The following is a 117,458-nucleotide window of genomic DNA, read 5'->3' as shown; positions in this document are numbered from 1 at the left end:
AGTAAAAAAAATCAGACATTTGACACTTCATACAGGAAAAGGCCTTAGTCTTCTTTTGTGAGTTCATTTACTGAAACACTTTCTGGGTATTTAATGAGTCTGAGCGATTACATACATAAACATTTAATTTTCCAAGCTACCCTAAGAGGTAGAGGCTATTATCTCGATTCTACAGATAACTTAGAAATAGAATGGGCCCATCTGTACTAAATGAGGGAGGGAGGCAAATTTGAACCCAGCCCTCATTCTAATTATTATCCCTTTTTGCCTCTCATATGGGACTGAGAATAAGGAAATACTAATTGTGCTTTAGACCCTGATTGAAATTCTCTACAGTTCCATGCTAAATAACGCAGGTATATAGAAACAGCAGACACAATCCCAGTTTTATAATCTTTTAAGGATTTTTTTTAGTTAAAAGCATCTAATGAACTAACATCTTCCCCATAAACTTCCTGGATCTTTTTTGCATCCCAACCTTCCCAAGCACTCTTATCTACTGTCAGTTTAACTTAAATAAGAGATTTCTCCGCTACCTATGAGGAGGTGAGCATGCTCACAGTGGAGGTGAGCAGAGAATCCACAATGCTCAAGAACAGCAGTTTAGCCACAAGAAATGATTAAAACAAAAATTGGAGAGTGGTGGGACAGGTGAAGTGCTGTTTCCAGAGATTAGGGTAGCCCTAGAAGGCTCTTTCCTGAAATTTATTCATTCAACAAATTATTTACTGAGCACCTAAGTGCCAGACACTAGAGAACAAGAAAGACAACCCTGCTTTTTTGAAGTAAACATTCTAGAAGTAGTTTGGGATTGTGGATGCAATACTAACATAATAGCAGCTACGATTTATATAACTCCAATCCTCAGAGGGTACAAAGAAGACATTTGTTATAAATACCCTATAACTCAAAACTAGGCAGAGGCAGTCACATTACAGAAAATCTTGGAATCAGAATCTGCAATCAAATGTGGCAATATAAAAAAGGAGTATTAAAACTATTATTGGGGCCAGAACCGGTTTGGCTCAGTGGATAGAGCGTCAGCCTGCGGACTCAGGGGTCCCGGGTTCGATTCCGGTCAAGGGCATGTACCTTGGTTGCGGGTACATCCCCAGTGGGGGGCGTGCAGGAGGCAGCTGATCGGTGTTTCTCTCTCATTGATGTTTCTGGCTCTCTGTCACTCTCCCCTCCTCTCTGTAAAAAATCAATAAAATATATTTAAAAAATAAAAAATAAAAAAAAATAAAACTATTATTGGGAACAATGTAAAGAGGAGTTAAGAACTAGTTAGAGATGCAACAAAGATTTTGTTTAGTTAGAGGCTCTACTGAAGGTCTTAGTTATAAAAAAAAAAAAAAAAATCCTGCTGAGCCCCGAACAGACAAAAAATACTATTTAGAACCACTTCCTTCTAAGTTGGAGAAGGGGCAGATATTATTTAAGGGTCACGATATTAACAAATTCTTTGTGCTGTTTAACAAAGTAGATGGCTGTTTTTAATCCACTGCACTCTTTTGTTAGCTACTGAATGGGTTAAAGTGGACCTGAATGAGGGTGTTTGTTGAGGTTGGGAAAGATGAATTCTTTTTTTTAAATTTTGAGAGTACCTTTTTAAAGCTAGGGACAGTGAAATAAGGCAGGGCTTAGGACAGAAGCAACAACAAGAGAAAACCTAGGGTGGGGCTGCTTTGGCCCACGGGGAAAGTCAGAGAAAAGGAAGCCTTGGAGACAGGTTCAGGGGGTTAACCTGGGAAGAGCCACCAATAGCCATTGCTAGAGGGTAGAAGACCCATGCCTATGGGGGAAGAAGATAGAGAAGGGAAAGGCATGGGTGTGCTACTGGGAGGAAGAGTGCAATTGGAAAGAATTCTTGAAGGAAATACTTTTTGAAAATTTGGAGTTTTGGGGACTAATCCCAGAGAAAAGTGTGTGTGTGTTGAGAGAGGGAGGGAGGGAGAAAGGGGGGGGGGGGGAGAGAGAATGCCAAACTCTTGCTCTTTATTTTATTTTAATGTTTTTATTGATTTTAGAGAGAAAGGAAGGGAGAGGGAGAGATAGAAACATCGATTAAAGAGACACCAATTGGCTGCCTCCTGCACATCCCCCGCTGGAGATCGAGCCCACAACCCAGGCATGTGCCCTGACCAGGAATCAAACTGAACCTTTTGGTTCATGGGTCAGTGCTCAGCACTGAGCCACACAAGCTGGGCCAAACTCTTGCTTTTTCTATAGTCATCCTCATCTCAGTGTATGACAACTCCATCCTTCCAGTTGCTCAGGCCAAACAAGTGGCAGTCATCCTTGACTTCTTTTTCTTCTAACCTTATAAGCAGACACTACTGGCTCCAACTTTAAGATATGTAACTTCTCATTATCTTTAGCACTTCCAACCGGTTCAAGCCACTCTTTTCTCTTAACCTTAATTATTGTGAGCCTCTTTACCCTTGATTCCTACAATCCATTTTGAACAGAAGCCCAAATGAACATTTTAAAAAAATTTTTTCCAAATGAACACTTTAAAACCTAAGCTAGAGCATGTCACTTCTCTGCACAAAATGTTTCAGTGGTGCCCTATTTCACTATCTCTATAATGGCTTACAAGGCCCTACAATATCTAGCCTTTTATTTCCCCTCTAACCACATATTCTACTCCTCTCCTCTCCTCACTTATTTTCATACTGGCCTCCTTGCTCTACTACCTCGGAACCTTTGCATTTGTTTCCTGGAATGCTCTTACCCCAACTATTTCCATGGCTTGCTCTCTCACCTTTCAGATCTTTGCTGAATTGTAATTTCATGAGACCTTCCTCTCTAGCCATCTTATTTCCAATTTCAACATTCTACTTACCTGCACACACACTCTGTCTCTCTCTGTCCCTCCTTCCCTGCTTTGCATTCTCCAAAGTACTTATTATTGAACTGTTTTACTTGTCTCCCTACAGCTAGAATATAAGTTCTACAAGGACAGGATGCTTTCTTTTTTTTTTTTTTACTGCCATATTCCCATCAGTAATCAGTACACAGTATTTGGTAGGTACTATTTTCTAGGGAAGGAATAAATGAAAGGCAAGGAAGTATCTGAAACTGCTTTTCAGAAAAGTTGTCTCTAGTATAGCAGGTCCTCAATTAACTTCCTTGTGTTCAACATCGTTTTGTTGTAACTTTGAGCAAAGCACTTCCCACCAGGGCCACTGTGTGTGGAGTTTGCACATTCTTCCCATGTCTGTGTGGGTTTTCTCCAGGTACTCCCACAGCCCAAAAACGTGAAGTTAGTTTTGTCTAAATTATCTGACTGAATATGGGTGTGTGATGAGCCCTGATGGTGTCCTGTCCATGGTGGGTTGAAAAATCATTACCTTACTTGTTTTTATTATTCTTTCTTAAATGAATGTATAGTTCACATTTATTTCAGTGTTTAATATTAGGTTTTGGGTCTTTATTTACAAGTTTGGTGATTTTTTTTCTCACCAGAAATATGCTATAGGAACTTAACTCTTGTTTGTCAATTAGCCTATAGTGAAATTGGTTTTCTTTTCCATCATTTCACTTAATGTGTTTCTAAGAATCTATCAATGACATTAAATTAGGACTTACTATGTTAAATTTTTTTTGGAATGCTTTTACTTCCTTTTAGAGAGAAGGGGGAGAGAAACATGGATCAATTGCCTCACCCACACACCTCAACCAGGGATCGAACCCGCAACCTTTTGGTGTACAGGATGACACTCCAACTGAGTCACCTGGCCAGTACTATATTCAAGTTTAACTTTTCATTATCTGTTGGTTTTGAGTATTATGTGAAATGGTATTTGTCTCCCTACACTGAGATTCCACAGTGCAAAAAGGTAGCATAAGTAGGACATGTGACAATCCATACACCAAATTAATTCAGAAGTAGACCCAAGAGCTAATAAATACAGGGTGGGGCAAAAGTAGGTTTATAGTTGTATGTGAAAGTTTACTCTTCTATTATTATTACTAGAGGCCTGTTGCACGAAGAGATTCGTGCAATAGGCCTTCCCTTCTCCTGGCTGCCGGCACAGGTTTTCCTCTGGCACCCGGGACCCAGACCTTCGCTCCGGCCAGAGCCGCCTTCACTCTTCCGTCTTTGCTGCTCGGCTCGCCTTCAGTCTTCCCTCCACCGCTTGGAGCCTACGTATGCAAATTAACTGCCATCTTTGTTGGTTAATTTGCATATCATGCTGATTAGCCCATGGGAGGCGTAGCGAAGGTATGGTCAATTACCATGTTTGTCTATTATTAGATAGCATTGTATTCTTTTCCATCTTAACAACTGTAGACCTACTTTTGCCCCACTTTGTATAAGTTTCTGATGGAATCCACAGAAGTCATAGAAAAGGCTTCAGACTTTCAAAAGTTGAATGATAGAGATCAGGCCAATTTATTTAGGTCTCAAAAGTGTGAGAAGAGTAGGGGGAGGGGGGTTAGAGAGCAGCCAAAGACTTGTATGCATGCATATTAGCATAACCAATGGACACAGACACTGAGGTGGTGGGGGCTTGCCTGGAATGGGGAGTGGTCAATTGGGGGAGAAGGAGCCATATGTAAAACTTTAGACAATAATTTAAAAAAAAAAATGTGAGCTCTGGTGTAGCTTGGTTGGTTAGAGCGTCATCTTGTACACCAAAAGATGGAAGGTTCAATTCCTGGTCAGGGCACATACCCAGGTTTTTGGTTCAATTCCCCAGTTGGGGCGCATGCAGGAGGCAACCGATTGATGTTTCTCTCTTACATGGATGTTTCTCTCTTAAACCAAAAGTAAAAAAAAATGTTTAAAGTGAGGAAAACTTATAAGCCTAGCTCTGCATCAGTTAGCTTAACAAACCCTGTAATTGGGGATACAATTGTACACAACCTTTATATTGATTTGTTTCCATCTATTCCCAAGGATGGTACAGTAGATATTAACTCTCTTAACAAAGGCAAATCACTATTTTTCTATTCTTTCATTCAAACCTGACCAGAATTCCTAAAATGACAGCGACTTCCACAAAAATTTCAGATGTACACAGTAAACAAAACTCTTATTTTTAAAAATGGAATAAATGAACAGAACTCAAATGATTTTTCAGAAACATATATAATTCTGTCCAATTTATTTTTTCCTTTTAGAGCTTTTAAACTATACTGCTAACTCTGTGTTCTAATTCTGGAGTACTTTAGCATAAAAATACTTTCCCTTTAAATGTGTAACGAACAAGATTTACCTGTGTGTACAGTTTTATTATATCCCAGGAAAAGAGTATTCACTATCAATTTTTCCAGGTACCACCAAGAATGCTGTTATTTTTCCTTTCAAATGCACTCCTTATCTATACCATTTCATATTTTTCAAAACCATGTATAAAATTATGAATCATGTTGATAGTGTTTGCTAGATAAGGAGTACATATTGCTACCATCTGTTAGAGCTATGTATTTTTTGTGTAGCAGTTACTCTCCCAGGTATCCACACAATATTAAATGAGGGTTTCCTACATCATACTTTATACTCTCCGGTTCATTGTGATGACCAAATCTTAGGCCTTTCCAATGGACTCAATTCCCATAGGATCTTGTGTAGTAAGAATGTACATACTACTGCCCTGACCGGTTTGGCTCAGTGGATGGAGCGTCGGCCTGCGGACTCAAGGGTCCCGGGTTCGATTCCGGTCAAGGGCATGTGCCTTGGTTGCGGGCACATCCCCAGTTGGGGATGTGCAGGAGGCAGCTGATCGATGTTTCTCTCTCATCGATGTTTCAAACTCTCTATCCCTCTCCCTTCCTCTCTGTAAAAAATCAATAAAATATATTTAAAAAAAAAAAAAAAGAATGTACATACTACTATCGAAAGTAAAACAAAACTACAGCAAGAGCAATAAAATGACAGTTAAAGACTAGCTTGAAGACTCAGTATGCAAAAATAACAATGAGTGTTTTATAATTAACATTTATTGATGGGATGGATAAATACAGATTGAGAAACATACTTGACAGCAATATATCAAACTGATAGCCAGACTATAAAATGTATACAACATCCTTTTTTTAAATTTAAAAAACAATTTTTAAATTTTTTTACAAAGAGCCCTTACTGTAATGGTCACTTACATCCTATCATTCACATAACAACAGTAGAGATACCAGGGGTAGCATCCAGAAGTGAGATGCCCCAAGGAAGAAAGAGGCAACAGCAGAATAATATGCTGAGAAAGGATTCTTAAGAGCAATACAAAGAAAACAGACAAAAATATCACCACAAAATTGTACCTGAGTGACATAGATTGGTAAAGTGTTTTACTTTTCTTTTTCCTTCTTTGCTCTTTGGTCTGGTAAGAAAACGGACAATTTTAGGTGTGTGGAGTTCAGGTGGGAAAAAGGTCAGTTTCAAATCCAGAAACCTAAGTTAACGCTAAATTAGGCTGCTGCATTCTTTTCTTTGAGTGCTTAACCCAGCCAGCATCTCCATCTTGTAATCAATTTCAAAGTGATTAACCACTAATCAGTTAGGTCCTCAGCTTTCAAATGAAGACTTCCTGATAACCTGATGAATACATATTTGCTCTGGCTTCAATTAGCATGCTGTCAAGCATCCCTCTCCACACTTAACATGACAAAAAACTCAAGATCTTTTTCTTCTTTTCATTCAACCATGAATACACACACTCATAAAGGGGGGAGAGTAGATACTACTTTTTAGTAAACATTCTTTTTCTTTTCCTCCCTTTTCCAATGCCAAGTTTATATTAAATACTTTAGAAACATTAAAATGGAAAGGTCTCCCATTAAAAAATAATTATCATCCTAGACCATTCTATCAGGCAGGATTACAGTACCATGCTTGTTTAAAACTCACATCCAGAAGTATAAAAAGATAAAATAAAACTTGACAGGGTGATACCACATAACATTTCTTAAACCATCAGGAGCAAATACTCAGTTAAAAGCTGTGTTAACAAGCAGCAACATGAGAAATTTGGGGAGGTATCAAAATCACTGAAAGTTTAAATGGAACTGCAGAGGGCTTATTTCTCAACATGTGAAGGGTTGCATAGACTGCTTAAATTCTCCCAAACCCAAGAGAATAGTATTTGTATTCTAACTTCAAGATGGTCTAGAATCTCCCTTTTCCTAGCATTAGTATCAAAATAATTCATCAACAAAAGAATAATCCTTTTAAAAAAGTAATAATTTCCCAAGTTCCTACATTTCTGTGGGGAACACAGATGTTTAAAATCCAACCATACTGGGATAAGATCCCCCTCTAGTTGCCTTTGTCCAAGAAGCAAGGTATGAGGGGTATGCCATTTCCAATATGGGAATTAGATAGCAGAGGCTTAAGGAAATTCAGCACTAAAGTTACCATGATTTTATTTCTGTATCCTAATCCAATGCTGTTTCTAACTGGAAATTTTATTTCTATTTTCACAGGTGAAGCCAGTAATACAGAACTATAAAAAAGAATGCATTAAATCAAAACACTAAAATCATTTTTAAAAAAGAAAAAGAAGCAAGCTGAGGGTCTCAGATATGGAAACACATTGATTCATGAGTGAAAAGACTAAACTAATTCCTAAGTGTTTTCTAAACCCAAAAAGCATAACTGATACTTCAGAAGACCAATTTAGCTTTAGATAAATGCTTCATTAAGAGTTCAGCTAAGAGCAACACAGGTATTAACAGCCTTAAGGACAATCCACAGGTATTAGTTTTTGCCAACATGAGATTCAATCAAAGTTTAGGAATGAGATTTACAGAACTTGAGGCTCCAGGCCTGCTTACCACCACTTATCCTTGATAATTTAGGTTAAAAGGGGGTTGGGGGAAACCATGTTTACTGGACTAACTTTGGATGTAAAAATCCCATTTCTCACCCTTTGAAAGTGTGAGGGGAGAGAAGAAACCACACAACCCTTTGAAGCCTAAGTTTGTGAGAATTTGGACAATATGCATGCTACTTGACAGGCACACTGCTAATCCAAAGACAATGCAACAGCTTCATGCACAGCCCATAAGCTGGTTCATGACATATACACAGATCTAAAAGCAGACATGGTAGGTATCCTAAAACAGTATCAGGAGGCATTAATATAGAAAAGTCTCTAAACTGATCTATACCAGCAATGATCTAGTAGTGCATAGGCCAGACTACATAGCATAAAGCAGCTCTTAGGCTCTAGTAAGCACTTTTTTCTAGTTCACTCCTGACAAAGTTCTAAGGAACTAAGTAGATTGCCATAGGGAATTGCTAATGAAGCCAAGCGGATATGTATGTCCCTGTGGTGAAGGAGTACATGTGATTAGAAAATATGCAACATTTGATGAGAAAAATCAAAAGCTGGAAAAGACATTTTCATAATTAAATCAGTGATCAATTCCACAAAGATACAGAAGCAAACTAAATAACCTTCTTGGAAGGTTGGGAAGGAAAGCAGACACCACACATCTATCAATTAGCACAACACACACTGTATCAAGGAGAAAGAGGAAAATGTCATCTATAAAAGTGAAGTGACATTCCACGTAAAAAATACTAGTTTATAGATTGGCAGAGAGCTCATTTTACACAGCAATGGCAGGCACTCTAGACAGTTCAAATATGACAAGATGCTGGATACTAATGCACCTTCAGTTAAGTCTACTGTACAAATAAATTCCTTCCTATATTAGGCCAGTGCACCGTCAATTCCAACTGCTTCAGTATTCTCCCCAATCTGTTCCTGGCAAGCAGCAGCACATGTACAACTCCTGTCTCCCTATGACTTCTAATAAAAACATTTCAATTTGTCCATAAGGAATATTTGGTATGAAGAAAGCTCCATTAAAAACAAGACAAATTCAAATTGTATCCTTTTTTCACAGAGAAAAATAAAAATAAAAATGCCATGAAGACCAAAGAATATCACATCAAATGATCTGTAGCTGGGTGGCATTTTCAGTTAGACAACTTGGTTTATTAGAATTCTTCTAGTCTCTTAAAAGATTTCTTTCCTCAACAAAAATGTTCACTCCTAAAATATGGGAGAATCAAGCACCCATAAGAACAGACACCTGGTCCATTTTTTAAAGGATTCTTAGAAGTCTGAAGAACTTCTGCCTAGCATCTAAAGTCACCAAGAATTGACAATCTACACGTAACAGTATATGTGGGCTAGGCTTGCTCACTCTCATGGCACCAGTACTGTTAATTCACAAGCTCCAATTTCTGAAGACATATAGGCTACAAAAAAATGAGGATGCAGCGGTTCCCCTTCAGCTATACAGATAAAAAGCAAGTCTCACATTTATAATATAATTTAAAATACAATGTCCTAACAATTCCCAAATCACAATTTCACTGTTTTCAGGATCCTCTAGCTCCATGGCTTTTCCCAGAACTATTCTCAAACATGGTCTGGGCTTTCACAGGCAGGATGTATAGCACATACCCCTTCCCATCAGAGACCCTGAGACTGCTCTCACTTAAACACTTTCCCAAAGGCCCAACTTGAAAAAAGACACACCCAATTCTGTACAGCAGAAGCCAGCTTTGCTCTCCAAACCTTCTTCCTCAACCCCGTCTTTGTTCTGAATCAAAAGAAAAGGGGGTTAAAAGGAAGTTTTTATAATGGAATCCAAAATCAGGCCATTGGCTGCACTTGCCCAAACTTGAATTTAGAAGGCTACCACTCAATGACAACATAAAGAAAGGGGTTAAATATCATGTCAAATACATGCCTCTTCCTTTATGTTCTAAAGGCCACACCGTATTCTCTCTAGTAGACTATTGGGAAGTGAAAATGGTGAGGGATAGGGAGGGAAAATAGAAAACATGATATTTAAACACACACACTTAAAAACATACATACCCACACTTGCATACACACTTATACGTCTCAACACTTCAAGTGGCCAAAGTCTATCTCAGAACTCATGGCCAAAAAAAGCCTACCCTCCCAACCCCCCTTCACACCCTCCACCCTCCAATCCCACCCCCAGGATTCATTGCTATGTATTCCATACACACAGCAAAATCCCTATCCCTTTCCCAATTATATATAAAAAAAGAAAAACTAAACAGATAACTTACTTTCTTTAAATTATTTTTTTAAAGTCTCTTAAAAGATTTTGACGTTTAAATACTTCCTCTCTTCTGACATATTAAACACCAAAAAGATCCACAACTGTTTGATATAACAAACCCTCCATATTTCAGTCCTGGCAAGAAGAGGGAAGATATCAACTCTAATTAACCTAATTAAGAGGTGGAGAGGCCAAGAATAGAGAAAGTATTATTCTTTCACAGCTTCAACATATTCTCACTTTTCTAATACCAATAAAAACTATAAAATAGTTACATTTCTGAGGCAGCAGATATAATAACCAAGGCCCTCTACCATCCTCCCACTTATGTCTCAATATTAATTTATTCCCTAGTCCAAGAAGGGAGACATATTTCATTAGGGAAGTAATTTTCTTAGTTCAGAATCAGTAGTTTTAAAAAAAACCAAAAACAAAAAAATGCATTTTTAAAGTTTTTCTTCTCTTCTTTTTCACTTAGGAAGGGGTGGAAGTGGTGGAGGAGGTTCTGAAGGTAGAGGTGGTAGTCGGGGCTTGTCCGTATTGCCGGATCTGGAGGACATTCCACCAGCCCGTGGATTCAGATATTCACCATAAGAATGAACAAATTCAAATGGAGGCGGAGGAGTGGGCTGAACACCCTGGGCACTGAGAAGGGAATGAAGCATATTCACAGTATCTTGATAGTCTATTGTCTGGGTTGTGTTGTGACCATTGGCCCCAGCAGGGCCTTTATCCAGTTTCATATGAGGAACTCGAGTTTTACAGCTAGGCTGTGAAAAATGAAGGCCACTTGTGTCTGAGCTATGCCCAGGCAACTGGGCCATTGCAGGAAGAGGAGGGAAGGAGAAATTTATGGAAGAGGATTTAGTACTCTTGGCAATCTTGGCTGGATGATCAAACACTGCCCCTCCAATCTCTTCAGGGGGACCCCTTTTACGAGCAGAACTGGAAGAGGAGAAAGAACTAGACAAGCTATAGGCTTTGTGTGCTAAGGAGCTTGCCTGGCTACTATGTTTAGGATCACCTGGCCGTTTGTTCCCAGTACCAGCTGGAAGCTGTGAGTGAGAGTGCTTGTGTGAGTGGTGATTATGATGATGATGATGATTAGATGGATGAGTCTTGTGCTTTTCTTTGTGCTCTCGGCTTTTTGTGATACTATCATCCACCGAATTGTGCTTGTCAGATGCTGCATGGACTTTAATGCGCATTTTTATCTCCTCTGGTTTCGAAGAGGCAGCTTTATCTCCACTTGCCACTGGAATTCTCATTTTGAGAGCTGTTTTATCAGCCTTTTCCAAAAAAGGCCGCTCAGGATTTTCTGAGCCCTCTATGGGCATTTTCAGAATGACTGAAGAATGGCTATCATGTTGAGACAGGAGATTCTGAGCAGCATATGCATACTGTGACTTCACATTGGCCTCCATGTTCTCCAGTTGCCTCTTCTGGGCAGCCAACTCTTCTGCATGCTTTGCACGGTATTCTTTCAGTGATACTTTAGCTGATGGCACACTCTTACTGTTCTGCTTCTGGGAAATAAATGCATTTGAACTATCCTGTTGCAAGGAATGATCAGCTCCTATAAGTGCTACATTCTCACTAGTCCGATGACCCTGAGCAGGTTCTAGTTTAAAAGAAGGTTGGGAGGACAGCCAACGCTCGCCCTGCAATATATCCACACTGCTTATGTTGCTGGATGACTCTTCAGTGGTTGGAAGGGAAGGCACTGAACTTGTGGTAGAAGAAGTTGACATGCTCATTAAACCTGCAATAGTTGTGTCTGAAGAGCTTTGGGAAATCATATTGAGGATTGTCTGCTCTGAAGTGTTTGCCTCTGCTCCTCGGTCTGCTGCTTTTGTTTTCGTGGCAGCCGGGCATGCCTAGAATGAAGCAAATGATATCTCTTCACTTCAGGTAATTTATTATATGGAAAAAAACACTGCAATGAATAGACTGTGCTTGCTTTGACATTGAAGCTTTTTATAACCCATAAGCAGGAGACTACTGTAACATGAAATTGATAATTATTACCATCAGGAGACATAAGATTTTAAAAACCTTCAATCAGGAGTCATGCAAACAGGATCTCAAAGAGATATCTGCACTCCTATGTTCATTGAAACATTATTTGCAGTAACCAAGATATAAAAGCAACCCAAGTGTCCATCTATGATGAATGGATTAAAAAAATGTGGTATATGAACTATTATTTAGTATTTAAAAAAGAGGAGAAAGATTTTGGGAAGTTAGCAAAGTAGGAAGCACCAGGAATCTGTCTCCCCTCCTAAACATCTGCACTAGCAGAATCTGTCTGATGGTACTATTTTGGAACTCTAGAGTTTTTTGAAGGCTTGCAACTTCCAGGGTAAGCCTTGAATAGTAAATTGGGGTTAATTTCCATCAATTTCATTTCTCAGCACAGTAGAACCAGCCATTGCTCACCCCCAGCCATGTAGCAAGCAGCTGTGCACCCATTTCTGGAGTAGTTTCACAAACCTTGGGAAGCCAGGGTGAGCAAAAATGACTCTATCCTCTAAATACTGGGCATCTGTGCTATGATCAATGAATGCTGCTTCAGATCACGGAAGTACACGCCAAGAGACAGGCAGTCGTTGTTGCACCTCCCCCGTCTGAAACAACTTCGAGGGGATTTAAAAGACCAACACCGTTCTTCCCCTATCACTTTTCTGTTTTTCCCCTTATAGGAGCCAGACATTAAAGAGTAGCACATTCAAAAACAACTCCATATACAGGTAAAATTAGAAAATGACCATATATATCCAGGGAAAGGCTCTGAAAAGACTAAGTTTATACTCCAGGCTGATATTCAGCAAGAATCAACCTCTCCCCAAAAAACAATGGACAAAACAATACAAAATCAACCACTTCACCCAAAAGAATGAACAAAACAATAATAAAAACAGCAAACCATGGAGGACGGAGAAAATCTGATTTCTAGAGTTACCACATTATTAGATTCAAATGTCCAATGTTCAACAACAATAAAAAGTCACAAGGCATATTAAAAAACAGGAAAGTATGGCCCATTCAAAGGAAAACACTTAATCAACAGAAACTATCCCTGAAAAAGACCCGATGGCAGATCTACTAGACCAGTGGTTCTCAACCTGTGGGCCGCGACCCCTTTGGCGGTTGAACGATCCTTTCACAGGGGTCGCCTAAGACCTTCCTGCATATCAGATATTTACATTACGATTCATAACAGTAGCAACATTACAGTTATGAAGTAGCAACGAAAATAATTTTATGGTTGGGTCACATGAGGAACTGTATTTAAAGGGCCAGAAGGTTGAGAACCACTATACTAGACAAAGACTTTAAAATCACTCCCTTAACATGTTAAGCGCCCAGTCACCGGTGACTGACACTATACTTTCCATCTGGAAGACAAAACAGGCTGGGCACTTAATGTGTTAAAGATATTCAAGGTACTAAAGGAAGATGTGGAGAAAAAGTCAAGATAACAGTGTGTGAACAAAATGAAAATATCAATGATCAATAGAGATAGAAAACCTAAAAAGGAAACAGAGCCTAAAAACCTGTGATACGCCCTAGCTGGTTTGGCTCAGTGTATAGAGCATCGGCCTGCGGACTGAAGGGTCCCAGGTTCGATTCCGGTCAAGGTCATGTACCTTGGTTGCGGGCACATCCCCAGTGGGGGGTAAGGGGGGTGCAGAAGGCAGCTGATCTGATTGATGCTTCTCTCTCATCAATGTTTCTAACTCTCTATCCCTCTCCCTTCCTCTCTGTAAAAAATCACTAAAATATATTTTTTTAAAAAGAAATCTGAATCTTGAAGAGATGTCTGTACTCACAGTTAAAAAAGAAAAAACACAAAAAAACAAAAAACCTGTGATACACCATTAAGTGGACCAACAAATGCATTGTGGCAGTTTCAGAAGAAGAAAAGAGAAAGTGGCACAGAAAATAACTGAAGAAACAGTAGTTGAAAACTCCCCAAATTTAATGAAAGATATGCCATAAACATCCAAGAAGCTCAACAAACTTCAACTAAGAACTCACAGAGACTCACATTGAGACACATTATAAATCAAATTTTCAAAGGCCAAAGACAAAGAATCCTGAAAGCAGCAAGAGAATAGCAAATCATCCCACACAAGATCACAAGATTTCTCATCAGATACTTTGGATGCCAGAGAGTTGGTACATTCCAGGTGCTAAAAGAAAAAAAAACTGTCAACCAAATATCCAGCAAAAATGTCTTTCAAAAAAGTGAGGGAGAAATTAATACATTTCCAGATAAACAAAACTGAGTAAGTTCATGACCATTACACTGGCTCTACATGATATGCTCAAGGGAGTCCTCCAAGATGAAACGAAAGGAGACTAGATGGTAACTTGAAGCTATATGTAGGAAAAAATATCTATGGGCAATTATAAAAGCTAGTATTTTTAAATGGTTTGTAACTGCGCCTTTTGTTTTCTACTTGATTTTAAGAGGCTAGCAAATGTTAAGACAAAAACAATTATTAGTATAAAACTTAGTTATAATGAGCCTAACATTTAAAATAATTATTAGCTTATGTTTGGGGGCACAAATGTATAAAGATATAATTTTGTCATGTCAACAACTAAAAGAGGTAGGAATGCAACTGTAAAGAAGAAAAGTTTGGCCCTAGTGGGTTTGTCTCAGTGGATAGAGCATTGGCCTGAGGACAGAAGGGTCCCGGGTTAGAGTCCAGTCAAGGGCATATACCTTGGTTGCAGGCTAAATCCCCGATCCTGGTCGGGTCTCATGTAGGAGGCAACCAATCAATATGTCTCTCCCACATCAATGTTTCTCTCTCTCTCTGTCTCTCCCCCTCTCTAAAAAAAACCAATGGAAAAATATCCTCGGGTGAGGATTAACAAAGAGAGAGAGAGAGAGAGAGAGAGAGAGAGAGAGAAGTTTATATGTTACTGAAGTTAAACTAGCATGAATTCAAATTAGAGAGTTGTAACTTCAGGATGTTAAATGTAATCCCCATGATAACCATAAAAAAATAGCTGTAGAATACACAAAAAAGGAAATAAGAAATTTTTTAATTTTACTATTAAAAAATCAACTAAGTAACAAAATAAACTGATGAATGGAGTGGAACCAGAGACATGGAAGCATGGAACAGAGTGTGGAATGTCGAAGGGAAAGGGAGGAAGGTGGGTGGGTGGGAGGTAATCAACCAAAGAACTTGTATACATATATGCATAACCCACAGACACAGACAATAGGGTGGTGAAGGCCTGGGGCAGGGGACGGGGCAGGGTGGAAGGAGTCAATGGGGGAAAAAGGGAGACATATGTAATACTTTCAACAATAAAGAATTATTTTTTAAAAATCAACTAAACACAAGACAGTAATGCAGAAAATGAGGGACAAAGAGCAATAAGGCATACAAAAAACAAATAGCACATATATATACACACACATATACATACATACATATATATAGCCTATATAATAAAAGCCTAATATGCAAATCTAATGGCAGAACAACTGGTTACTATGACACGCACTAACCACCAGGGGGCAGATGCTCAATGCAGGAGCTGCCCCCTGGTAATCAGTGAACTCCCACAGGGGGAGTGCTGCTCAGCCACAAGCCAGGCTCACAGCTGGTGAGTGCAAAGGCGGTGGCGGGAGCCTCTCCTGCCTCTGCTGCAGCGATAAGGAGCAGCGAGCCGAGTGGTAAGGAGCAGCGAGTAGGTGGGCGGTAAGGAGTGAGGGGTCCTGCACTGCGAGAGGGATGTCCGACTGCTGGTTTAGGCCTGATCCCTGTGGGGAACGGGCCTAAGCCAGCAGTTGGACCTTCCCCAAGGGCTCCCGGACTGTGTGAGGGCACAGGCCAGGCTGAGGAACACCCCCCTACACAGTGCACAAATTTCGTGCACCGAGCCTCAAGTATACATATAAAAGGCTAAGTGACTGACTGTCTGTCCGTCTGACCATCCAACCGATCAACTGGCCAGTACATACAACACACACTGGCAATTTAAAAATAAACGTTGAGCCCCAGCTAGTTTGGCTCAGTGGATAGAGTGTTGGTCTGCGAACTGAAAGGTTCCAGGTTTGATTCTGGTCAAGGGCACAAGCCTGGATTGAGGGCTCGATCACCTGGCGCTGAGATCCAAAGACCCAGACAAAGATAGTACCAAAAAAATAAAATTATAGAACTGAACAAATTACAAAATTATAAAAATGAACAAATGTGACTATATCAAGCTAAAAAGCTTTTGTTCACCAAAGAAACCATTAACAAAATGAAAAGACCATCTAAGCCAGTCAGAGAAAGACAAGTACCACATGATCTCACTTATATGTGGAAGCTAATGAACAAAATAAACTGAACAAAACAGATTCAGAGATATTGAAACATGCAACAGACTGATGTATTTCAGAAAGGGGGGGAGAAAATGGCAAGAGACTAAACATGCATAGTCAAGGACAAACATTAGTAGGGGGAAGGCCTTGGGAGAGGTTGGAAGTGGGGTGGAGGGGGTCTATGGGGGGGATATCTGTAATATTTTGAACAAAAAAGTTAAAAAAAGAAAAAGTAAAGACCATCTACTGAATGAGAAAAGATACTTACAAAAAGATATATTTAATAAGAGTTTAATATCCAAAACATATAAAGAACTCATACAATTAAATATCAAAAAAACATAAACAATCCAATTTAAAAATGTGCAGAGGACCTGAATAGACATTTCTATAAAGAAAGAATAGATATACACATGGTCAAAAGACATATGAAAAGATGCTCAATATTGCTAAGTTTTACAGAAATGCAAATAAAAACCACGAGATATTACCTCATGCCTGTCAGAATGGCTATTATCAAAAAGTCAACAAACAAGTGTTGGCAAGGATGTGGGAAAAGGGATTCCTCCTGCACTGTTGGTGGGAGTGTAAACTGATGCAGTCACTATGAAAAATAGTATAGAGGTTCCTCAAAAAATTAAAAATAGAACTACCATATGATCCAGCAATTCCACTTCTGGGTATATAACCAAAAGAATCAAAAGCAGGGTCTTAAAGAGATATTTGTACACCCATATTGACAGCAGCATTATTCAAGATAGGTAAAACTTAGAAGAAACCCAAGTGTCCATTGATGGAAGAATGGTTAAACAAAATATAGTACATACATACATACAATGGAATATTATTCAGCCTTTAAAACAAATAAGATTCTACAATATGCTATAATATGGATGAAGCTTGAGGACATTATGCTAGTTAAAATAAACCAGTCATTAAAACACAAATACTGTATGATTCCACTTCTATGAGGTACTTAACAGTAATCAAAATCATAAACACAAGAAGTGTAATAGTCATTACTAGATGCTATGGTCAGAGGAAATGAATTAATGTTGAATGGGTATAGAGTTTCAGCTTTGCAAGATGAAAAGAATTATGAAGATAGATAGTAATGGTGGTTGCACAATAATATGAACATATTTAATACCACTAAACTGTAACCTTAAAAATGGTTAAGATGGTAAATATTCTTATTTGTATTTTACCATAACTTAAAAAAAAAGGAAATCCTGCCATTTGCAACAACATAGATGAAGCTTCAGAACCTTAGGCTAAGTAAAATAAGCCAGACACAGCCCTAGTCAGTTTGGCTCAGTGGATAGAGCATTGGCCTGCGGAGTGAGGGGTCCTGGGTTTGATTCCGGTCAAGGGCACATGCCTGGATTGTGGGCTCAATCTCCAGTGTGGGGCGTGCAGAAGGCACCCAATGAATGATTCTCTCTCATCATTGATGTTTCTCTCTCTCGCTCTCCCTTCTCTCTTCCTCTCTGCAAACAATTTAAAAAATTGTTTTAGCCGAAACCGGTTTGGCTCAGTGGATAGAGCGTCGGCCTGCGGACTGAAGGGTCCCAGGTTCGATTCCGGTCAAGGGCATGTACCTGGGTTGCGGGCACATCCCCAGTGGGAGATGTGCAGGAGGCAGCTGATCGATGTTTCTCTCTCATCGATGTTTCTAGCTCTCTATCTCTCTTCCTTCCTCTCTGTAAAAAATCAATAAAATATATTTTTTAAAAAAAATTGTTTTAAAAGCCAGACACAGAAAGACAAATACTGCATGATCTCACTTATTAAGGAACCTAAAATAGTCAACCTTACAGATGCAGAGTAGAATAGTGAATGCCAGGGTCTGGTGGGAGGGGGAAAAAAGGAAATATTAGTCAAAGGGTACAAAGTTTCAGTTATATAAGATGAGTAAATCCTAGACACCTATACTATACAGCATAGTGCCTATAATTAACAATACAGTATTGTATACTTAATCACTTCTTGGCATTTTGGCTAAGATCAAATGTAGTATTGTACCCTTAAAATTTACTTAAGTGTTCTATCACCAAAAGAAAAAAGTCACAGCAATCTATACAAATGCTACAAGGAAATAAGAGAAATGAGGTTGTGCATATCTAAAATTAATCCTTGAACATCTATGCCTTATGACTGTTTGCGATTGCAGGTAGTCCAAAATCAAATTCTACAAATCCTGATGAGGTTTTATATTAAACTAGTGGCCCAGTGCGCGAAATTCGTGCAGTGGGGGTGGTGGTGGTGTGTGTCCCTCAGCCTGGCCTGAACCCTCTCTACCCTGGGACCCCTTGGGGGCAGTTGGACATCCCTTTCGCAATCCGGGACCGCTGGCTCCTAACCGTTCACCTGCCTGCCTGCCTTATCGCCCCTAACCACTCTACCTGCTGGCCTGCTCACCCCCAACTGCCTCCCGTGCCGGCCTGCTCGCCCCCAACTGCCCACCCCCCCGCTGGCCTGATCGCCCCCAACTGCCCTCCCCTCCTGGGCTAATCGCCCCTAACCGCCTCTGCCTCGGCCCCGTCACCATGGCTTTGTCTGGAAGAACATCCAGAAGGTCTCCCAGTCTAATTAGCATATTACCCTTTTACTAGTATAGAAAGATTAAAAGATGACCTACATGCTCTCAAGTTTCCCTTAAACCCTAGGCAAACTCATTTTCTACAACTTATTCAACTCAAAAGAAAATTAAGCTTATCAGTCTGGATTTCTAAGAAATGCAGGGAATGTTTTATATGGGGGTTTTTTGTTTTGTTTTGTTTTGTGTGTGTGTGTGTGTTTAAACTATTTTTATTGAATTTTAGAGAGAGAGGAAGGAAGAGGAAGAGAGAAAGAGAAACACCAATGTAAGAGTGATACATCAATCTGCTACTTCCTGCACATCCCCTACCAGAGATTGAGCTGGCAACCTGGGCATATGCTGACTAGTAATCAAATCAACAACCTTTGGGTGCACGGGACAAGACCAACCAACTGAGTCACACCAGCCAGTTCAGGAATGTGTTTTGTTTGTTTGTTTTTTAAATTTGTTTTTATTGATTTCAGAGAGAGGAAGGAAGAGGGAAAAAGAAATAGAAACATCAATGATGAGAGAGAATTTTTGATCAGCTGCCTCCTGCATGCCCCACACTGGAGATCAAATCACAACCCGGGCATGTGCCCTGACTAGGAATCAAACCATGACCTCCTGATTCATAGGTCAATGCTCAACCACTGAGCCATGTTGGCTGGACTCAGGAATGTTTTTAAAATAAACTTTCTGACACTGGATAAAAAGAGGAATTATTTCATTATTCATAAGTAAGACTTTGAAAAATATCTGAAAGACAACTTCAGACCTTAATCTATATAAAAACAAAATTCTAAAATCCATTTCAAAAGCAGGTAATATAAAGACAAAATTATGGTATCAGCTCTAACCCTGTAGCTTTGTATCTTTCCTCTACCAGAAGCCAAAACTCTATGACTCAAAGAAGCCATGTTTTTCCCCTTAACAGTCTCCACACAGAAAATACTCAACCAACGTTGCTGACCAAATGACTGTATCACAAGAGTTGTAAAACACAAAACAAATTCTGCTATCACCTACAGCCATTGCCTCTGGGCCTGTACCCCAAGATATGAAGTTGAAGTTATGATTATAGCATAACTACAAGAAGGGAAATTCCAAAAAAGAAAATAGTTTGTTCTGTTCCATAAGCTGACAACAATAATTCTTACCCTCCAATTCCGAATTCGTTTGAGCCTGTTGGGGGTTTTCTCCAGAATCTGTAGAAATTCATGTGTCAGTTCTACAAATGAAATAGAGCATTTAAGAAAAACTCACAGAGACAAAGTAATGAAACAAGAATAACCTCAACTAACTATTTTCATCTGAATCAAGTCACCTTTGGCCAGATATGTGACAGATCAAGATGAAGTGCTTTTCAAGGACCCTTACTCTAAAACTTACCATCTAAAAGTTCCAAGGTCACAGTGGCGTCAACATACTCCCACCAGTGCTTCCCATCAGTTGAGACTGGGATCTCCCAGTTGGACCACTTGCAAGCCAGATGAATGCAGACACAGGCCACTACAGGAGGTGTGTACTGCAGGCTAAATGTGGTCAAATGCAGGCTGACATCAGAGGAAAGGAAACAAGAGAGTATCATGAGCTCTCAATTCTGAACCCAAAGTTAAACTCTCCATTATTTTTTAAAAAAAACAAAAACAAAAGAAAAAAAAGTAAAAAAAAAAAAAAAAACACCAATGGCAAGCAAGTAGGGTAAGAAATACCCAGTGCTCTGATCCAGCACTAAACATTATTTTCCATTAACCCACCAGCTCAGGTAACATTTATAAATTTTCTGACTACGCATCATTCAATTCATATAACTAATGGACCAAAAACAAAAACAAAAACCTAAAATAAACTGGGTACTCAGTTTTTTAAAACAAGGATCAATTATTCTGAGAATAAGCTCAGAACTTAAGGAAAATAATAAGATTTGTAATATGTATAATTTCTAAATTAAATACCTAAGAAAATATCCTAAAAATTATCTTGTCTCTTGCCAATCATAGGTCTGGTCTATTTAAAGAAATAAATAGACAATCACGCTCTCAAGTGTGAATATGCTCAATTGCTGGTTTATTTTTAAAATTTCTCTTATCTGTCTATTAAAATGAACTTCTTAGCCCTGACAGGCATTAGGAATGTCTTTGGTTTCCATGAACAACCAATAGACTGGAGATAAGAATGAGCAAGTCATTTGATAATACAAGTTATGTATTAATTTTTTCTTTAAAAAGAAAAAGTATTACAATTCTTTACACATATATATGCCCATTTATCTGGGAGTATGGGAAAAACAAAGAGTCTTTTAAAATCCTCCAAATCAGATTTTCAGTCACTATCAATGAATTCCAAGTTTACCAACTTTCAGAACTATGCTCTTGGATATTTTAAAGCTAAGTAAAATGCAGAATTAAGAAGGTTATCAATCAGTAGTATATAATTACATCACCTTAGCAAATTTAAAAAACACCATGGAAATGTATAGCACAACATGAAAATTGCATAAAATTCAACATTAACCAGAGAATTGTTTGACACACTGTAATCAAAGATCCATGCTTGGGTCTTTGGATTCTAGTTTACTAAGTGCCAAACCTGACATCATTCCTTATGCCCTTCAAAAAGTGATAATCCCAACCCAAGTAAAGTTCTAACCCAAAAATATAAAGGAAAAATATTAAAATATAAACCTGTTGGTTGCCATGAAGTAAGAAGTCTGTGCTAAGTCCTTGCTTGCTAAAAAAAAAAAAAAAAAAGTGAGGGGGAGGGAAAAAATTATTAGTTCCATACATTCTCAACAATAAATTAGTAGCATTTAATATTTGCAAGGTAGATAATATAGTGGTAAATGAAGCTGACATGGTTCCTGACCACATGAAGTTTACATTCTACCAAAAACAGATTAGTAATTTTTAATTATAAATAATTGGATTGCTTCCAGACCTAGGAATTCAAGCTTTATTCTTTACACTGAGTATCTGACACTTGTTTAAAATGCAATTTCTGACATCCTCCTTAGAGTTTTGACGCAGTATGTTTGAAGAAGGACCCAAGCATTTTTAACAAGTACCCAGATTCTGATACAACGGTTCACTGAGAAATACTAAACTAGGGGATGAACTACTGTGGAGGCAAGATCAGAATCTAAAAGACCTTGATATGTTTGGGAAAAGTGATTTGTGCTTTAAAATAATAAGTTTAAATTAAGTAACCTGTGATTTAATCCTAACGTAATCAAATAACAAGTTATTTAATATATTACCAAAAGAAAGTTTCTTCTTCCAAAACAAAAAAACTGCTCTGGATGACAAAACAAATTTTAATCTTCCTTAGATTAAATATTAGCATATGTCCATCTTTAAGCCTATCCTTGCTCAACACAAGCCATTTAATGCTTTCGAAATATCAAAAACTCAGGGAAAATTTTTGTAATTTTCAGATAAAACACACAAAAGCAAAATTCAAAATAAGCCAATTATCAGTTTGGTCTACAAAAGGTACTGAAATGCACAATGATACGTTGATATTCTTGATACTAATATTTAAACTGAGTAAGAGAAACTGGGTTCCATGCAATTATCGCTACTAAAATTAAAATAAAAAGGATTGTCAATCAAGGAAATAAGTTCAAATAATTTCTAAATGATCCTCTGGGTGGTCTTAAAGAATGCCTAGGACAATCAACCCTATAATCAAATTAAGAGAGCCCATTCCCAAAACATCCTTAAAATTGCTATTAGTTACTTATGATTTGGTGACTTTTCAAAATCTGCCCCCAGCTTTCACAAGCATCCCTCAAGAGACTAACTCTTTAAATGGAGATCACCTAAACACATTAATTAGCAGCTGTGTTATATATTTGTATACAGCGATTTTAGCCTCTAAATCAGTGGTTCTCAACCTTCTGGCCCTTTAAATACAGTTCCTCATGTTGTGACCCAACCATAAAATTATTTTCGTTGCTACTTCATAACTGTAATGTTGCTACTGTTATGAATTGTAATGTAAATATCTGATATGCAGGATGGTCTTAGGCGACCCCTGTGAAAGGGTTGTTCGACCGCCAAAGGGGTCTCGACCCACAGGTTGAGAACCGCTGCTCTAAACGGTAAAACAATTTTAGAGCACTCTCTCAAGCTGGGTTTCCTTACCTCGAACAAGTTGAGTGCACTTTACCACATGTGTATGTGGGTGATCAATTGTTAGTTCAAAGCCTAAAAAAAAGTTAACTGGTTAAAAAGCTAAAGTACTCAAGACATTTTATACATCTTTTATCTGAGTCATCATTAAAGGCCTCCCTTATTTTCCTATCCCCAAATTATTGTTCAGAGGTTAAGTCCCACAAAACATGCAGCACGCTTCTCTCTAAGACACATTATCTCCAAAGCTGCTTATAATACTTTGAGCTAGAAGATACCACTAACATAGTAAAACTAATGCAATCTCAAGACCCTTGAAAACCAATAACCTCTAAACATGAAACACATTTTAGGTACAACAGAATGTAGTAATATATGGTTGGAAGGAGCAGTTTTAATCAAGTGTTGACTATCTTATAATATTTAACCCTGAGAAAACATTTTAAAATCTATTCTCTTACCTCAATTTTGTTCCTTTTCATCATCTTAATTACAATAGGTACTGATCATTTTATCCAACCCCAATGATCTTTATTAAACTACTTAAGGAGGATCAGTGTTATCTATAAAAATTTTCTGAGTTGATGAGACAAAAAAAATTTTAGATAAAGAAATTCTATTGAGAAATTTACATGATGTAAATTATTCTAAAAGGCTAACTGATTCTTGCAAATTAGATCTTACTGGTTTCCACATTTAAATATTAATAAAAATTGATTCCACCAGAAAAATACCATTGTCCCCTAAAATATGGTCACAATGAAGATAATTTATTTAGCAGAAATTAACTTCAGTGATAAAGTTTGAAGAACTCAGTGTGTATATATGTATGTGTGTGTGTGTGTGTCTAGTGTCCCCCAAAAATGTACACACACTTTAACATCTGATAAGTCATTTAATTTTCATTCTTTTTCAGGTTTAACTCATTTGAAATAATGGGTGAAGTCAGACTAAGTTTTGAACAAAGAAAATTTATCCTAAAGTGCCCCTAGACTTTTTTATAGGGATACATAAAAGGAAGTCTATGGTACAAAACCGGCAACAGTCAATGACCTGAGGACACAGAGATACCAAACGAAACGATTCCTGATTCCATTGCTTTGTGTTATCAGCAGTTCCTGGACCAGAACGGTCATCAAGCACTGACCGAAAAAAATTATTCATTTCTGTAGATTCTTTTAAATTCTGAAAATGAACTGTATGTTAATAAACACTGACTTTATAATCATTCAAAGTACATATACATTTTTGGGGGACACGTGTGTGTGTGTGTGTGTGTGTGTGTGTGTGTGGTGTGTGCAATGAAATCTTTATTTTCCATATTTGCTAATAAACTTTTTAAGGTAGTCTCTCTGATGAAAATAATAATACTAGATTAACAATAGAATATCACCAGCGTTGCCGATGAACTGCTATACAGCAGATCCTCAAGTAACTTTGTTTTGTTCAATGTCATCTATATACATATATATATATATATAAGCACCAAGCAACCGGAACAACTGGAACAACTAGAACGACCGGTCACCGCAGCGGCCAACCAGACCGATCATCACCCCCAACCACCTGCAGCCCGTCCCCCACTCCTGCCCAGCCCCGATCGGCCCCCATTGGGATGGGATGGCCAGACCCTACCCATGAACAAATTCGTGCACCGGGGCTCTATTTTCATTGTAATGGTGATGAGACAAAAAAAAATTGATTCCCAGCTGGGGCCACTGTCTGTGTGGAGTTTGCACATTCTCCCCCTGTCTGCATGGGTTTTCTCCAGGTAATCCAGTTCCCTCCTAAATCCCAAAGATGTGCAGATTACATGAATTGGTGTGTCTAAACTATCCAAGTCTGAGTAAGTGTGGGAGTGAGCACGCCCCGCATGGAAGGGCATCTTGTCAGAGTGGGTTCCTGCCTTGTGCTCTGAGCTGCTGGAATAGTTTTCCAGCCATCCCCAACTCTGAGCTGAAATACTCGGGTTGGAAAATAATTATCTTACTTGTTTTTTATTAATCTTTCTTAAATGTATGCATAGCTCACATTTATTTCAGTGTGTAGTATTAGAAGTGTTTTGGATCTTTATTTACAAGTTTGGTGATGTTTTTGTGACCAGAACTATGCCATAGGAGCTTAACTCTTGTTCATATCAATTAGTCTATTGTGAAATTAGTTTCATTATATATAGTTTCACTAAAGCCAGTTTTAAGAACCTATTGATGAAGTGAGGACTTACTGTAGCTTGAATTCTTCCACCTACACTCTGCCGTTCTAAACTCTGATTTCCAATTTAAAAACAAATGTTACCTAACTATAATGACAGACTATAAAAATCCATGGAAGGAAAAGAGTTCTTTAAATAGTTGCTGCCATTAGTTATCAGAAAATTAAAAACTGCCAAACCTTAAAAAGCAAATCATGAATCCCAGAATGGGGAAGAAAAAAGGACTGCTGACTGCTATTTCAGAGGTCAGTGTGCCTTCATCCTTTCTTCCATATAGGTAAAAGTGAGCTCAATAACCCCTAAATTTGCAAAACCTTTCCAAGAAATTGTCCTCTTGTTTCCTATTTTGCAAATGTTAAAATCATATCATAGTACATGCATATTTCTTTAATGTGTTAAAGGAAAATAAACTTACCTAAAGTCTGCAGAATTATGCTTTCTAATATCACCAGATCTTGAACTTGTTGCAGGTAAGCCTGCAGGTGAGAAGACACATAAGGTACAATATACTAATATAAAGTGTAAACAATTCTAACACCCCTCCCAGAGAAACCAAAGCCACAAAAGGCAGGGGTGGAGTTATGAGATGGAGTAGGAACTGAAATTAATCTTTATCCCTATTCAGTACAGATTCTCCTTTTAAAACAAAAAAGGAGTATACTGAGAGAAAATACTTTATTCATAAATAGCTACAGAAAAAGCACCTGAGATTTGGTTCATTTTCAGACTGACATTTTAGGTTTTATAGTTTATTTGATATAGCTACAAGAAAATTAAAAATACATCATCTTCAACATCATCAGAATACATTTCCAGAGCCTTCCTATAGGCCAGTGGTTCTCAATCTTGGCTGCACATTAGAATCACCTGGGAATCTTTTTAAAATCCTAATTTCTGGGCCTCATCCTCCGGAAATTCTGTTTCTTTGTTATGGGGTGACGCCACAACATTAGTAACAAAGAAACAGAATTTCCGGAGGATGAGGCCCAGAAATCAGGATTTTAAAAAGATTCCCAGGTGATTCTAATGTGCAGCCAAGGTTGAGAACCACTGCATAGGCCAGTGATGGCGAACCTGTGACACGCGAACTCATTTTTTTGGTTGATTTTTCTTTGTTAAATGGCATTTAAATATATAAAATAAATATCAAAAATATAAATCTTTGTTTTACTATGGTTGCAAATATCAAAAAATTTCTATATGTGACACGGCACCAGAGTTAAGTTAGGGTTTTTCAAAATGCTGACATGCTGAGCTCAAAAGGTTCACCATCACTGGCATAGGCAATCTCAAACATTTGACTCTTGTTAAAACTTCCCTTTTGGGAAGTAATGCTAGATTTCTAAAACTTCCTAAGAGAGTTCAAAGAAAAGGGAGCAAACAATAATAATGGAAACTACCTCACTAATGTTTTAATATTGATTATATGCTAAAATGATAATACTTATGATTAAATATATTATATAAAATATATTGAAATTAACTTTACTTTTTTCAATTAAAAATTTTAAATGAAGTTAAAATTTTTTACATTACACATGACTCCCCTTGTATTTCCAGTGGACAGCACTGGTCTAGAACTCTAGGAGAATTAGACTTGAGCCAGGAGTTAAGAGACTTATGTTATAATTAACTTGCCACTTAACTTTATGATCATTATGAAGTCCAATAAGGACTTATAATTATGCTAGTTCTCTTTTCCATACAGTGTAGGAAATATCTTCCCCTAATCACCTCACAAAAATATATAGACTCAGGCCCTGGCCAGTCTAGCTCTGTGGTTAGACTGTCAGCCCATGGACTGAAGGACTGAAGGGTCAAGGGTTTGATTCCAGTCAAGGGCATGTACCTTGGTTGCAGGGTCAATCCCAGGCCTGGTCAGAGCACATGCAGGAGGCAACCAATTGATGTGTCTCTCTCCCTCCTTCCTCCCCCCCATTTTCTCTAAAAATCAATGGGAAAAAATACCCTTGAGTGAGGATTAACAACAAAAAAAAGATTCAGGTGAGAAGTTATGTAAATATACTTCAGAAAAGAAAAAAAAAAAGCAGAGGTTATTATTATTATTGTGTGTGTGTGTGTGTGTGTGTGTGTGTTTTAATAGGTTACTGATTTTTAGAGAGCGAGAAAGGGAGAAGAGAGAAACACTGAAGTGAGAGTGCAACATTGACCAGCCCCCCTCACTTTCATCCCCCCACTGGCGGGGGCGGGTGGGGGGGGGTGTTAGCCTGCAACCCGGCATGTGCCAGGACCAAGAATTGAACCAGCAACCCTTCAGTGCACGGGATGCCCAACCAACTGAGCCACACTAGCCAGGGCTTTCTGTTTTATTTTGTTAAAATAAAATGGTCTTTTTTGGTCATTTCTATAAACCAGTGGTCAGCAAACTGCGGCTTGCGAGCCACATGCGGCTCTTTGGCCCCTTGAGTGTGACTCTTCCACAAAATACTGACTTCTGCGCATGGGCCACGAAGTTTCAATCGCACTGTACATGCGCACCCGCAAATGATATTTTGTGGAAGAGCCACACTCAAGGGGCCAAAGAGCCGCATGTGGCTCACAAGGCGCAGTTTGCCAACCACTGCTCTAGACTAATAAAGACATTTAGTAACTAGTCTCAAACCTAAATAAAAGTTCAGAGCAATAACTCTTTTCAATAAGAACTACTGGTATAGCCCAAAGAGAAAATGAAGGAAGTCAAGACACTGCCATGAAAAACACTTAATTCACATAATTAGGGGCTATTGTCAATACACACACAAAATAAATATCCCCCCTCCAAAATCCCTTTCTCCAATATGAGAAAGGGATTTCTATTTATCTATTTGATAAAGGATGACTCATGCATCCACTGTAAGAGACTTAAATAATCTAGTAGGAGTAATCCATAATTTTTCTGCAAGCACTTAGAAATGTCAGACCTCTCCAATTTTCACGACTCATCACACCCCAGTCACTGACTTATAAAACCAGGAGAGATTTTCCCTTTTTTTAAAAAAATATATTTTATTGATATTTTACAGAGAGGAAGGGAGAAGGATAGAGAGTTAGAAACATCGATCAGTTGCCTCCTGCACACCTCCTACTGGGGATGTGCCCGCAACCAAAGTACATGCCCTTGACCGGAATTGAACCTGGGACCCTTCAGTCCGCAGGCCAATGCTCTATCCACTGAGCCAAACCAGTTAGGGCGATTTTCTCTTTTTTAAGAAAGGCAAGGAAGGATGGAAGAAAAAAAAGCTGTATGTATATGCATAAGATAAAAGTTTAAAAGAATATGCCCTGACTGGGTGGGTCAGCTGGTTGGAGTATCATCCCATATACCAAAAGGTTGTGAGTTCAATTCCCAGTCAGTGCACATACCTAGTTTGGGGTATATAGGGGAGGCAACCAATCGATGTTTCTCTCTCACATTGATGTCTCTCTCTCTCTCTCTCTCTCCCCCTCTCCACACACACACACAAGTCTGAAAGAATATAGTATACCAGAACTGTAATCAGCAGTATCTTCCTAGGACAGCGGTTCTCAACCTGTGGGTCGAGACCCTTGGTGGTTGAATGACCCTTTCACAGGGGTCGCCTAAGACCATCCTGCATATCAGATATTTACATTACGATTCATAACAGTAGCAACATTACAGTTATGAAGTAGCAACGAAAATAATTTTATGGTTGGGTCACAACATGAGGAACTGTATTTAAAGGGCCAGAAGGTTGAGAACCACTGTCCTAGGAGGAGGAGAGGCGATGCTTTAACTTTCACTTTAAATGATTCTTAATTGTTTGGCTTCTCTTATAATGAACATATATAACTTTTTTAATTTCTTAGAACGTTCTCTTAGGAACAACAAGTAATTAAAAAATATATATGTATGTACATATACACAAACACACACACATACACTAGGGGCCCAGTGCACGAATTTGTGCATCTTGAAAGGAACTGTGGGCCGTGAGGCTGCGGTAAGCACAGGGGTGGGTCTCTGCCCATCCTCCACGCCCCTGCCTGGCCCCTCCTGCCATGGCCCCCAGTCCCATGTGCTGGCAGCTCCACTCCCGCTGCCGCTGCTCCCACGCACTGACAGCACTGGCCCCACTTGCACCTGCTGATGGTGTGAAGTGATTGGGGCTGGCACCAGCAGCGGGTGCGAGTGGGGCCAGCGCTGTCAGTGGGTGCGAGCAGCGGCTGCTCCCCCAAATGCCCCTCAGGAGCAGGGGAAAGTGGAGAACCCCTCAGGGGCAATCAGGGCTGGCAGCCGCCATTCGCACCTGCTGACAGCGCCAAGTGATTGGGACCAGCGGTGGGTACAGGCAACGGGTGTGAGCGGTGGCTCCAGTGCCAGGAGCAGGTGCGAGCACCAGGCAGGACCGTGGTGGGTGGGAGCAAAGAATTTTGAATAACCACCAGAGGTTCACTCCGATGAAAGTGACTGGTGCCCTGCCTTGGTCTGGTGCCCCCGCTCACCTGCTCCACTATCCCACCGTGGCCAATACCCACCATGTTCTGCACATGCCCCCTGGTGGTCTGTACACATCATAGTGACTGGCTGTTCTGTTGTTTGGTTGTTCCACTGTTCAGTCTATTTGCATATTAGCCTTTTATTATATAGGATATACATGTATATGATGAAATACTACATTTAAAGCAAGTGGAAAATTGCCCTAGCCGGTTTGGCTCAGTGGATAGAGTGTTGACCTGAGGACTGAAGGGTTCCAGGTTGGGTTCTGGTCAAGAGCATGTACCTCAGTTGCAGGATCCTCCCTGGCCAAGGCCATGGTCAGGGTGCACAGGAGGCAACTAATCAATGTCTCTCTCTCACATCGATATTTCTCTTTCTCTCTGTCTCTCCCCCTTCCACTCTCTCTAAAAATCAATGGAAAAATATCCACGGGTGAGGATTAAAGCAAGTGGAAAATTAATAAAATGGGAAAATATGTGGGATATAGTAAGTCAAAAACACACAACATAGATATATATACAGCTATTTATAGAAAAGAAGCTAGAAATAATAATGGTTCACTTATAGATCTGTGGTCCAAATTATATCTAGGTGATATATTTTCTTTTTTGTCTGCATTTTCTAATTTTACTACAATGAATACAATTAACTTCTGCCATAAAATTCCCATGTTTTTGTTAAGGAAAAAAACAAACACTAACAGGTTCCTTTAAAAGACCTCATTAGGACTTCAATAAATCAAAGTTACAAAACTAAGATATAATAAAAAAAAAATTAAGAAAAACATGTGTAATTAATCTCTTACCTCACTCCTGGTATCAGGAAGTGACTCCTGTGGATGGAGACAAGCATGTGCTACCTTGATGACATGTTCCAATTTTTTTGGCTGCTCCTCTACTTTAGCTGCTAGAAATAAGGCCGCTGGAGCCACAGTCTAGATGGAAAAAAATAAATCATATTTAACATTTGTTTATTTCTAGATCAAGGTACAGATCTAAAAAAGAACTAAGTCTCAAACCAAGTTCTTTGCTTACCACAACTACATCACCTTGTTTATGCTTTTTCCTGTACTTAAAAAAATGTCCTCCCCTCACCTATCCATTAATCCACATCCACTTCTAAAAACTGATCCTGCAACACTCTCATTAAAAGCTACCTATTCAAGAAGCTACTAAATGTAAATAGAGAGCTTTCTATTTAAAATGAGGTTCTTTATTAAGTTTGCATTAAAACAGTTTATATACTTTTTAAAAAGGCGTACACTGAAATGTCCAGAAAAGCCAAGTCCATACAGAAAAAAGAAAATAGATTGGTTACCAGGGGCTAGGAGGAGAAGGGAATGAGAGTGATTGCTAAAGTGTGAGGAGTTTCTTTTTCTGGGGTGATGTAAATGTTCTGGAATTAGATTGTGGTGGTGATGGCACAAAACTGAATTTAACACTACGGTGTCGGGTGAATTTCCCGCCAAAATATAAGATGGCGCGGGCAATTATTTAGGTTTCCCGCGCAAAATCAGGGATTTTTATGATACCTATTACCCCAATGGGTATGAAACGGTTCGCATACGCAGGTAGGTATCTTTGTGAACGGCAAACAAACAAATATTTGGTAATACGCAGTTACAATCGGCCCGAGTTTACACGTTTCCCGCACTCCACCGCAAATCTATATGAACCGAGTTAAGACGGCTCCCTCGGAGTACGCGCAATTCACGCGAGCCGACTTAACTCGTTTCCCGCACTCCAAGTGATACTATAAACCAGTGAATTGTACACTTTAAGAGAATTTTATTGTATGAGAATTATCTCAATTATACCTATACAGACAGTCCTCGGGTTATGTCGGACTTGACGTATGTTGTTTCGTGGTTATGTCGCCATCTCCCATTTATTTATTAAAAAAAAAAGTTCTGTCATTTCCATGTATGTACATATGTGCTTTATGTTTTTATTATTTACCACAAGTAAAGGTCAGGAATTATCTTTCTTTTACATTTTTTTTTACTGTTTCACTTCATTACTGCTGTGTATGTGCTCCATGTGAGTGACGTAGGTGCTTATGTAGGTGGGTTCTGAATTATGGCGAAAATCGCGTGGCGTTATGTTGCGCCATAGGAACGGATCTCGAATGTAACCCAAGAACCTACTGTACTAGTGGCCCGGTGCACAAATTCATGCACGGGTGGGGTCCCTCGGCCTGGCCAGCGAACAGGGCCAATCGGACTGGCCGGCTGTGGGAGTGCACTGACCACCAGGGGGCTGCTCCTGAGTTGAGGATCTGCCCCCTGGTGGTTCATGCGCATCATAGCTACCAGCCGGTCATCCAGTTGTAACGGTTGCTTAGGCTTTTATATAGAGAGAGACTAGAGGCCCGGTGCACGAAATTTGTGCACGGGAGGGGGTGGTGTCCCTCAGCCTGGCCTGCACCCTCTCCAATTTGGGACCCCTCGGGGGATGTCCGACTGCCAGTTTAGGCCCGATCCCACAGGTTGCAGCTGCACCTCGGCACTGTGGGATCGGGCCTAAAACAGCAGTCGGACATCCCTCTCACAATCCGGGACTGCTGGCACCTAACTGCTCACCTGCCTGTCTGCCTGATCGTCCCTACCTTGCCCCCCTGCCGGCCTGATCACCCCTACCTTGCCCCTCTGCGGCCTGATTGCCCCTAACTTGCCCCCCTGCCAGCTGAACTGCCCCTACCTTGCCCCTCTGCCAGCCTGATCACCGCTAACCACCTCTGCCTCGGGCCCCAGCCTAAGCCGCAGTCTAGCCTCCGTCTGCAGGAGGCGACCTGGTGGATCAGGGGAAGGCGCCATCCCCATTACTCTGCTACTGGGGACCTGAGCCTAGGCCATTTGCAGCTGCGCCTCAGCCCTTCGCAGCCACGCCTTGGTCCTTACCAGCCACCCACAGCTATCTGAACCTGGGACCTTCACAGCCTCACACCCGCAGCCCCGCCCGCCTGCCTGATAGCCCCTAACTGCCTCTGCCTCGGCCCCAAGCCTAAGCCACAGTCTGGCCTCCCTCTGTGGGAGGTGACCTGGTGGAACAGGGGAAGACGCCGCTCCCATTACCCCACTGCTGCTGCCACTGCTGGCCTGACCCTGGGCTCTTTGCAGCTGCACCTCGGCCCTTTGCAGCCACCTGTGGCTGCCTGAGCCTGGGACCTACACAGCCGGCCCGGGGCCCACAGATCCCTCCCACCATCATGCCCCAGTGGCCTGGGGCCCACAGACCCTTCTTGCCGCCGCGCCTCAGCGACCCAGGGCCCACAGATCCCTCCAGCCACCACGCCCCAGGGCCCACTGTTCGGTCGTCCATCTGGTCGTGACGGACCCTGGCTCTTCATATATTAGAATATGGGGGGGTTTCATACATAAAAAAATGAATTCAAAGTATAGTAGTATATTCAAGAGGTTATGGAAGGAACTTAAAAGGGGAGAAAAATGCCTTAGCCAGTTTGGTTCAGTGGATAGAGCATCAGCCTGAGGACCAAAGGGTCCCGCGTTCAATTTTAGTCAAGGGCATACAGCTTGGTTGCCCTTGGTCAGGGCGCGTGCAGGAGGCAACCAATCGATGTGTTTCACATCGATGTTTCTCTCTGTCTTTCCTTCTCTCTTCTACTCTGTCTAAAGATCAATGGAAAAATATCCTTGGGTGAGGATTAACCTAAGTTAATTAATAAATTAATAAATAAATAAATAGGGGGGAAATTCACAAGTAGATATCAAACACAGACACTAAGCAATACAAGAGTTCAGAGCAATATGACATACATGTAGCCTGCTGATCTGGAGAACCTCAGAAAGTAGAGCTTCTCTTGAATCTTAAGAATATTTCAATGAATCAAAGATAGCAATGACAAGAGCTAGAATTCACCAGTAATAAAAATTTTATAGAATTGAAATACGTACTTCACTTTAATAAATAGACCTGACATGCATTCTAAAAAAAAAGGTCACCATTATACTCAGGGGATACATTCCAAGACTTCCAATGGATGCCTGAAACTTAGAATAGTAACAAACCTTATATAGACTATGATTTTTCCTTGGATACATACATACCTATGATAAAGTTTAACTTATAAATTAGGCACAATAAGATTAATAACATTAACATAATAAAATAACTGTAACAATATACCAAAATAAAAGTTATGTGAATGTGGTCTGGCTCAGTCCCTTCTTTCCTTCCTCCCTCCCTCCATTTCTTTCTCTTTTATAACTGAGATGGCTACTAGGGCAAGACTGCAAAAGATTTCATTATGTTACTCAGAACAATGTGCAATTTAAAACTTAGCAATTGTTGCCCTGGCTGTTATTTCTCAGTGGTTAATGTCGTCTGAGCACTGAAGGGTTTAAGGTTCGATCCCTGGCACCGATTGAGGCATGTAGGGGAGGCAAACAATCGATGTCTCTCACATCATTGTTCCTCCCCGCCCCCCACTCCCTGCTCCCTCCCACCTCTCCATTCTCTCTAAAATTGAATGGGGAAGGAAAAAATCCTTGGGTGAGGATGACCAAAAAAATTTATCAATTGTTTATTACAGGAATTTTCCACTTAATATTTTCTACCATAGTTGAGCACAAGAACTTAAAACACTGAAAGCAAAAACCTTGATAAAGGGGGACTACTGTGTATTCCTTCTGTTCTGTTATACTTTGATATAACAGATTTTTCCTCCACAATTCAATTCATAGCAACAATTCTCTTCCTTCATATCTGTTTCAGTTGTATATGGAGCTTGCTACATATACATTCCTAGAGTTTAGGGTAAGGACAGAACCAGAGAAAAATGGGCATGAACAAAGGTATGGGGAATCAGGGCATGAAGCACATTTTGAACACTAAAGTGAGTAGGTTAAGTGATACAGATAATGGAATGTGGGACACAAAAGATTTTTTAAAAATTGTTGACATTATTACAGATGTCCCGTTTCCCCCCTACTTTGGCCCCTCCATCTAGCCCCCATCCCACCCCAGGTCTTCACTACACTATTGGCTGTGTCCATGTGCTATGCATATATACATATATGTTCTTTGGTTAATCTCTTTGTCTCTCCCACCCCGAGATCTGTCATTCTGCTCCATGAATCCATGCTTTTAGATCTATTTTTGTCAGTTTATTTTGTTCATTGGATTCCACATATAAGTGAGATCACGTGATATTTGTCTTTCTCTAACTAGCTTGTTTTAAAAAATATATATTTTATTGATTTTTTACAGAGAGGACGAGAGAGGGATAGAGAGTAAGAAACATCAATGAGACAGAAACATCGATCAGCTGCCTCCTGCACACTTCCTACTGGGGATGTGCCCACAACCAAGGTACATGCCCTTAACCAGAATCGAACCTGGGACCTTTCAGTCTGCAGGCCAATGCTCTATCCACTGAGCCAAATTGATTAGGGCTCTAATTGGCTTATTTTACTTAGCATAATAATCTCCAGGTCCATCCTTGCTTGCAAAGGATATGAGTGCCTTCTTTTTTACAGCCATGTAATATTCCATTGTGTAAATGTACCACAGGATTTTTACCCACTAATATAATAACGGGCTGTTTCCAGATTTTAGCTATTGTAAATAATGCTGCTATGAATAGGGGTGCATATATTCTTTCTGACTGGTGTTTCGAGTTTCTTAGGATATATTCCCAGAAGTGGGATCGCTGGGTCAAACAGCAGTTCCATTTTTAATTTTTTGAGGAAACTCCACACTGTTTTCCATAGTAGCTGCACCAGTCTGCATTCCCACCAGCAGTGTACTAGGGTTCCTTTCTCTACATCCTCACCAGCACTTATTGATGGTAGCCATTCTGGCAGGTATGAGGTGATACCTGATTGCAGTTTTAATTTGCATCTTTCTGATTAGTGAAATTGAGCATTTTCTCATATGTCTATTGGCCATCTGCATGTCCTCCCTGCAGACATGTCTATTCAGATCCTTTGCTCATTTTTTAATGCGATTGTCTTCCTGGTGTTGAGTTGTAGTTCTTTGCATATTTTGGAAATTAACCTCTTATCAGATGTATCATCACTGGTTCTCCCAAACAATGGGTTCCCTTTCCATCTTGTTGACGGTTTCTTTTGCTGTGCAGAAGCTTCTTATTTTGATGTAGTTCCATTTGTTTATTTCTTCTCTTGTTTGTCTTGCCCTAGGAGATATATCAGTGAAAATACTGCTACATGAGATGTCCAAAATTTTATTGCCTGTTTTCTAATATTTATATGGTTTCATGACTTAAACATTTCAGTCTTTTATCCATTTTGAGTTTATTCTTGTGTATGATATAAGTTGATCAAGTTTCATTTTTTTTTTGTATGTACCTGTCCAATTTTCCCAACACCATTTATTAAAGAAACGTTCTTTACTCCATAGTATGTTCTTGCCTCCTTTGTCAAATATTAATTGACCATAATGGTATGGATCCATTTCTGGGGTCTCTGTTCCATTGGTCTATATGCCCATTCTTGTGCCAATATCAGGCTGTTTTGATTACCATGGCTTTATAGTACAGTCTGATATCTGATACTGTGATCCCTCCAACTTTGTTCTTCTTTCTCAAGACTGCTGAAGCTATTTGGGGTCCTTTTTAGTTTCATATAAATTTTTGAAATATTTGTTCCAGATCTGTGAAATATGCCAATTGGTATTTGATTTTTTTTTTAAATCCATACCCAAAGATCAGAAAGTGGGGGAGGGAGAGACAGAGACCAGCATTGATGTGAGAGACGCATTAATTGGTTGCCCCCTTTAAGCACCCCGACTGGGGCCAGGGATCAAACCTGTAACCCACGTACATGCCCTTGAGTGGGAATTGAACCCGCTACCCTTTGGTGCCAGGGCCAACGCTCTAACCACTGAACCACATGGGCCAAGGCACCATTGGTATTTTAATGGAGATTACATTGAATCTGTAGATTGCTTTGGGTAGTATGGACATCTCAATTATGTTAATTCTTCCAATCCATGTACAAGGTATATGCTTCCACTTGTTTGTATCTTCCTTTTTTTCCAATGTCCTATAGTTTTTGGATACAGTTCTTTTACCTCCTTAAGTTTATTCCCATGTATCTTATATTTTTGTTATTGCAATGGTAAATTTTTTTTTTTTTTAGTTTATCTGAGAGTTCATTATTGGTGTATAAAAACACCATCAATTTCTGGATGTTATTTTTGTATCCTGCTACTTTGCCAAATTCATTTATTAAATCTGGCAGTTCTTTGGAAGAGTCTTTAGATTTTTCTATGTATATCATATCATCTGGAGTTTGTCCATTTCACACAGGTTGTCCAGTTTGTTGGCATATACAGTAGGTCCTCAGGTTACGTTGGAGATCCATTCGTATGGCGCGACATAACGCGATTTTCGCCATAAGTTGGAACCCACCTACATAAGCACCTATGTCACTCACATGGAGCACATACACAGCAGTAATGAAGTGAAATAGTAAAAAAAAATTTAAGAGAAAGATAAAAATTCCTGACCTTTACTTGTGGTAAAGCCTATCTAATAAAGATGGAATATGTTAATTGACCCTCACACCGTCATAAAGATGGCAGCACCAACAGCCAATAAGGAGGGAATATGCTAATTGACTGCCACACTCTCAGAGATGGCGGCGCCCACAGCCACAAGATGGTGGCACCCAGTCCCCTCAGCCCCACTTGGGCAGCAGGTGCGCAGTCCCCTCAGCCCCCCAGGGCTGGCCCGAGGCACAGGCAAGCCTTGGATGGTGGCTGCCCAGCTGCCCAGGGCCAGCCGAGGCTTGCTCTGCCGGCAGTGGCAGCAGCAAAGGTGTGATGGGGGCATCACCTCCCACCTCTGAGGGCTCCCGGACTGCGAGAGGGCGCAGGCCAGGCTGAGGGACCCCCCCCTCCAGTGCATGTATTTTCATGCACTGGGCCTCTAGTAAATAATAAAAAACGTAAAGCACATACGTACATACGTAGAAATGACGGAACTTTTCTTTTTTTTTTTTTAATAAATAAATGGGAGATGGCGACGTAACCACGAAATGACGTAGGTCAAGTCCGTCATAACCCAAGAACTGTCTGTAGTTGTTCACATTATTTTCTTACAATCCTTTTTATTTCTGTGGTGTCAGTTGTTACTTCACCTCTTTCATTTCTGACTTTATTTATTTGGGTCCTCTTTGTTTCTTGATGAACATGGCTAAAGGTTCAGCAATCTTGTTTATCTTTTCAAAGAACCAGTTCTTGGTTTCATTGATCTGTTGAATTGTTTAAGTCTTTATGTCATTTATTTATGCTATCCTTTATTATTTTCTTCCTTCCTTCTTACTGTGAGCTTTCCTTGTTATTCTCTTTCTAATTCTTTTAGTGGTAGGGTTAGATTGTTTATTTGAACATTTTCTTGTTTCTTGAGATAGGCCTGTAATGCTATGAACTTCCCTCTCAGAAATGCTTTCTGTGACCCATAGATTTGGAGTTGTTGTGTGTTAATTTTCATTTTTTCCCAGGAAGTTTTTTATTGCTTCCTTGATCTCACTGGTAATCCATTCATGTAATAACATGCTACTTTAATGTTTTTTGAGTTTTTTATTGTAGTTGACGTCTAGTTTCATCATTGTGATCCAAGAAGATGGTTGGGTTTTTCAATTCTTCTTGAATTTGTAGGACACAAAAGATGTTTAACAAGAGTGACACTAAAAATTTTAGAAAAATATGCAGAGTTAAATAAATATTTAGAAAGATTAGTGTAGTGGTATATGGAACTAAAAGAAGGAAAGGATAGGATATATTTCAAGTTAATTTTTTTAAAAGAACAATATTGAATAATCCAGGCATTAGAAATGAAATTTAGAGTAGACACTAGTAGTAGAAATACAGGAGAAAAAGAAATACAGATATCACTTGGGAAGCTAATAAAGTTTCACTAAATATGTGTATGTATTTTCATGTAGAGAAAAAAATTCTAATGAGATATACTCTCAAATGTTAACAGGATTATCTCTGAACAGTATGCTATATGAAAATCATTTTCTCTTTTATTCTGTCTTCTTATAATTTTATGATGGTGATATACATTTATAAGGAGAGAAAAATCAGTTAACAATATAAAAATGAAAAGAACTTTAAAACTGATTAGACAGAGTGGAAAAAGGAAAAGGACAACTCAGAGACAACACTTAAGATTTTTAAGCTTCCAAATTTGCCTTTAAGGGGCTAAAAATATATTTGAAAGGAGATAACTAAATATGGTATACAAACAATGTCTAACAAGGCAAGATAATACCTCAGTCAGTAAAAGCCTGCAAAAGTTAAATTTTAATCTAATCACTTATCAAGTTGGCTTACTGAAACATTTCCCCATCAAAGGCAGTTCCCAAAGAAATTTTTTAAAAATATGATTTTAGAAAGGAAGGGAGAGGGAGAGATAGAAACATCAATGAGAACCTAGCTGGCATGGCTCAGTGGCTGAACGTCGATCTATGAACCAAAAGGTCACGAGTTTGATTCCAGGTCAGGTCACTTGCCCAGGTTTTGGACTCAATCCCTAGTGTGGGACTTGCAGGAGGCAATGATTCTCTCTCATCATTGATGTTTCTACCTCTCTCCCTCCTTCTTTCGGAAATCAATACAAATATATATATTTTAAAAAACATCAATGAGAGAGAAACACCGATTGGCTGTCTCCTGACACCTGCTACTGGAGATAAAGCCCGCAACTCTGGGATCCTTTAGTCTGCAGGGTGACGCTCAATCCACTGAGCCACACCGGCAGTCTCAGAGGAATTCTTATAAGATTTTTCTTCATTTTAAAAGAATAATGCCAGCTAATATTTGTTTGCTATGTGCAGACACTTTGTAAATTAAATCATTTAAATTCTATTAACTACTCTATGACATAGGCACTATTATTGACTCCAAATAGATAAGAAAACTGGGGCTTAAGGTAACTTGCCAAAGCAGTACACCAAGGATCCAAATCTAGACATGTCTGACTCCAAAGCCCATTCTCCTAACCTCTAAGAGTCAGCTAATGAGAGTAAAATGTACCTAATTAAATTTGGTAGCTATTAAAATAAAACACATGCACTTTTAAATATTTAAAGACAGCATAGCCCTAGCTGGTTTGGCTCAGTGGATAGAGCGTCAGCCTGGAGACTGAAAGATCCCAGATTCGATTCTGGTCAAGTGCACATGCCTGGGTTGTGGGCAGAATCCCCAGAGGGGAGCATGCAGGAGGCAGCCAATCAGTGAATCTCTTTCATCATTAATGCTTCTATCTCTCTCTTTCCTTTCCTCTCTAAAATCAATAAAAATATATTAAATAAATAAATAAATAAAATACAGCATAAACATGCACATACACAAGTTCCTCATTACTATTTTTATATTCCCTCACTTGAAAACATTTAAAACTGTACTATAGAAAATCAGGTAATGAGGTTGAATTTCTTCTCAAAAAGAGAGTAAATGCTATGCCAAAATTTAAGCAAAAAAATAATAAATCAGTAATATAATCATACTCAGTAAAGATATAAAATTTACTTCAATAAAAAGGCAAGTTCTCTACCTTTATTGGAAATATACTGTATCTTGATCTGAGTGGTGGTTACATATATATATAATAATGCAAAAAGTAATAGAGTTGGATATCAGATCTTTTTGCTTTACTGTATGTTATAGCTCAATAAAAATAAATAAATAAAAAAGACAAGAGTTCTAGGCTCCAAAACACTGTCAATGAAGAAATACAACTATATGAGAAAAGTATTCACAACATATGACATACAGATCTAATGCGTAAAAGTGCTCATATAATGAAAAAAATCAGAATAAAGTGAATTGACAATCAATTTTTAAATTTATTCTTTAATTTCCTGAGAAGAAAAGCCAATAGTCAAAAGCAGCTCAACCTCACTAATTGAAGAAATGTAAATTTTAAAAAAATAATAATTTAGGACTTCCTGTATCTTGTTCAACACTTGAACACTTGAACAAGTAGTTAGAACTTATATTTCCTGAAGTAACAAATATTTGTTGTTAGTAAGGATGTAGAGAAAAGGACCCTCTCCTACAGTGCTGGAAACAATGTATATTGATGTAATCTTTCAGCAGGACAAATTGACTCAACATAACATTTTTAAATGCATGCCCTTTGGCACAGCAATTCCACCTACAGGAATTTATATTAAAACTAGAGGCCCAGAGCACAAAATCGTGCACAGTACAGTCCCCAGGCCTAGCCTGCGATCAGGGCCATCTTCCCTGGCTGCCAGCAGCTGGCCCCGCCCCCAGCCGCCACTCACCCTGGTTCCCTGTTTGCCATCCAGCGATGGGAGCCTGACGGCCGGGGGAGGGACCAAGAGGTCAGCCATTCCTGCCCGCTTGCCAGCCCCACCCCCGCTGCTGGTCACCCTCTGTGTGTGTGGGGCGACCGGCAGGGCGGGGGCCTTGGCCTGGCACCGCCCACATTCCCTGCTACCCTCCCCGGGTCCCTGTTCACCATTGGCGATCGGAGCCTGCCAGCCGGGTAAAGGGAGCAAAAGGTGGTCAGTGTACCTCATAGTGACTGGTTGAGCGGTCATTCTGGCTGTTCTGCCGTTATGGTCGCTGGGCTTTTATTATATAGGATAGTCATATAAATGCATTATTTCTGTACCAGACTATCTTATCTAACGTTATTTGTAATATAATAAATTACAAACCACCCAAATACCCACCAATAGGGAGCTGGTGAAATAAATTATAGCAAAAACACAAAGAAAAGGGTTGGAGGGGTGTCAATCAGGGAAAAAGGAGACATGTAAAACTTTAGACAATAAATAAAATAAAAACACACAAAGAAATGCTATGTGGTCATTTAAAATGAGAAACCAATATGAAAAGATGTCCAATTTACACTGTTAAGTGATAAAGACAAGTTGTGTAAGAGTAGTATAGTAAGAAGTGATTTTTTTTTAATATATTATATTGATTTTTACAGAGAGGAAGTGAGAGGGATAGAGAGTCAGAAACATCGATGAGAGAGAAACATTGATCAGCTGCCTCCTGCACACTCCCCACTGGGGATGTGCCCACAACCAAGGTACATGCCCTTGACCAGAATCGAACCTGGGACCCTTGAGTCCGCAGGCCGACGCTCTATCCGCTGAGCCAAACCGATTAGGGCAGAAGTGATTTTTATAAGACATAAATGTTAGTATATGTACAGAAAAATATCTAGGACACCATATGCCTAAACATCCTATATAATAAAAGGGTAATATGCAAATAAACCGAACAGCAGAACAACCAACCAACCAAAGGGTAATATGCTAATGATATGCTAAGGCTGCTCAACCGCTCGCTATGACATGCACTGACCACCAGGGGGCAGACAGTTGACCACTCGCTATGGTGTGCACTGACCACCAAGGGGCAAATGCTCCAACCAGTAGGTTAGCTTGCTACTGGGGTCTGGCCAATCGGGACTGAGTGAGACAGGCCGGACACACCCTGGAACCCTCCCGAGGTCCCTCCCCAGCTGGCCAACCTCCCACGTCCCTCCCTGGCCCCGATCATGTACTGGTGGGGTTCCTCGGCCTGGCCTGCGCCCTCTCACAATCCGGGACCCCTCGGGGGATGTTGGCGAGCTGGTTTCAGCCCGATCCAGCAGGCCACTCCCCTTGAGAGGGTGCCAGATGCAGGGCTCATGGCTGACGAGCACTGTGGCGCCAGCGCGAGCCTCTACCGATCGGGACTGATTGGGCCTGTGGGTTTCGGCCCAATCCCTGCAGGCCACCCAGAGGGACCCCACCCGTGCACAAATTCGTGCACTGGGCCTCTAGTTTATCAATGGTTACCTCTGTAAGTGGGATTACATTTCTACATTAAACATTTTATATTGTTTTCATTTTTACCATGAGCATTTATTACCTTTGTAATAATTAAAAAAACACACCTGCCCGGCGTAGCTCAGTGGTTGAGCATTGACCTATGAACCAGAAGGTAATGGTTCAATTCCCAGGAAGGGCACATGCCCAGGTTGTGGGCTTGATCTCCAGTATGGGGCATGCTGGAGGCAAACAACCAATGATTCATTACTGATGTTTCTATCTCTCCCTCTCCTTCTCCCTTCCTATCAATAAAAAAATATTTTTTAAAAATGCATGGGAGCTTGATAGGACATGTAACATCAATGCCACAACAATGTATTAAGTCCCCTCAAATTTGAATTTATCACAGCTAAACTCTTCAAATTAGCATACTAAAGGGGAAATATTTTTTTAAAATCTATTTCTTTATTGATTTCAGAGAGGAAGGAAGAGGGAGAGATAGAAACATCGATGAGAGAGAACTGGTTGCCTCCTGCACGCCCCCTACTGAGGATTGAGCCCGCAACTCAGGTATGTGTCCTTGGCCGAAATCAAACCTGGGACCATTCAGTCCGCAAGCTGACGCTCTATCCACTGAGCCAAACAGGCTAAGGCAAGGGGAAATATTTTTGATCTGTTAATTCCAAAATGTGCCCAAAATCTGTTCTCTAGATAATCAACAATCCCAAATTAAAAGTCACTGGATTTGAAAAAGGTCACAACATCACAAAGAATCTCTCTATACCGGATAATTACCATTCATTCATTCAACAAGTTTACCAACGGTTCTTTGGAGGATACACAGAAAAGTGAGTCTCTGTCCTTGCTAAGCTTAATACATAGGAAATAAGGAAAGATAATTTAGTAACAAATTGATTTGAGACTTATTTCACCCTGGTTTTCAAATCTTTACCATGATAGTGCTGAATAGTTTCCTTCTTCACCGCACCCCTAGTGGGGATTCCTGTTGGCACTGAATTGGCACCAAAGACCACTGGTTGACATAATGAAAGCCAGACAAAAAGGTGACATAGTGAATAATTTTATTTATATGAAATGTCCAAAACTGGGAAATCTATTAACATGGAGAGTAGATTAATGGTAGCCTATAGCTAGTGAGATGGGAGAATGGTGGGGTGAGACATAAGGGGCACAGGGTTTCCTTTTGAGGTGATGAAATGTTCGAAAATTGATTGCAGTGATGACTGCCTTCATCTGTGCATATACCAAAAATCATCAAATTGTGTACTGTAAATGGGTGGATTATATGGTATCAGAATATATCTCAATAAATGTTCAAAGCCCTAACTGGTTTGGCTCAGTGGATAGAGCGTCAGCCTGCGGACTCAAGGGTCCCAGGTTCGATTCCGGTCAAGGGCATGTTCCTTGGTTTCGGGAACATCCCCAGTAGGGAGTGTGCAGGAGGCAGCTGATCGATGTTTCTCTCTCATCGATGTTTCTAACTCTCTATCCCTCTCCCTTCCTCTCTGTAAAAAAATCAATAAAATATATTTTAAAAAATAAAAATCATCATTCTCCCCTTTAAAAAAATAAAATAAATGTTAAAAGAAAAAAAACCTTTACCGTAACAAAAGGGAAGAAATGCAGAAAAATTTCAGAACTGGCAAACAGCTATGGACTTCCTCTTCAAATTTTGTTCTTTATCCATTACCTTCTATTCTAGAGCTATCAGATACCCTCATTAAATGCTTCTCTCTCCCACCCTAGCCAATTTTGCTCAGAGGTCAGTGTCGACCCGCAGACTGAGGGGTCTAGGGTTCCATTCCAGTCAAGGGCATGTACCTTGGTTGTAGGCTCGATCCTGGCCCTGGTCAGGGCACATGCGGGAGGCAACCAATCGATGTGTCTCTCTCACATAGATGTTTCTCTCTGTCTTTCCCTCTCTCTTCCACTTTCTCAAAAAAAAAAAAAAAATCAATGGAAAAAATAGCCTTAGGTGAAGATTAACAAAAAGCAGCTTCTCTCTCCCTTAATAAGGGTCTGCTCCTTGCCATCAGAGATAGAGCATAGCTGGAGGTAAGGAGGGTAGGAGTAGTAGAAAGCCAAGCTGATTGGATAATCAACAAAAATTGGGAATACTTTTTTTTTTATATATATATTTTTTTATTGATTTTTACAGAGAGGAAGGAAGAGAGATAGAGAGTTAGAAACATCGATGAGAGAGACATCGATCAGCTGCCTCCTGCACATCTCCCACTGGGGATGTGCCTGCAACCCAGGTACATGCCCTTGACCGGAATCAAACCTGGGACCCTTCAGTCCGCAGGCCAACGCTCTATCCACTGAGCCAAACCGGTTTCGGCAAAAATTGGGAATACTTAATCGGCAAATCCAAAGGGTTTTCTGTGCAATTACTCCCAATACTGATCCCACCAATATCTTACATTACAAGGACAGTATCTAGCTTCACAGAGCCTCTTCCTATGGCATTAGGGAAAAAACTCAAAATTCATCATCCTAAGTCTGAAACACTTTTCCTCAAAACAATCTTAAAAAAGAAAAAGAAATATTTAACTCACAAATCCAAGTGTGTTCATCAAGTGTAGCCCTATTACCTGTGAGTTTATTAAACAAGTATAGTTTTACTTACAGCTGAGATATCACTATGAACTCACTTTCAAGTCACTTATAAATAATGCTAAATAGGGCCATTTCAGGTAGCAAAACTGAAAATAGCACTATTTACAATTCTGTCCAGAAAAGAAAAATTGCTTTATTACTATTATTTTCTTTTTCCTGTCTTAAAAGTCATCCTCAGTCATTACATAATGTACCTCTACCTTCCTCCTCCAACCTGTCATTGACTGGAATTTTATCAAATCTAAATAACTTATATTCATTTGTTTTCCTATGACCATATTATTTATCACTAGAGGCCCAGTACATGAAATTCGTGCACTCGGGGAGCCTGCAGGGAGTGGGCCTAAGCCGTCAGTCAGACATCCTTAGTGCTGCTGCAGAAGCAGGAAAGGCTCCCGCCATCATCAGCCATGAGCCCGGCTTCTTGGGGCCCCGCCCCCGCACCAGTCGCCCCAACCGGCGGGGCGATTAAGGCCCCAGAAGCTGGGCTCACAGCTTCTGGCTGAGTGGCACTCACCCTACTGGAGCACATTAACCACCAGTAGGCAGCTCCTGCATTGAGCGTCTGCCCCCTGGTGGTCAGTGAGCATCATAGCGACTGGTCATTCCACAGTTCAGTCAATTTGCATATTAGCCTTTTATTATATAGGAGGATTTCAAAAATTACAGCCCTGGCCAGGTGGCTCAGTAGGTTGAACATCATCCCATGCACCGAGAGGTCACCAGTTCAATTCCCTATCAGGACACATGTCCTGGTTGTGGGCTCGATCCCAAGTAGGGGGTATATGGGAGCCAGCAGATGGATGTTTCTCTCTCTTTCCCTCTCCCTTCCTCTCTCTCTCTCACATCAATAAAAACATATTTTTTAAAAATTACACTTAAAATTAAGCAGTTTCCCTTTAATTCTATTCTCCCAACCCATATGTTAAGTGTTCAATAACATATTTCTTTACTAAAGATTCCACTTACTCTAAGGATGCACTGAACCTACCAAACAACTAACTAGACCAGTGGTCGGCAAACTGCGGCTCACGAGCCACATGCGGCTCTTTGGCCCCTTTAGTGTGGCTCTTCCACAAAATACCACGTGCGGGTGCACAGGTACAGTGCCAGTGCGATTGAAACTTCGTGGCCCATGTGCAGAAGTAGATATTTTGTGGAAGAGCCACGCTCAAGAGGCTAAAGAGCCGCATGTGGCTCGTGAGCCGCAGTTTGCCGACCACTAAACTAGAAGCTTCAAAGGAAATTTGGAAGGCTGGATTCAGAACAGTAGTATGGCACATAATGAAAGTGACCAACCCTAAATTCTAAACTCCAAATCCCAGTTCAGCAGCAAAGATCAACCACAAAAGAAAAATGAAGTTGGAATTAATCATAAAAGGATTAAACCATATAAAAAATACTTACATATCGATGGAACTGTGTGAAGGACTGAATCATGTAGAATCGATGCATGTATACTATAGCAGTGTTGATAGTCAATTGTGAGCTTTAAATATTCAAGTTAAGGCCCCAAACCAGGCAGGCAGTACAATTCCCAAAAGTACAATCTTTCTATTCTCCCAAAATGACCACGCAAGCTGAGCACAGCAGATATTCCCAAATGAAAATATTTACCTCTCCATCAAATTATTAACTACCAATTGACACTTAGCACACCTTAAACATAACAGTTATTCACTACAAATTTACTGAATAAACAAGCAAGCTTCTTAGCATGTGTGAATCAAGAATGGACATAAACAAAATTACACAAGTCCTAAACCCATCACTTGCCTACTGAAAATCCTGCAATGGTGATTCATTAGCTCAGGACCTCTCCTCACATGATTTACAACACCCTCCCTGACCTGGCCCTAGAGATATGGCTAAACTTTTAAACTTTAGCAATTTTTTCAGTTCTACTTCTCTCTGGCAACCAAGCCTTCTCATAAGGTGATCCCTGGGACCAAAAGTACTGTGGAATGATTTTATATTCAATCACTGACAAAATGTTAAATACCTTATTTCTAAAGACCTCAGAAGACAATGTGGGGTATACAGAATGAGGCCGTCTCATATTGTCAACAACCTTAATAACAACACACATATAAAAAGGAAAGGGCTAGGATGCAACAAAACAGAATTTCAAACAAAATGTTTAACTCAGTACACTGACTGGGTGCTTAAAAACACAATGGATATTGGCAAGAAAGAGAACACCTCTTTTGAAGTGAGCACTTAAAACATAAACGTTCAGCAACACATTTAAGTGGAAGGTGCACGCAAGAACAGTTTTTCACTTTCAGGATGAAAAGAACTTTAAAACTATTTTAGCCTTTTCTGCTACAAAATGAGTATATTTTCTGACCAAATGCTAGAATTGACCTGTTCTTTTCGGGCCCATCCGTGCATGAGGCCCCACCGATGGACCAGGTGGCCATAGCAAGGGTGCACCCTGGTAGCTAGCACCTGCATTTGCACCCTGGTAGCAGGGGTGGTGCTGACCCAGTGCATGTTCACCTTCAAGAGGAAGACACGGCAGATGACCAAGATCATCAAGACGCCTATATCCAAGCCCTGCATCTCTGGATATTGCTTACCACCTGTGCTATTATTCCAGACAAATTCAAGGACAGAAAAACTCAAGAATGCCCTAAGGAAGATTGGGTAACCAAGAAATTACTAAGATTCTGCTACACATGTGAAAATGATGCCAGAATTCCTGAAAAGTTCAGTTCACATGGAGACTCCTACAAGAGTAGAAGAAATTATGTGGCCTTATCAAAGGAGGAGCTGTCAATTTTCAGATTAACAGACTTTGAATTGACACTAAGTTTTCTTACATAGGAGAAAGATGTTCAATATGTCATAAAGTCATTGACAACTGCTAGCTGGTTTCAGATGAATGTCGAAGTTACTGCAACTAAAGAGAAAATATTATGCTATTGAAATTGATCCTGTTCTGCCCAGCCTTCTTGTCTCAGTGGCTGAGCGTTGACCTATGAACCAGGAAGTCAAGGCTCGATTCCCAGGCAAGGCACATGCCAGGGTTTGCAGGCTCAATCTCCAGTGTGGGGCGTGCAGGAGGCATTTGATCAATGATTCTCTCTCATCATTGATGTTTCTCTCTCTCTCTCCCTCTCTCTTCCTCTCTGAAATCAATAAAAATATATTTTTTAAAAAAGAAAGAAAAATTGAGCCTGTTCTTACCATAGAAGAGTAGTACTCTTATGTTTTAGAATGGTAAACTAAATGACATGGTTTGTGGAATAGGTTTCATCAAAACCTAAAGAAACTGACAGAATCTGACGTTATGCTCAAGGAACATGAAAATTTCTCTGATAAGCTCCAACATAGTATACCTGTGTTCATATTTTTGGCTGGTATCAGTATGTACTAGAGATTATCCATCAAGTTGGTGTTTATTATCCAAATGTGATAGTGTCCAACTTCATGGATTTTGATGACAATGGGGTACTCAAAGGATTTAAAGGAGAATCAATTCATGTATTTAACAAACATAATGATGTCTTAAAGAATTCAGAATATTTCAATCAATTAAAAGACAATAGCAATATAATTTGTGTGAGAGACTCTCAGGGACACTTAAGGCAGATACGTAGCCAATGTTGAATACATTCTGAAAAATCGGTATCTAAGTGAACGAGGGGATGCACTTTTAGAAAAGCACATGGACTCTAATGATACTGTTCTAATAAAAGACAAATCATTGGAGGGGGCCAACTCTAACTTACAAAAAGATTCTGTAAATAAGCATTCTTCAAGAAGACCTCTCTCCTCAGGATGAAATTGATGCAAGAACTGTGCATTTGTTCACCTTGCTGAAAGACTTTTATTTATAATATATTCTTGCTTTGCAAGTTTTTCTCTACATTACTGAATTATTTTCAAGCATGTGGAGTCCATCAACTGGAAGCTCCTTTTTCTCACCTCTCTCTACACACTCCTCACCATATTTTTTAACATTTAAAAAAAAATCTTCCTTTTTGTCTGACATCTTAGCAGCCTTGTAGCAGCTGCTCTTTAAGTTTTGCTATGCCACCCAAGGTCAACAATAAAGATACTGGAAAGTCAGCCAAGAAAGACAAAGACCCAATGAACAAATCTGGGGGCAAGGCCAAAATTAGACGTGGTCCAAAGGCAAAGTTCAGGACAAGTTCAATAACCTGGTCTAGTCTGACAAAGCAACATTATAACAAACTGTAACAAAGTTCCCAACTATAATAAGCTTATAAGCCCAACTGTTTCCCTTGAGAGACTGAAGATCCACAGTTCCCTGGCCAGGGCAGCCTTTCAGGAGCTCCTTAGTAAAGGACTTATTAAACTAGTTTCAAAGCACAGAGCTCAAGTAATTTACACCAGAAACACCAAAGGTTGGGATGCCTCAGCTGTTGAAGATGCATGAACAACAGGTCCCACTAGCTGCGTATTTTGAAAAATAAACTATTAAATCAGGGAGAGGGGATATCTTAAAGTTAAAATTTGAAAAATAACTCTCTATTTCCAAAGAGCATTTTGTAGTTAATGTTATCATGATGTTTTTGAGGAGTCTCTTTACACTGGGAAAGTTTGTAGAAGTTTAGAAAGTTTTATGAAATGGTGAAATAATGTGTATGATTTTTAAGTATAGCCATTTTTGTAATTTGTGTGAATTATGCTGATGGTATCTCCATCTACTAAAATTGTGTTATTTTGGTTAATTTGTTTCAGGAAAATTGATAATTACCAAAAAATACTGGTACTTGATGTTTGAAAAAACTGTTGGTATCCACATGTCACTAGTCATGATTAAATGTTTTGAATCAAAGTTTTGATAATAAATATGAAATGAAAAGCCAAAAAATGCTTGGAGGAAAAAAATCACTATATTACCTCATCTTTGAAATATGAGAAAAACAAATACACATCAGCACTGACTATCTTAAAACCCCAACTTTTTTTTTAATCTCTAGAGAATTTTTGTAAGAATTTATTTGAGCCAAACAGGATATGCCGGAAAGTAAGGTCTCAACATGACTCAGAAAAATGCTTTCAAAAACCCAATATTTTTCAACGTTTTTTTAAACCGTTAGATCATTAGGTCTACATCCCTACAAATCTTAACTGGCATCCCCCCTTCCTCTGAAATTCTATGAAACTCTAACAGTCGCTACTATTTGAACTTGAGTGTCAAGTATTGTGTAGGCCATTTAAATTAAATGCAAGAATTATCACTCCATTTTACAGAGAACACCAAGAATTTGACAGCTTTCTTAGAGAGGTAAGTGGGAAGAAGAAACTTTGAACCAAAGCTGGGCATTAATTCTAGGCCACCCTTTATAAGACCCTCAGGTCATGAATTTCTCAAAATTCTCTATACACACTAAATTCAAGACGCAGTCATCAACGCTAAAACCTCCACCAGAGCCTAGGCCCTAGGGCATAGCAGAAAAGCATAATCTCAAAGTCACCAGAACAGGCGATCAGAACACACCGAAAATGGCCTAAGAACGGCCGGTTAAAACATAAAGCCGGGAAGCACACGAATTCCCGGCAAGGTTGGTGGCACCGGTGAGCGAGCGGGAAATTAATTCCGCCTCGGCTCCCTCGCGCGAACACTGAACTTTCAGCCTGCCCCACCGCAGTCTCTCCCACCCGACATCAGCCCCTGCCCACCCTCTCCCCACTTCCGTCCCTCAGAGAGCCTGGGGCCTGGACGCGAGAGCCAGGCGGGACTGATTCCAAGGCCGAAGGCCTAGGCCGCAAGGATACACATAAAGACGTTGCCCCATGTCCTGGAGCAGATTGGCCGCCTGCTGACGATAAGAAAGTTCTTTATCTGGGTCCAGCCCAAAGCGACGGGATGGGCTATTTTCCAGCTGTTCTCGAGTAAAATACCACCGTTTGTTGTTCTTTCTCTCTTCCTCCATAGTGCTCCAACCAGAAGGCAGCGGCGAAGGCTGCAAGCGCTTCCCAGCGTCACTTAAGCGGCGACACACATCCGCTGTGCGGAGGCAACTGCGCCGTGACGAACTTCCGCTAAGAATGGCCGGATAGGTTGTGACACGCTTCCGCCGAGGAGAATAGTTGAAGGGTCTACTTCCTTAATGGATCACGCGACAGCCAGTAACCAAGTAAACAGCCAATAGGCGAGCAGGAAAGACCTCGGGGTGGGGACGCGAGTGCCCGTCATGTGACTCTTGGAGGGAGGGTGAGGTTAAAAAGTTTTCGTTCAAAACCCCGTCCCCTCTCGCGAGAAGTAGGCTGAGCATTCGCGCCTTGCGCGAGAGGGTGAGGCAATGTTTGTGGCGGGATTAGGCGCCCGCCCACGCGCCGCTCCGCGGCTTCTCGGAGAATTTCGTTTGTGGCGGAGGCGGCGATATAAAATGGGGCAGATGGAGAACTTGACAGAGAAAATAGGTGAGACTGACAAAAACTAAAAAAGTGATCATAGTGGCCCTATCGTATATCGTAACGTGAAGCAACTGGAAGCTCTCACATTATTGATAACAATGTAAATTACGCATTTGGGACGCTAAAGCCTTGAATGCATTCTTAGCTTCTCCACAGTGATCCAACTTAAAGGAATAAAACGAATAAAGTCGCTTTCCTTGATTCAACTCCTGTCACTCAACTTATTGGCTTTCATGCAGCACGCAGAACTAGTTTTCACTCAATTACAATAATACTTTGAGTTTTGTTTATTTCTAGATATGGCTGTTCCAGTGCAGTAAGTTTAGTTTAGTTTAGGTCATTCTCAATTATTTCCTTCCATTCCAGGCCCTATCTGCCATATACTGCCTGCAGTAAGCCTTAGCTCTGTTTTACTCCAGAAAAATTGAGATTCAGAAAGATGTAAATTACATCAGGTTATATAACATTCAAAAAAATAATTATTTCAAACTTCCATCATCATAGACTTTTTTCTTTTAATAGAATAAGCACTTTTCCAGTTATGTAGTCATGTATGTTGTTTTTTAAAAGTCAAATTTATTTCTCCCAGATCCCTCTTTCCTATTTCTCTGACCTGTGTTTGGTTCTCCACTTAATCTCTTGGATCAGCGATTTTCAACTGATGTGCTGCAAGAATCTTTAAAATATGCAATACAGGCACTGGCCTCTTTTCCCTTTCAGTGGTTCTCAACCTTCTGGCCCTTAAATACAGTTCCTCATGTTGTGACACAACCATAAAATTATTTTCGTTGCTACTTCGTAACTGTAATGTTGCTACTGTTATGAATCGTAATGTAAATATCTGATATGCAGGATGGTCTTAGGCGACCCCTGTGAAAGGGTCATTTGACCGCCAAAGGGGTCGCGACCCACAGGTTGAGAACCTCTGCTTTAGATTGTCAAATAAGAGAATCACAACAGCCAACACAACAATAGCCGTCTGGTATGAATGAATCAATTATACCTTTTTTGTTAGATTGGCCAAAAATATATAAATATTTTCTGGTGTGCTACAGAATTTTAGTAATTAGTTTGTGCCATGAGGTGAAAAGTTGAAAATCGCTGTGTTAGATTGGTGACTCCATTTTGAATTTGCTATCCTGGTTGAGTATGCTAGTCTTCCAAGAGAAGTTCTGGTATCTGTAAGGCTTCAGGCAATGCACCTGCTAACCAATGGCTTGCTACCCTGCCATACAGAAGAGGAGGACCATGTAAATCAGAGAAAAGAAATATTCCTTGGCTGAAGATCAAATTACTTGAAAGTAGGCAGCAGATAACATAATTGATAAAGGTGACTTTTTGTGTCAGGCCAGAATCCAAATCCCAGCTATTCAATTTTTTTTAAAAAACATCTTAACCATGTTTTAGATTTATTGATTTTAGAGAGAGAGAGGACAGGAAAGAGCGAAAGAGAAACCTTAGTGTATGTGGCCTGACCGGGGATTGAACCCGCAACATTGATATATTTGGATGATGCTCTAACCAACTGAGCTACCTGGCCAGAAAATCATTTTTAAGTGTACATGTCAGTAGTGTCAACTATATTCACATTATTATGTAACTGGTCTCTACAACTTCTTCATTTTGCAAAACTGAAATTCTGTACCCATTGAACAAGTCCTCATTTCCCCCTCTGCCTAGCCCCATTCTACTTGCTGTTCCTATGAGTTTAACTACTTTAGATACATCATAGACATGGAACCATACAGTATTTGTCTGTCCGTGACTAGCTTATAGCATTATACTAATACTAAGTCTTGGTATAATGACCTCAAAATTCCAAGCTACTCTTTTAACCAGCTGTGTGATCTTAAATGTCATCTCTGCATACTGTCAGAACACCTGACACATAGTAGGTATTCGATACATGTTTATGGTCAAAATAATGTTAACCCTCTGGTACGTTGCCCTTAAAGAACAACTGACAAATCTTAAGCCAGAGGAATTTTTTGTTGTTGAATAGGACCCCTTTTTCTGTAAATCATACCTATAAGGCTACTCTTCTTACTCACTAGACTAATCTTGTACAGGATTATACCATATTTCATGGTTTAATCTTATTTTGCTGTGCTTAGGAATGTCATATTTCAGTTGTGTCAAATATTACCATTTACTACAGATAAAACAATTTCTCCCAACATTCTTATAGTCTCCAAATTAAAATATGAAGAGATGGTGTTCTCTTCCAAACTATCCCTAACTCCACATTCAGTAATGTCATGATAGCTTGAAATTGGCCAAGGTGTGTATGTGCTGATAAATTATTAACAGCCAGCTACCCAGAAAAGTAATTGTAAGTATATGTATACGTACATAAAGTTTACTGTAAAAATTACTGATATAAAGGATGGGTAGCACACAATTTATAAAAAATAAAGTATGCAATCTTATTTATAGCCAACTGGTTCTTACAGAATGCTTTCAGTGAGTTTTACCAAACTCTTTGAATCAAGAACCAACCTATGATTGCATTTGACAAATGAGTATAGCTTTGACTATTGGTTGACATTTTCATTTGCATTATTCAATAAGATGAAAGTGAAACAATGAGACTTATGTTGGAACTTATTTATCAGTGACTTGAGCAATGTCTTTGCTGAATTGGATAATAGTTTTGAATACTGGAAGAATATTTCAATTTTTGTGCTATTTATAATGTAATGGCCCCAAACATGATACACTTTTAAACTTAATCTACATAATTAAAGTTTTCTCTACACTTTCTTAACTCTAGTCAGTCAATAAAACAATAAATTAAGTCTTTGTCTGTAGCATTTGCCATTTTCTGTAGTGTTACCTCCCACCATGGCCAATTTCAAGCTACCAATGTGACATCACTGATCATGAAATTGGAAAGAGATGAACACACAATCACATAGTATATTCACCATGCAGAGAAAATAGACAGGGACTTCTGGTTTCCAGTCTGATGTGTAAAGAGCTTGGAAATCATCACTCCTCACAACCAAACAAAAAGGCTGAACTGAAAATCAATAATTCTTCTTAAATGCCGGAAGCCAGTCCATCCTTGCTGCTTGACACAGTCACTGCAGGGAAGAAACATCTGCACAGCATACGTTTCAAGGGACCTGGCATATATGGCATACTGTTTTTAATATGTTTGCTCCCCTTCTTGGCGCTATGTGTTTTAACCAAGGTCACCTCTTCAAGAAAGGTTGTTTCCCCAGGTAGGGATTTTTCCCTGAAGTTAGGGAAGGAATAAAATCCCTTAACTAAGTGCCAGGCTGGTAGTTAATCACTTTAACTAGAACAGTCACGCTTAAGTACATAATCTTTACTCCCTGGAATGGAGATAAGAAACACCCTAACCTTTGGAATAGAAATTGATAGGATTAAAATCATCTGGTATACTGGAGAGCATTATGCTAAGTGAAATAAGCCAGTCAGAGAAAGATAAATACCACATGATCTCACTCATTTTTTGGAATATAGAGAACAACATAGACTGATGAATAGGGACAGATCCAAAGACAGAGAAACAGCAATCAGACTATTAATCCCCAGAGGGAAAGGGGGGTGTAAGGGGAAAAGATCAACCAAAGGACTTGTATGCATGCATATGGGCCAAGCCAATGGACATGGACAACAGGGGGATGAGAGCATGAGTGGGGGGGGGGGGGGGGGGAGGCGGGATGTGGGTTAATGGGGGGGAATGAGGACACATTTGTAATTCCTTAACTAATAAAGAATTTAAAGATTTAAAAAAAAAACTGGTATAAATACAGATGTAACAAGACAATAAAAAACAGAACCTGGCTGAAGAACCTAGCAAGAGAACATGGCAAGAGAACCTAGACAGAACTTGGCTGGAGAACCTGGCTAGAGAACCTGGCTAGGCTGGTGATCAACTGAACGCTGTCTCCGTGTCATTCCTTCTTCACTGACTCCATCCACATCTTTGGGAACCCCTGGACCTGCTGGGGCAGGACCCCAAAACTTAAATGCATCAAAGAATTAAGGTAACAGGACAACCTCTACCACAAAAAGTGGAGAGACAGGCAGAATCAGCAGGCAGAACAGAGAATCATGGCTCACTGGGAGCAAAAAATACTACTGGAACCAGCAACTGGTAGGAATTGACCAATTGCTGATAAGTGAAATTGGACTACATTGAAAGATTTAAAAAAGCTCCCGGGGCTTTGCCTTAAGGAATCCCCCACATTTTTGTGCATTTTACCTCCAGGAACCCCATATGTCTTACTATGAAGATATGAAGATTGGAAAATATTATCCTCATCCTTCTGGCAAGGAAAGGGAAAGTAACCATTTTGAAATACAGAGCTTTTGTTTTGTTTTTTTAATTTATTGATTTTAGGAAGGGAGAGAGAAAGAGAAGCATCAACTTGTTGTTCATTGGTTGATTCTTTTCTCCCCATTGGTTGATTCTTGTATTTTTCATCATCATATACTGTGTTTTTGTCAATCGAATGAATTTTATTATTTCTTCAAGGTTCTTCACATACGTACACCTTAAGAGATATCAAGTAGGCATAACATGTTCTCAAAAAATTAGGGTTGGCACGCAGAAGAATTTTGAGTCAGAGATTTTGCTGGTTTTGGCACACACTCACAAAAAGGTTGCCCACCCCTGGCCTAACCAATGTGGGAGAAGGAAAACAACCAACTCCAGCCTCCTCTAGCTTGTTTCATTTAAGGGAAGAAAAAAGACAAGCATTTGTGAAGGTCACAATCCAGGAACACAAGCTCACTGAAAGACTGAGGCCAATCCTATTAGATTGGAGAACACTTCTCTCCCACCCCACCATTTTACCAACACATCAGTAGGGATCCTCTGTAATAACAGGGCATTACAACTTGGAAGAACTACAAGCTCAGACTATTTAAGAAGGAGTCTCTAGGGCAGGGGTGGACAAACTTTTTGACTCGAGGGCCACAATGGGTTCTTAAACTGGACCGGAGGGCCGGAACAAAAGCATGGATGGAGTGTTTGTGTGAACTAATATAAATTCAAAGTAAACATCATCACATAAAAGGGTATGGTCTTTTTTTTTTTTTTAGTTTTATTCATTTCAAACAGGCCGGATCTGGCCCGTGGGCCGTAGTTTGCCCACGGCTGCCCTAGGGAAAGCCAAAGACAATTTAGCCTCTGGCACCTATTGCTATAGCACACAGAAAACAACCTAATTCCCAGCCAGATAAACATAAAATCTCAGTCCCTTTTACCCAGTATATTATGCCTTTCTACAAAAAAAGTACAAGGCATGTTAAAAGACAAAAAAAAAAAAAAAATACAGTCTAAAGAGGCAAGACAAGCATCAGAACCAAACTCATGTGGCAGAAATTTTGGAATTATCAAACCAGGAATTTAAAATAACCAGGATTAATATGTTAAGGGCTCTAAAGGGAAAAGTGCACATGTACTTTTCAGGAGAAAAGAACAGATGAGTAATGTAAGCAAAAAGGTGAAAACTTAAGAATCAAAAGAAAGTGCTAGAAATCAAAAGCACTAACAGAAATGAAGAATGCCGTTGATGGACTTAGTAGATTGATCACAATCAAGGAAAGAATCATCAGTGAATTTGAAGATATGCCGATAGAAACTTCCCAAGCTGAAAAACAAACAGGAAAAAGGAATAAAAAATTAAAGAAAAACAGAAGAGATCATCCAGATACAATAGCTATAAATAACCTCATAAACAAAGGTAATAATAAAACGTAGTAAGAGAAGTGTTTTTAGTATTTACTACTTTTATATTTGTAATGTAATTTATTCTATTGTAATTTTTAGAATAATGGTTGTTTAAAAAACAGCTCAAAAAATTCCTTGCCTGGCCGGTGTGGCTCAGTGCTTGAGCGTCACAGCCTATGAACCAAGAGGTCACAGTTTGATTCCTGGTCAGGGCACATACCTGCATTGTGGGCTCCATCCCCAGTGGGGAACACACAGGAGGCAGCTGATCAATGATTCTCTCCCATCCTTGATGTTTCTATTTCTCTCTCCCTCTCCTGTCCTCTCTCTGAGATCAATAAAAACATATTTTTAAAAATTCCTGAAAGTTTAGCAAGTGGTTCTCAAAAGTAAATATGAACTAGCACAGCACTGCTTGAAATGAAGGCTCATCTTCAGATTTAAATACTGTTTGCTAAGGTTCCATTATATGCTGAACACTGTGCTGAGGAAATTTGCATACATTATTATCTCATTTAATTCTCATACCTCCATGAAATAGATACCATCTCCATTTCTTTTTAAGTTAAAAAAACACCCAGGGATGATTATATTCAAAGTCAGGCACTTAGAATATAGTGAAACTAAGATTTGAGCCCAGGTCAGTGCTCTTTCTACTCATTGCCTTCTGAAGCTTACAGGATAATAAAACGGGGCAAATAAAAAGGTAACTGGCACTTGATTACTCCATTTTCCTGAAGTTACTTAGCCAACTCCCACTCCAGCTCCACTGTGAACCCATAAATCATGTGCCTCTTTAGACTAAAGGAATGTCAGTCATAATAATTCTTCAGAACATTACCATGGTTACCAGTTTGGTGCTCCAGCCTGGACATTCCAGAAGAGGTCAGGGAAGAGCTAAGATGGCCTTCTTCAACTTGTATCTACTGGGATATCAAAATTCCTTTCAGCACAAGAAAAGGGACACAACTGAAGAAACAAGTAAGGGGAATATAGAGTAGAGGGTTAGAAGGCCCACTTCTTAGCCATTTACTTTTCCTACCTTGGGTTAGAGATTTATCCCCCAACATTAAAAATTACACTAGTTAAAATAATGGAGTAGGCAGAGTATCCATTCAGGTTCCCACTTCTGTCATTTAATATCCTTATTAAGATACCCAATTTGTTCAACCAAATAAATGTATTCATTTGCTCATTTAGCCAACATTTAAGCACTAACTTTGTGCAAGGCTTTATCTTGGTGACGGGTTACAAAGATAGATAGGATAAGGTCTCTGCATAAAGTGGCTGACTAGCAAATGAAGATAAGTATGCAAACAAAAAATTTGCAATATTGTATGAGATTAAATTAAATATGGAATGCTATGTAGACCCAAAAGAGGAAGTATCTGATACATTGGATTTGAAGTGAGAATAGGGGGATACTTTAGAGAAGACCTCATACACAAAATGCTTCCAGAAATGAGTGTTAAAGGATGGTTGGAGTTCAAGTAGACAAGAAGGGAATATAGCACAAAGGAACAGAAACTTGAGAGAGAGCCAAATTAAGTGAGCACTCAAGTCCTTGGGTACAGATAAGTGGTGAAATAAACAGATGCTGGGGAGCAGGCCTTGAAAAGTAGGCAGGGGCCAGATAATTAAGGATGATGTTAGTCATGCTAAGCATTTATATAAAATTGTTGATAGTATTGCAGATGTCTTCTGTTTATCCCCCTCCTCCCAGCCTCTACCCACCCACTCCCAAGTCTTCACCACCCTATTGCCCATGTCCACGGACTATGCATATAAGCATGCTAAGCATTTTAATTTTAGAGGGAGACATAGAAGGATATCTAGTTGGCAGTGAGTACATATTAGATTTGTATTATATCCACAATGCCTAGCAGTGTCTCATACACAATAGAGATTTAATAAATACATATTTGTAGGGTGAACAAATAAATAAATAATATAGAATGACTAACCAAAACAAGTTAGGGGAGACTTTGCAGGAGATGTGACGATTGATTAAGGTCTTAAAAGGTGACTTGTTTGAAAGCACAGAAATGGCAAAGGATTTTCTGAGCCAAATAGAGAGCACATGAAGGAAATTAAATATAGGCAGGTACTAAAGCAAAAGTGATGTTGAGGTGAGGGATGGGGGTTACTGGAAAAGTATAAAGCACAGAGTTAAGATTGTGTAGGATTGACCTTCATTGGGCACTCTCGGTCCTCTTTCTAATTCCATCATAGAAGCTCTGTTTTACATATCCAGCTTCCAGGTAAGACTTGTACAAAGGATCCCACTGATGGGCCCTAGGAATCCCTTAATAGCTCTACACCAGCCCTCCCCACTTGCCCCCAACCATTTGAGTCCCAACATTATTCCATGGGGCTACTGTTGTCTCCAAATAAGCTTTTCATCCTCTCTCTGATAAACACTTGGCTTAACCCACAACTTTCCCCTGTTCCAGGCCAAGAGCAGGCCTCTCCTGCCTGCCCGTACTAGAGGGACTTCTCACCGTGAGATAATTAAGCTTCAAGCCTGGGATTTTCCTACCCAGTTAGCCACTTAAACACTGGTGGACAAGACTCGGTTCCAAAAAGGCCTGGGTCTCATTTCTGATGAATTACTTTGTAAGCTAGTCAGAAAGACTTCACTTTATAAAAACTGGAGTCCCCTGTGGGATGACAGGAAGCTTCCTGATATCATCTGCTTACCCATGTTTTTTCATTCCAATGGCAGACTATCAGAGACAGGAGGCTTGGCTAACCTGTTGGCCTGAAATGTAGAGGGAAGACTGGACACCAAATTTGCCTCCCCTCAGCCCCCACTTGGTTCCCTCACCCCCTTCAATTTTATACCCTCTGGTTATCTCTCAAGATTTGGACAGAGGAGGTCCATTTGCTAAATCTAATTAATCCCTAATTTTGTTGATTCAGGCATTTAATAATAATAATCTATTTAGCATGTACTGTGTTCCAGGCATTGTAGTGAGAACTCTACGTGCATGATTCCATGTAATCCTGTCAACATTCCTGTGAGGTAGATATTACTATTCCTTTTATCAATAAGGAAACAGGCTCAAAGAGGTTAACTTATTTACCCAAGGTCACAGTGATAGAGCCAGAATTTGATTCCAAATTGTCAAATACCTATGCCTGTGCTCATTTTAAAAAATATTTCTATTGATTTCAGAGAGGAAGGAGGAGGAATAGAGAGATAGAAACATCAGTGATAAGAAAATCATTGGTTGGCTGCCTCCTGCAGGTTCCTCCACTGGGGATTGAGCCCACAACCCAGGCATGTGCTCTGACCGAGAATCGAACCGTGATCTTCTGATTCATAGATCAACACTCAACCACTGAACCACACCGGCAGGCCCTGTGCTCATTTTTAAACATTTATGGAGACGACACAAGTCTTTTGCTGTGGGCAGAGCACTGTACAAATGATTGATAGCCTTTCTATGAAAATCTATTAACCTCTAAACCCTGAAGTTCAAATGTCAGGTTGGCTTTACCTAGAGTTACTTATTCTCTGTTCCCCAACAGGTGGCTCCCAAGAATATTAAGAACCACCATTGCCAAAACCGATTTGGCTCAGTGGATATAGCGTCGGCCTGCGGACTGAAGGGTCCCGGGTTCAATTCCGGTCAAGGGCATGTACCTGGGTTGTGGGCACATCCCCAGTGGGAGGTGTGCAGGAGGCAGCTGATCGATGTTTCTCTCTCATCGATGTTTCTGACTCTCTATCTCTCTCCCTTCCTCTCTGTAAAAAATCAATAAAATATATTAAAAAAAAAAAGAACCACCATTCACTGGAGCTGAATGGTAACTTTCAGCCAGAATTGTTGACTTGAGGACTTCTTTATGGAGTCAACACCTGTAACCTTCTCCTAGAGCCCCTGGGCAACTTCCCAAGAGAGTTACAACATTCTACAACCTCACAGTAGTGTTCTACAAGCCCAGAAAAAAGTAACTGGGTTAGTTCCTTCTGACATTTTTTTTTAAAAAAACACACATATGCATATCCACTACAGAATCATTATTATGTGGTCCATCTATTATATGCAGGTACCAAAACAATAATTTGATTTTGTTTTCTATACTTAAAACTCAAACTTTGCTTGAATTATTGGTGGAAATTCAATGCTAGGAGGTCAATCATTTTTTATTTCTTCAAATAAAACTAGGCAGTTTCATTTCCAGGACAAGAATTTAGTGAAATCACTATTTGACAAGGCAACTAGTTACCATGGATCCCATTTTTCCAGGAGGCATCTTGAAGTCAATGTGGCCCATCAGACCCTGGAGTGTGGCTGCCTCCACACTTGCCCCCAACCATTTGATCGATGGATCAATACCCATAAACTCCTAACCACCAAGTAGGAATCCCTGGTATAAACCAGCCACTAGACATCAAGCTAGCATGCTTGGATCAATTAAGTCCTATATAGTGAAAGTTGAATGTAATTACAGTAGAATCTTATCAGACAAATAGTTGATTAGTTAATTTAAAGGAAGATTACATTGTAAATTGGGGATTCAAGAAAAGATACATTCCTTATATATTTTAGTTTCACTTAATATGTATAAATATAGATTCACCAATTTTTTTATACAGTGCCAATTCCTTTTCCTTGAAAATGTGTCTGTTCAGAGAAACATCGGACAGTCAAACCTCAGAGGGAAGGCAGGGGAGGGGAGGAGGGGGTAGAGATCAACCAAAGGGCTTGTTTGCATGCATATGAGCATAACCAATGGACACAGACACAAGGGGGGTGGGGCAATGGGGGGAAAAGGAGACATATGTAATACCTTAATAAAGAACTGAAAAAAAAGAATTTAAAATGGAGAGGAAAATCAATTTTAATATACAGAAGGAACCTATATTTGCCATTATAATTAATGGAAAACACAAGAACCATGATTTTTTTTCTCTATAAGAGATTTACTTGTAATAACCTCATTTAATAAATTGTTCTCTTGTTTTAACAAAAATAATAAATTATTGGCCAAGAAGAAATGTTGAAGGAAAAAAAAGCATTATATAACACATTAAAAATGAAAATTACAGAGATACACTAGCCAACTTCAATAATAATTGTCATTATTAGGGTTTTATGTATGATTAGTGGCTATGGAGATAGTATAATGGTAATGTGTAGCATAAAAAAATATTTGGAGACTAGAGGTCTGTTTGCAGTCAGGAACCAATTTACCCAGCACATTCATATGTAATACTTGATGCTTACTGCTGGTCAAGATTGGCCATATAGGGTGGTGGTTAACAAAATGACCTCAGGGTCAGCATGTTTGAGTTCCAATCCCAATCTCATCTCTTGTGAGCTGATAATCTTGACAAGTTACTTAACTTCTCCATGTCTTTTTGTTTCTTTGTAAAATGAGATAATTAAAGTATCAACCTCATAATACTGTATTAGGTTTAATTGAGATAATGCAGTTAGCAGGTGTCTGGCTGTTTATAGGAGCTCAATAGATAAAAGATGAAAGGATGTCTAACTAGAATGGAACATCTATATTTATAATAATAATAAAGTAAGTGATTCTCTGTCTAAATGTTAAAAAAAAAAAAGAAGAAGAAGAAAATGTGTCTGTTGATGATTTTTCCCCTTAAATGCATCATCTACAATTCCCATTTGGGTTTATTTAAAGTGGATTCAAAAGTGGAGCTGACCAAGTAGCTCCATTGGTTAGAGAATTGACCAGATATGCCAAGGTTGCGGGTTTGATCCCAGTCAGGTACACACAAGAAGCAACCAATGAATACACAAATAAGTGGCACAACAAATTGATGTTTCTCTCTCCCTTCCTCTGTCTAAAATAAAAATTTAGAAAATAAAGAAAGTGGATTTGCAAAGCAAACTTATTTTTTAATGATTTTCTCAAATCTTTTAGTAGTCCCCCTCATGTCTAATCAACAGAAATATCTAAAAGTTATTTACTTTTTTCAAAGTATTAAATATGAAGAATAGTGCTAAAAAAAGGCTTATAATGAAAAATAAGAGTTTCCCGCCCCAGCCTTCTCAGCTCCACTCTTCAGAGATAATCATTTTCAACTATTGTTTCTTTTGTTACTTACCTTCCTACTTCTAAAGAAAAAGTTTACATGCATGTATTGATTTATCCATTTGTGGTTATTATATGTTGCCTTCCTATTTAAGACAGTTGAGAATTTAGCTTTCTTTTTTAAAATATATTTTTATTGATTTCAGAGAGGAAGGGAGAGGGAGAGAGAAAAACATTAATGATGAGAGAGAATCATTAATCTGCTGCCTCCTGCACACCCAAACCGAGGGTCAAGCCCGCAACCCGATCGAGCCCACAACGCAGGCATGTGCCCTGACCCAGAATTGAACCATGATCTCCTGGTTCATAGGCTGACGACGCTCAACCACTAGGTCATACCAGCGGGGCGAGAATTTAGCTTTCTTATACCATACCCTGCTCTTGCCTTTCCCGCCCTAGTTTGTCCAGTATAGTTATGTCAGTCTTAGGTTTGTGGTAGGCAACATTTTAAGAATGACCTGCAATGAAACTCCCCTTGTATAATTCCCTTCCCTTTGAGTTTGGGTGGAATATCTGAGTTTGGATAACACGCTGGTGATTGTTATTGCATATGGAGAAAGGGAGATTATCTGAGAGAGCCTAATTTAATCACACACACCCTTAAAAAACAGAGTGTTTTTCCCAGCTAGCAGCAAAAGAGGAATTCAGAGATTGGAAGCATGAGTAGGATTTGGCACATCATTGCTGGCTTTGAAGATGGAGGGGGCCACATGCCAAGAAAAGTGGGTGGCATTTAGAAGCTGGGAGTAGCCTGGCTGACAGCTAGCAAGGCCTCAGTCCTATAACTCCAAAAACTGATTTCTGCCAACAATCTGAATGAGCCTGAAAATGGACTCTTCTTTAGAACCTCCATTTAAGACCCTACTCCAGCCAACACCTTGGTTTCAGACTTGTGAGACTAACTAAGCACAGAACTCAGTCAAGCCTGCCCAGACTTCCAACTTATAAAACTGTGAGATAATAAATGGATGTTGTTTTAAACCACTAATTTTGTGGTCATTTGTGATACAGCAATAGAACACTTAATACAAGTTTAAATCAATAGTCTTTCAGTCTTGCCGAAACCGGTTTGGCTCAGTGGATAGAGCGTCGACCTGCGGACTGAAAGGTCCCAGGTTCAATTCCGGTCAAGGGCATGTACCTGGGTTGTGGGCACATCCCCAGTAGGAGATGTGCAGGAGGCAGCTGATCGATGTTTCTCTCTCATCGATGTTTCTAAGTCTCTATCTCTCTCCCTTTCTCTCTGTAAAAAATCAATAAAATATATTTTTTAAAAAATAGTCTTTCAGTCTTACAAGTATGTAAAAATTGTTCATTACTAAGCCACATAATGTCAATTTTTTATTTATCCCTAGAATTAAGAATCATTACTATTTTTTCATTTGCTTGGTTCTCCATGTAACTGTTGTTACTTTCCCTCCCAAAAAAATATTTCAATGGCTCTGTCAAATGCCCAGTGATACTTTTTCCAGTCACTCAAAACACAACAGATAATCTATTAATTCTATTTTTTCCCAAACTGCCTCTCTCCCACTCCAGTCTAGACTGTTCACTCTTTAAGCCTGGTGCATAGCTCTTGTTCTGAAGCTTGCTTTTGCCTCTAAGGATTTATTCCCTGTTTCCTAGAACCCATGTTTTTTCTTTTTTGGTTTATTCCCTTTCTTTCCTGGTATATATATCCTCAAATAGCTTTCTAAGAATGTGTAGGACAAGCATGTCAAACTCAAAGGCCAACATGGGCCAAATAAACAAGGTTTAAGTTTATGTGGGCCACAAAAAAACCAACAGCTTCAATTTTCATAGAAACGTAGGTTTATTTCAATAGAGACATGTTGAATACAAAGGGCTAAAATAAATGAGTAATCGTTAACATAAAATAGAAATTTTAATAAAAATATTTTTTCTTGAACATCAATTTACCAGACTCTAGAATAACTGCACAAATTAATAAGCATAATGCAAATAAACCTATTTTTCTTGTTCTCCGAAAGCAAAATATTTCCTGTTGTGCACACCAAACAAGTTAGTACAAGACTAATGACGTGGCAATCAGCTGCTAAAATATTCGCTGCTAGTATTAGTGGAGAGAAATGGTGCACCTGTGTGTAAGGCGCGTAAGGGAAATGAATGCAACACGATTATAGTAATCAGTAATTAGCAAATGTAGTTTGTTATTAATAATTATGTATAACAGGATATTGTAAAAATTAACTTACGAAATTTTTATTAAAACGTTTCTTACATACCGTTATATTGGTTGGGCCGCAAAAATATTCTTTGTGGCCCTAACCAGTTTGGCTCAGTGGATAGAGCATCGGTCTGTGGACTGAAAGGTCCCAGGTTCAATTCCGGTCAAGGGCATGTACCTTGGTTGCGGGCACATCCCCAGCAGGGGGTGTGAGGAGGCAGCTGATGGATGTTTCTCTCTCATCGATGTTTCTAACTCTCTATCCTTCTCCCTTCCTCTCTGTAAAAAATCAATAAAATATATTAAAATATATATATTCTTTGTGGGCTGCATGCAGCCCGAGGGCCATGAGTTTGACATGCTTGGTGTAGGAGGATGTCACATCAAATATTACGAAAAGGAAAGATCAGCCTGCCAGGAGTGAAGAAAGCTTTGGGCAAGTGTGGCCCTGCTAATGTGGAAAACGCCACAGGAACTGGAGCTACAAATAGTGAAGACGATGGTGACATTGATCTCTTTGGATCTGATGAGGAGGAGGAAAGCAAAGAAGTGAAGAAGCTAAGAGAAAAACACCTTGCACAGTATGAATCAAAGAAATGAAAAAAAAAAAAACCCTGCACTTATTGTCAAGTCTTCCATCTTATTAGATGTGAAGCCTTGGGATGATGAGACAGATATGGCAAAATTAGAGGAATGTGTCAGAAGCATTCCAGCAGATAGCTTGGTCTGGGACTCTTCTAAACTGGTTCCAGTGGGTATTGAATTTTAAAAATTCAAATATAGTGTGTAGTAGAAGATGATAAAGTTGGAACAGACATGCTGGAGGAGTGAATCACTGCTTTTGAGGACTATGTGCAGTCCATGGGCATGGCTGCTTTCTAAATCTACCTTGGATCACCGCCCTTAAATAAAAGCTTGAAAGATTTTTTAAAAACAAGAAAAAAATGTGTAGGAGGCATATTTTTGAGTCCAGAATGGTTTTATACTACCCTCACACTTTACTGTCAGTTTTCTGGACATGGAATTCTAGGTTGAAAATCATTTTCTGAGAATTTAGAAGGTCTGTCTTGATTGCCTTCTAGCTTCCAGTTGGATTCTTTTGTGTGACTTATTTCTCTCTGGAAGCGTTTTAAAATATATATTTTTATTGATTTCAGAAAGGAAGGGAGAGGGAAAGGGAGATAGAAACATCAATGATGCGAGAGAAATATTGACCAGTTGCCTTCTGCACTCCCTAAACTGGGGATGGAGCCCGCAATCCAGGCATGTGCCCTGACCAGAATTGAACTGTGACATTTTGGTTCATAGGTCAACACTCAACCCCTGAGTCATGCTGGCTGGGCTCTCTGGAAACTTTGAATTTTCTTTTTGTTTCCTAGTTTTCTGAAGTTTCATAATGATGGAACTTGCTGTAGGTCTTTTTTTATTCATTATGGTGGATAATCCATGAGCTTTCTCAATCTGGAAATTTGTGCGCTTCGTTTCTGAGAAATTTTCTTTTTTTTTTTTTATTAACTTACTAGAGGCACAGTGCACAAAATTCGTGCAGGGGGGGGGGGTTTCCCTCAGCCCAGCCTACACCCTCTCCAATCCAGGACCCCTTGGGGGATTGGGCCTAAACCGGCAGTCAGACAGCCCTCTCACAGTCCTGGACTGCTGGCTCCTAATCCCTCAGGTGTCTGCCTGCCTGGTCGCCCCTCACTGCCCCCCCTGCCAGCCTAATCACCCCCAACTCCCTCCCCTGCCGGCCTGGTCGCCCCTAACTGCCCTCCCCCCCAGCCTAGTTGCTCCTCACTGCTTACTGCTCCCCCTCCAGCCTAATCGCCCCCAACTTCCCCCCCTGCTGGCCTGGTCACCCCCAACTGCACCCCCTGCCAGCCTGGTTTCCCCCCCTGCCGGCCTAGTCGCCCCTCACAGCCCCTCCACCCCCCCCCCCCCCCCGCAGGCCTGGCTGCCCCACGCAGCCTGCTTGTTCAGTTGTTTGGTCGTCCCTCACTAACCCCCCTGCTGGCCTGGTTGTAGGCAGCCATCTTGTGAGGGTGTGATGGTTAATTTGCATATTACCTATTTATTATATAGGATTCTCTATTTTCTCTCTTTTTGGAAATTCCATTTGTCAGCTATAAAACTTCCTGAACTGATCCTTTAACTTATTATTCATCTTTCTTTATATTTTCTTTGTTTTTAAATTTTTACTCTTTGGGAGATTCTTCAAATCTATCTTCCAACCTTCCATATTAATTGTCTATTGCTGTGTAACAAATTACCCTAAAACATAGAGGCTTAAAACAACAAACATTTATTACCTCACAGTCTCTGTGAATCAGGAATCCAGGAACTGCTTAGCAGAAGTACCCGGAGCTCTATCCCTAAGATGAGGAGGAGGAGGAGGAAGAGAAGAAGCCAGCAGAACCTTTAGAAAAGGCAGCTCCCACTGAGGCCACCGCAACCAAAGAGACGAAGGGGTCAAGTTAGTGAATGCCATGCTGCAGCACTGACTCCAGGCCTTCCACCTCAGAGTGCTATGAACCTTTTGCAAACGCCTTTCAGTTACTCTCCAAGGAAGTCTTTCCCTCGATTGTTCTGTGCACTGTAATGTACAAAATAACGTATTTTGATGATCAGGGGTTTTGGCACCTTGACATATACACTGAAAAACATGGGGTTAAATGTCGGTGTATCTCACATAACTCTACCAGTGACTGTGGCTGCTGCTTTCGAAATCTCCTCTGAGATTACCTCTAAGTTTGCCACTTTGAAATAATGTGCTGAATACTCTCAGCAACCAAAAATCATTATCTAGGAGTGTTTCTTGTGAGTGAGCTGATTTATTCTGATTCATTATTTCCCTTTTTAGTAGATTTTATACCCGTTTGGGAAATGAAATAGAAACAAAAACATCTGCCTTTAAAAATGCTGGAATGGGGCCATTCCTAATACAAGAGGTCAGATGATCAGATACTTATTTCTCAAAAACCATCTTGACCTTGAGTATATGAGGTACTAGGCTTCATTTCTGATACATTTTGGTTTCCATTTTTTAAAAAATATATTTTATTTATTTTTTACAGAGAGGAAGGGAGAGGGATAGAGAGCCAGAAACATCAATGAGAGAGAAACATTGATCAGCTGCCTCCTGCACGCCCCCCACTGGGGATGTGCCCGCACCAAGGTACATGCCCTTGACCAGAATCGAACCCAGGACCCTTGAGTCCGCAGGCCGACGCTCTATCCACTGAGGCAAACCAGTTCTGGCTGGTTTCCATTTTTATATTGAGCTCGAGGTTTTCTTTTTAGAGAGTGGAGCTTTGGACCCTCCGACTCAAAGACCTTTTCTAAAAAGAAGAAGCTGCTTTTACTGTTCTTATTATTCGAAAAGCCCTCTTTTGGGGCCTGTGTTCACACTGGCTCTGACTCAGCCTGTTCAGATGCAATATTCTTGCGAGGTGGGGACCTACTTATTACTAAAGTAGCAACCAAGAAGGAAACAGGAATCAAAAGGATAGCACGGTTTAAAAAAAAAAAAAATCAGGAGAGGTTATGTAAATCCCACTTTTTTTAACTGTTTAAATCTTTATTGTTGAAAGTATTACATATGTGTCCTCTTTCCCCCCCCAATAACCTCCTCCAGCCCGGCCCGGTCCCCCGCCCACCTAATTGTCCATGTCCCAGGTTATGTATATATACATACAAGGTCTTTGGCTGATTACCTCCCACCCACCCACCCTCCCCCACCTTCCCTCTGAGATTCTGTACTCCATTCTATGCTTCCTTGTCTCTGAATCCTTCTCTGTTCTTCAGTTTATTTTGTTAATTAAATTCCACATATGAATGAGATCATGTGATACTTATCTTTCTCTGACTGACTTATTTTACTTAGCGTGATAGTCTCCAGGTCCCTCTATGCCAGGGGTGGGCAAACTTTTTGACTCGAGGGCCACAATGGGTTCTTAAACTGGACCGGAGGGCCGGAACAAAAGCATGGATGGAGTGTTTGTGTGAACTAATATAAATTCAAAGTAAACATCATTACATAAAAGGGTATGGTCTTTTTTTTTTTAGTTTTATTCATTTCAAACGGGCTGGATCCGGCCCGCGGGCCGTAGTTTGCCCACGGCTGCTCTATGCTGTCTCAAGTGGTAAGAGATTCTTCTTTTTTATTGCTCCATAATATTCCATGGTATAGATGTACCACAGCTTTTTTATCCACTCATCTGCTGATGGGCACTTGGGCTGTTTTCAGATCTTAGCTATTGTAAATTGTGCTGCTATGAACATAGGGGTGCATACATTTTTTCTGATTGGTGTTTTGGGTTTCTTAGGATATATTCCTAGAAGTGGGATCACTGGGCCAAATGGCAGTTCCATTTTTAATTTTTTGAGGAAACTCCATCCTGTTTTTTATAATGGCTGCACCACTCTGCATTCCCACCAGCATGTACTAGGGTTCCCTTTTCTCCACATCCTCACCAGCACTTGTCATTTGTTGATTTGTTGATGGTAGCCATTCTGATGGTGTGAGGTAATACCTCATTGTCGTTTTAATTTGCATCTCTCTGATGATCAGTGTGAGCATTTTTTCATGTCTCTTGGCAAATTGTATGTCCACTCTGGAGAAGTGTCTATTTAGGTCCTTGGCCCATTTTTTAATTGGATTTTTTGTCTTCCTTTTGTTAAGTTGTATGAGTTCCTTAAATATTTGGGATATTAACCCTTTATCAGATGTATCATTGCCAAATATGTTCTCCCATACAGTGGGCTCCCTTTTCATTTTGTTCATGGTTTCTTTCGCGGTGCAGAAGCTTTTTATTTTGATGTAGTTCCATTTGTTTATTTTCTCCTTAGTTTCCTTTGCCCCAGGAGATGTATCTGTAAACATATTGCTATGAGAGATGTCTGAGATTTTGCTGCCTATGGTTTCTTCTAGGATTTTTATGGTTTCCAGACTTACATTTAAGTCTTTTATTCACTTTGAGTTTATTCTTGTGTATGATGTAAGTTGGTGGTCTAGTTTCATTTTTTTTTTTTTTTTTGGCATGCATTTGTCCTAAAGCCCACATTTCTAACTTCTCAAAAAATTAGAACTGGCCACACTGACCCTAAATTCCCATATGACCACAAACAGGCAGAGCAAAGTAGCAGCTGCCCCCTTAAGTGGAACAGGTTTCTTACTCAGTTTGGTTTACTCATAAACATTATCTGCCTGGCTCTCACAGGAAACTGAGTTTGGGGGTGATGGAGAGTAACTTAGAAAGGCCCACTTTATACAGAATGATTAAGGAGGTAGTCTTTGAGCAACACCCTGAAGAATGAGAATGAGCCAGCCATGTGTAGAGCTGAGGCTAGAGTTTCATCTTTATAAGAACAAATTTCAAAATCTAGAAACAGTTCAAAGCCAAAACTATAGCAAAGCACCTCCAACCTCCCACTTTGATGTACTGCTTTCACTGCATCCCAGCCAGATGCCTGGAACTCATCTCCCACTTGACATGCTATTTCATTGTGCACACCTGAAGTATTTATGCACTCTGCCCATCATCCCATGACCTTAGAACAATATTTCTGATCATACTATCCTTTCCACAAAGACAGACAAGTTGGCTACCTTCTGTGTAAATCCCACTTTTTTTTAACTGTTTAAATCTTTATTGTTGAAAGTATTACATATGTGTCCTCTTTTCCCCCCCTAACGACCCCCTCCAGCCCGGCCTGGTCCCCCGCCCACCTAATTGTCCATGTCCCAGGTTATGGACTCAATTTACATTGAGTAGGTGTGAGTGTATTAACTTTCAACCTGGGAAGCAGTATTTTTAACCATGAGATTCCCTAAGAAGAAAATTATGCTGGCTGGCTTCAAAGTATACCTCATCCAGGCCCTGAAAGTCTGGTGACTACAGCTACCACAGAAGAGCACCCCTAACCAGTAACTAGAACTGGTTGGTTTCAACCATGTCATTGAGCCTTCCACTGAACATTCCATTCAATAGAAATGAGAAACACCACAATGGGAAAGGTCTCATATCTTTCTATTACTTCAGAACTGGGTTGAGAAATTCACAAGGAGGGTGGGGACATGATGGATAAAAGACAGCATTCTATTTGGCTCCTAGCAAGGCCACATCTCTCTTACCCATCTTTCTAACCCCAATTTCTACATTCATAAATTCAAGGAACACACAGTTCCTAATTCTACACTCACCCTTAGTTACACAACCCAAATAATCTTGCAGGATGCTTGCCTTCGGAATGATTCTCTGGCCCCACTCTCTGGCTGATTTCACCTTGTTAATACAATTACTCCAGTGGTTTGATCCTTTTCTGTCCACCAGCGCTAGCACTTCAACCTGTTCTCTGTACTCAAATCAACCACACTCTCACTTGGCCCTACCTAGGGCTTTAACAGCAACCATAAAATGAACCTGTTAATATAGACACTCTTCATTCTTAACATTCTTACTATAATGATATTTTAAGTCATTCATAATTTTTCTTTGAAGATAGGTTTTTTTCTTTGAGTAGGTGTGAGTGTATTAACTTTCAACTCAAAAAAAGCCCACTCAAGCTTTCCTTTATTATAGTCATAATGAAAACTCATAGAGGTGAGTCAATACATTAGGTGACTAAATATTCTGCCAGTCCCTGCCCCTGATAAAGAACCGAAATAGAAAAACCAAAGAGGAAAACTGGGTGTGGAAAGCATACTTTGGTCTATCCTTGACTTCAGAAACTCAGTTTTATCAGATGCCCAAAGTTGTTCAGATTCAGAGGCTAAATCACAGTAAGTAAATTCAGAGTGCTTCAGTTTCCTTACTTATAGATGGACATAATAATGCCTTTTTTTATAGGTTTGCTATGGAAATTAACTAAAATAATGTATGTAATACATCTAAGACTTAGCACATCAAACTATACAACAGAAAAGTTATAAATCATAATATACAAGTTCCTATTTACATGTGGAATATATATCTTTCCTATGACTGGAATTTTGTTGTCTACTTCTCAAGACATACTTGCCAGGGTAAACCTGGGAAGCAGTATTTTTAACCATGAGATTCCTTAAGAAGAAAATTATGCTGGCTGGCTTCAAAGTATACCTCATCCAGGCCCTGAAAGTCTGGTGACTACAGCTACCACAGAAGAGCACCCCTAACCAGTAACTAGAACTCTCATGTCTACCAATCAGTGGATTCCTGCCCCTCCCAGACTCACTCTTCCTGATCCTAACACTGGTTACCCCTGCAAAGTCAGCCTAGCTTCCAGAGTTCATTCACCTTATGCCCAAATTTCTTGTACGTAAGCTTTCCCTTCTCTGTCCTGCCCAGGGGAACTTGGCCCCGTATCTGTCCTTTCCTTTGCTGAATTTCTCTCGCCATTTTGAACCCTGCTCTCCTATCTCCTCTTAGCTTCTTACCTGGACACTTCTCTTGGTCCAGGAGTGTCTTGGTCTTAGTTTCAGACAGATTAACTCTTACCTGGCCCTTTGCTGAAACAACTCCCTTGCCTTGTTACATGAAACCCTAGGTCAAGACAGACCTTATCATAACACGAATCTACACTCACTGTCCATTGACAGAAGTTTCAGAGGCAAGTTGATGGGTTGGGGGGTAAGAGAAATTATGCTTGTTCTTGTCTAGAGACAAATGACCTCTCCCTGCCAGGCTCTCCAGTGACAGCCCTCTAGCCACAGACACAGTGACATCCAAGCTGTGCACATCCAAAGGACCTCACTCCATCTCCCTCTACCGCTGCCTTTATTATTCCTCCTCCCATAGGAATTCACTAACTAGTCCTCAGAGTTGCTCTTGCTTCCAATTCCAAATGAATCTCTTTAAAGAAAGACTAAATCTCAAGTCTTTGGTAAAAACTGAGCACATCTTATTTGCACTATCGTTTTCTGGATCCTGTCAGAGGATGTAATAGGTAGTTTTTACCACCCTGGCTGGAATGTCCTCTTCTCAATCTCCTAGGTCTCCTGGTCTCTCCAGCTGCCTGTTCTGTGACTCATCTGCTAGGAAACAGCTGGGATGTCATTCTTAGACTCCAGCAGAGGGCACTGTAGTTCTGGCTTTTCAAAGTTTCTGCCTGAAACTAGAGGGGAGATGATACTCAAGCTGCTCATAACTGCAATCATCCAAAGCCTAAGGAATGGGCACCTCTAAGGTGGGTGTCTGTGCTGCAGCAGACAGCCGCTTTTCGCAATAAGCTCAGCCTTTCCCCAGTGGTCTTCCCCCACCGAGACTGATCCAGTCCACTGCAAAGCAACCACCAGGTTCCAGTAATCTTCCCCCATGTTGGCCATAGGAAATGATATTCCACATTTCAGTGGAGCTCAGGAAGCCAGGACTCTGCCTCTGGATCAAGGTAATGATATCATGTCCCTCACCCAACTCAAGGCTGCTCTGGGGTGAGCAGACACCCTCGACAAGACTCCCAATGAGCTGTACGTAAAGGAGCTCACCAAAAGGATAGTTCTGTCTATAGATTCAATGCAATCCCCATTAAAATACCAACGGCATATTTCACAGACCTAGAACAAACTCGCCAAAAATTCATCTGGAGCTAAAAAAGACCCCAAATACCTGCAGCAATCCTGAGAAAGAAGAACAAAGTAGGAGGGATCTCAATACCAGATATCAAGCTAAATATTACTAAGCCACTGCTCTCAAAACTGCCTGGTACTGGCACAAGAACAGACATATAGACCAATGGAATAGAATAGAGAACCCAGAAATAGACCCAAACCACTATGCTCAATTAATATTTGACAAAGGAGGCAAGAGCATACAAAGGAGTCAGGACAGTCTCTTCAATAAATGGTGTTGGGAAATTTGGACAGATACATGCAAAAAAAAATGAAACTAGACCACCAACTTACACCATACACAAAAATAAACTCAAAATGGATAAAGGACTTAAACGTAAGAAGGGAAACCATAAAAATCTTAGAGGAATCCACAGGCAGCAAAATCTCAGACATATGCCAAAGCAGTATCTTCACCGATACAGCTCCTAGGGCAGTGATGGCGAACCTTTTGAGCTTGGCGCGTCAGCATTTTGAAAAACCCTAACTTAACTCTGGTGCCGTGTCACATATAGAAATTTTTTGATATTTGCAACCATAGTAAAACGAAGGCTTATATTTTTGATATTTATTTTATATATTTAAATGCCATTTAACAAAGAAAAATCAACCGAAAAAATGAGTTCGCATGTCACCTCTGACACGTGTGTCATAGGTTCGCCATCACTGTCCTAGGGCAATGGAAACTAAAGAGAAAATAAACAAATGGGACTACATCAAAATAAAAAGCTTCTGCACAGCAAAAGAAAATTATCAACAAAACAATAAGAAAGCCCACTGCATGGGAAAACATATTTGCCAATGTTATCTCTGATAAGGGTTTAATCTCCAACATTTACAGGGAACTCATACAACTTGACAAAAGGAAGATAAACAACCCAATTAAAAAATGGGCAATGGACCTACATAGATACTTTTTGAAAGAGGACATAAGGAAGGCCAAGAGACATATGAAAACATGCTCAAAGTCACTAATTATCTGAGAGATGGAAATCAAAATGACAATGAGGTACCATCTCACACCTGTCAGAATAGCTATCATCAACAAATCAACAAGTGACAAGTGCTGGCGAGGATGCAGAGAAAAAGGAACCCTCGTGCACTGCTGGTGGGAATGCAGACTGGTGCAGCCACTGTGGAGAACAGTATGGAGTGTCCTCAAAAAACTAAAAATGCAACTCCCATTTGACCCAGTGATCCCACTTCTAGGAATATATCCCAAGAAACTAGAAACACCAATCAGAAAGGATATATGCACCGCTATGTTCATAGCAGCACAATTTACAATAGCTAAGATTTGGAAACAGCCTAAGTGCTCATCAGCAGAAGAGTGGATTAGAAAACTGTGGTACCTCTACACAATGGAATACTATGCTGCTGTAAAAAGGAAGGAACTCCTACCATTTGCAACAGCATGGATGGACCTTGAGAGCATTATGCTAAGTGAAATAAGTCAGTTGGAGAAAGATAAATATCACATGATCTCACCCATTTATGGAATATAGTGAACACATAAACTGATGAACAAAAACAGATCCAGAGACAGAAAAGCATCTTTCAGACCATCAAACCTCAGAGGAAAGGCCGGGAGGGTTGGGGGGAATGGGGAGAGATCAACCAAAGGACTTGTATGCATGCATATAAGCATCACCAATGGACACAGACACTAGGGGGGTGAGGGCATGAGTGAGCGGGGGGGACTAATGGGGGGCTAAGGACACATATGTTATACCTTAATAAAGAAAAAAAAAAGGATAGTTCTGCCTGACTGGTGTGGCTCAGCGGTTGAGTGTTGACCTGTGAACCAGGAGGTCATGGTTCGATTCCCAGTCAGGGCACATGCCCAGGTTGCAGGTCTAATCCCCAATAGAAGGTGTGCAGGAGGCAGCCAATCAATTATTCTCTCTCAACATTGATGTTTAATCTATCCCTCTCCCTTCCTCTCTAAAATCAGTAAAAATACATATATATTTTTAAAAGAGGCTAGTTCTATCAGTCCACATTTTCCCTTAGTCCTTGGTCTTTTCTGGATGTTCTGATTAGATTATTTCAGGAGTCAGTTTGGTGTGGTGGTTAAGAACATAGGCTCTGGAGCCAAACTGCTTGGGTCAAGCTCATGTCTCTTCCATACATCAGTTATGTGACCTTGGGGAAATTACTAAACTGTTCTGGGTTTCTGTTTCCCTGTTTGTAAAGTAAGATGACAGTACCTACCTTTTATAGTTCTGCTGAGCACAGTCACTAAGTATTAGCTCTTTTTGTTGTTACCTCTAGAAGATCCACATGATCCATTTCATGTCAGCCGTCTGCAACCAGGACTAACTAAGCCTTTCTGTGACCTCACGCTCACCTTCTTCCCCTCTGTCCAGGATCCTGAGCAAGTGCACCACATTGAGGAAGGTATTTTTTTTTAAAGGTTTTTTTTTTTTAATATATTTTTATTGATTTTTTACAGAGAGGAAGGGAGAGAAATAGAGAGTTAGAAACATCGATGAGAGAGAAACATCGATCAGCTGCCTCCTGCACAGCTCCCACTGGGGATGTGCCCGCAACCCAAAGTACATGCCCTTGATCGGAATCGAACCCGGGACCCTTCAGTCCGCAGGCCGACGCTCTATCCACTGAGCCAAACCGGTTTTGGCAAGGAGGAAGGTATTTTTGGACATGGATGCAAAGGAACTCCCACCACATGTGAAATGTGCCCTGTGGATTGGTCTGTTTCCCTGGGCTCATGTTCCTGTCCACTTCCTCCTGAAGCACTGGCAATTTCCTTGTATCAGGGAAGACAATAAGTCATTGTAAGATAGCCTTCCAAACACACGTCAGCCCATTTCAGTCCATCTTAATGCCCCAGCCAACTTCAAGGAGTTAATACCAGCATTGGGTATTACCTTCTGAGCAGGAGTCATTTGTTATGTACAGTAAGTACCACAACATTTCTCTCAAGCTGATCTTATATGATTTTCTAGTCAGGGTGGTATTACTCTGCTAGAAGTAACACCAAGTCTAAGACAACTGCAAGTAATGAGTTATCACCACTGTGTACTAAGCATCTGGAAGAGGCAGGCAAGTACCACAACCTGGAAATCAGACTTCTGGGAGCCTCTGAGGCACACACATTTTAAAAATTCTTCAACCTGAAAATATTTTTTTAAATATATTTTATTGATTTTTTTACAGAGAGGAAGGGAGAGGGATAGAGAGAGAGAAACATCGATCAGAGAGAAACATCGATCAGCTGCCTCCTGCACACCCCCTCCTGGGGATGTGCCCGCAACCAAGGTACATGCCCTTGACCGGAATCGAACTTGGGACCCTTCAGTCTGCAGGCTGATGCTCTATCCACTGAGCCAAACCAATTAGGGCAACCTGAAAATATTGTGGCAAACCAGCCCCAGTTCCAACTAACCAAGAGGCAATGGGCAAAGTAGTGGATAACTAAAAATGCTGCTACGACTCCATTGGCCCTGGGAAGCCTATAATATTGTGAAATTTACAATATTAAATTGGATAAGTGAAAGATCCACCCATGTACTTTTGTATCACCCCAGAAGTCCTTCACAGTCCATTCAAAGTATTAAAGGTGGTCTGATGGTATCTCCCATTTCATGGCCCATTTCTAGAAGAAACTGCCCAGGTTACTCCATATCTATTTAGCCCCCAAAACCATATGAAGCATGGCATTTACTGGGTGGATGCCAACAAAATGATGGAGTCCACTACCTTGCCACAGTGAAGCTTGCTTATAAAGAGCTCGTTGCATCCCTCTACCCAAAACATGCCCTTTCACAGAGTCTGTGGCATGATTCTTACCTACCCGTCACCACTCTTCACCTCAGGTGGCTTCCAAACCTGGAAGCTTCAAGAAGCTGGAGTTACCAAAAATATCTCCCAGCCTGCCAAAAACTGATGCGAGGAGTACGTCAATGGGTGCTTGATTCAGGAGGAAGGCATCCACATGGGTGCTATTGTCCAGCACACCTCCAAGCACACTATAACCATCCATATGGGAAGCTGGGAATCTACTATTTGGAAACAGATCATAGAGAATATCATCTGGTTGTACCCTTAAGGATGATCCGTCTGAGGCCTTAGGACAGATAAAGAGCTCCCACTGTCACCTGCACCCAGACCAACAGTTACCACAGGCCAGATCCCATTGCCCACTAGAAATATGCTCCTGCTCTTTCTCTTCAGTTTACATCTGCTTACTCCCACTCCCTACTCTCCCAAAGTCAAATCACCAAACTCAAACGACACTGCTCCCAGGAACTAGCCCCTCTCATTGCTGTAACCTGTGATGAAGCACAGATCAGCCCCCTGGTCAGGCCAGGCTTCCAGAACTCTATATGTGCCGCCTTTCCAAGTCCCCAACTATCTGTAGAGGGAGGGGATTCAAACAGTGTCCCACCCTGGCAGTGTCATTATCTCAGAGAATATTAGAGGGCACTTCCATAGGAGTGCAAAAGGGAGGGAGGAGAGACAGAGTCGAGGGAGTGGGGCCAAGCCATGAAGAAGGGGGAAAGCAGGAGCTGGGGAAGAACTCCAGAAAAGAAGTGCATCCCCACCCTCCACCAGAGGTGAGGCAGCAATCTCAACAATTTTCAGAGAGAAGGGCCAATTTTCATCCAGTTCCTGACAGCTCAGGATTCAGAAGTGTAAGCCAAATCCTATTTAAGCAGAATATGAATTTGTTAAAAGAATATTGGTGGGATTATATCAAACTAAAAAACTTCTGCATGGCAAATAAACAACAAAATGAAAAACAACCTGCAGATGAGAGAGAATATTTGCAAACCATATATTTTGATAAAGGGTTAATATCCAAAAAGTATAAAAAAACTCATAACTTTAGCAAAAAAAAATTTGATTAAAAAATAGGCAAAGGAACTGAAAAGACATTTCTTCAAAGAAGACACACAAATGGCCAACAGGCATTTTAAAAGATCATTAATCATCAGGGAAATGCAAAATAAAACCACAATAAAATAACACCTCACATGTTTAAAAAAACAAACATGAAAGATAAGTGTTAGTGAAAATGTGGAGAAAAGGGAACCCCCATGCACTGTTGGTAGGAATACAAATTGGTGCAGCCGCTATGGAAAACAGTATGTAAGTTCCTTCAAAAATTAAAAATAGAACTACCATATGATCCAGCAATTCCATTTCTGGGTATATAACCAAAGGAATTGAAATCAGGGTTTCAAATTGATATCTGCATTTCCATGTTCATTGCAACATTATTCACAATACCCAAGACATGGAAGCAACATAAATGTCCACAATGCATGAATAGATCAAGAAAATCAGTATATGTATACAGTGGAAATCTGCCATTTGCAATAACATGGATGAACCTGGAAGACACAGAAGGCCAAATACTACATGATACCACTTATATGAGGAACCTAAAATAATCAAACTCAGGAGCAGAGAGTAGAATGGTGTTGCCAGAGGCTAGGGGAAAGGGCATTGGGGGTGGGTGGGGTGGGGTGGGGTGGAGGGCAGTAGTCAAAGGGTACAAGTTTCAGTTCTACAAGATGAGTAAGTCCTGGAGATCTATGCAGCATAAAGCTTGTAGTTCAATTGCATTACATATTTAAAAGTTTGCTAAGAGGGTAAATCTTGTTAAATGTTCTTATCACAAAATAACAATAAAGAGGGTGGGAGGAAATCTCTGGAAGGAATATAAACGTTTATGGTATAGATTTTAGTGATGGTTTCATAGGTGCGTACTTATCTCCAAACTCATTAAGCTGTATAAAATATGTACAACTTTCTTTTTTTTTTTTTTTTTTTTTTTTTTTTTTTTATTTATTTTTTTTTTTTTTTAATTTTTCGCTTAAAGTATTACAAAGGGTATTACATAAGTATCCTTTCCCCCCCCCCTTGACAAACCCCTACCCTCCCTTACCCCCCAGTGTCTTATGTCCATTAGTTATGCTTATATGCATGCATACAAGTCCTTCGGTTGATCTCTTACTCCCCTCCCTCCTGTCCCCCAACTCTCTCTGGCCTTCCCACTGCAGTTTGACAATCAGTTTGAGGCAGCTCTGCCTCTGTATCTATTATTGTTCAAAAGTTTGTAATGGTCTTTATTATCCATGAATGAGTGAGATCATGTGGTATTTTTCCTTCATTGACTGGCTTGTTTCACTTAGCATAATGCTCTCCAGTTCCATCCATGATGTTGCAAATGGTAGGAGTTCCTTCTTTTTAACAGCAGCATAGTATTCCATCGTGTAGATGTACCACAGCTTTCTAATCCATTCATCTACTGATGGGCACTTAGGCTGTTTCCAGATCTTAGCTATGGTGAATTGTGCTGCTATGAACATCTGGGTGCATATATCCTTTCTGATTGGTGTTTCTGGTTTCTTGGGATATATTCCTAGGAGTGGGATCACAGGGTCAAATGGGAGTTCCATTTCCAATTTTTTGAGGAACCTCCATACTGCCTTCCATAGTGGCTGCACCAGTCTGCATTCCCACCAGCAGTGCACAAGTGTTCCTTTTTCTCCACATCCTCTCCAGCACTTGTCGTTTGTTGATTTGTTGATGATGGCCATTCTGACAGGTGTGAGATGGTACCTCATTGTTGTTTTGATTTGCATCTCTCGGATGATTAGTGACTTTGAGCATGTTTTCATATGTCTCTTGGCTTTCTGAATGTCCTCTTTTGAAAGGTGTCTATTTAGATCCTTTGCCCATTTTTTGATTGGATTGTTTATCTTCTTTTTGTTAAGTTGTATGAGTTCCCTATAAATTTTGGAGATTAAGCCCTTATCAGATATGACGTTGGCAAATATGTTTTCCCACGAGGTGGGTTTTCTTGTTGTTTTGTTGATGGTTTCTTTTGCTGTGCAGAAGCTTTTTATTTTGATGTAGTCCCATTTGTTCATTTTCTCTTTAGTTTCAACTGCCCTAGGAGCTGTATCAGTGAAGAAATTGTTTTGGCATATGTCTGAGATTTTGCTGCCTTTGTATTCTTCTAGAATTTTTATGGTTTCCTGTCGTACATTTAAGTCCTTTATCCATTTTGAGTTTATTCTTGTGTATGGTGTAAGTTGGTGGTCTAGTTTCATTTTCTTGCATATGTCTGTCCAATTTTCCCAACACCATTTATTGAAGAGACTATCTTGGCTCCATTGTATGTTCATGCCTCCTTTGTCAAAAATTAATTGAGCATATTGGTTCGGGCTAATTTCTGGACTCTCTATTCTATTCCACTGATCTATATGCCTGTTCTTGTGCCAGTACCAGGCAGTTTTGAGAACAGTGGCTTTGTAATACAGCTTGATATCTGGCATTGAGATCCCACCTACTTTGTTCTTTCTCAGGATCGTTGCAGCTATTCTGGGTCTTTTTTTATTCCAGATGAATTTTTGGAGAGTTCGTTCTAGATCTGTGAAGAAGGCCATTGGTATTTTAATGGGAAGTGCGTTGAATGTATAGATTGCTTTGGGTAGTATGGACATTTTAATGATGTTGATTCTACCAATCCAAGAACATGGTATGTTCTTCCATCTGTTTATGTCTTCCTCTATCTCTTTTTTCAACGTCCTGTAGTTTTCTGAGTAGAGGTTTTTAACCTCTTTAGTTAAGTTTATTCCTAGGTATCTTAATTTTTTTGGTGCGATGGTAAATGGGATTGTTTTTCTGATCTCCCTTTCTGAAAGTTCACTATTGGTGTATAGAAATGCCTCAGATTTCTTGGGGTTAATTTTGTATCCTGCTACATTGCCAAATTCATGTATTAAGTCTAGTAGCTTTTTGATGGAGTCTCTAGGGTTTTGTATGTATAATATCATGTCATCTGCAAATAAGGACAGTTTTACTTCCTCTTTTCCAATTTGGATGCCTTTTATTCCTTCTTCTTGCCGAATTGCAATGGCTAATACTTCCAGTACTATGTTGAACAGGAGTGGTGAGAGTGGGCATCCCTGTCTTGTTCCTGTTCTTAGGGGAAATGGTGTTAGTTTTTGTCCATTGAGTATGATGTTGGCTGTGGGCCTGTCATATATGGCTTTTATTATGTTGAGGTATGATCCTTCTATTCCCACCTTTCTGAGAGTTTTTATCAAAAATGGGTGTTGGATTTTGTCGAATGCTTTTTCTGCATCAATTGATATGACCATGTGGTTTTTTTCTTTCAATTTGTTTATGTGATGTATCACATTTATTGATTTACGGATGTTGTACCATCCTTGCATCTCTGGGATGAATCCTACTTGGTCATGGTGTATGATCCTTCTGATGTACTGCTGGATCCGATTTGCTAAGATTTTGTTGAGGATTTTGGCATCTATGTTCATGAGGGATATTGGCCTGTAATTCTCTTTCATTGTGATGTCTTTACCTGGTTTTGGTATTAGGGTGATGCTGGCTTCATAGAATGAGCTTGGAAGCGTTCCTTCCTCTTGAATTTTTTGTAGTAGTCTGAGGAGGGTAGGTTTTAGTTCTTCCTTGAATGTTTGGTAGAACTCCCCTGTGAAGCCGTCTGGCCCTGGGCTTTTGTTTGCTGGAAGCTTTCTGATGACTGCTTCAATTTCTTCCATAGTTATTGGCCTATTGAGGTTTTTAGATTCTTCCTGATTGAGTTTTGGAATGTTGTATTTTTCTAGGAATTTGTCCATTTCCTCCAGGTTGTCCAGTTTGTTGGAGTAGAGTTGCTCGTAGTATTGTTTAACAATCATTTGTATTTCTGTGGGGTCTGTTGTTATTTCGCCTCTATCATTTCTGATTTGGTTTATTTGGGACCTCTCTCTTTGCTTCTTGGTGAGCCTGGCTAGGGGTTTGTCAATCTTGTTTATCCTTTCAAAGAACCAGCTCTTGGTTTCATTGATTTTCTGTATTGTTTTTTTGGTCTCTATTTCATTGATTTCTGCTCTAATCTTTATTATCTCCTTCCTTCTGCTCACTCTGGGGTTTTCTTGTTGCTCTCTTTCTAATTCTTTGAGTTGTAGAGTTATATGATTGACTACCATTTTTTCTTGTTTTTTGAGATAGGCCTGTAGAGCTATAAACTTTCCTCTCAGGACTGCTTTCATTGTGTCCCAGAGGTTTTGGATTGTTGTGTTTTCATTGTCATTAGTGTCCAGGATGTTTTTAATTTCTTCTTTGATGTCATCGGTAACCCAATCAATATTTAATAACATGCTATTCAGCTTCCAAGTGTTTGAGTATTTTGGGTTGGTTTTATTGTAGTTTATTTCTAACATTATGCCATCGTGGTCTGAGAAGAAGCTTTTTATGATTTCAATCTTCTTGAATTTGTGGAGACTTTGCTTGTGACCCAATATGTGGTCTATTTTTGAATATGTCCCATGAGCACCTGAGAGGAATGTATATTCCGCAGCTGTGGGGTGAAGTGTTCTGAAGATGTCAATTAAGTCCATCTGATCTAGTGAGTCATTTAGGATTGCTGTTTCTTTGCTGAGTTTTTGTCTAGTGGATTTATCCAGTGATGTCAGTGGTGTATTAAAGTCCCCTACTATGATTGTATTGTTGTCGATCTCTCCCCTGATATCTTCCAGAAGTTTTCTTATGTATGTGGGTGCTCCTGCATTGGGTGCATATATGTTTACCAGGGTTATATCTTCTTGTTGTATTGATCCCTTTAGTATTATGAAGTGGCCTTCCTTATCTCTGGTTATGGCCTTCACTTTGAGATGTATTTTGTCAGATATAAGTATTGCTACCCCAGCTTTCTTTTCCTTTCCATTTGCGTGAAAGATATTTTTCCATCCCTTCACTTTCAGTCTGTGTGAGTCCCTTCTAATGAGGTGGGTCTCTTGTAGACAGCAGATGTATGGGTCATGTTTTTTTATCCATTCAGCCACTCGATGTCTTTTGGTTGGAGCATTTAGTCCATTTACATTTAAAGTTATTATTGAAAGGTATTTGTTTGTAGCCATTTCTTTTTTGTGTGTGTGTATGTGGCTGTTTTCTTTCTGAGCTTGATATTTCTTCTTTTTACACCAGTCCCTTTAGCATTTCTTGCATGGCTGGCTTGGTGGTGATAAACTCCCTTAGCCCTTTTTTGTCTGTGAAGCTTCTTATTTCCCCTTCAATTTTGAATGATAGCCTTGCTGGATAGAGTATTCTTGGATTCAGTCCTTTGCTTTGCATCACTTTGTAGATTTCCGTCCATTCTTTTCTGGCCTGATGTGTTTCTGTTGAGAAATCATTTGATAATCTAATGGGAGATCCCTTGTATGTTACTTTCCGTCTCTCTCTTGCAGCCTGTAAGATTCTCTCTTTATCCTGAACATTTGCCATGGTAATTATGATGTGTCTTGGTGTGGGTCTTTTCGGGTTCACCTTGTTTGGAACTCTCTGGGCTTGTGTGACTTTTTTCTTCCCCACCTCAGGGAAGTTTTCTGATATTATTTCTTCGAATAGGTTTTCTAATCCATGTTCGTCTTTCTGTTGCTCTGGCACCCCTATTATTCGTATGTTGTTTCGTTTCATGTTGTCCCAAAGCTCCCTTAGGCTCTCCTCCTCTCACTTAGCTGCTTTTCTGGGGAGTCCTCCTTTTCTTTCCTTTGGGGGTTTCTTTGCCTACCCATGTTTGATCTCGCTGACATATGTAGATGTTGAGATGTTCAGTGGCTGCTCCCTGGGTGGCAGGGGCTCCTTGGGTTGTGGTAGCTGCTCAGATGGTTGCGGTAGCAGCTGCTTTCCAGTTGGCAGCAGCTCCTCTGGTGGGTGTTGTTCACAGCTGTGTTGGCTCTTCTGGCTGGTAGGGGGAGGCTTCAAGTACAGTTGCTGTTCCACAGACAGAGGGTGTGGTGATCAGGAGGCTGTGGTGATCAGGAGGCTGCGGTGCTCAGGGGGCTGCTGTTGCTTGGATCTGCGGTCTGGGAAACGCTCCTCTCTTATGGGCACTGCATGGTCTGATCAGTTCCTCAGGATGCCCCCTTTAGTCTCAGTTCTCCGCAATCACAAAATCCAAATCTCAAATCTCCTGGCGCCAGCAAACCCGCGGAACTCCTTACCCTGGTCAGGGTCTGTGTCTGTCCCAAGAGACGCGGCTGTCTGCCATGCGGTCTCCCTCCGACCCTCTGGGCTCAGGTCTGGCCTCGGCTCATGATCTCCGATCCAGCTCGTTCCGCGGGGCCGGCGAGCGCTAGGAGGCGCAGGCGCCGCAGCCTCTATTTGTAAACCAATATGTACAACTTTCTATGTCAATTACACAACACAGTAAAAAAAAATAGTTTAAAATATTTGGAAATAAAAATTTAAAATTTTAAAAAGAAGAAAAAAATATTGGGAAGCACATAAAAGCTGTAGAAGGAACAGAGAACCAAGCTTGATGGATAGTAACCAGGAACATTGTTCCGAATCATGCTGCAGACCTGGTGAGGCACAACTACTGCAATCAATGCTAGGGTAGGCACCGCTGGCACCAAGGACGCTGGGCCCTGCACACTGTGCTACAGCCAAGCAGTTTCACTGCTGCAACTTCCCATCGACAGAAAAAGGCTTTACAAACCCCTGCTTCTTTGCAACCTCCTCTTTGATTCGAAATCTGGAACAGATGTATTTGATTGTCCTAGCCAAACTTTCTGCCCAGGCCCTAGCTGTAAGAGTGGCTAAGTATCGTAGCCCAGCAATTTTCAACCTTGTTCATCTCATGACACACAGAAACTACTAAATGTCTGTGACACACCAAAAAATGTATTTTTTGCTGACCTGACCAAAAAAAAAATATGTATAATTTTGATTCATTCACACCAAACGGCTATTGCTGTGTTGGCTATTGTCATTTTTTTATTTGACAAAAGGGAAAAGAGGTCAATGCCCCTGACTAAACAGTCAGGTATTGCATGTTTCACAGATTCTCGCAGCACACCAGTGCGCCTCGTGTCCCGCAGCACACTGGTTGAAAATCACTGTCTTAGTCTGTTCAGGGTGCTATAACAAAATACCATAGACCGAGTGGCTTGTAAACAACAGAAATTTATTTCTCACTGTTCTGAAGGCTGAAGGCCAAGATCGGGGTGCCAGCACGGTCGGGTGAGGGTCCTCTTCCAGGTCGCAGGCTTCACTTTGTGTCCTCCCATGGCGGAAGGGGTGAGGGAACTCTCTCAGGCCTCTTTCCTAAGGACACTAATCCCACTGATGAAGGCTCTGCCCTCATGACCTAATCACCTCCCAAAGCCCCCACCTCCAAATACCATCACTTTGGGCATTAAGTTTTCAAAGTATAAATTTGGAGGACAAGGGTTCTCCTTCCCTTGCTGAGAAGTTACTGTGTTTAGCTGGAGCAGCCAGTGGCCACCTTACTACAGGTGAGCAACATCTGCCTAGACTGCAGCCAATCCAGGTAAATGAAAGATGAAGAAAAAGAGCCACATGGGGATATCCACTGAGTTCCTGGGTCCAGCCATACTTAAAGCAAAAATTCCTGCCCTGCTTCAAATTTGTGACCCAATAAAATCTCTGGTTACTGAAATAAATAAATAAATAAATAAATAAATAAATAAATAAATTTGGAGGACACATTCAGACCATTGCACTGGGTAAGGAAGATCTGGTCTTTTCAGCCTAGTGATATATAGGTTTTGCCTCAGAGGGGAGTCCCAAACCCTCATAAGAATACTAGATCTACACTCTACTACTCTGCCCTACCCCACCCTACCCTACTCTGCACTAGCCCCACCCCGTCCTCTCCACTTTACTCAACACGAATCAGGCTCCAAATCAATAGCAAGCTGGGCCCTCTCTAATACTTTTAACACTTGCTGTCTTGCTGCCTGAAATGTTCTTTCTGATACTACCATGTCCCACAGACAACTCCTTACCCTCCAAGACTCAGCTCAAACATAACTTTCCCTTTAGACCAATTAGAGCTCTGCAAATACACCAGTCCCCAAAAGGGATTGCTGCCTTGGCCAGATTAAGTGCCTTTTTTCACCTGCACTAATCCTAAACATCTATCTATATCTTGATTTCAGCAGGAGGCCACTCAAAGCCCAGGAGACAGGGAGGAGCAAGAAAGTGGGGAAGGAGGTTTCTTGATCTCTGGATTCTCCCTCGCTCCCCTCTGTCACAGGCATTGTGATGTGACTCCTGAAGATGCCAAAAATGGAGAATCAGATGTGTGTGGCTCGGAGAGATCCCTGCCATGTGTGTGGTTGGCATGGAGAGTAGAGGCTCAGAGAATCAAATAGTCCCATTTGTCAAATCTGCTCTCGTTTCAGACCAGAAGGAACTGGTGCCCACGAAGCTTCCCCCGATTATCTCAAAAGATGGGAATTATTCTGTGCACCAGAATAGCCACACAAAGTACCACGAAGCTGTACGGAAGGTGTTGCTAAAGACATGTGAGTACCCCTGGGTGGGCTATGTCTTGAGTTCCTAAAAAATGGCCTGGATGAGGTGGGGCATTGTTATAGGGCAGGGAATAAAGAGAGCCAAGAGGAGAGACTGAGAAGATGAGGGAGAAAGTAGACCTGAGTGGTGGAGTGAGCAAGATAAAATAAAAATTGAATCATACTTGAAGGCAGAAGGTCCAGATTTCAGTCCAGGTCTGCCTCTTTTAAATGTCTCAACTTGAGTAGTCACTTATTCTTAATTAACCTGTTTCCTCATTCATTAAAAAAAAAACAAGAAACAGAAAATACCTGCTCTACTCATCTTACAGACTTGCTATGAGGATCAAACCAAAAGAGTGACAATTTAGGAAAAGTACTTGTATATTATTACATGCTATGCCTCCAAGGAGTGGTAGACCAAGATATAGCTTTGGAATTCGAACTGAGTTGAAGTTCCAAACAAGTTGTGTGACCTTGAGAAAATTCTTTTAAACATTTAACTGCTCCAAATCATCTGGAAATGGAAACAATACTCTAGCATTGTGTGAAAGTTAGAGAAGATGTACGTTTTAAAAAGCATCTAGGACAAATTACTGATACATTTGATAACGTGTAGGAATCTCCAGGGAATTATGCTATGTAAAGAAAGGCAGTCCCTGAAAGAGCACATGCTGTATGATACCGATTGTATAAAACTTTTTTCCTTTCTTTTTTAAAAATATGGAATGCTTCACAAATTTGCGTGTCATACTTGCTAATCTCTGTATCATTCCAATTTTAGTATATGTGCTGTGGAAGCCAGCACGGCAACATTATTTTTAAAAATAAGTTTGTATTGATTTCAGAGAGGAGGGGAGAGGGAGAGATAGATAGAAACAACAATGATGAGAGAGAATCATTGATTGGCTGCCTCCTGCACGCCCCACACTGGGGATTGTGCCTGCAATCGGGGAGCAACCGGGTCATGTGCCCTGACCAGGAATCAAACCATGACCTCCTGGTTCATGTTGATGCTCAACCACAGAGCCACACCAGCCAGGCAAGCATGTATCATTTTTAAGAATTATGTAAATGAAGAAAAGATTATTGATTACCAATGTTGGGGGTGTGGAGGTGGAGGGTGTGGCTATAAAAGGTAACTCCAGGATCATGTAGTGATGGAGCTGTTCTATATCACTATGTTAATAGCATGGCTATGATATTGTACTAGATAGTTTTGCAAGATGTTACTCTTGGGGGGCAATGAGTAAAGGGTATACAGGATCACTGTGTATCATTTCTTCCAACTATGTGAATCTGTAATTATCTCAAAATTAACATCTAATTTTTAAAAATAAAGCTTTCAGAAATTAAAAATGACATCCATGCCGAAACCGGTTTGGCTCAGTGGATAGAGCGTCGGCCTGCGGACTGAAAGGTCCCAGGTTCGATTCCGGACAGGGGCATGTTATCTGGGTTGCGGGCACATCCCCAGTAGGAGATGTGCAGGAGGCAGCTGGTCGATGTTTCTCTCTCATCGATGTTTCTAACTATCTCTCTCCCTTCCTCTCTGTAAAAAATCAATAAAATATATTTAAAAAAAAAAAAAAAATGACATCCATGGCCCTGGCTGGTATAGCTTAATTAGTTGGGCATTGTCCCATGCACTGAAGGATTGTCAGTTTGATTTCCAGTCAGGGCACATGCCTAGGTTTTGGGCTTGACCCCTGGTAGGGGGTGTGCAGCAGGTAGCTGACAATGTTACATTCTCACATTAATGTTTCTCTCTTTCCCTCCCTCTCCCTTCCTCTCTCTCTAAAAATCAATGAAAAAAATTATTTTAATGACATACATGGCCCAGCCAGCGTGGCTCAATGGTTGAGCATCGAACTATGAAACAGGAAGTCACAGTTCAATTCCCAGTCAGGGCACATGCTGAGGTTGCAGGCTTGATACCCAGTAGGGGGCATGCAGGAGGCAGCCGATCAATAGTTCTCTCTCATCATTGTTGTTTCTATCCCTCTCTCCCTCTTCCTTCCTCTCTCTGAAATCAATAAAAATATTTTTAAAATGATATGCATGAAGGATTATCTAAGAATTATTTCTAATAGCAAAACTTTTAAAAAGCTTATTACAATTAATAAGAAAATAATTAAGTAAAAATGTAACATCTACTCAACGGTGTATTAGGGATTTTTAAAAAATGATTATAAAGACTACATCCTCATAATATTAGGCTATAATTCTAATTTTTAAAAATATAAACATTTTATACAGTGGTTCGCAACCTTGGCTGCACATTAGAATCACCTTGGGAATCTTTTTAAAATCCTGATTTCTGGGCCTCATCCTCCGGAAATTCTGTTTTATACACTAGTATAATTAGACTTATTCAAATATTGAAAATACCCTCCCAAAATCGAAATAGGTCTGACATCCTTTCAAAAGTTTAAGAACACCTCTAATACGACATTTACAACATGACAGATACTTGATAAATGATATCTGTTAGCAGTATGTAAACATGAGGTAGTATAATTGCTACATTTCAGAGAATTACCTGGAATGAACAAAGAAAGGAACTATTTCAGAGAGAAAGGAAGGGAATGAGGATAATTAAGCATTTAAAAAAAAAAAAAAAAAGCCCTGGTCACTCGCTCAGTGGTTAGAGCATCAGTCTGCAGACTGAAGGGTTGAGGGTTTGAACCTGTGGACCCATCTTTCGTATTTCCCAAGTGGGTTGACCACTTGCTTTTCCACTATTTTAGCACGTGGGGGGAGCTCTCTAAGAGATGGGCTTAGTAGCAGCAGGAAGAACCAAAACTGATTCAACTGACCATGAAGGGTGTGAGATGCTGGAATCCGGAAGTAAAGCTGGGTGTGGTGACCAAACTCCTAGGACTTCTCAGCACCTGGTCAGGCCCAGTTGCTTGTGCTGCCCTGAGCCACGAAAGGGAGTACAGAACTAAAAGAAATTGGGTAACTTGTGCTTCCCAAAACCTTTCAGTCCCCAATCAAGTCTTTAGAGTCCCCTTGACTGATGCTCAGAACTTCAGCTTCTGGAGGTCAAATGAGCCAGGAGTGCGCCCAGAAGACACCATGCCGTGGATCCGGAGCCCTCGCCACTGCCTCATTAAAAGCCCAATGACCAGGTTAGGCGGGGAGGGGTGAGGTGGGGAGACTACTCCCTCCACTCAAATCCTTAGAGACTGTTTCATCTCTACTCAGAGTTAGGGAACAGAAGAGGTATTTTGAGTCTTACCAGGGAAAGTGGCCCCAAAATTTGGGCAGTGGTGGCATTCAAAGGAGGTAAAGATTTATCTGTCTTTGTTTCGCCATGTGGATATGACTTCTGAGCAGGCACAAGACAAGTGTCTATAGGATTCCTGTGGGAATCCTCCCCCTGTTGCTGCCTCCCCGCCCTCCAGCCACTATCCATTGGCAGAAGTCCTACTTCCTCATCACTACCCCTGCCCATTCTGCCCTGAGATAGTCTTGACCTATGTTTAAGGACCCCCGCCACACACACACACACACACACACACACACACACACACACACACTCCGGCCTAGCCTGACTGAACCTGAGACCCGCTCTTTTCCAGGTTTATGGATCACTCTATCCTCAATGACAGACTATTCAGTCTGTATTGAGCAAGATGTGCTGGCAGAAGGACAGGATGGTCCGTGGAAGGAGGACAAAGAAGGGGAAAGAGGAAAAAGGTGTCCTGGCTCTGATGGCTGACTAATGAAAAAGTAAACTTTAGATTGGACCAGAAGTCACTCCTATGCTCTGAACGTGAGGGGGAGGGAAATGATGCCAGTGCCCAAATTCCCGTGAGGTCAGGCATGTGAGAAGTTCTTGAAGCAGCCAGAACTTGGTGTTTGCTTGGGAGGGGCCAGGGCACTGGGAAGACCACCACAGGGGGTCCTAACCTCATGCGTGGAAGAGGCCAGAGTAACAGATCTGGGAAGTCTCATGGGTCCTCATGATGCTGCAGGGCCTAGAGGAGCTATGCTCTCAGAAGACACTGCAGCTTCACTGCGGCCGGGAGGAAAGCAGAGGAAGTCCTCTGACCACAGACAACCCAGGTCCACCCAGCCTTCAGGCAGGAGGCTGCCTCCACACCAGAATCTGCTGATTCTGACCCAACCCGGGGCCCAGAAAAGCGGCAGAGAACAGAGAATTTTACAAAGAGTTTGATTTTATTGATATTTAAATATATTAAATATTTCACTGAAATACATGGTACATCCCCCGCCCCGCCTCCCACAGTGGTTACAGTATAAAACCAAGTCCCTGGGCCTCCTTTCCACTGGTTTCTCCCACCAACCAGTGAAGAAGGGGACAGCGATAGCCCGGAGGAAGAGCATGGCTGGCACTGTGGTACAGGGAGCCAGGGTGTGGACAGGCCCTTCCCGCCTAGCAAGCAGCAGAGACAAGTCACCCAAGACTGCGGTCTTCCCACTCTGGTCTCCTTATACCCTCACCCCCACCCCATGTCTCCAAGCAGTCCCTTCCTATCCAGGGATATGGCCGGAGGGAGGGAAGTTGATTTTCTGTCTGGTCCAACTAGTCTTTTCCCCTCTTCCTGCCTTGTCTTAACAAAGTGCCTAATGGCCTGTTTGGTTGATGCATGAAGATTCCCCAAAGGCAGGCAGTTCAAATCAGAAACCAGGCCTCTACCAGGAGCTAGAGTCAGAAAGGGCATGAAGAAGGGAACTTGCCCTTTCTACTCCCAATCCAGCAACTCTGGGACCCACTCTCCTCTGCCTCTCGTCACCTCCAAGACAGAGCAGTCTTTAAGCAAAATTCAGGCTTAAATAGGTACAGACAGAGAAACCAAGGCACCAACTAATTCAGGCCAGAGGCAAGAGGTTGCAGGGAAAGGGAAAAAGAAGGCAGGGATAGGACAGGAATATAGAATCCAGCCTCCTAACCCTCCTGCCAAGCCCTTGCAGGCTGCATGGGGGTTGGGGAGCCAGGAACATGCTAGACTCAGGCTGAAGGCTGGGGAAGGCCAACTTTCAGGCCCGCCTACCCCATCCCCTAGTACCGGTATCTGGGTCCTCGGAAGGATCCCATGCTACCCCAGTCCCAAAGCATACCTCGCCCCAGGACACCAGCTGGGAAACCCAAGAAAGTCCTGAACCTCTGCCCACCAAACCCTAGACAGTTCAGGCTGGTCTCTGCCCAGGCAGGGAGATAGTTATGCTGCACACATGGCCCCAATGGCACTTAGGGATTTGGCACAAAAAGGACTCTTCTCCCCAGGGACCCCTTCTCTTGCCAGGACACCAAATCCCTCTCCTGGGCCACCTGGGCATCTCTCTCCGTCCTTTGAAACCTGAAACACCGCCTTTTTCCCAGAAGACAGAGGCCCACAGGAGAGAGGCAGCCTGGGTGGAGAGCTGAGGAACAGGAGCACGAAGGACACAGTCCTGGACAACAGACACGCACACAAAGACCGACATGCACACACACTGCACAGACACACAGGCCCTCCCAGTGCCGAAGGCTTGGGAGGATAGTTTGGGATCAGGGTCATCTTCCTGCAGGCCCTGGCCCTTTCTAACTTGGCAATAGAAGGGTAGAGAAGCTCCAGCCACCCGCCCCCCCTTGCCAGCAGACAGCAAGAGAGCACAGGGGCAGGGTGACCTGATCCTGACCGTCGGGCCCTCAGATCAGAGTCCGGCCCCACCCCCTCCCTGGCCAGCCTGCTCTCTTTGGCACCTGCAGGTGAATTTCCAGCTCCTGCTCTGACATCCCCACACAAATGCCTGCTCTCTGGCCGGGCATTTTCACAGTACCAATGAGGCCAGATGCCCCTTTCCCTGACACTTTGCAGGAACTGGGGCTAAATCTGAGCTGTCAGAAGTCCCTTTGTTCCCCTTTGGGGACAGATCATGGGACTAGGATTTGGCAAATGGAAACATTCCCCTGAAATATGGACAGAACTGGGTTCTGAGAGCATCTCCCTCCTCTGCCTGTGCCTAGGAGGGAGACCTGGCTGAGGCCAGGAGACCCCAGGACCATGCTGGGGATGCAGGCGTAGCAAAGGCAAGCATGGAATAGGCACTCTTCACACCTGCCCCAGTCTTTGTACAAAGTATTCCCAGGAAAAAGGGAAAGGAAGGGCCCGGCCCTGAGCCTGCTGCCCAGACAGGGAAAGGGAGGCATGGCAAGCTGTCATTTCCATCTTTCCGGCAGGAGGGCTCCCACTGCTACTCCCTCCCCTGTTCCCAAAAGCTGGAATAAAGGAGAGAGAACAGCGCTGCCTCAATTTAAAAAAAAAGTCACTTACAAAACCCTCTTGGTATCCCCTCATTCTCCAGCCTGAGGGCAAATGAGCATGGTCCAAGCACAGCCTGCTGGGTGTTCCCTTTTGTGGTCAGCAGGGTCTTGAGGTACAGTGCCCCCTGCCACAGCTTCATCCAGCAAGCAGAGTCCACTGAAATGCCCACCTTGGTCCCTTCAGCTAAATTAGTAGCTGGGCCCTGCTAACTGCTGGGACCCCCATTGAGGAAGTAAGTGGTCATCTCCCCTTTGCCTTTCACCTTGACCACCCCTCGACACTCCAGCTGGTAGCCCTTGGCAGCTAGAACCTGGTACAGGTCCGTGGTCACCTAGGAGGATGGGAAGGGAGACTGCTTAGCTGGGATCCTTCCTGCTACATCTGTAGGGGCCCAGGGGTCCTCTCATCAAACTAGCTGCCCTCCCCTAACCCCCAGCACACTGCCACCCTGTCCCTGTCCTAAGGATTGCAGAAAAGGACCGGCAGAAGCCCCCTGGACCCATACCCTACCAGCCTCTGCTCACATGCCCCTCACCTGGATTCGGTCAGGAACCCCTGTGCTGTCCATCCGGCTAGAGACATTCACTGTGTTCCCCCAGATGTCATACTGCGGCTTCCGAGCCCCAATGACGCCTGCCACAACGGGGCCCATGTTCAGTCCTGGGGTGGAGAGAGCAGTAAGACATTTGAGATGAGTGGCTTTCCAGGGTCGCCCAGGTGAGATGTCACCTCCTGGCACCTTTAGAAGGAGCCAGAGAAGAAAATGGCAAAGGGACAAGTGTCCTGGTTGTAAAGAATGGTCCTGCCAGTTGAGGAGCTCCCCCGAGGCAGGACCGCTCTGCTGGAACAGTAGCTCACCTACTGAATGTGCGCTCTGTGCCAGCCACTCTGGTAAGCATTTCCATTAGTATTTCATCCTCTCAAAAGCCTAAAAGGTAGGTATCAGTATCCCCATTTTCGCTTGCCAGATAAGGCAAGCGAAGCTAAGAGAAGGTAGATGACTTGCTAAATAAGCCGGTAAGTGCAATATCCAGAATTCAAACCAGATAGTCTGACTACAGGACCTATGCTATTAACCACTCCCATCCTCAGTTCATCTGAGAGGAGGTACCCCTCATCACACTGGCCGTAGGTAAGGGCACAGGTACTGGAGTCGACATAAACCTGGTTTCGAATCCCAGTTCAACCACTTACTAATTACTTAATCTCTGAGAGTCCGTTTCTTTATCTTATCTGTCAAAGGGGATGATAATGTGAGGATTAAAGTGTGAAACAGTGCCCAGCACATAGCTGGCCCTCAATGAATGATTGTTGTCCTTCATATCAGACAATATAGTGAGAGAAAGGAAACCCACAAGCGTCCCGATGGGGGGTCTGTGATGCCGTCCTGCCTGGTCCCTAGGCTTTCCCCAGAAACAGCCCTGGGAAACCCGCCAGCCACCAGGCCCTCTCACCAATCTTCATCTGGAAATTGTTGAAGGAGTGTTCATTGATGTGCTTCATCTGCTCCATGAGCCGCATGGCATAGTCTGCGAGGGCAGTGATGTGGGAGCGGCCCACCTGGTCATAGGTGCTGGCATTCAGCCCCGAGGCAGCCATGTAGGTGCTGCCAATCGTCTTGATCTTCTCCAGCTGCCGGAACCGCTCCTCACTGATGATCTGGACAGCACAGGGGAGCCGGCTCTCAAGGCAAAGAGGCCCAAACCAGCCCTGCCCCCAGCGCCCATTCCTTGCCATGCCCTGGCCCTTTCGCCACTGCCCTGTCTCAACAGCTCCCCTCCTTTCAGTGAGAGAGCCTCCCTCCCAGCTGCTGGTCTCAGAGCAGGGCTGAGGAGCCAGGAAGACAGGCTTCCCTCACCAGGCAGCCATCAGAACCCAGGCCAGGGCTTGAGCGCTCAGCTTCAGGTCAACTCAATAGCTCACTCAAAGAATCCAGAACCACAGAAGGGATATCAAGCATCAATTATTCCAACCTGACCTTTTGGGAAACCGAGTCCCAGAGTGAGGAAGTGCCTCCCCTCCAGCAGAGTGGAAAGCCCATCCCTGATCTGGATGTTTAGGACACTTCCTTATATTTTGCTTCTATTTCCTTATTTAGGGGGACCATCTTGCTCACTTGGATTAATCGGGCTCTGTCCATAGACTCTTGCTTTCTTCTTCAAAAACATTCACCTGGTACCTATCCTGTCTCCTCCAGATCCTCTTGTCCTCCTTTGCTCCCTAACAATGATGACCCTACCCGACCGACCGGGGCTCCCCTCTATGCTGCCTCTTAACAGCTTGGTGGGTCCCTATCCTCCCTCCACTCTACCTACCCTTACCCTGCCCCTAACATCTCTGGGTCCCATAAAATCTCCCTCCCTCCTCCAGCCACCCCTCCAACCTAGCCTTCTCAGCCAGAGCTCCTCCCACTCTGCCAGCACCAGCTCACTGGACAAGCACCTCATCAAAGTCAGCGATGATCTCGTTGAGCAGCCGCAGGCACTCCACGCCCTCATTGTTTGCCTCCAGCTCCACGTAGAACTCAGAGAAGTTGGCAATGGAGGCAAACATGACAGCCACACACTCACAAGACTGATAGTAGAGCTCATCGTTCCGGCGCTCCCGGGCCAGAAAGTGGGCGGCCACGTCCTTGGGCAGAATGTTGTGCAGCAGCCTCCGGTTGTAGGCCTGGAGCTCCTCCATATCCTCCTTCTCCCCTGTTGCCTGTGGACACCACACCCATCACCCAGTGCCCACCATTCACAAGGGGCGGTGCAGCAGCCAACGCCTGAAGGTGGGCATAAGAGGGAACCACGTGGGAGAAGGAAGGCCTGGACAGATGAGGCCTAAAGAACAGGCAAAGGGGTGAAGAAGGCAGGAACAAAGACACAGAGGAGGCATGGAGCCAAGGTAGGCTTGGGGCGGCCAGAGCCTTAGCCGGCTAACGAGATGCATTTCTGGTTTGGCCTAGGCTCTGCCCCTCAAGTCCTCTCCCCCTTCCCGGGCCCACGCAGTCACCTGCAGTTTCCAGAGGAAGTCCAGGCGGGCAGTCGATTCCACCTGCTGAGCATGCAGATACAGCGCCAGCGCAAACACCAGCAGAATCACGGGGGTCATGTATTTGAGCGCCACCCTCCCTGCAGCTGGGCTGCGGGTAAGCAGAGGCATGCTCAGTGTCTGAAGGAGGTATCTGGCAGCCCTACCCTTCACGGCCTCAGAGCCCTTACTCACCAGTCCAGCCCATCCATGGTCTCATTGGAAGAAGCCCTGGCAGGAAGACACAAGAGACAAAGTCATCGGTTCTCCCTGGGATACAGAGTGGGGGCAGGGAAGGGGAGACAGAAACTGCATTGACTGAGTACATGCCACAAACCAGACAATGGGCCAGGGCTTTGCTTACAGTCACTCATTAAGAGCAGAGGTTCCACTCCTGGCTCCTCTACTCACCAGCTATGTGACCTACTACAAGTTGCTTAACTCTCCAAGCCTGTTTCCTCATCAACAAAAGAGGGATCAGATCTCAATAATGCATGCAAAAGGCTTAGCATGACAGTGTTAGTTACTGTCATCTTCACAACCACCCTGTGAGACAGGTGGCATTGTCATTTAACAGATGAGGAAACTTAGGCGAAGAAAAGTTCAAGGTCAAGTTAATCCCCTGTTCAAGGTCACACAGCTAATGAGTGGCCGAGCAGGGATTCAAACCCAATGGAATCCAGAGGCTTTTTCAACTACACCAAGCTCTGGCCACAAATCACAAGGGGTGGGGTTTTACAGAGGAAAAGCCAGAGAGGTGTCCCAGGCAAAGCCCTCAAGCAGGAGTCAGAAGTTTTGGTTCCTGGTCAGGGCTCTGCAACCAAGCAGCTGTGTGACACAAGAGTGGACATGAAAGCACGCAAATTCGAAAGGGGATTTTTTTTTTTTTTAATGTCTAACCTAGAGACACAGGGATTTCCCAGCACTGGTGTTCCCTTGGGGAGACAGTTTGAGGTTATATGCTGGGAGCTCCTCCACCGCCTCCTTTCCCCGCACTGATAAGGGGTGAGTGGTGACATTCCACGGGCACAAGGGGCCTGGGCACCAGAGACTTCTGGGGGATGAAAGGGCCTGAGGATGAACTCACAAGCCATGGACGCCAAGCAGCAGGTCATAGTTGTCGAAGATGGTGGCTGGGGGGCCCAGCAGAAGCAGCACCAAGTAGATGAGCCCCAGGACAAAGATCATGGCCAGCTTCCCGATGCTACTGATGTGCAGGAAGACAGAGCTGGCCAACAGACTCAGCAGCATGTTCCCGACGAAGTACTGGGGGCGACAGCAGGGGAGGTGTTGGGTGAAGGCAGAAGCCAAGGTGCCCCCATGCAGAGAGCCCCGCCCTCCCCTCCCCTGCCTCACCTGAGCTCCCCTCCACAACCTCAACCCCGAGCCTCTTCCACCCTCCAGTCACCCCCACCGCACACCGGGGCCCCTGGCTGCTCTTGAGTTGGCGACTCTGGTGAGATCCCAGTGCCCATCACCAGGTCTGGCCCAGAGGGGTCAATAACTGGTGCTAATCAGGAAGCCCCTCCGCCTGCCCTGCTCAGCACGGCTTGGTCACCTCAGGGAAGCTGCAGGTGGGGGCGGTGCCCTCACACAGGGGAGTATCAAGACCCAGAGAGTAATTGAGCTGCTGCAGGTGGCAGGCGGTGACGTCGGCAGGTGTCACATTCAGTATCCTCGCTGCGCAGGTTCGTATGGGGGTGTGGTTGCAGGTGAACTGTAGACGTGGGGAGAGGTATATCAGGGTAACCAAGGAAGCGAGGGGTTGCAAGGGCCATAACCCAGGTGCCTTATACTCCAGGGGCCCAAGTTCTCACTGAGGGATGACAAGAGATGGGGAGATCAAGGATGGAGGACTGGAATTGACCTCACCCCTCCTTTGGGAAAACAGGCTCCTTGAGGGCAGGAAATGTGCCCCGGAGCCCAGAGCAGGTTTTGGCATGAGGAGGGAGGACCTTTACCATGTTGGCGATGGCGGAGGTGAACACAAGGAGGACTGAAAAGATGCCAACTGCAGTGCTGTGTGCCCGCGAGCGGACAATGCTGCGTGACAGGCGTTGCAGGGCCTCCGGGAAGATCTGTAGGCAGGAGACAGATGAGTTGGAGGCCACATCAGCCAGGGGATATGGCCACCCAGGGGTGGGGCCCAATGAAGAGACACGACCTTCTCCTCCCTCTCCCCATGTGACCACCCCTGGCCCATCCTGCCCTCTCCCACCAGCCCTGGAAGACCCCTCCCTACTCACAGAGCCACAGGAGTACACGGCGCAAATCAGCACTGTGATCAGCAGCAGCAGGAAGATCCCGACATAGAGCCCAAGCATCAGCGTTGAGCTGGGACGGAAGAGAGCCCGAGAAAATGTTACCCTGGAAGATGGGGTGTCCTTGTCCCACTTCCCGCTCCCCAGATGGGCAGGGCTTGGGCTCCAGGGACTGTGGGCTTCTGTGGGTGTTTGTGTGGGTGTTTAGGAAGGTTTTGGGAGGTGCTGGAGGGAAGAGAGGCTGAGCAAGGAGGGGCAGGGCTCTCACTGTGGGAAGATGAGGAGCTGGATGAAGCAGATGAAGCAGAAGACCAACAGGGCACAGGCCACGTAGGCTCCAAAACGGGGATCCACTTTCTGCGAGTACTGAGGGAGAGGAGGCTGAGCTGGCACTGGGCTCTGCCCTGGGGAGGAGCATGCTACCAGGGGCCTCAAGGGGGAGCAGCAGTTGGCCCAGTTGATAGGAATTCCCACCATGACCTGTGGTCACCTCCCATTCCCCCAATCCCTCTCCTGTTCCCTCACCTGTGCTCAGACTTCCCTGCCTGGACCTGCCTCCTCCCCAACCCTCCTCCTTCAGCATCCCCCAAACCTTCTTTTCAAGATCCTCTCTCTGGAAGGTGAGCAGGAACCGGCGCACGTGGTCCTTGCGCAGCTGATCGATGCTGCGGGCATCGATGGCACGGCCCAGGAACTCGTCTACCTCATCCTCAGGGTTCAGGGCGTCTTGAGCGCCCCGGCTGAGGACAGGGGACATGGCTTCACCAGGTGCATGAGCATGGCCATTGCAAAGGGAAGGACAGGGGCAGCAGCCAGACGGAGTGTGAGCGAGTGTGTGGCACCTGCTCTCACACAACACATTTAAGGTCCAGGAGAGGGGGACCTCTGCTCCCCACAACCCCGTCCCAGGTGCAAATGCCGTCCCCACTCCTCCTCCTCAGTCACCCAACTTACTTGTCTTTGCTGGAATCATCAATGCCCTAGAGAAAGGGACAGAGTGTGCAAGTGAAGTAAAAGCTGTCTGCCCTGCTTCCCCCTCCCCAACACTGCTGAGGGTTCCCCATATTCTTTGGGAATCTTGGGACCCCTGGGATGATATCATCTCTCCCACCCCCAATACCAGAAATCATTCATAGTGATGGCAGTTGCAACCAGGCGGGCAGAAGAGGGAAGGGGGACACAGAGTGTTAAGGGAGACAAGAAAGTGAGGCCTAATTCTATGAAGCCAGCATCACCCTAATACCAAAACCAGATAAAGACAACACAAAGAAAGAGAATCACAGGCCAATATCCCTCATGAACATAGATGCCAAAGTCCTTAACAAAATTCTAGCAAATCAGATCCAGCACTACATTAGAAAGATCATACACTATGACCAAGTAGGATTTTTCCCGGGGATGCAAGGATGGTACAATACCCGCAAATCAATAAATGTGATATGTCACATAAACAAATTGAGAGATAAAAACCACATAGTCATATCAACTGATGCAGAAAAAGCATCTGACAAAATCCAACACCCTTTCTTGATAAAAACCTTCAGCAAAGTGGGAATAGAGGGATCATACCTCAACATAATAAAAGCCTTATATGACAAACCTACAGCCAATATCATACTCAATGGGCAAAAACTAAAACCATCTCACCTAAGAACAGGAACAAGACAGAGATGCCCACTTTCACCACTCCTGTTCGACACAGTACTGGAAGTGCTAGCCATAGCAATTAGACAAGAAGAAGAAATAAAAGGTATGCAAATTGGAAAAGAAGAAGTAAAACTGTCATGATTTGCAGATGACATGATACTGTACATAGCAAACCCTAAAGACGCCATAAAAAATGATTAGACTTAATAAATGAATTTGGCAATGTAGCAGAATACAAAATTAACGCCCAGAAATCTATGGCATTTTTATACACCAATAGTGAACTTACAGAAAGAGAGATTAAAAAAACAGTCCCATTTACCATTGCACCAAAAAAAAAAAAAATTAAGCCATGTAGGAATAAACTTAACTAAGGAGGTAAAAGACCTGTACTCGGAAAACTACAGGACATTGAAAAAAGAGATAGAGGAAGACATAAACAGATGGAAAAACATAACGTGTCCATGGACTGGTAGAATCAGCATCATTAAAATGTCCATATTACCCAAAGCAATCTATAGATTCAATGCACTCCCTATTAAAATACCAATGGCATATTTCACAGACCTAGAACGAACTCGCCAAAAATTCATCTGGAACTAAAAGAGACCCCGAATAGCTGCAGCAATCCTGAGAAAGAAGAACAAAGTAGGAGGGATCTCAATACCAGATATCAAGCTGTATTACAAAGCCACTGTTCTCAAAACTGCCTGCTACTGGCACAAGAACAGACATATAGACCAATGGAATAGAATAGAGAACCCAGAAATAGACCTAAACCACTATGCTCAATTAATATTTGACAAAGGAGGCAAGAGCATACAATGGAGTCAAGACAGTCTCTTCAATAAATGGTGTTGGGAAATCTGGACAGATACATGCAAAAAAATGAAACTAGACCACCAACTTACACCATACACAAAAATAAACTCAAAATGGATAAAGGACTTAAACGTAAGAAGGGAAACCATAAAAATCTTAGAGGAATCCATAGGCAGCAAAATCTCAGACATATGCCAAAGCAGTATCTTCACCGATACAGCTCCTCGAGCAATGGAAACTAAAAAGAAAATAAACAAATGGGACTACATCAAAATAAAAAGCTTCTGCACAGCAAAAGAAACCATCAGCAAAACAAGAAAGCCCACTGCATGGGAGAACATACTTGCAAATGTTATCACGATAAGGGTTTAATCTCCAACATTTACAGGGAACTCATACAACTTAACAAAAGGAAGATAAACAACCCAATCAAAAAATGGACAATGGACCTACATAGATACTTTTTGAAAGAGGACATAAGGAAGGCCAAAAGACATATGAAAACATGCTCAAAGTCACTAATCATCCGAGAAATGCAAATCAAAACCACAATGTGGTACCATCTCACACCTGTCAGAATAGCTATCATCAACAAATCAACAAACGACAAGTGCTGGAGAGGATGTGGAGAAAAAGGAACACTTGTGCACTGCTGGTGGGAATGCAGACTGGTGCAGCCACTGTGGAGAACAGTATGGAGTTTCCTCAAAAAACTAAAAATGGAACTCCCATTTGACCCAGTGATCCCACTTCTAGGAATATATCCCAAGAAACTAGAAACACCAATCAGAAAGGATATATGCACCCTTATGTTCATAGCAGCACAATTTACCATAGCTAAGATTTGGAAACAGCCTAAGTGCCCATCAGCAGATGAGTGGATTAAAAAACTGTGGTACCTCTACACAATGGAATACTATGTTGCTGTAAAAAGGAAGGAACTCCTACCATTTGCAACAGCATGGATGGACCTGGAGAGCATTATACTAAGTGAAATAAGCCAGTGGGAGAAAGATAAATATCACATGATCTCACTCATTTGTGGAATATAATGAACAACATAAACTGATGAACAAAAACAGATCCAGAGACAGAAAAGCATCTTTCAGACCATCAAACCTCAGAGGAAAGGCCGGGAGGGTTGGGGGGAATGGGGAGAGATCAACCAAAGGACTTGTATGCATGCATATAAGCATGACCAATGGACACAGACACCACGGGGGTGAGGGCATGATCGGGGTGAGGGGAGGTAATGGGGGGATAAGGACACATATGTAATACCTTAATCAATAAAGAAAATAAATATTTAAAAAAGAAAAAAAAGAAAGCGAGGCCTAGGTCCTGGTGCTGTGGGCCCTCACCATCTGGCGAAAAGCCTTAGAATCCTTGGTCCGGGAGAAGGCTCGGTCAGGCACCCAGCGTGGCATCGGCCCTTCAATGGAATTGGCCCGTGTCCGCTGCAGCTTGGCCAGCATGGCCTTCTCCTCTTTCTATATGGGCAGCATGGGCACAGGCTTAGGAAAGGGGCCCAGAGAAGGCCTCTGCCTGCACCTCCCATTTGTCCTTCTCCCCGCCTGACCCTCCCCTGACCCACCCTGGCCTGACCCGTTTCTGGCTGGTGCCCAGGATGAGGAAGGTCTCAATGTGCTGCTCCTTGAGGTACGCGTTGCGCTCACCGCCATGGCCTGGCTCCACCTCATAGTCCCCGTTCAGGTACTGCAGCGTGGCCCGAGTGATGTGGATGCGGCTGTGTGGGTACGGGAGGGTGAGACCTGGGCGCTCTCTCCCGCCTGCTCCCATCCTCACCACCTGGACCCCATACTCACCCGGCCTGGCCCCCCGCCTCCATGTGGTTGGCCAGAGTCACGTCATTGGACCATACATCAAACTGCCATTTCCGCAGGCCCAGGACACCGCAGTGCACGCGCCCGCTGTGGATGCCCACGCGCATGTTCACGTTCACACCCGTCACCTCACGCACCAGCCTGGGAGGAGGTGGCTCTGGCTTAGCTCCTGGCATTGTCTTCCCTACTCCCAGCCCAGAGCCCGGGCCTTCCGCTCCCCTCAGAGCCGGGCGGGCACAGACAGGCCTGATGCAGGCACAGGAGCACAGCCTTGGCTGGTTGTGGGCAGAGAACTGCATGGGGCTCAAGGACAAATGTTTGAGAACTGGGTTCGTCAGCAGGGGTCCAGCAGCATCTGTGGACCTGAGCTCGGAGAGGAGGAATCACTGTTCTCCCCAGGGGCCTGTTCAGCTGGCATTCTCTCTAGCCCTTGACCTCTCCCCCTGGGTCCCGCTACCCCACCCTCACTGGCTGGAGTCTCAGGTACACAGGGGCCTTTACAGGGGCTGAAGAAAGATCCATTTCCTCCCCAGTGATGGATCTCAAAGACAGAGAAACTGGCCAAAACTAAGGAAAAGCCCTGAGAGCATATCGAAGGGTAGGAGCCATCTGGGGCATCTTCAGTTCCAGGAAGCCTGGGAGGGGTGCTGCTTACGAGATGGCCTCGATCATGTCCACCCCCATCTCCACGCAGCAGTGGGCATGGTCTGTCCGGGCCTCTGGCAATCCCGACACACAGTAGTAACAGTCCCCTAAGATCTTGATCCTCAGGCAGTTATTTTCCTAAAGAGGGAGGAGTTGGGGGAAAGTCACCTTACTCTCTTGCCCACCCTGCCTCAGGCCCAGCGCCCTCACTGCAGTCTCTATCTGCCCCCACTCCCTCAGGCTGTGCTCCCACCACAGTCCACCCTGACCCCAAGCCCCAGCACCCTCACCGCAGCCAGCTTGTCAAACCGGGCAAAGAGCTCATTCAGGGTCATGACCAGCTCCTGTGCGGTGCACTGGGATGCCAGACTGGTGAAACCTTCGATGTCCGCAAACAGGATGCTGTGGACGATGGGGGAAGATAGAAGGTGCCACATGACCCTCAAAGACTCCCAGATCCCCCACTTTTCCTGCATCCTTCCACCCCACCCTACCTGACGTTGTCATGCTTCTGGATGTAGATCTTATGGAACATCATGTCTTCTTTCTTTGTGTTAATGTCTTCTTTCATCTCCATGGCAACATGCTGGGGCAACACTGATAGCAGTAACCGCTCCTAGACCAGCAGTTTTGACAGGGCACCACTATTTTCTGGGCCTCGCTTTTTAAATCCCTCCTGGTTCCACCACATTCCCAGAGCCCTCCCAGACTTCTCTGTAGACCCGAGCTTCTCCTCTGGATGGTAGCCTGACCCTCCTCCATTACAGCCCTCAGCAGATGGATGCCCCAGCCCTCTCCGACCACCCCACATTCAACCACACCTCAGACGTGCTCCTGTGCTCCCGTCTGCTCCCTTCCACCCTCAGGACAGAAACCCCAGGGTCATAGGGCCTCTGTGACACACAATCAGAGAACCATTCACTTATTCCACAGAGTTGTATGGGGCAGCAGGTCCAACCTGCAAGTTATGCGGGAGGAGGTGGGGGAAGGCACCTCAGGGAGAGCAGTCCCACCTGCTGCCGGTTCTCATGCTGCAGGTGCAACCGGGCTTGGATGTAGCCACGAGTCTCCTGAAAGGCCTGTCGCTGAGACACCTCAGCCGGGTAGTGTGTGCAGATGCCAATGACGTTGGTGCAGAGGAACAGCAGCATGTTGGCACCGAGCTGCAGGAGGGTACAGGAGCTTGGTGACCACCCTGCCCATGCACAGGTGTGACTACATTCTGTAGATGAACTCCTCTGGAGAGGAAGGCAGGGATCCTGTGCCATCTGTCCCCAAACTGTCCCCACCCCTGGGAAACATCTGCCCTGCTACCCCCGCACACCCCTTCCCCATAGGAGTCCAGCTCCCTTCCTGGATCACTGCATGGCTAGAAATGAGATCTTTACACGGCTCCTGGCAGTAGAAGCACAAACTTGGGCAGGTAGGTCATGGGACTGAGCCCAGCACACTATGATTTCCTACCCCACAAACGTCCTAAACAAAGGACAAATGCTGCTGCTTCTGCACCTGTTTCTGCCCAGGAGACTGAGCCCTACATCCTTCAGTGAGTGCCCAGAACCATCATCTCCTCTCTCTGGGCCTCTGTGGGCTCATACAGAACCTGGAGAGGGAGAACAGGAAGATCTCTAAGGTCCCTCCTGGCCCTGACATAATAATAATTACTGTTATTGTTACAGGAGCTAATTTGTTTGCTAACTACAATGTGCCTAGATTCTATATATGTGTCTTCTATACGTTAACATATGTATTTCTTACAACTCTGTAAAGTAACACTATCTCATTTTAAAGGCGAGGGACTGAGGCCCAGAGAAGCTAAGTAACTTGCCTAAGATCACACAGCTGGTAGTGACTGGTGTGGGACTAGAGTCCAGGGCAGCCGGACTCCAAAGCTTCTGTCCTAACCCTACTGTACAGTACATCCCAGGTGTCCGAGGTTCCTACTCACTCCATGTACCCAAGCTCTTGAGGCCCAGCCTCAGAGTCCAGGCTTGGGAGTCATCGATTCCACAGACACAAAAAACCCTTCCCAACTGGGATGGGGCATCACCACGCCCAGACACCCCCAACACTTGGCCCCACAACCTAGGACCCTGATCTCAGGATGCTCAGCCCTCAATCAGCATGAGTAGCACTGACTGGAGAGCAAGTTTGAAGGAAGCTGGTCTCAGTGCTTCTGGAAATTCAGGGGTTAACCTGGCCTTCGTGGCTCCACCCCAGAGTTGGCTGGGACAGGACTCTGCTTTTGAGAGAAGGGAGGGAAAGAGCACCAACTGGAAGCCAGGAGTTCTGGGCTCTGCCCACAACCAGACCTAGTCTTGCAAACTGGGCAGGTCACTTAATCTCTGGGGCCGCAGTTTCACTTTTCTTGGGTCAGAAGGAGGAGGGTCTGGCTAGCCTGCGAGCCATTTCCAGCTCTGACCCTCTACCACTGGCCTCCTGGTCTCCCTTCCCAGTCCAGATGACAAGGCCCCCCTCCCAGCAGCAGGGGTGAAGAGGGGGGCACACTATCTCCCTCAGGGGTTTCTAAGAATAGCCCCCAGTGGGGGAGAAGTAAAGGGGGGGCACAAACCAAGCAACTTCCCTTCCTGGCCCCAGGAGCCCAAGAGGAAAATGTGAGTCATGATAGAGGGAAGGGGAAGGGGGACGAGAGACTGAAATAGATCTGTACACAGACCCCTATCAAACTGTGAGAAAAAAATGGATGCCAGGGCACTGCAGGAGACTCCAAGTGGGGCGGGGTTAACTGGGTGAAACTCTCAGTGTGTCTGAGCGAGTGGTGGGTCAGAGACTAAAGGCTTCTTCCTGTGAGTGTGAGCGAGGCTGGATCTGGGAAAGGGTTTCCCAAGGAGCCTAGAAAGGAGGCCACATCCCCACTCTATCCAGAACCCATATGCCAACTGGGTGCAGGGAATGGCCCTCAGCTCAGAGAGGAGGTATGGAAACCCTAGCCCTGGGACTAGCACAGGGGCAGGGGCGACTTTCTCCACTCCTCCGAAGAGTGTGCTTGCTGGGCCCCACTGGGTGAGGTTGCAGCCAGGTGCCCCAGGGGAGGCAGGAGGCTGGCATAGTCCTGGCCTCCGTGGGACTGTGCCTCCCCAGTCAGGCTCTGGGCCTGGCTCTGGGCACAATGCCAGCTGAGAGCAAAGAGACACCCACCCACCCAGAAATGGGTGGGAGGGGAAGGGAGGCACCACCTCCAAGCGCCTCCTCCCTCCCCGAGAAGGCAGTCCAAGTCCAAAGCCCGGTTTGATAGCTATCCTGGAGGGAAGCAGGGGGCTAGCAGGGGCACAAGGACCCTGGCCCTTTAAGAGGTCTGACAGTGCCCTGCAGGCACATGCTCCACAAACAAAAGGGCTATAAAGTTACTTTTAAAAAGGTACATTCTGTTCTGAGAGCACAGGCTAGGCTGGGAAGGGCATCAGGCCAGAGCACCCAGCTTCTCACCCTGGGAGCCCCAGGCAACTTCCTCTTTGTGGGTGGGGCTAGGGTGGGCTACAGGCCACAAGCCCCGGGCCAGGCGGGGGCTGGCTCCCTCAAACCTTGAGCACAGAGGACAGCAGCCTCTAAATCAGGGTGCCAACGGCAGGATCATGAGGTGTGCTGGCTGGGGTGGGGGGGGGGGGGGGGGCTGTGCCCATAGCAGCCCCTGAAGGATCACCTGGCCAGACAGCCTGGTCTACTCCCTGGTCAAGCGGACGGCATGAGATGGCCGACTCCACAAGTTCACGTCTCTCTAACGGACTTCGTGGACTTCGTGGATGCCCCTTCACTGGGTACCAGCACCTGCAGCGTCCCCACACCTCCATGCCCCACATGAGAAGGCTGAGCTGCCCTGCCATGCTGTTAGATTCACTCTGGGAGAGAGAGGGTGCGGCCCTAACAGCAACATCATGAGGCAGACACTATTTTTATCCCTGTTTTATAGACTGGGAAACCAAGGCTGGGAGAGGCAAGGCTAGTCGTCTAGGATCTTACGGAGAACAGAGCCCATTGGATGACCAGGTCCTCCTGCAGCCAAGCCTTCATTTCTCACTCAACACCATGGCAAGCCCACCTCATCCTCCACTCAGCTCAGAGGCAGCAGCCAGCACAGAAGTACCGCTGGTACAGGCGCTCCAGCTTGGCTGAGCGGAACTGCTTGCACTGGAAAACCTGACGGCAGGGCTGCCAGACCCTTGGTGCCCAGTGGGAAAGGAGAGGGCGGGATGAGCTCAGACCCTAAGACCTCTCCTCTGCAGCCCAACCCCATTCAAACCACTCCCAGCCCAGGAGATACGGACCCACTCTTCACCTTGCCTGTCGTCTCAGAGACAGCCTCGATCCGGGAGACAGGCAACTCCTCCCTCGCTAACTCCATCTAAAACCTGCCCAATTCCTCCAGATCCCCACCGAGAGCTACATTTCAGAGATGGCACCAGGGCCTGAGTCTCAGGTGTCAACTTGGAGCCAGACATGTCAATGCCCGGATGGTCGCCTACACTGACCTCTGGGCCTGAAACAACTCCACCTCCAGCCTTACCTGATGTCACTATAGGCTACACCACACTATTTCAAGGGCCTCAAGCCCAAGAGCTGTAGACTGTGGCCCACAGTGAGAGTACAGGCTTGGGTATGGGAGACCTCCCTCCTCTCAAGAGTGCCCTCTGCCCCAGATCCCAAAGGGAGGCCAACCCCTGAAACTTGACCTCCCATCACTTGCCCCTCTTCCCAGATAGAGCCAGACATCCCTGCACCCCATAGCCACCCATGACTCACCCACCCCAATTACCAGACCCCTTCTCGTTCCTAGCCTGGTGCCCCCATACCTGTCTTCCTGACCACCCACCTGCTTCCAGAGGAAGGCATCACCACGGTTGAGTTGCCAGGCCAAGATCAAATGCAAGATGGAGAGGCCCAGGCCACTGAAGACAGCTGCCCGCATGCGGATGGGTAGGAGCGTGTAGGTGATGTAGACAAAGAACACGGGGCACCAGAGGCCTGCGGACGGGCTGTGGGGGTTGGCTGCCAAGGCGCCCCCAACCTGCACAGCCGCCAGGATGCCCAGCACCACGTAGCTCACTACCCACATGGAGTCCTGGCGGAAGCTGTGTTGGTTGCACACCACCATGAGCACCACAAAGAGGATGGCTGCGCAGGCCAGCAGGGCCACGTAGGCAGGCTGAGGGCGGGCGGGCGCAGCATGGAAGGCCAGCAGCACAGCGGTGAGCAGCACAAGCACCGCCATCAGCAGCGTGAGGCTGCTCTGGTTCATCTGGAAGAAGTACCGCTGGTACAGGCGCTCCAGCTTGGCTGAGCGGAACTGCTTGGACTGGAACACCTGCACCAGCCGGCGCCAGCAGGATCGCCTGCTCCTGGGTGCTACATCGGGTGCCACCTCAGCCACCCCAACCGCCACTGTCGTCTCAGGGTCCTCGAAGCCCAGGGCCACGGCCCGCAGCCCCAACTCAGTGCCCTTGCTAGGGCCACCCCTCCGGATGAAGGCCTCCTCCTGCCAGGGGCACTGAGGTGGGGCTGCAGGGGTGGGGCTGGGTGGCTGTGCATCCCGGAGGCAGCTCATGTAGCGGGGTGCGCAGAAGCCACTGGTCCGAGTCCTGTGACGAGGGCGCTTCTGCCCATTGCGTTCACCCCAGGCTGTTTTCCGTTCATCCACTTTGGGGACCAGAAGGCCACTAAACCATGACATGCTGCAGGGAGGAAAAGAATGAGACAGTATTAATACCACCATCACAGCCTGCCACCACTAGTAGCTATTATTAACTGAGCACTTCCCACTGCCAAGTTCAGTGCTTCAGGCACATCATCCTTGTGTCAAAATGACTCTGAGGAAGACCATGGTATCCCCACTCAACAGGTGAGGGAACAAACGGAGAAAGAGGCAGGTGAGGTAACGTGCCACATAACTGTGAGAACTAAGATTCTAACCCAAATCCATCCGATTCCCAAGCAGTACATTTCAACATTCACCTCTTCCCTAAAAGGCACAAATTTCCTGGTGATTAGAAACTCTAGTGCCTGTGTCAATGAGCAAGGCTGCCCTGGTTCAGGAGGGTGCACGCCCTGAGCACAGGGACAAGCACCAGCCCACGTCAGGACGTTGTGGCCCCCGGCGTCCCAGTGGAGCCTGTTCTGATTTTTCAACAGAAGCTGAAAACAAATATGTAGATTTCAATGAGAAATCTCCTGATTTTTCAACACTGGCAAGTAAGTCACATTTTTCAATGCTGCGAGCCAAATAAATCAAGTCCACAGAACGGATTCGGCCTGGGAGCTGCCAGGCGGTGACCTCTGTACAAAAGGGAACCTTTCCACATCCTTCCCCATCGCACTCAAACACACACTCACACACTAGGCACACTTCGCCAAGCTGAATCCAGCTTCTCCCTCAGGTCACGGTTTACATGGAACTTCCTCAGGAAAGATGTCCCAGCTAAGTTTGGTTCCCTGTTTATCCTCCGTACATTTCCTCCATGGTACTTACCACAGTTATAATTAAATCATCCTTTGTTGAATGTGTGTCCCTCTGACTATACATAGATTATATCTATTTTACTCAGTGTTTTATCCCCAGCACCAAGTACGAAACTTGGCTCATAGTAGGGACTCAATAAATGTATGTTGGAAAGACAGAAAGCTCAAAGGCTTTGGTAGAGAGCAGCTGACGTGAAATAATAATGATAATATTATGACTCGTCATCTCTCTCACAGCACTCCAGTCCTCTTTGCCGGTCCCCGATACACGATGCACAGGCCAGCCTGGGGCCTTGCTGCTTGCTGTTCCCTCTGCCTGGAACAAGAGCTCCTCAGGTCACAGCTCCAGTGGTCCCTTATCATGCGTTTTCTCTGACCACTCTATTAAAATAGCAACCCCCTTTCCTGGAGCCCCTATCTCTCTTCCTAGCTTTATGCTTTCTTTTTCTCCGCAGCTCTTATCAGCAACTGCCATTCCATATGCTTTTCTTATTTGTCTGCAACCTCCCTAGGGTCCAAATAGATGTTCATTGAGTAGATGAATGGGTGGGTGGATGAGTAATACTCCCATGCACGTTCTCTGTGCTTTAAACTTTCCAGGGTCCTTTTACAGGCTTAATTCCATCTGATCTTCACCAGAACCCTATGAAGCTGGCCCTGTGGCCACCTGGGCACAGGACAGATTTGACAGAAAAAAACTAAGTTGCACTGCAGCTGTATATGGCTGGCCCAAGTTACAGAGATCACGAGTAACCAAATCAGCCCCGGAGCTCAGGTCTCCTGGCGTGAAGTGTCTTAACCTGGGTGGGAGGACACCATGACAACCCCCTCAATGTGTCTCCTGGCTAAGCCCAGCTCCAGAGGTGAGGATGAAAGCACTGTCATACAGGATGCCTGTGCCCCCACCAGTGCTACAATCCATGCCCACAGGGCACCCTGAGGGGCTCCTTGTACTTAAACCCGCCACCAGCAGCATGACATTTGTACTCACTAGGGGACAAGAGGAGAGTACCCAGGGCTGGCCCTAGGCGGCCACAGGACCAACCCCTCCAGCCAGACAAGCTGTGCTCCAATCAGACACCCAGGGGCCCACAAAGCAGAATGCAAACTGGGATCTCTCTGCACAGAGGAAACCCCCACCGCTGGTTCACCCTCAGCCAAGTGTTCTTGCATCCCTCCTCCTCTATCTCACAGAGCAGCGCACCCTTCAGACTCCTTAGCATCACCAACAGCACCATATGGAGGGGCAGGCAGAAACCCAAGACTTTTGATCGGGATGTTACTTGCAAAAGGTCACCAAAGCCTGGCTCCTCAAAATACTTCATTAGAAGCGTGACCTTCGGAGACAGACCAGGTTTCAAACCTTATTGTGATTATTTGCTATCTTCACCGCCTTTGACAAGTTGCTTAATCTCCCTGGGTCAGTTTCTTCATCTGTGCAATGGGAATAGTACAAGTTGTGAGGAAAGACTCTAACAGTACCTGTCACGTAGCTCACACTCAATAAATAGTTCTTCTCCCACCCTACGCCACTTTGAACCCAAAACTCCCAGTGTTCAAGAGATGGAATGACAGAAAAGTCATGAGCAAAAACACCCATCTCCCCAGCCAGTCAGACGCCTGGTTCTATCAGTCCCTGTGTCCCCAGCTGTCAGGCCCCAGAGCTGCTGGAGACAGAGCCCAGAGTGAGCAGGTTTCCCACACCACCCCATGATATTCTGCCTTAGTCTCCTCCCCCTTCCCCAGTCCCTTGACCTGTTACTCTCCCCACCAGCACCACTGGCCCAGAACTCTGTTCCCAAAGGACCTGCTTCTGGCCATGTTCCCAGCCCCCTGGAAGCACATCCTAACATCTGGCTCATACCCCCAGAGAAAAGGGCAGACACTGTCCAGGGGAACACATGACCCTCCCAAGAACACTCTGACTCCCACTGGGGGATAGCTTCAGAGCTCTGTAATTGCCCAGCAACTGCAACCATCCCACCCCGGGCCCCACTCCAGGCACTGCCCATCTTGGAGAACTCACCCTATGTCAGGCTAGCATGGCAGGGAACAGGGGAGGGCACTGTTCAAAGCCACAAAACTTCCCTATATGGTCCCTCAATCCACCCTGTCCAGGAACCCATCACTATGAGCCGCAGACCACCTCCCCGTTCCCCAGAGACAGGCTCCTGAGCTTGTGCCAACAATGTCCTCCTCCCCTGGCTCCCTGGCTCTTCACGCTACAGATCTGCTGCTCCAGGCACCACGGGCTCCCACATGTCCATTCAGCCTGGCAGGCAGCGGCCCAGTGCCTCCCATACCTCAAGTCCCTCCCAAACCTTGATCCGCCAACCTGAGACTCAAAGTCTGAAGTGGGCCAAGGCCCAGCCCCAGCCCCAAGGATGGCTCTGTGCACCGCTCTGCCCAAACCTTCTTCCTGGCTACTTCCTGTCCACCCTCTCTCCAGGGCCCTCTGCCCCTGCCCTCCTTGGCAAAAGGAGGCTCCAAGGGACTTAACATGACTTCAGAAAAGTTCATGGCAGAAGGCACTGCCCAGGCAGGGCCCTCCAGTGCCAGCACCACCCACCACGCTGGGACATGGGCCTCAATGCCAGGCCTTTCCAGATGTAGAGGAGCCTCCCCTGTAGGCGGTCCAACAGTACCTTCTCCTTGCTTCCCCAGCCCTTGGTCTCCCTAAAGACTGCAGAAGGCTCCCACCTCCACCCCCGAGCACACCAGCCCTCCAGGCTGCCCCTCCTCGCAGGGTCCTCTGGTGTGGGGCGAGTCCCGCCGCCGGATCCACTTCTAGCTTTGCACTAAGGCCCCGGAGCCGGTTCTTCTGTCGGCTCCGGGGCCCGCGGTGCAGCGGCCCTGACACCACCCCTCCCGGCATGCCAAGGTCTGGGGGGCGAAGAGGGAGACTCGCAGACCGAGGCATCCCTCCCTCCGCCCAGGCTGCCTTTCCTTCCCCGAAACAGTCACCCTCTAACCCAAACTCGGAGGCTCGCCCCCTGCCACAGCCCCCGGGACGGCGCCTCCCCCGAGCACGCCTTTCCCGGGTCGGGAACGGGCTCCGGGTGGAGGAAGGGACGCGTGCGGCAGGGAGCGGGGGCCGCGAACCTGGGGCCCCCCATCTCCTCCCCGACTGCCTTCCGCCACCCCAGCGGCCTCGGGCTCCCCGCAAACACTCTCGAGACTCGACCCCCCGCTTCCGCGCCCACCGAGAAACTCCGGGAGCGGCGCGGAGTCCCCCAGCCGCCCCGCGCGCCCGCTCCCCCCGCTCCCGGGCGCGTCTCACCTGCCGGCCGGGGTCGGTGCCTCCCCCGGGCCCCCGCCCCGCCGCCCCCGCGGGCTCCGGCCGGCGGGCCGGCCGTCCCGCGGTCCTGCTCCGTGCCCGCGCGTCCCGGCCGTCCCTCCGGCCGCCTGCCGTCTGCACGGCCCGCGCCCCCTCCCTGCTGTCCAGCGCAGCCGCCCTCTACCCCGGATCCAGAAGTCCCCTCCCCGCCAGCTCCCCGACTCCCCGCCTTAAAGGCACAAGCGCCTTTTGTCTGCGCTCCCCTCCCCCTCCCCAGACGCCGGGCTGGGCGGCCACTCCGGTTCCCAGGAGCAAGGTCGGGATGGGGAGACGAAAGGAGGCGCCCCCTCCTTCCGCGCGCCCCCTCCTCTCCTCCGCTCGCTCCCTCCCCCAGTCCTGGGAGAACAAGCGGCCACTGTTCTGGGATCAAGACCCCGGGGGGTAGGGGGCCGTCCTGCCGGCTCCCGGCTCCCGGCTCCCTCCGCCAGGGGCTGCATCCTCCAGCTTCTTCCGCCGCCCTCACCCCTGGGGTCTCCCGGAGCCCGCGAACACACCCTCGCGCAGCGATTACTGCCGTCCCCCTGTCCCCCGCCCAGCACACGGAGGGTCGGCTTCTGGGCTGTCAGGGACCCCTGGGCCTGAACCAGTACTGGGCGCCCACACCGCACCCCATCCCGTCTGCCTCCCCCAGCCCCCCGCCCCCGCCCCCGCCCCCGCCTGCCACGGCCCTGCTCCCTCCCGCGGGAACTCTGTTTAATAATTAATTAAGATTTCATTCCACTAGGCGCCAGGTGTGTGCAGCCTGCTTCCCCGCTCACCACTTTTTTCCTCCTCCCCCAACTCGCTGGGGCACTGGCCGCAAAGCGAACCGACTGCACCCAGAGCCCAGCAGGGGGACGGAGGGAAGGGGCACTCTCCGAGCTACCCACCCGCGGGCTCCACTCACTCTGCGAGCTCCTCCCGCACCTGCCAACCTGCACAGTCCCTCCCCCAGCACTTTTTACCCAAAGGGTAGTGCTTCCCTGCTGGGACGGGGGGGGGGGGGGGGGGGGGGGAGCGGGATGGTGAAAGGGGAATGCATTCTGCTAGGCGCAGGAACTGAGAAATTGTTTGGGACTGTATTTTCCACGTTTCCAAGCACGGAGGAGTAACCCAAGTTACCTGGGTGATGGGAAAATCTTGTGCAAGCTGCTTTAACCCTTGGAAGGTTAAACCAGAAAGGGGAAGAGGGTTGCGTTCCCGGGCTGTAGGTAAGCCTGATACGGTAGAGAGGGTGCCATTCCTCCAGAGCTGGGAAGAGGGCAGCTTGCCTGACATTCCTTGAAGACCACCCCGCCCCCTCTTCTCTCAACCTGGCCTATAGCTCCTCCTCCCTTGGCAGCCCCTTCCCAAGGTCGCACAACCTAGATATCTCACGCTGCTGCCTCCTCAGACCCAGCCCTCCCTACATTCTCATCCTTCAAAGTCCAACTCTTGTCCATGTCCAATACCCACTGGGATTCTTAAACCCAGGACACAGCTTGAAGCAAGCAAGAGGGGGGAAAGAATTAGGAAAATGCATCTCCCTCAATTATCAGGCGTATACTGAATGACTGCATACTATATACACTTACTCTCTTGGAGACTCGTTTATAAAATGCGGGTGAAACTACCTGCCTTATCTTTCTTACAGGATTTTGAGGATCGACTAGAAAAGCGTTGGTTAAAAAGTTTGAGAAAGGGAGCGTTTACTCTACCATGTATGATTCTCAGCTGTGCAATTTGACCGTTGGGGCCTTTTTGCCTGACTTCTTCCTTCAAGTGGCCAGTGCTCTCACCACTATTAAAATGTCCTCCCTATCCTGAATCCACTATCTGCCATTTACCGCTTAGAATAATGTGTTTATGGGCCATATGGGGGAAACGCAGAAGACAATTAAGGAAAAGAAATGCGTGCCTCATGAAATTTATATTCTGGAATGGAAGGCTTTGTCCTTTATTTTAGAATGAAAAACATTTTGGACGCCACTCAAGTAGGCTGGGTAAATATGTTAGGGGTCCACCTCTGAGCACTTTAAATCACACTGGCTTCTTCTACCTTAGCGTTGGGCTGGTGTTAGTCCTGCCTCCTGAATTCCATTTCCGGTTACTGAAGGGCAAACACCATGGGCACCTTATGCTATTGACTGTTCGGGCCTTAAAAGTGACTCTAGTCTCTTACTTCATAGTGCTAGGCACATTGGAAATACTCAATTACTGAATCTTTACGTGTATAAGATATTAGAGCAGAAGGGGTCATAAAAATGATCTAATTCCGCTGCTATACTATTGGTAATTATATAGCATTTCCTATGAGCTGAGTGTTATTCTAAGCCCTTCTAATTCTTATAACAATGTCACGATACTATTATTATCACCCTCCTTAGAGATGGGAAAACTGAGGCACAGAGAGGGTCAATAGTTTCTCCAAGGTCAGAGAGGAAGTGGTGGATGCAGATTCTGAACGCTGCAGTCCCGCTTCAGAGTCTGTGTTTATGACCACTGTGCTCACCGACTATGGAAAACCAAGCCCCTGAGGTGGGAAGTGACTTGCCCAGGTCACACAGCTGGATGATAGCAGAAGTAGGACCAAAACTCATAGCCGCTAACCCCAATTCATTGCTCTTTCCACTCTGCCTCACTATATGTCTGTATATATCACAGACATGAATTGTGCCAGGCCTTCCCTCATGTCTCCTCAGAAGCACAGACATTCTTCTGCTGGTGGGAGGACTTTATCCCCATTGTGCTGTGGGGAGTGTGTACATTGAAGGATGGGGACAGTGGGCCCTGGGTCTCTAGCTTCATGACCTAAAAACTGTGAGTACTGCTGCCACTGACCAATTGCAAAGGGCCAGTCCCCTCATTAGACCAGCAGGTTAGAGTCTGTGCCTTCCACCAACCCCCTCCATGACAGAGGATTGCACATGTGGGACATATTTCACTCAAGTCATCTACCTCTGAAATGTAGCAAGGCTGTTTTAAAAAGCTTGCAGGTGAGTAGCTTGGTGGGAAACATAGTCTCTGAGAAACAGACTTACTCTGAGTCCCTAAAAAAAAAAAAGGTACACTTAGCAGAACATGATGAAATATTAATGTATTAAAATAACTAAATACAGCCGTAACCGGTTTGGCTCAGTGGATAGAGCGTCGACCTGCGGACTCAAGGGTCCCAGGTTCGATTCCGGTCAAGGGCATGTACCTTGGTTGTGGGCACATCCTCAGTAGGGGATGTGCAGGAGGCAGCTGATCGATGTTTCTCTCTCATGATGTTTCTTACTCTCTATCCCTCTTCCTTCCTCTCTATAAAAAAAAAAAAAATCAATAAAAAATATATATTTAAAATAACTAGCCAAAACCGGTTTGGCTCAGTGGATAGAGCGTCGGCCTGCAGACTGAAAGGTCCCAGGTTGGATTCCGGTCAAGGGCATGTACCTGGGTTGCGGGCACATCCCCAGTGGGAGATGTGCAGGAGGCAGCTGATTGATGTTTCTCTCTCATCGATGTTTCTGACTCTATCTCTCTCCCTTCCTCTCTGTAAGAAATCAATAAAATATATTTTTTAAAAAATAACTAAATACAAAATGTTGTGCTATGCCAGAGCTAATAGAGGCTAGAGTAGCAGGCACCAAAGTTTTAGAAAAAAATATATATATTGTAAAAGTCTTAAAATTGAGAAAATGCTATC

The 117,458-nt window shown here is 43.4% G+C and overlaps 3 protein-coding genes and 3 pseudogenes across 6 annotated transcripts; 3 read left to right on the top strand and 3 right to left on the bottom strand.

The window, feature by feature from the left end:
* Positions 1-4,378: 4,378 nt before the first annotated feature.
* CCNT1 (cyclin T1) lies at positions 4,379-51,214 on the bottom strand. 2 transcript variants are annotated; one of them, XM_070410331.1, is made up of 9 exons: positions 50,972-51,214; positions 46,625-46,706; positions 30,593-30,721; positions 25,744-25,804; positions 23,129-23,191; positions 21,668-21,713; positions 20,373-20,536; positions 20,141-20,211; positions 4,379-11,939 (listed from the first exon to the last, which is right to left on the bottom strand). In XM_070410331.1, exons 1-9 carry the CDS (start codon positions 51,127-51,129, stop codon positions 10,533-10,535), a joined length of 2,181 nt encoding a protein of 726 aa, XP_070266432.1. In that variant the 5' UTR covers positions 51,130-51,214; the 3' UTR covers positions 4,379-10,532. The 2 variants fall into 2 exon arrangements, with proteins under 2 accessions (XP_070266432.1, XP_070266433.1); XM_070410332.1 differs by lacking the exon at positions 23,129-23,191.
* Positions 47,624-50,938, top strand: LOC139005343 (cytosolic 5'-nucleotidase 3A-like; annotated as a pseudogene).
* Positions 51,215-58,225: 7,011 nt separating the features above from the next.
* SPMIP11 (sperm microtubule inner protein 11) lies at positions 58,226-91,125 on the top strand. The gene is made up of 4 exons (XM_070407791.1): positions 58,226-58,304; positions 87,379-87,501; positions 90,479-90,623; positions 91,077-91,125. The coding sequence occupies exons 1-4, from the start codon at positions 58,226-58,228 to the stop codon at positions 91,123-91,125; spliced, it is 396 nt and encodes a 131-aa protein (XP_070263892.1).
* Positions 65,959-66,465, top strand: LOC139005338 (elongation factor 1-beta pseudogene; annotated as a pseudogene).
* LOC139007824 (U6 spliceosomal RNA) lies at positions 88,207-88,297 on the bottom strand (annotated as a pseudogene).
* A 533-nt stretch (positions 91,126-91,658) lies between the features above and the next one.
* Positions 91,659-114,714, bottom strand: ADCY6 (adenylate cyclase 6). 3 transcript variants are annotated; one of them, XM_070410329.1, is made up of 22 exons: positions 114,699-114,714; positions 108,833-109,691; positions 105,018-105,167; positions 104,499-104,620; positions 104,295-104,406; positions 104,015-104,142; positions 103,342-103,500; positions 103,121-103,262; positions 102,877-103,005; positions 100,001-100,026; positions 99,639-99,786; positions 99,315-99,412; positions 99,032-99,119; positions 98,747-98,863; positions 98,344-98,502; positions 97,873-98,051; positions 96,981-97,016; positions 96,768-96,897; positions 96,210-96,473; positions 95,222-95,426; positions 94,303-94,427; positions 91,659-94,098 (listed from the first exon to the last, which is right to left on the bottom strand). In XM_070410329.1, the coding sequence occupies exons 2-22, from the start codon at positions 109,688-109,690 to the stop codon at positions 93,973-93,975; spliced, it is 3,501 nt and encodes a 1,166-aa protein (XP_070266430.1). In that variant the 5' UTR covers position 109,691; positions 114,699-114,714; the 3' UTR covers positions 91,659-93,972. The 3 variants fall into 3 exon arrangements, with proteins under 3 accessions (XP_070266430.1, XP_070266429.1, XP_070266431.1); XM_070410328.1 differs by lacking the exon at positions 114,699-114,714 and adding an exon at positions 113,756-113,881; XM_070410330.1 differs by lacking the exons at positions 108,833-109,691; positions 114,699-114,714 and adding an exon at positions 107,666-108,537.
* Positions 114,715-117,458: the final 2,744 nt, after the last annotated feature.

This window comes from Myotis yumanensis, unplaced genomic scaffold (genome assembly GCF_028538775.1).
Source record: "Myotis yumanensis isolate MYYU_CA2020_CCGP unplaced genomic scaffold, mMyoYum1.0.hap1 SCAF_3, whole genome shotgun sequence".
Lineage (NCBI taxonomy): Eukaryota > Metazoa > Chordata > Mammalia > Chiroptera > Vespertilionidae > Myotis > Myotis yumanensis.
The sequence above is the reverse complement of the archived record's forward strand: the minus strand, read 5'-3'. Positions and strand labels throughout refer to the sequence as shown.

What these genes read in the sequence shown, in the direction of transcription:
- CCNT1 (XM_070410331.1), bottom strand. Translation starts at nt 51,129, where the DNA reads ATGGAGGAAGAGAGAAAGAACAACAAACGGTGGTATTTTACTCGAGAA. An exon ending in GTGCACTCAACTTGTTCGAG is followed by an intron (nt 21,714 to 23,128) that starts GTAAGGAAACCC and finishes TTTTTTTTTTAG; the next exon opens with CAAGCAAGGACTTAGCACAG. An exon ending in TACTTCATGGCAACCAACAG is followed by an intron (nt 20,537 to 21,667) that starts GTTTATATTTTA and finishes CTCTGATGTCAG; the next exon opens with CCTGCATTTGACCACATTTA.
- SPMIP11 (XM_070407791.1), top strand. Translation starts at nt 58,226, where the DNA reads ATGGCCTTCTTCAACTTGTATCTACTGGGATATCAAAATTCCTTTCAG. An exon ending in GGACACAACTGAAGAAACAA is followed by an intron (nt 58,305 to 87,378) that starts GTAAGGGGAATA and finishes CTCTCGTTTCAG; the next exon opens with ACCAGAAGGAACTGGTGCCC. An exon ending in GAAGGTGTTGCTAAAGACAT is followed by an intron (nt 87,502 to 90,478) that starts GTGAGTACCCCT and finishes AAAACCTTTCAG; the next exon opens with TCCCCAATCAAGTCTTTAGA.
- ADCY6 (XM_070410329.1), bottom strand. Translation starts at nt 109,690, where the DNA reads ATGTCATGGTTTAGTGGCCTTCTGGTCCCCAAAGTGGATGAACGGAAA. An exon ending in CCTCCGCCATCGCCAACATG is followed by an intron (nt 98,503 to 98,746) that starts GTAAAGGTCCTC and finishes CCACGTCTACAG; the next exon opens with TTCACCTGCAACCACACCCC. An exon ending in TCATCGCTGACTTTGATGAG is followed by an intron (nt 95,427 to 96,209) that starts GTGCTTGTCCAG and finishes TGTGCTGTCCAG; the next exon opens with ATCATCAGTGAGGAGCGGTT.